Source organism: Myotis yumanensis, unplaced genomic scaffold (genome assembly GCF_028538775.1).
Source record: "Myotis yumanensis isolate MYYU_CA2020_CCGP unplaced genomic scaffold, mMyoYum1.0.hap1 SCAF_2, whole genome shotgun sequence".
In the NCBI taxonomy this organism is placed as follows: Eukaryota; Metazoa; Chordata; class Mammalia; order Chiroptera; family Vespertilionidae; genus Myotis; species Myotis yumanensis.
Window position 1 is genome coordinate 15182395 of NW_027223753.1, and position 144179 is coordinate 15326573.

The 144179-nt window shown below is 44.2% G+C and overlaps 2 protein-coding genes and 1 non-coding gene across 9 annotated transcripts in view; all 3 read left to right on the top strand.

Moving 5' to 3' along the window:
• SRRM1 (serine and arginine repetitive matrix 1) overlaps positions 1-12837 on the top strand; it is a 34633-nt gene extending 21796 nt beyond the window's left edge. For 6 of the 7 annotated variants that reach the window (XM_070404371.1, XM_070404372.1, XM_070404373.1 and 3 more), the window contains 6 exons: positions 348-389; positions 4498-4608; positions 6669-7133; positions 7904-8099; positions 11210-11410; positions 11779-12837. In XM_070404371.1, coding sequence (XP_070260472.1) covers positions 348-389; positions 4498-4608; positions 6669-7133; positions 7904-8099; positions 11210-11410; positions 11779-11883 — 1120 coding nt within the window. In that variant the 3' untranslated portion in view covers positions 11884-12837. The remainder of the gene's footprint in view (positions 1-347; positions 390-4497; positions 4609-6668; positions 7134-7903; positions 8100-11209; positions 11411-11778) is intronic. The other variant, XM_070404374.1, reaches the window with a different exon arrangement.
• Positions 12838-57549: 44712 nt separating this feature from the next.
• LOC139004565 (U6 spliceosomal RNA) lies at positions 57550-57653 on the top strand. Its single transcript, XR_011470439.1, has one exon. It is a non-coding gene; the product is annotated as a U6 spliceosomal RNA (small nuclear RNA).
• A 4167-nt stretch (positions 57654-61820) lies between these two features.
• Positions 61821-116610, top strand: CLIC4 (chloride intracellular channel 4). Its single transcript, XM_070404378.1, has 6 exons — positions 61821-62044; positions 88862-88971; positions 94979-95104; positions 103336-103442; positions 112686-112867; positions 114044-116610. The coding sequence occupies exons 1-6, from the start codon at positions 61973-61975 to the stop codon at positions 114206-114208; spliced, it is 762 nt and encodes a 253-aa protein (XP_070260479.1). The 5' UTR covers positions 61821-61972; the 3' UTR covers positions 114209-116610.
• The last annotated feature ends 27569 nt before the right edge of the window (positions 116611-144179 follow it).

Here is a 144179-nt window from a genome sequence, read left to right on the forward strand (position 1 = left end):
TCAATAGCTTCATTGCTGTGTTCTGTAGTGATGAAACTTCATAAATTAAGGGATGGGCTATGGGCTTATTTTAGAATTTGGCTAACTCCATTTCCAGGACAGAAGGAAATGGTCACATTTTGTTGGGTAGGGGGTTGCATTGTTTGGTGATTATTAGCTATTTAACGAGAACTTTGTAAGGTTTATACCACCATGTGATACGTGTGCATGACAAAAAGAATACCAGTTAAATGATAGCATTGAGTCCTTTTGAAAAAATATATCTCCATTAGTGATACTTAATGCCATTGAAGTGAATAATTTGGTGAATGGAATTCTTGACATTTGTTTTTCTCCACTGCTCTCAGGATGCAGATGGGAAAGCGATGGCAATCGCCAATGACTAAAAGGTTGGTTAGACACTACTTTGTAACTTAGGATTACATGTCAAAGTTTTAGTGACTTAATTTACTGTTTAGGTAACCTTATTCCATTCCTAGGTACACAATGTATGGCTGTGGAAAAGGTCCTCAGTTTTAGTTTTTAATTATATTCTTCACACATCAATATAAGATAGAATTGTATATATTGTTCATTTTAGAGAGTTATTTGAACTTATATTTTTGTGCAGTTAAAGTATTGGTAGTAATAGCACCTCAGATTTAGTGGGGAAGGACTTGATGGTGACATTAGGGAAGGCAAGAAAAACTATGGAGAGGCTTCAAAAAGTAAAAGAGGAATGCAAGGTTTTGGCCTTTGCTCAGTGCTTCCTATGGTAGGAAGGTAGGTTTGCATATTTTCATTGACCCTTTTTGATTATCAGTGTCTGGGTGACCATGAAACCTAACATTTTAAAGTCAAATCATACCTAGAAATCTTTAATGTAGGCCTATCTCATGCTGAAATAAACAGGCCCGGAAGTAGTAAAGTGAGTTTTTAGAGTTACAAAGTAACAAAGCTAGGTCTTACCTGTGCCATTGACATAGCCCTAGACTATATCTTCACTGGTCTTCTGTTTGCGGAGGTTTAGCTGCCACTTAATTTCTAAGTATTTGTTCTTCCTAAAACTCTCATTGTCTTACTTTGGCTCAGTTTTTTGAAGCTATGTTCTTTTAGGTAGTCTCATTAATAAAAGGGTTTTCTTGGAAAGGTTCTTTAGAACCAGTCAGCAATGTTTGTAGTGGAGCCTAAGCAGTATATTTGTGCCATGAGAGTAACTATTACTTCTCAATTAAAAAATGAAAACCTAAAACAAGATCACTTTAGATCAGTGATTCTCAACCTGTGGGTCGCGACCCCTTTCAGGGGTCGCCTAAGACCATCCTGCATATCAGATACTTACATTATGATTCATAACAGTAGCAACATTACAGTTATGAAGTAGCAACGAAAATAATTTTATGGTTGCGTCACAACATGAGGAACTGTATTTAATGGGCCAGAAGGTTGAGAACCACTGCCTTAGATGCTAAGGCAGCCGTGGGCAAACTACGGCCCGCGGGCCACATCCGGCCCGTTTGAAATGAATAAAACTAAAAAAAAAAAAGACCGTACCCTTTTATGTAATGATGTTTACTTTGAATTTATGTTAGTTCACACAAACACTCCATCCATGCTTTTGTTCCGGCCCTCCGGTCCAGTTTAAGAACCCATTGTGGCCCTCGAGTCCAAAAGTTTGCCCACCCCTGTGCTAAGGTATTCTGTACCCAGCTGTAATTAACCATGGCTTCTTTACTCATCAACTTGATAGATTTGTATACTTTACAAAATCAGTTTAGTGGTAAGATTTCTCCCACTCCCCAAATTATGGAACTGTTTTCTTTACTGGAAAAGAGATTTCTCATTACAGTGAAATCAACGCTAATGTTTATCACCCTACACCAGGATGTTTTTGTTTTGTGTATCCACATTTTAAAAGGTACTGCCCTAGCTGGTTTGGCTCAGTGGATAGAGTGTCGGCCTGCAGACTGAAGAATCCCGGGTTCAATTCCCGTCATGGGCACGTGCCCGGGTTGCGGGCTCGATCCCCAGTAGGGATTGTGCAGGAGGCAGCCGATCCATGATTCTCTCTCATCATTGATGTTTCTATCTCTCTCTCCCTCTCCTTTCCTCTCAGAAATCAATAAAATATATATATAAAAATAAAAGGTACTAAATTATACTAGTAGCCTCAAGTTTAGTGATGTTAGAAATTGCAGTCAGGTGTCTGGGATTTAGAGATGTAGAAATAATTAATTGGAATCATGCTTCAATATTTATAGTGTTTTAAGAGGGGAAACACAGTCTGGTTTCATTTATATATATATGAAGTTTAAACAAAAAACAGTAACATTTTTCATGCTCTTAAACACTCATCTTTGGGGATCGAATACTCCTTTAAATTAAAGGATACGGTATATTGATCATACTAACTGTAGTTGTCACATCTATAACTTTTTACCTCCCATCACCAATGTGCCTAGTGAAATGAGATTGTTCTGAAGACATCACTGCAGAGATAGCAAGTTGGCCCCTTGTTAGGAGACTTGTCTATTCCTAAATGCTTGAGAGGCTAAGGGCTACACATCAAATTGAAACTTACTGAAAACTGGTTCTCACACAGTTTTTAGGAGGGAAACTTTCTATTCAATTTCTACACACATTTGAAGGCTTCGTTTGACATTAGTGTTCAGGGTAACTAGAAAATGCTTAGCTTTTTTTCTTTTAATCCCTGAAATGTGTGCCTTATCAGATCAGTTAAAAAAAACTAGAGCTTTCGGGTCATAGAATCATGTGGTATCAAGATTCCAGTTATAAGTGATTATCAGATTTTTCTGGCAGTTCCTTAGGTTATGCTACTTTGGTTATGGTTTTATTTATTCTCTTTTCAGTTATTTTCTCACATAGAAACACAGGAAACCAGGTGAAGGTCATTATTGAAAGGGACCTTTAGTTATTTCATTTTACAAATGAAACTAAGGCGCAGAATAAATATCTCATAGATAGATTCATCTGAGTTCAATTTTAATGAGACTCTTTGTTTAATGTTTTGCAAACAAATTGGGAGAATTTTTAAAAGAGAAGCTACATAATCAGTAAATAGCCTCTTATGCTATTAGGCCTATTGATAACATATTGGAAGTTCTGGTTTAAGTCATCTCACCCTCAAAGTTTGTGAATATAAACCTCTGCTTTTCTTCTTTTTAAGTCAAAAACCCATTTGAAATCTTCATTACCTGTTGATGAAACAGTACTGTAGTCATCCTGTTTCTCTTGGTCCCATAATTCTGATTAACCCTGCTGATAAGTGGCTTCCCCTTTAAAACTGTCCCTTTTTTTGTAATTAATAGTTCAACGCCTACATTTCACTCATCTAAAGCTTATCTGTCTTGATATCTTTGCCTCTTGTAGCATTTATTTTAAATCTATTCAAAGTGAAGTTTTAGTCCACACAAGGCATAAACAAATACAAATTTTAATTTAATAATTTCAGGATTTTCTCTGGTAACAGAACTCTTCTTAATTTTAAAGGGAACCAAGACCAATAAACTTTGGAAAATATTTCCAGATTCATAGGAAATAAGAGGAGCATGGCCTCGAGCTCCTCAGACCTCAAGGACAGCACCAATACTGTTCTGGACAAGAAATTAATTATATTGTTTGGCTACTTGTAATTACAAATTTACCCAAAAGGTGGCACACTGGTTTAGTGTATATTTTAATATATCTTTAGGAAGATGGCTATGAATTGATATAATCTGTACATTTCAGATGTGCTTTTATGTTGGTTAAGTGTATTGTTAAGCTCAGCATTGGGTTTATATGATCCTTATCTGTATTTTAACCAAATCAATCCCAGTGGTAGTTTTAGTGCTCAGACAACTTTTATCCTTTGCCTTTGGGGATAGTGTTTTCAGTTAACAGTATGCAACTCTCGAGCAGTGTACATTTTAAAACTCAAGAATTTGGAGCTATGACACCCAGATTTTAGGCCTTAAGCCACTGATAAGTGTTAAATTCAAAATATCTGTTTTGAACATTAATTTTTTCTAGGCTTCAGTGCAGTTGTTTCTAGTAAGGTATTGGAAAATCACCTTGAGAGTCTTTTCAAAATACACTGGCTAGACCACAGCCCAGACCTGATGAATGCAAAGCTCAGATAAGTTTCCCAGGTGATTCTGGTGTGTGCCAATTACAAAACAATTCTCTTAAGGCTCTGCTTCCAAACTTTTTTCCCTTCATCACGTTAAGAATATTTTATATCATGACCCAGACTACATATTTATATACTGAAACAAATTTTTCATAAAAAATATTTATCCTTACTGCAAGCAACATTCTGATTTTCTATTCTTTAAAAATGGTGGTTCATAACCCCAGGGTCTTGACTAATAGTCTTGAACTGTAATTTGAAAACTGCTCTGAGGGATAGAGTAACAGTTGCTGCACTTTGGGTTAATAATGATTGAAATGGTGTCATCTAGATAACTTAATTATAAATGCTACTAACTGAGAATCAACTATAATTCTTTGGTGCAGCGGTCGACGCAGGAGAAGTCCCTCCCCACCGCCCACCAGAAGGCGACGTTCTCCCTCTCCTGCTCCACCTCCTCGACGGCGTAGGTCTCCCACACCGCCACCAAGACGAAGGTATTTTATCGGAATGTTTGTTGGAGTTCATTAGAGCAACTTTGTTTGCTTATTTATCTATATAGTTATTAAGATCATTAAATACCTTTGTTGACAGTATTACACCTGTCCCCCAATCTCCCCCTTTTTATCCTCTTCCACCCAGCCCCCGCCCTACCCAGGCCTTCACCACATTACTGTGTGTCCATCTTTGATGAATTCTTTTTTTTCTTTATTGATTAAGGCATTACATATGTGACCTTATCCCCCTATTGCCCCCACCTCCCCGCTCATGCCCTCACCCCCTAGTGTCTGTGTCCATTGGTTATACTAACATGCATGCATACAAGTCCTTTGGTTGATCTCCCCCCGCCACCCTTGATGAATCTTAATTAGAGCACGTTTGAGCCTTTATGATTGAAATAGCTTAGAGTGATATTGCTCAGCCATTCAGAAAACACATATATGATTCCATTTATATGAAAAATTCAGAACACAAATCTATAGATACAAAGTGGATTTAGTGGTGTCTAGGTGGGAATGGGGAGTGATAATAGTTATACAACTACAAATATACTAAAAACCATTGAAATGTACACTTTATACTCTTAAAAAATGTTTTTTTAAGATATATTTTTAGACAGGAAGGGAGAGAGGGATAGAAACATCAGTGATGAGAATCATTGATTGCCTGCCTCCTGCACACCCCCTACTGGGGACCAAGTACACAACCCAGGCATCTACCCTTGACTGGAATCAAACCTGGGACCTTTGATTTTAGAGAGCAAGGGAAAGGAAGAGAGAGAAGCATCAGATTAGAGAGATTCATTGATCAGCTCCCTCTTGCACACCCCCTACTGGGGATTGAGTCCGAACCCTGGGAATGTGCCCTGACCAGGAATTGAACCTTGACCTTTTGGTTCATAGGTCAACGCTCAACCACTGAGCCACAAGGGGTGGGCAAAATATACACTTTAAATAGCTCGCTTTTATGGTATCTGAGTCACATATCGATACAGAGAAATCAATTTAAAGGTAGGAACACTATTTAATGTGGGGCAAAAGTAGGTTTACAGTTGTTTGTATGGAAAATAATACAAAATTCTGGTTATTGTAGTACTTTATGATAAACAGGAATTTTATTGTGATGTTTTTACTTAAATAAAGATAAAGGTATAGCATTTAGAAAATACTCCCTTTGCCTGGTGCTAGTACAATACACGCAAGTACCTCATTTTATTGCACTTTGCAAATATTGCATTTTCATCAACACAGCCAAGATCTACCACCAACAAAAAAAATGGCTCAGATGATGGGTGAGCATTTTTTAGCAATAAAATATTTTTTTTTTTTTAAATATATTTTATTGAATTTTTACAGAGAGGAAGGGAGAGAGATAGAGAGTTAGAAACATCGATGAGAGAGAAACATCAATCAACTGCCTCCTGCACATCTCCCACTGGGGATGTGCCGGCAACCCGGGTACATGCCCTTGACCGGAATCGAACCTGGGACCCTTGAGTCCGCAGGCCGACGCTCTATCCACTGAGCCAAACCGGTTTCGGCGCAATAAAATATTTTTAAATAACTGTATATACACTGTTTTTTAAAGAAATGTGCTATTGTACACTTAATAGATTACAGTATGGTATAAGCATAACTTATATGCACTGGGAAACCAATAAATTTATTTTACTTGATTTATTTTTTTTTAATATATTTTATTGATTTTTTTACAGAGAGGAAGGGAGAGGGATAGAGAGTTAGAAACATCGATGAGAGAGAAACATCGATCAGTTGCCTCCTGCACACCCCCCACTGGGGATATGCCCACAACCAAGGCACATGCCCTTGACCGGAATCGAACCTGGGACCCTTCAGTCCGCAGGCCGACGCTCTATCCACTGAGCCAAACCAGTGAGGGCTTACATGATTTATTGCAATATTTGCTGTATTGCAATGATAGGAAACAGAATCCGAAGTATCTGAGATGTGCCTATATTGCCATGATTACTGGTTAGTTTTCTTTGTATACTATTTCTTGTTGGACCTTCCAGCTTAATGATGTATTTTTCCTATAGGACTCCTTCTCCTCCCCCTCGTCGGCGCTCACCTTCCCCAAGAAGATACTCTCCTCCAATACAGAGGAGATATTCTCCTTCCCCACCTCCAAAGAGAAGAACGGCTTCTCCCCCACCCCCTCCTAAACGAAGGGCATCACCATCTCCACCACCAAAGCGTCGTGTCTCCCATTCTCCACCTCCCAAACAAAGAAGCTCCCCAGCCAACAAGAGACGTTCACCTTCATTGTCATCAAAGCATAGGAAAGGGTCTTCCCCAGGCCGATCTACGCGGGAGGTCCGGTCACCACAACCAAACAAACGGCATTCGCCCTCGCCACGGCCTCGAGCTCCTCAGCCCTCCTCAAGTCCTCCACCCGTTCGAAGAGGAGCCTCATCATCACCCCAAAGAAGGCAATCCCCATCTCCAAGTACTAGGCCCATTAGGAGAGTCTCCAGGACGCCAGAACCCAAAAAGACAAAAAAGTAAAGATATATTATGCTCTTTGATTAGGAACATTAACTTGCATAGCTCTCTTTATGTTGAAATGCTCCTCTCCTCACCCCCCTTTACTATGAAATTACAGAAAGAATAAGCTGTGAATACAAACTTATAAAGCAAATTCTGATTACTATTCAGAGAACCTTTTCTGTTTTCAGAATTGTTCCTAATGGCATAAACTAAATGCCATAGGTTTCTTTCTGGTTCTAAACTCTTAAGTGATGAATAGAATATTTCATTTTTGGTGTTTTTTTTAAAAAATATATATTTTTATTGATTTCAGAGAAGAAAGGAGAGGGAGAAAGAGATAGAAACATCAGTGATGAGAGAGAATCATTGATCGGCTGCCTCCTGCACGCTCCCTACTGGGGATTGAGCCTGCAGCCTGGGCATGTGCCCTTGACTGGAATCAAACCCGGGACTCTTCAGTCCACAGGCCGACACTCTAGTCACTGAGCCAAACTGGCTAGGGCTAGAATATTCCTTGCATGTCTATGTAAGACTGATAAAAGTTAAAAGCAGTATTAAGTAAAATACTAGGAATTGGCATTGCTCATTTCATACAGAAAGAATCACTAACAGAATGGAAAGAGGATTGTGAGGCTTGAACTATTTAATACTAGGAGACTTAGATGATATAATTTTGAGTTAAATTTTGTGACCTAGTTCTATAATGGTAGTTGGTTATTTTCTTTTAGGAAAGATCTCTGTTCTTGGATAATAAATGTTTTGTTTTGTTTTTCCCTTTGTCTAGAGCTGCCTCACCAAGCCCTCAATCTGTAAGAAGAGTCTCATCCTCCCGATCTGTCTCAGGATCTCCTGAGCCAGCAGCTAAAAAACCCCCAGCACCTCCATCTCCTGTCCAGTCTCAGTCACCCTCTACCAACTGGTCACCAGCAGTACCGGTCAAAAAGGCTAAAAGCCCAACACCAAGCCCATCACCGGCGAGGGTATGTGTCTGGTCTGTTTTGGACATCTTTTATAATTGTACTAGAGGCCCAATGCACAAAATTCGTGCAAGGGTAGGCCTTCCTTCCCCCAGCTGCCGGCACCCGGCCCTGCTCCCCACCCTGCTCCCCACCCGCACCCTGGCCTGGCGCTGCCTGCGTCTGTCACCACCCCCCTCCTCCTTCCCCCCTACCCCCCCCCCCCCCCCCCCCCCCCAGTTGATTGCCCCTTCGGCCGGTGACCTGGGCCTCCCTCTGTGGGGTGATCCTGGGGCAATGGCGGGGCCCCCTGACCAATCGCATCACACCTGCCTTGGCTGGCCTGGCGCCAGTGCATGTCATAGCGTGGTCATCCGGACAGTTGATCTGCTGTTCGGTCGGTTTGCATATTACGCTTTTTTATTATACATGTGGTCACTTGGAAGCAGAGAACATTTTTTGTCTTTTGTAGCTCAGAGGAGCATTATTTTCTGTGGTTCAGATAGACTTCAAGGAGGTACAAGTTAAGTGTTGTTGATTGCATCAGCAATCCATTAAAGTACTCTAGCAACCCACTAATTTGTGATATATCTAACACTGTTAAACTCCAGAGTCTTGGTGGTTGAGATAGGACTCTTTAGAAAATCTAGAAAAACAGAAAGAAAAAATTGCCCATGGTTCTATTATCTAGGTCAGTGATGGCGAACCTTTTGAGCTTGGCGTGTCAGCATTTTGAAAAACCCTAACTTAACTCTGGTGCCGTGTCACATATAGAAATTTTTTGATATTTGCAACCGTAGTAAAACAAAGACTTAATATTTTTGATATTTATTTTATATATTTAAATGCCTTTTAACAAAGAAAAATCAACCAAAAAAATGAGTTTGCGTGTCACCTCTGACACACGTGTCATAGGTTCGCCATCACTGATCTAGGTGAAAAACACTTTAGTATTTTTACTGTTTTCTCTAGAGTTTGATACATTTGGGGGATGCCTAATTAAGATCATGCAAATCAATGCAATTTTTTATTTTAGATTGTGTCTATATAAATATGATATTTTTATAAAGGAAAAATGTATATCACAAAGAAGAAACTAGACTGCTGGCAGTGGGTTATGTGTTAGGGCAGTGGTCGGCAAACTCATTAGTCAACAGAGCCAAATGTCAACAGTACAACGATTGAAATTTCTTTTGAGAGCCAAATTTTTTAAACTTAAACTATATAGGTAGGTACATTGTTATTAACTTAATTAGGGTATTCCTAAGGCTTAGGAGCCACACTCCAGGGGCCAAAGAGCCGCATGTGGCTCGCGAGCCGCAGTTTGCTGACCACAGTGTTGGGGAAATGATGAGTGATTTGAGTTTTTCTTCATTGCACTTTAATGCTTTTATTTTTTCAACAGGGGAAATACAGTTGACTCTTGAACTGCACAGGTCCACTTATAAGTGTATTTTTTTTCCTCAATAAATACACGATTGACCATCCATATCCCCCTAGTTTCCCATCAATGAATTCAATTAACTGTGGATCAAAAACAGTATTTTCGATCCACAGTTGGAAGGCTGACTGTAAGCATTGTTTTTTGCCACTTTATCTAAGGGATTTGGTAATCCGTGAATTTTGGTATCCTCGGGGTTCTGGAACCAATCCCTCACGGGCACTGAGACATGGCTATAATTAAATTTAGGGGGAGTAAAATATTATTTGTATATTTTTTTAAGTCCTCAAGGTTATGTTTATTGATTATTTTGAGAGAGAAAGAGAGTAATCAATATGTGAGAGACATCAATCTGTTGCCTCCTGTACATGCCCCAACCGGGGATTGAACCCAAAACCTTTTGGTGTCCAGGATGATGCTCCAACCGAGCCATCTGGCCAGCATTATTTGTGGATTTTTTACTTCGAGAGGGGTTGGTATCCTTTATCCCTGCATTTTTCAAGAATCAACTGTACATTGTTTCTATAAAAAAAGAAACGTTGAAACCTGTGAAATACTCGATGGGATGAAAAGTACTTTATTGCTTTATCTAGTCCAGCGGTTCTCAACCTGTGGGTCGCGACCATCGGAAAACACATATAGCATATCAGATATTTACATTATGATTTATAACAGTAGCAAAATTACAGTTATGAAGTAGCAACGAAAATAATTTTATGGTTGGGGTCACCACAACATGAGGAACTGTATTAAAGGGTCGCAGCATTAGGAAGGTTGAGAACCACTGATCTAGTCTTTGGCAAGCTACGTAAGGATAGCATTCTTTCCCTAGCTGGTTTGGCTCAGTGGATAGAGCGTCAGCCTATGGACTGAAGGGTCCCAGGTTCAGTTCTGGTCAAGGGCATATGCCCGGGTTGTGGGCTTGATCCTCAGGAAGGGGGTATGCAGGAAGCAGCCCATCAATGATTCTCTTTAATTACTGATGTTTCTAGCTCTCCCTCTCACTTCCTCTCTGAAATCAATTTAAAAAAAAAAAATTTTTTTTTAAGGGCTTACCCTCAAGCACAACTAGGAGCCTTTGGAGCCCAGAAGCTGATCCAAAAGGGTTCATTTTAAAAGTCGAGCAGATTTGTTTGAAGGCAGATAGTTAACAGGTAGCTGAACCAGAATTCAGCTCAGGCCTGTCTGAGTTCTGAGACTTTTCTTTCTATTGGACATGCCGCTTTTCCTTACATCTGGAGGTTGACCCTGACTCACAGCTAGCTTGTGGTCGGGAAACCTGGTTTAATGTGAAGTTAGTTGGGTAAAATTGTAAAAAAAAAAAAAAGTTTCCCGTCACAGTTCATTCTAGCTCTTAAAATCTGTGTAAAATATCTTTGAAGCCTTGAGACTGGTCCATTTAGTTATTTCCTTGGGAAAATAAAAGGTTGACTTGGTCCTGGCCAGTGTTTCTCAGTGGTTAGGGTGTTGGCCTGCACACCAAAGGCTCATAGGTTCGATTCCCAGTCAGGGGCATGGACCTGTGTTGCAGGTGCGGAAGGCAACAGATGATATGTCTCTCTCACATCGATGTTTCTCTCCCTCCCTCCCTTCCTCTCTCTCTGAAAAGCAATGGGGGGGGGGGGGCGGGGGGGTTTGAATTGGACAGAATTTTAATGATTAATTTATTACTGTTATTTTTCTGGATTTCTAGAATTCAGACCAAGAAGGGGGTGGAAAGAAAAAGAAGAAAAAGAAGGACAAGAAACACAAAAAGGATAAGAAGCACAAGAAACACAAAAAACACAAGAAAGAAAAGGCTATGGCTGCAGCTGCTGGAACCCCTGCAGCCATTGCTGCTCCCACCACCACATCAGCACAGGAAGAACCGGAGGCAGAGCCAGAGCCCAGGAAGGTATTAGAATCGTTGTCCCGCGGTTTATACAAGTGGCTAAATTTTCTTCTTCTTTTTTTAATAATTGGCTAGTTAGTTGTTAACTCTCTTGCTCTTTTTCGCAATGACCTACCAAGAACAGGAATTTGCCAAGATTAAGGATAACAATATGAATAGCTGCCATATAACTTAATGTATATTTTAAAAATAACTTCTCGATATAATTAATATACTACATAATTTGCCCTTTTAAAGTATATGGTTTGATAGGTTTAGTATATTTATAGAATTGTGCAGCTATCATCACAGTGTGATTTTGTTCTGTACTTAGTATCTCCTAGCAGTGTCTCAAGACTTAAGGATAAGAGCTTTCGGTGTGTTTTTTTTAGGAGACTGAAAGTGAAGCTGAAGATAACCTTGACGACTTAGAAAAGCACCTGCGGGAAAAGGCCCTGCGATCGATGAGGAAGGCTCAAGTGTCCCCACAGTCTTAGGTGGAAATGTTTGTTATGATGTAAATTTTATTTGGTTTGTACTCAATTCAATTTCAAAAAATGCTAAAATGTGTTTGAGCTTTAGACTATAACATTTGTTGTAATAATTGCTAGGTTGAAGTTCACCATGTAAAAAAGGGCATGGATTTACATTGCAAAAGGTGTCCACAGTGTATTAGTGACATTCTTTTATTGACAGCTGACATAAATTCATTTAGAGTGAAATATTTTAAGCCAAAAAAAGAAAAAGTTCCCTTTTTAAAAAAGGGGCTTTAAATATTGTTGGCATTTTTATGGTTTCTTTAAATGCCCCTGGCTATTCCCAGAGGTTTTCTTTCTTTTTTTTTTTTCTTTACATTTTCTCATTTGAGTCTTAGCACCCATTTAAGTTATGATGCTTCCAACCTTGTATGGTTTGCAGTTGCCCAGAAATAAGACCACTGTTGAACTACTACAAAAGTACAAATGAACGTTTTAATGCCACCATCTTTCCTGTTGCCTGTGGAGTCTCTGCTGAAATGAATCAGGATCAAGCTCTAGGATGAGACAGAAAATGAAAGCATGCTGTTTGCCAGGACGCTGTGGGTTAATACTGATGTGTAACAAGTTGATTTGGAACACTGGAATTTCATTCTATTCTGTTGTGTTTTTTTGTTAAGGCAGTTAACTAGTCCCAGGAAGGATCCTTCAGTTACGTCAATTTTGTTTTTTGAAATGTCGTGGCTCCATTCATAATTTTGTCTTATTCTTCCAATTGGTATATACAACTTCAGAACTCTTGTATTTGAAAGGCTGGAAGGGCCCAGACTTTGAAATAGTGTCTTGTTTTCACTGTTTTGTTTTGGTTTTTTTTTTTGTTTTTTGTTTTTTTCGTTGTTGGTTTTTTTTTTTTTTTTAACTAAAGCTATATAAAGCTTGTGGATTAAACAGAATAAATTTCTAAATTTAAAAATGTTGGCCACTTACTTTTACTTACTCATCTCAATACTGCAAGAAACCTACCTTAGAAATCTTATAGTGCCTGCATTTTACCCCTTGGCACTTTGAGCAGAGTGGGGTTAGGGTAAAGGAAAGTAAAAGGTGGTGAAGTTGTTGTACCATCTTTATTTTAATAATTAATGTGATAAGTGCTATGAAGGGAAAGTGGTTGGAGCATATATAATGGGCAGGGCAAGTCGACCAGACATGAGCAAGTAGTATCTGTATAGGCCAGTGATGGCGAACCTATGACACGCGTGTCAGAGGTGACACACAAACTCATTTTTTTGGTTGATTTTTCTTTGTTAAATGGCATTTAAATATATAAAATAAATATCAAAAATATAAGTCTTTGTTTTACTATGGTTGCAAATATCAAAAAATTTCTATATGTGACGCGGCACCAGAGTTAAGTTAGGGTTTTACAAAATGCTGACACACTGAGCTCAAAAGGTTCGCCATCACTGGTGTAGGCTGACACAGAAGGAACCTAGTACCTTCCAGCAAGTGAATAAAGGCTAATGGTGACTGGGAGGAGGGGAGTGTTGAATGCTTTGCCTACTAACAATCAAGTCATTTTTGCATTTAAGATTTAGCAGAGCAAAATAATTTGAGGAAACTTGGAATTGACAACATTATATAAGGTAAAACAGCAACATTCATATGAAAGAAGTAAAGGCGTTTTGGGCACCATGACACATGGGCAGTTCATTTTATCCTAATTTCTGGCAGTTGAAACAAAGGAGAAAGTGCCTACATGTCTTAATTTCAGGGAAACTTAGGAGAGTTTTTTTACCTAAAAGACATGGACAGAAAATGGGCTGTTTTATAGGTTGGATTTTAGAGTGATTTATAACAAAACAAAAGCTTAAGATGCTTCTGCAGGGGCTGAACTAAGGTGGTCTAGAGTGACTGCTTTGGCAGAATCTTCATCTCCACTCCTCAATCTGCTCAGACCGTGCCTGCTGCCTTGCTCCTCCTTTAATCCATGAAGACTGATTACTCTTTCAGGGCCTTTGTTTCTATGGTTCCCTCATCCTAAAAGGCACCACCTGCCAATCTCCTGTCTTGTTTTCCTGTCTTTCCTTAAACAGGCTTCCTTAACTCCTTTATTTCATGTATAGCAATTACTATTATTACCTGAAATATATTTTTGGTTCCTAGGAACTTGCTTTTGTTTTTGACTGTGTCCCCAGCACCTGGGACATAGAAGTACAAATACTTGATGAATGGGTGAAAAAATGTTTAATCATTACCACTGTTTGCCAGTGCCAACAGGATTTGAGGTAAAGAAAATGAAAAGATGTGATGATTGCCTCCCTCAGAGTCGGGTAGGACAGGATTTTTACCATAGTTTTCTATGTGTAAGCGTGGTCAAGTTACTTGACCCCTAACGCAGCGGTCGCCAACCTTTCGGACCTCACAGACCCCAGTTGGCGACCGATGTAAAGTGCTGCCATTTCCTCTGTGGGAGTAATGGTGGGACCTACCCCAGAGTTTTTGTGTGTTAGTTAAAACATACAAAGCAATGATAGCACAAAGAGAGGTTCCTTTGTTAGCTAACATGACAGGTATTCATTCTGGTAATGCAAATTTTAGTTTAGATATCAAGCATTTTAATCGATCATAACCCTATTTGATGCAGTTTTCTCCTTTTTTAAAATATATAACATCACCATAAAGCTCACTGTTTTACAGTGTGCAACTCAGTGGTATTGAGTACATTTGCAATATGCAACCATCATTACTATTCCAGTGTTCAAGGATAATTTGTTCAAGGTTAAGCCATGGTGCTACATTTTTTTTTTTGTAAGAACATTTATTGGGTAAATTACAGAGGTAGAAAAAGTAATTCCTGGAAGAAATGGGTTTAGGAAATGAATTACGGAGGTAAAGGAAGGGGGCCCTTGGAGCTTGGGAGTGAGGAAGCTAATGGTAACGAGCCTGAGGGGTGGGGGAAGGGAAAGGGAAAGGAACTGTATGCTCTCCATTCTAAGGGTTTTAAGGGCAGAGAGTTTAGGGGAGGTCCCCAGGACAGATCTTAATAGAATATTCAGTAGCTTTCCAGGTGTGGCCATTCAGGGCCGGAGTCTCCGCTGATAAATTAGCCGGCACCCTGGTAGGGAGTCATTATTCAATGCAGCTGGTCCTGATGTCAGCCTTGGCTGGTTTTATTGCTTATCTGGGCCTGGAGTTGAAACACAACTTGAGGCATAGATGTTATCTCTAGGGAAGAAAGGTCAGGGGGTCCAAACCTCATGACCAACGATATGCTAGGGGAGGAAAAGTCACCTTGGGGTGAGGTCCCACCCTACAATTGGTTGTCCATTGCTATGCATCTGGGGCTTGCCACCCTGATGACCTATACCTGGCCCATCGTCCCTTGCTATGCTCATGTGTGTCTACCTGCATTTATTTTTAATGCTGAATAATACTCATTTGTATAGACATCCACATTCTGTTCATTCATCAGTTGGACATTTGGGCAGCTTGCACTTTCCGGCTATTATGAATAAAACAGCTGTGAACATTTACATCCAAGTTTGTGTGGACATGTTTTCATATATATATATGTCTACATATATATATACATACACACACATACCTAGGAATGGAATTGCTGGGTTATCCAGTAACTCTTATTTTATTTTTAAATATATTTTTATTCATTTCAGAGAGGAAGAGAGAGAGAGAAACATCAATGATGAAAGAGAATCATTGATCAGCTGCCTCCTGCATGCCCCAAACTGGCGATCAAGCCCACAACCCAGGCATATCCCCTGACTGGGAATCGAACCATGACCTCCTACTTTATAGGTTGATGCTCAACCACTGAGCCATGCTGTCCGGCACTCTTAACTTTTTAGAAAAACTGTTGGACTATTTTCCATGTAACAGCTGTACCACCTTACATTCCCACCAGCAGTGTATGAGAGTTCCAATTTCTCCACATCCTTACCTACACTTGTCACTTTGATTATAACCATCCTAGTGGGTGTGCCATAGTATCTCATTGTGGTTTGGTTTGCATTTCCCTGATGGCTAATAATGTCGAGGACCCCTTCATGTGCTGACAGACCACAATGCCATTTTAAGCTGATTTGTATCTCCATGAGAATATTTCTGAAATTGTGGTTGTAGGTTTTGTTTGTTTGGGTTTTTTGTTTTGTTTTTGGTTGTAGGTTTTGGATCCAGGGCGTTCAGAGTCTGTAGAGTAGAGCTGATCATGCCTTTGTCAAGTCTCTCATAGTTTTGGAGGTTGGGGCTGGGGAACAGTGGCCAAACAAAAATTTGTTCCTAGTCTATAAAGAAGATGTGGAGACTTGGGGAGACTGTCACTTTTTATTTAAAATATATTTTTATTCGGAAGAAATGCTAAAGGGACTAGTGTAAAAAGAAATAAAAAGGGAAGCAGGAACACAGGCACAAAAAATAAAAATGGCTACAAACAAGTACCTATCAATAATAACTTTAAACAGACTAAATGCTCTAATCTAAAGACATCAAGTGGCTGAATGGATAAAAAAAACATGAATCATATATAGTATACTAGTGGCCCGGTGCACAAAAATTTGTGCAGTGGGGGGAGTGTCCCTCAGCCCAGCCTGCACCCTCTCCAATCTGGGACCGCTGGAAGGATGTCCTACTGCCGGTTTACAGGAATCGAGCCTAAACTGGCAATCGGACATCCCTCTCACAATCTGGGACTGCTGGCTCCTAACCACTCACCTGCCTGATTGCCCCTAACCACTCTGCCTGCCAGCCTGCTTGCCCCTAACTTTCCCCCGCCGCCAGCCTACTCGCCCCCAATGCCCCCCGCCAGCCTGATCACCCCCAACTGCCCCCTGTACCAGTGTGCTCACCCCAACTACCCCCCCCGCCGGCCTGCTCGCCACTAACTGCCCCCTCCCCCCCTGCTGGCCTGCTTGCCCCTTACTGCCCCCTGCTGGCCTGCTCACTCCAAATGGCTCCATTTTCTATTCCATTTGTGTCCTTTCAACCCCTAGGTTAATGTCATGTCCTTAATATGTGGTTATGAGATGTCTCTGTGACTGAGCTGGGAAACCTTTCACGTTTCTCTTTCCTTTCATCTCAGGATAACAGATCTGCGGTTTGTGTGGGACCAGAGGCCCTGGGAATACAATGCTGAGCCCTCTGAACTCATTTTATTCTTTATTGTATTATTTGATTCCTGGGGCTGAATTAAACATGAAAACAAGAAAATATACCCTTAGATATAGAATCTGAGTCATTACCCGGAGATTTCTGCAAGAGTTGACACTGAGGCATGAGACACGTGTTTATTGGTCAGTTTCCTCAACTTTGGAACGAAGGTTGATCCTGCCCCTCGGATCCTTTGGAGGTTGGATATGATGCATCCAGAGGGATTAACTGGCAGCTCGGAGAGTAAGATCAGAAGTCAACAGACACTTGTTTCCTTTACCCAGACAGAGTTAGAAAAACACAACTCCTTTTATCATAACAGCAGCCAGGGCCATGCCTGTGGGAGGAGGAGCAGGGAACCAGGGCTTCCCCCTTGCTCCTTCCCTGCACTGGTCCAGCTGCTATCGCTGTGGTGGAACTGCTCAACTCAGGCTCTGGCCCCGCCCATGTCACAGGGAGGAGCATGCGCAGTTTCTTGCAGACAGAAGCAGCTGTGGAGTAGGGAGGTGGTGGTTATTCCCCTGAGCAGGCGTTGAAGTCTCCATTCCGGAGCCTGCGAGTCCAAGTCCTGGGAGGCTGCGCAGTGGAGGCGCCACATTCCTTTCAGTAGAAACTGAATATTGATAGGAACCTGTGGGCTGAGGGGAAGGACCAGGAGGTCTCCCTTGCGCCCATTCGCCAATTCCCACTTTGCTGATCACGCCTCCTGAGCCCCAAGCCGCCCGGGCCGCACACGGGGCTGGGCTGCCGCTATCGCCATCGCCCTGAGCCCCAAGCCGCCCGGGCCGCACAGGGGGGCCTGGATGGTGGCTCCTGCTGCCCCGCCCTGCCTACAGTATGCAAATTAGCCGCCATCGTTGTTGGTGGTTAATTTGCATATCACTGATTAGCCCATGGGAGGCGTAGCGAAGGTATGGTCAATTACCATGTTTGTCTATTAGATAGGATGCTGTCTACAAGAGACCTACCTCAGAACAAGGGACTCGCAGACTGAAAGTGAAGGGATGGAAAAATATCTTTCAGGCAAATGGAAATGAAAAAGGGTTGGGGTAGCAATACTTATAGCTGACAAAATAGACCTCAAAGAAGGCCATAACAAGAGATAAAATATATTTTATTTACTTTTAATATTTTTATTGATTTCTGAGAGGGAGAAACATCAATGATAAGAAAGAATTATTGATTGGCTGCCTCCTGCACACCCCCTTACTGGGGATCAAGCTCTCAACCCCAGCATGTGCCCTTGACTGGAATCGAATCTGGGACCCTTCAGTCTGCAGGTTGATGTTCTATCCACTGAGCCAAACCAGCTGGAGTGAGACTGTAACTTAAGGTAACAGATGCAGGTCTAGTTATTGTCTCTCAGCCGGTGTGGCTCAGTGGTTGAGCATCGACCCATGAACCAGGAGATTGCTGGTTCCATTCCCCATCAGGGTACATGCCCTGGTTGCTGGCTTGATCCGCAGGAGATGTGCAGGAGGTAGCCTTTTGATGTTTCTCATTGATGTTTCTGTCTCTCTATCCCTCTCCCTTCCTCTCTGAAATCAATAATAATATATTTTAAACATTTTTTAAAATGTTTTCTATAACTAGGAAATTTGGAAGGTAAATGACCCCATGCCAACATTAAAACACAGCTACAGGTCTCCCTTATTTGCCTCTGCAGATAAAATGGTATTAATGGTACCCACCCCATAGGGTTTGGGGGAAGATTAAATGAGATGATGTTGGGTCACAACCTTTTGGGGCGCTTCCCAGGTCTTACCTGAAGTCGGCCCCACGTGCAGAGGGCAGGGAGTCACTGAAGAAAAAGACAGGCCACTCCAGATTGTTAGGTGGCACTCCAGATTGTTAAGTACCGGAACTTAGGAGGCTTATTTTGCGCAGCCTGGAGACAGTTTTCTGCACATGCCTGCCAATATCTTAAAAGTTTTATATAGAGGACTTATCTGGGTTCAGTCATGTACCCAGGGGGCCTTAACTGGAGTCAGGCATGTACCCTTGGAGATAGTATCAACACATTTCCACCTCCTTGGAGCAGGGAAGGCGAGTGGAGCACAGGGGAGGAGGGGTGGGGAGCCTGAGTCCAGCTCAAAGGTCAAAGCAGTGTCACGACTTCTTGACCTTCCCTAACAGATGAACAAAACGCAGTCCCTACCCCAGTCAAGCTCCTGGCATATGGCAGGCAAGGGGGATGGGAGCAGAGGAGCAATCAGGTAGTGGTGGAACCATCTAGTTGGGGACATAAGGTAGAGGAGGCGGGCACTGTAACAATGGACAAGAACCATCTTCTGCAGATAGCGTCTTAGCCACAGGCATTCTGTGAGACTGGGCCAGTGACTGCACCTGCCTCGGCCTCCGTTGGGCATGGATTCAATAAGGTAATGCACGTAGAGGGCTCGGCTCGTGCCTGGCATAGCATGAGGGCTCCATCAGTGCGAGTTACACCTATGTTTCATCAGCTCTTGGATGCTGGCAATTGGAGGATGCACTGCCATCTATTAAACAACGCATTCTGTTCATTTTAAAGACACATTGTGATTTCAGAGAGGTTAAAATATGGGAAAAGTCTTACATTGTTTTATAATGTGTATGTGTTACATCATATATAGTGGTATTATCCACAGGAGGGTCTGGAACATTGAAGAACCAGCCCTGACCCAGCCCAGTGACACTCTGATCTGTCAATTTTTCCATCTATCTCTCTGCTGCTTAGCTTCATTTGTGTGTCTCTCTCTCTGGTTTCAGCACTATTCTCACAGGCTTCCTCTAGGTGGCGCCCCGGTCCTGGGTGCCTGCAGCGGGAGCTGACGCCCTAGAAGTCAATCCTACTTCTTAGAGTCCCCACTTTTCTTCCTCTTTTGCCTCCATCCCTGTTTTTTGTTTTTTTGTGGTTTTTAAAAAAATATGTTTTCATTGCACTAGCCAGTTTGGCTCAGTGGATAGAGTGTCAACCTGTAGACTGAAGAGTCCTGGGTTCAATTTTGGTCAAGGGCACATGCCCAGGTTGTGGGCTCGATCCCCAGTGGGGGTGTGTGCAGGAGGCAGCCAGTCAGTGGTTCTGTCTCATCATTGATGTTTCTGTCTCTCCCTTCCTCTCTGAAATCAATAAAAATACATTTACACACACACACACACACACACACACACACACATTAGGGGCCCAGTGCACGAATTTGTGCACCTTGAAAGAAACTGTGGGCCACGAGGCTGCAGTGAACACAGGGGCAGGTCTCCGCCCATTCTCCATGCCCCCACCTGGCCCTTCCGCTGCGGCCCCCTAGTCCCTTGTCTGCCAGCAGCCCCACTCCTGCCACCACCACTCCCATGTGCAGACGGCGCTGGCCCCACTGATAGTGTGGAGTGATTGGGGTTGAGTGGTGGCTGCTGCCCTGATCACCCCTCAGGAGCAGGGGGAGGTGGTGAAGCCCAGAGAGGTGATCAGGTCCGGCAGCTGCCACTTGTACCTGCTGACGGCGCCGAGTGATTGGGACTGGCACTGGGCACCGGCAGCGGGTGTGAGCGCCAGGCGGGACCGCAGTGTGCAGGAGCAAAGAATTTTCAGTAACCACCAGAGGCTTGCCCCGATGGCAGGACTAGTGCCCTGCCTTGGTCTGGCACCCCCACTCACCTGCTCCACCATCCCACTGCGGCCGATGCCCGCCATGTTCTGTGTTTGCCCCCTGGTGACTGGTTGTTTGGTTGTTCAGTTGTTCCGCTGTTCAGTCTATTAGCATATTAGGGTTTTATATATATAGATATTTTATTGATTTTAGAGAGAGGAAGGGAGAAGGATAGAGATATAGAAACATCAATGTGAGAGAGAAACATTGATTGGCTGCCTCCTGCACGACCTACTGGGGATAGAACCTGTAACCCAGGCATGTACCCTGACCCAGAATCAAACTGTGACCTCCTGGTTCTTCATGGGATGATGCTCAAACTGAGTCACACCTGCTAGGCTATCTTTGAACTTTTAGATACAGGAGTTAGGTCATTCCCTTTATTGCTTATGCCAGTCTGAGCTGGGTTTTCTGATCCATGCATACCAAAGAGCCCAGTGCCTCATGGGAAGCACTTTCATCTTCCTCGTCTCCTCCAGGCCTGCTTTGTCTGACCATGCCCCCCTTAAGTGCACTGGGGAGAGCTGGGCTCAGGCTCTGGGAGAGGAAGGACAGGCCCTTCACAGCCTGGTCCTTTATCCATCTACGTCACGGTTCCAGGATCGCTGGGGAAGGTCGCTGTGGGAAAGTCACACTGTTCTGTTGACTCATGACCCATCATACTCATCTTTCCACCGGCTGCTCCTGCCCAGACATGCCTTTTCCATCCTTCACTTGCCCTTAAACATGGACAATTCCAGGTCATTCTGGGTCAGCCCCCTCTCGGTGGAAGGGGACAAAAGAATCACATGGCCCAAGTGGGAAGAGTTCTGTCTAGGTCAGCCTCCACCCTGCCTAGCTGTGTGACCTTGAGCAAGTCCCTGCTCCTCTCTGGGCCTCAGTGTCCTCCCTTATGAAACTAGAGGGCTGGACTACAAGTCTGAGGAAGCGTTAGGATTTTCCTTAGTTAATTTTTGTCCAGAGAGACGTGACATTTAAGGAGCCTCACTTCAGACAATCCGAGTCTTGTGCGGCCATTCATACCTTGGCAGCGATACAGCCATACACTGCCTGCCCTTTGCCATCTGCCATCTCATGTGATCCTCCCAGCAGCCAATGAGGAGACGGGACAAGGCAGAGCTGCAGCCTGACATGGTCTCACTGTGATAAGACAGGCGCTGTTGTCACTGAGGTCTTCTGCTCACTGTGTGAGTGTTTTACGCGTGGTCACCTGGGTTCATTCTCACGTCACCCCTGATGGTGGGACTATTGTCACTCCCTTGGCTAGATAAGGAAACTGAAACCCGAGGGGTAGAGTACCCAGTCCAAAGAAAGTGCAGCAACGGTGAGCTGTGGAGCGGGGACTCAACCCCAGCTTGCCTGTCTCCAAGCCCGTCTGTTTCCCATCACACACACCCCCTGGTATTCACAGAAGCACACAGCTGGGAAAGGGGAGGGCGAAGCTACGAGGCTGAGAGACCTGGGTTCGTGAACAAACTGAAAACTTCCATGGCCGAGGCCAATCACCCATCTCTCTGAGCCTCGGTCCCCTTACCCACAATACAGGGATAACGATTCTCACCCGAATTGTGAGGATTGGGAAACACGTTAGTGAGGGCATGTACGAGAGCATCGCTTATGCACTGTAAAGGGTTGTCAATGTAAGAAATTGTTTTTCTTAATCCTCGCACAGGAACTGGAGCAGGAAGTGGGCAGGCTGACCAGGGTGGGCCAAGTGTCCCCAAGTGGCTGTTTCCACCCTTGGAAAGGAGGGGAAAGGTCAGAAGGAAAGGACACAGCTCTGGGTCCTTATCTAGAAGCATTCCTTCGACTCCAAGGCCCTTCTGGACTGTCACCACTGAGTTCCAAGCATTCCAGAGGGCTCAGTGAGGAGGAAATCTGTCATCACCTGACCCAGCATCAGGCAGAGAGGTCAGGATGGGTTAGCTGTCTCCCCTCTCAGCCTCTGTCCTTGCCCTGCCCTGGTCTCCTTGGCCAGGACCCAGCCCAAGGCCCAGCCCCCATCGCCGGGCCTACCAAGTGGACCGCCAGCTGCCAGCCGTGAAGACCAGCCAGCCAACCCTGCTGAGGGGCAGCTTTGGAGGGTGACTAGAATATGAAATTGAAGCCACCCAGCTCTGGTTCGTTTTTGCTTTTTTTAAAATATGTTTTATTGATTTTTTTTACAGAGAGGAAGGGAGAGGGATAGAGAGTTAGAAACATCGATGAGAGAGAAACATCGATCAGCTGCCTCCTGCACACTCCCTACTGGGGATGTGCCCACAACCAAGGTACATGCCCTTGACGGGAATAGAACCTGGGACCCTTCAGTCCGCAGGCCAACGCTCTATCCGCTGAGCCAAACCGGTTAGGGCTCTAGTTCCAGTTTAGTCCCTTCCCTTCTCTGGGTCTCAGTGTCTCCACTGTAAAATAAGGAACATTATGCCCGGCCGGCATGGCTCAATGGTTGAGCATCGACCTACAAACCAGGAGCTCATGGTTCGATTTCTGGTCAGGGCATATGCCCAGGTTGTGGGCTCCATCCCCAGTGTGGGGTGTGCAGGAGGCAGCCAGTCAATGATTCCCTCTCACCATTGATGTTCCTAACTCTCTCTTCCTCTCCCTTCCTTTCTGAAATCAATAAAAATATATTTAAAATATAATAATAAAATAAAATAAGGAACATTAGCTGGAGGGAACCGGTGCACTGCTTCCGGCTTGTCCTGGGTTTAAACAAGAACCAGGGAGCAGCATCCCCTACACATGCGCCCTCTTGGTTGGTAGTCACCGTATTCCAGCGCTGGGATCTCACACTCATGCCATCTTTAAAATGTGGTGTCTCTGATTCTTCCTCAAGTCTAGGTCTCTCTTGCTCCCAATTAGACCGAGAGCTCCTCGAGGACAAGAGGCAGGGGCCTGCCTACGTCAGTGCTCCCTCAGAGCCTCGTCCATGGAAGATGCAGCACCGAGGACCTCCGGCCGGTTACTGATTGAGCTGCTGGGCCATCCTGGAGGCCCTCCATGAACGCCCACTGGACCCCGGCACCTGAGGGAAGAGCTCTGGCCACACAGAAAGGAAACCCCGCCTCTGGCCTGGCTCCCTCTGCTCTGGAGTCTGCGTGACATTAGGCCAAGCCTTTCTCTGTCTCAGGAGCATCTGTGGTTTCTCGGCATGTGCTCAGAGGGGCCGAGCGGGCAGTGGCTGCTCCTCTGGTGGGAGAGGCCAAGGGCAGGACCAGCTCTCCACAGCCCAGAGCGGCTCCATACTTCACGCTTAACTTCGACACCTTGGGCTCTCACAGGACATTTATTTTTTTAATCTTTATTGTTGAAAGCACTACATGGGTCCTCCTTCCCCCCCCATTAACCTCTTCCAGCCCGTTCTCGTGGCCACGTCCCGCCCCCACATGACATTTTTGTTTCATTTTGATTTTACAGTTTTACTGAGGGGAAACTGATATGCAATGAGCTGACATATTTAAAGTGTAGAATTTGATAAGTTTTTAAAATATATTTTATTGATTTTTTTTTTACGGAGAGGAAGGGAAAGGGATAGAAAGTTAAACATCAATGAGAGAGAAACATCGATCAGCCGCCTCCTGCACACCCCCCACTGGGGATGTGCCGGCAACCAAGGCACATGCCCTTGACTGGAATCGAACCTGGGACCCTTGAGTCCATAGGCCGATGCTCTATCCACTGAGCCAAACCGGTCAGGGCAGAATTTGATAAGTTTTGATATATATATACACACTCACGAAACCATCAACACAAGATCGTGAGCATGTCTGCGACCCCGAAAGCTTCCTCGTTCCCCTTTTGCTGCGTCCACTACCCGGGAACCGCTGAGCGGCTTGCTCTTGTACGTGTTTGCGTTTCCTAGGCTTCCACGTGAAGGGACTCACACAGAATGTACTCTTGTCTTGTCTGGCTTCTTTCAATCGGAATCATTACTTTGATATTCACCTGTGTTGGCACTTATATCAGTGGTTCATTCCTTTGATTTGATTTTTTGCTAACCCACACCTGAGGATATCTTTCCATTGATTTTTAGAGAGAGAGGAAAGGAGGGGGAAAGACAGAGAGAGAGAGAAACATCGACGTGAGAAAGACACCTCGATTGGTTGCCTTCTGCACAACACAGCCAGGGCCGGAGATCGAGCCTGCCACCAACTTACGTGCCCTTGACCAGAATCAAACCCAGGACCCTTCAGTCCGTGGGCCCATGCTCTAGTCACTGAGCCAAACCGGCTCGGGCAGTTCATTCCTTTTTAACGCTGAGTGGTAGTAATATCCCCATTGTCCATTGGTCTGTTGACGGGCGGGCGTTAGGTTGTTCCCAGGTGTCAGCTAATAGGAATGAAGCTGCTGCGAATTTTCCTTCGCACAAGATTTTATCTGAAGAAGTTGCAGTAAAAACAAACACACACCTGGACAAGATGATCCCTGAAGTCACAGGTGTGACTGGGAAGAACTGGGAAGCTGGGGAGTCGAGGACAAAGGGAACTGCCAGTTGGAGCCGACTGGTGCCAAGCACCTGACTGCATCCGCTCCTTTCATCACAGCATGTCCACGAGGCAGGTGCCATTGTTCCTCCCAGTTCACAGACCAGCAGCTGAGACACTGAGACACTGAGACGACGGCGAGGCTGTCTGATGACACTCATCCAGGCCATGGCCGCGCGGTGACTCAGACCCAGGTCTGGCCGCCTCTGAGTCCAGGCTCGCAGCCACCACACGCCTGTAAAGAGAGCCAGCTCTGGTTCCTCCGCTTCCTTTGACTCACCGTGTGGTTGGGGTTGATACTTGCACTGCCTCTCATCATGCGGGGCCCACCGGGAGGCGTGGTGGGACGCTTGGCCAAAGCAGAAAGCGAGTCAGCCACGTTACCGAGGGCAGCAGGTCCCAGCAGGGCAGAGAAAGACAAGAGGGAGCCCCTCGTTGTGTGGAATTTTCCCACATGTTCTCTCCTGAAATGTTCACGGTTACTGTGAGGTGGGAATTATCGTGTCCATCTTACAGATGAGAAAAAAGAGGCTCAGGAGAGTCTATCAGGATTCGGTCAGCTTCAAGGAACAGAAAGCCAACCCAAAGTGGCTGAAACGATAAAGACATTTATCTGACAAAAAAAACCCAAGTTCTAGATTTGGCAAATTCCAGTTTCTTTATTTTTTGAAAAAATATATTTGTATTGATTTCCGAGAGGAAGGGAGAGGGAGAGAGAGAGAGAAACATCAATGATGAGAGAAAAATCATTGATCGGATGCCTTCTGCACACTCCACACTGGGGATTGAGCCCACAACCTGGGCATGTGCCCTAACTGGGGATTGAACCGTGACCTCCTGGTTCATAGGTCTACGCTCAACCACTGAGCCACGCCAGCCGGGCAACTTCCAGTTTCTTAGTCCAGGGACTCCACAGGCTTCAGGGACCCATGCTGTTTTTCTCTTTGGGGGCTCCCTTCTTCGTGGCTTGGTCCATCTCTTCCTCACAGTCCTCAAATGGCTGCAACAGTTTCAGGGGTCAGCAATGGCACCCAGAGGCAAGCAGGGTGTTCTTCCCTTCCTTGTCACCCCTTTGAAGAAGGAGGAGACCCTCCCAGTAGCTCCCACCAGGCTTCCCCTCACTTATCATTGGCCAGGATTGCCCAACCCGCTCACTGGGTAAGGGAGTGAGACCCCACGTGGCCCAGACCCACCCGGAACCAATCCCTGGGGCCGGGCTCTCCTGCAGGCCCGGATGCTGAGAGGAGGGTACACAGCATTGGGGTGCATCGGGGTTTTGCTCCTGAGGCAGAAGGGGTCTGCCTCAGAGAAGAGACTTGCTCGGGGCCATGCAGCTTGTCAGAGGTGGAGCTGAGCCCTGAAACAGGCAGAGGGGTTGTGCCTTGCCTGTTAACCTTCTGTCTTTCCTTTTCTCATTCCACAGAGGAGCGAACTGAGGCTCTTACTGTAAAACCCAGGCCAGTCCTTTGCCCCATTAGGAGCCTGTGTAACAAAAGAATGCTCTCTGTGCCTGCCATGTATGGTCCCAACACCTGTGGGGTAAGGTGCTGTTATCATCCCCATTCTACAGAGAAAAACACAAAGGCACAGAGAGAATAAGAAGTTTGTCAATACAACAATGAGGTACCACCTCACACCTGTCAGAATGGCTATCATCAATTAATCAACAAACAAAGGAACCCTCATGCAGTGCTGGTGGGAATGCGGACTGGTGCAGCCACTGTGGAAGACAGTATGGAGTTCCCTCAAAAAGTTAAAAATGGAACTCCCATTTGACCCAGTGATCCCACTTCTAGGACTATATCCCAAGAAACCAGAAACACCAATCAGGAAGGATATATGCACCCCTATGTTCATAGCAGCACAATTTACCATAGCTAAGATTTGGAAGTGCCCATCAGCAGATGAGTGGATTAGAAAAACTGTGGTATGTTTATCTACACAATGGAATACTACACTGCTATAAAAAAGAAGGAACTTTTACCATTTACAACAGCATGGATGGAACTGGAGAGCATTATGCTAAGCGAAATAAGCCAGTCGGAGAAAGATAAACATCACATGATCTCACTCATATGTGGGATATGATGATCAACATAAACTGATGAACAAAAATAGATCCAGAGACAAATGGCGGGGTGGCGGGGGGGGGGGGGGGGGTTAGAGAGCAACCAAAGGACTTGTATGCATGCATATTAGCATAACCCATGGACACAGACACTGGGGCGGTAGGGGCTTGCCCAGGGTGGGAATGGCTGGGAGAGAGGGGGTCAATCGGGGAAAAGGAGACATAAAACTTTAGACAATAAATAATAAAATAAAATAAATTTTTAAAAGTAGTTTGTCTGAAGTCATGCAGCCAGAAAGTGGTGGCTGGTGTTTGAACCTGACAGTTACTCCTGGATTCTATCACATCAAAAGGTCAAGGGTGGTCGGTGGGGCAGCCCCCAGACCAAACAGGGATTGCTGAGCTGTAGCGGGTGAAGACCGGCTGCTTGGGAAGCCCAGGGGCTGGGAATGGGGCTGGGGCCAGGCCAGCTGGCAGGCACAGCCGCGCCTGCAACACGAGTCCAGGAGCCATCAGCACCCACTCTCCTCCCCTCTCGGGTTCCAGGTCTCCTGCCCAGCCTCCCTGCAGCCTGAAGTGCAGCCTCAGGCTTTATGGGCAGGAAGCACTCACAGGACAGTTCAATGGACACAGACGCTTACAGCCCAGAGGAACTTCAAGGAGTTTTGGTTCAGGCCCCCATTTTCCAGATAGGAAAATAGAGGCCAACCTCTTACAAAGGGTTTGGTTTGATTTGGTTTTGTCTGTGTTATTTGCTGACTCCTCCCCTGTTGCCTAGAACACACAGTAGGCATTCGGTAAACATCTGAAGGATGGATGACTGACTCATTGACCGAAAGCTGCTTTCCCGAGGCACTTAGCTTTGCAACAGAAAGCCGGGCTTCAAAACAGAGCCGAGGCCTCTCCAACCCCTCAGGTCCCAGGTGGAAGATCCGGGTCCCCGCAAAGTGGCTTGTCCACAGTCGAGGAGGTATGCTCACAATCCACGCAGGCTCTCACACGCACGACCTTTAATACATTTCCCCAGCACCCAGACACACAAGCACACCCACGCCTCACTGTAGCTATGAGGACAGAACCCACTCAGCTCGCTTAGAAATTAATGTGTGTGTGGGTTTGGGGGAGGGGGGGACCACTGCCCACCACCCAGGACTGTGAGGGCAGACCCTGAGAAAGGGGGTGCGGTGGCTTCTCTAAGAGGCACGTGCAGGGTGGGGGAGGTAACGCCTCCCAGTGCAGTCCACCGGCCTAATCCCTTCGCAGCCCCCATCTGCCCAGACAAGAGGCCTTGACTATCTCCCGGGACGGAGCTCTTACTACCCACACAGCACAGCATCACCCATTGTCCCCGATGACTCATTCTTGGTTGCGGACTGAAGTCATCCCTTCTTTGGAACGAGCCATTACTCATTTGCTCGTGTTGGTGGCTGCCGCATTTACGCAAGTTTAAGTCAAGAGAACCCAACTGTGCCCTCATTCTGTGGGTTGGGCTGCTAGGAACAATGTTACACCTTGTAAATCCAAACGCCATAGAAGAGAGGATCTGATTGGTTCGCCCACTTGCCAACTTGTGAAGGCTTGCCCCTGTTGGCCAGAGCGGTCACACCAGCCCCTCCTCCCAGCCCCCTATTGGTTGCCAGCCGGCCTATAGAATGGCTGCCTGAGGGCGGGCCCGCCCGCCCATCCCTGGTTAGTGAGAGTTGAGGTCATGTTTAGCTTTGGTTTTTGCAAACATCTTCTCTGCTTCTCTTGCTTTTCCTCTGGGCCTGGGCCAGTTCCCTGTGCTCCTGCCCCCGCCCCAATTCTTTGTTCATTGTTTGCAGAGGCTTATTCTTCTCTTTCCTGGCGTTTCCCCACCTTTTTCCTGCCGGTTGCACATTTTGGACACAGCTCTGCTCATTTCAAACATGACCACGTACATTGCTTTGGGCAAGCCTCTTCCTCTCTTCGTGCCTCAGTTTCCCCATGTGCATAGGGGGCTACTCCTCACAGGGCTGTTGAGAGGAAGAGAAGAGTCCACGTATGTACAAGTTCCTGCCACAGAGCTGAACACTGAGCAAACTCAGTGTCTGTCCTTGCTTTTGGCGTCAGCCCTTACCTGTAGCTGACGGAAGACCTGGAGACAGAGCTGCACTAGGCGAGAGGAAGGGCCAGACTGCAAGCCTGGCTGGACATCTAGCCTGTGTGACCGGGGACAAGTCCTTGTCCCTGTCCCTCCCTGGGATCAGTCTCCCCAGCTGTCAAGTGAGAATTGGACCAGAGGAGCATTTCCCAAACTGCACACCAAGGGAAAACAGCACAACATAAAAAAAAAATAAGTAAATAAAAAAGGATTGAAAATTTGGCCAAACATGTTAGGAAAAGCCACTCAGAAAATTAAAGACTCAGAGGCTGTGCGGTCCAATTATGGTAGCCACTGGCCACATGTGATAATTAAAATTAATTTAGAATCAGTTAAAATTTAAAATTCGGTCTCACCAGCGGCATTTCAGGTGCTGGATAGGCACTCGGGCTAGTGATGCCACACAGCACCGAAGGGACGAGAGCACCCCGGATGGCAGGAGGTGCTGGCCGTGCTGCCGTCAGCGGACGCGTGTGTCACCCGAATCCAGACTCTCCACACATCTGACCGCACTGTCTCCACGGGACATATTCGACCGAAGCAAGAAACTACCCTGCTTCCAGGCAGGCGGTCTGGACGACGCGAAGCGAGAGGCTCTCTCAGGGCCCTTCCAACTCCAAGAGCCGAGAAGGGGAACATTCTGGCCACCGATTCCTCTTCGGGGAAGGAACCTCCTGTGCGCAGCAGTTCTCTTTGCAAAAAGACATTGGAATTGTGGGAAGAGAGCCCTCAAAGCAGCTGGGAGGCCCTGGGAAGGAGAGGAGGTGGAGGACTTAGTTGTTGAGGGTAATAAAGGAAGTGGAATTGGAACGGGAGAGGAGAGTGGGTTGAAGGCGGAAGTGGTTCTGGCAATCTGTCGGGACAATGGAGCGGAGGCAGGAGGGAGCCCAGAAGCCAGGATGGCTGAAGAACTCAAGGAGAAGGAGAAGGAGAAGGAGAAGGAGAAGGAGAAGGAGAAGGAGAAGGAGAAGGAGAAGGAGAAGGAGAAGGGGAAGAAAAATATATGTATATATATATATATATATATATATATATATATATATATGTTTCAGAGAGCAAGGGAGAGGGAGAGAGAGAGAAACATCAATGATGAGAGCGAATCATTGATCGGCTGCCTCCTGCACGTCCCCTGCTGGGGATCAAGCTGGCAACCCAGGCATGTGCCCCTGACCGCAATCAAACTAGGGACCCTTTAGTCCGCAGGAGGACACTCTATCCACTGAGCCAAACCAGCGAGGACTAAGGACTCTTGAGAGCAGAGGTCTGATGCTCAGTTGGAAGTCATACAGTGCAACTCCTCTCACCCAGCACCCATGAGTCAGTACAAGTCTATCACGTTTTGACACATAACCTTGGGGAAAACCCAGAAAATGAGGCTATGCTCCACCTTTGGGCGGCCAGTGGAGTGGAAAGTACCTCCAAGAAAGCTGAGAGCTGAAGGAGATCAAGCATTTGGCAGGAGTGGGTTCTATGGAAAAAAGAATAGAAGTTGACGAGGAGAAATGGAGTCCCCGAGAGATTAGGAGGTGTGATGGTTCTAAAACATGGTCCCCAAATGCGTTGACACTCGTCCCATTGAAATGTGAGGCTTTGCAAGCCCGCCCCTTGAACATGGGTTCTGTGGCTGCTGAGCAATAGAATACGGTAGAAGTGACCCAAATCTTAAGAGACTGGTAGGTTTCGCTTCCTATTTCTCGGGACACTTATTCTTGGAAACCAGCTGCTATGCTGTGTCTAAGGCACATTAAGAGGCCAAGTGTAGGGGTTCCCAGCTGACATCCCCATTGACAACCCGTGTCAACTGCCAGACGTGTGAATGAGAAGCCTCTAGACCAGTCCAGCTCCACTTGCCGTGACTGCAGCCACACAGAAACCCCGAGAGAGAATGCCCTGCTTGAACCCAGTGACCCTACAGGACTGTGAGAAATAATAATCAAATGGTCTTGTTTTAAGCTTTGGCTGGTTAATGTACACCAATAGTTTAATAAGTGAAAGAGGAAGTAAGCCACAAATCCCAGCACAGTGAGATGGGGTAGGAAAGCCAATGTTACATGAAATCTGAAAGCATATGTGGGGGGCGGCCTTTGGCAGGACAGCAGGGGCGACTTTTGGATAAACTTGGCATAAGATCGTGTTTCTGCCGGGACCTCGAGGTGCTAACCCAGATGCTGTCTAGGTGAGAGAGAGAAAGGTGTCAACCATGACTGGGAAGCTTCTATCTTGGGCAACCGTCCTCAGTGACAGCAGGAGCTGGGATTGGGAGGAGAGGAAGAGGAGGAACAGGTTTGTAGGGAGAAGATGAGACCAGCTTTGGAAACAGCGACGTTTACAAAGAGAAATTCTTGCTGGAAGTTTCCATTTTTGCTTCCAAAACAAAGATGTGAGAAGCCTGAATCCTAAACCTCTTTTTATAAATACCCGCATTCATTCTTTCACTCATGTAAGTCAGCCATTCAGGCAGGTATAGTCATGCTTAAGAGCACATGCCTTGGTCTGGGTTCAAAGCCCAGCTCTATCTCTGAATAGCTGTATGGCCTCAGGCAGGAGACTCGATCTCTCTGTGCCTCAGTTTCCTTATCTTTAGATGGGGAAGAAAATAACAGTACCTGCTGTTGCAAAGGTCAAAGAGCACACGCATAGAAAACTCTTAGAACAGTGCTTGAAACATAAGTAGATATTACAGTGAGCCAGCAATACTCAACAACCAATTTCTGAGTACGTACTATGTGCTGGGCACCGTGCTGCACTGAAGATACAGCCATACAAGATAGACACAGGCCTCACCGCCCTGTGAAGCTTACATTCTGGTCCTTCCTTAGCACCTGAGTGTTGTAAATGTTTCCCTTCACGTCCCGCGTGGTTCAGGGTTCAGGATCTGGAAGAGGAGCCACACACAAATGAAAGAGAAAAGACAAGAGATAATTTGGGAATATTGGGGGGCCAGGCGGGTAACTCCAACTCAAGAGGAAGGACTTCCACGGTGCTCAGGCCGCATCAACCATTTTATAGTCAGAGGTAAACAGGGTAGTGGTTACCATAGTTACACTGTTCTTGTGAGTTTCACTTGTTTTGACCATAGTTACACTTCCTGCACTTCCCTCATCCCACTAGCTTCCCAGGTAAGATCTAGGGAGTGTTATAAGGTCAAGCCTAATCATGCTAAGAGGACTGTGCCCTCTAAGCTGGGACTTGTTTGTGACTTTGCCAACAGGTCAGTCCCAGGCTTAACCCTATATCGGCTCCCCACACCTGAGCCCTATGTTTCTTTGGTTTTCGTTCAGACATATTGTCCATTTGATCCTCAAAAGGGCCCCATGGGGTTGGCACAACAGTGACCTTACCCCCAGTTGGCAGAGGTGGAAACGGAGGCCCAGAGAGAACCACTGATGTCTTCTTTGCACAGTGCCTTAGTCTGTCACAAATCTCTGTGTCCCTTCAACAAAAGCACTAGGACACGTGTGACCCACTCTCCTGTTGGCTAGCTGTGCTTCCTCTGCCTGCAACCCCGATAGCAAATGAAATGGCAAAGGTGATCAACCGCTTGCCGCTGAGCACTCCCGAGACAGTGTTGGGTGCGCGGGAGGCGTGAGGTCAGGGCTCTGTGTACGTGCTGCCCCTCTCGCTCCCTGGTCTCCTAGGTAAAGTGAGCACGCATCTACCTGTGACCAGTAAAGCCCCACCCAGTCTCATCTTCATGGATGCCTGAAATTCCACCATTTGGAATTCATTCTTTCAGGTTGAGCAGTTGCTCTAGAAACTTCCTTTTCATCTCTAGAATGCCTCTGGGATGGATTACTAGCATATTAAGAGGATAAGACCTGACCTCCAAGATGATCACCTTTCTTCTGTAGATAAAGAAAATGGTCTGGCCCTAACCGGTTAGGCTCAGTGGATAGAGCGTCAGCCTGCGGACTCAAGGGTCCCAGGTTCAATTCCGGTCAAGGGCATGTACCTGGGTTGCGGGCACGTCCCCAGTAGGGAGTGTGCAGGAGGCAGCTGATCGATGTTTCTCTCTCATCGATGTTTCTAACTCTCTAAACCTCTACTTCTCCCTTCCTCTCTGTAAAAAATCAATAAAATATATTTTAAAAAAAAGAAAAAGAAAAGAAAATGGTCCGGAGGAAAAATGACTTGCCCAAGGACATGTAACCAGTGGTGGGCAAAGCCAGGACAAGCAGCGGGCCCTGTTCACACGGCTTCCCGCCCTGGATCGCAGGGACAGAGACACGCGATGCTCCCATGTGTCTTGTGCTACTTTGCAGCCTGCAAAGGGCTTCCCCACCAGAGCGCCTTGTTCCAGGTCATTCCTCCAAGCAGGCGGGCCTCCTCCCTGATACGGGCATGGTTGCTTTGGGCGGCTTCAACATTCCTTCTGCTGATAGCAGAGCCAGCTTGATTCTTCCTTATAAATAGCCTGAAGGTACTGCTCACTGGTCTGCCCTTGGATCCCTGGAGTGGCCCTGGTTTCTGGACTTTCCAAGGCCTAGGTTAGCTTCTCCCTTGTATTTTTTTTTTGTTAATCCTCAACTGAGGATATTTTTCCATTAATTTTTAGAGAGAGTGGACGGGAGAGGGAAACACACACAGAGAGAAACATCAATGTGAGAAGAGGCACATGCACTGCTTGCCTCCTGCACACACACTGACCAGGGCCAGGGGTCAAGCCTGTAGCCTCGGTACGAGCCCTTGACCGGAATTGAACCGGGGACCCTTCAGTCCAAGGGCTGACGCGCTATCCACTGAGCCCTCCTTCCATGCCCCAGAGCCTTCCAACACAGTCCTTTTTTGTTGTTTAACTTGCTTTCTGTTGCTTGCTTATAAGACAGACCCACTTTACAGATGAGGAGGACAAGGTACGCAGAGGAAATGTAAATAATAAGAGGGAGACCCAGGGCTGCAACCCAGTCCGCCTCCCTGCCCAGGCTCTGGCCTCACACCACGCGGCTGACTCTGAGCAGCTGGGTCCTGAGGGGAGGAATGTAGGTGAGCAGGTCTGACCATGGAGGTCAGAGCCGTTCAGTGAGTGGTGTTGGAGCCAGGCAGCAGACCTGACTTTAAATCCCAGGTTTAGCCCGGCCTGTGTGGCTCAGTGGTGGAGTGGTGACCTATGAACCAGGAGGTCACGGTTTGATTCCTTGTCTGGGCACATGCCGGGGTGGTGGACTTAATCCCCAGTGTGGGGCATGCAGGAGGCAGCCAATCAATGATTCTCTCTTATCATTGGTATTTCTATCTCTCTCCCTCTCCCTTCCTCTCTGAAATCAATCTATACTAATAAAAGGGTAATATGCTAATTAGACCAGGAGACCTTCTGGACGTCCTTCCGGACAAAGCCATGGTGGCGGGGCCGAGACAGTTAGGGGCGATCAGGCCAGGAGGGGAGGGCAGTTGGGGGTGATTAGGCTGGCGGGGGGTGGGGAGGACAGTTGGGGGCAAGTAGGCTGGCAGTGGGGGGCAGTTGGGGGCGATCAGGCCAGCAGGGGGGTAGCAGTTGGGGGCAAGCAGGCTGGCAAGGGGAGGTAGTTGGGGGTGAGAAGGCCAGCAGGCAGAATGGTTAGGGGCGATCAAGCAGGCAGGCAGGTGAGCGGTTAGAAGCCAGTGGTCCCGGATTGTGAGAGGGATGTCCGACTGTGGGTTTAGGCCCAATTCCACAGGGATCGGGCCTAAAAGGCAGTCGGACATCGCCCGAGGGGCCCCAGATTGGAGAGGGTGCAGGCTGGGCTGAGGGACACCGCTCCCCCCCCACCCCCCGCATGAATTTTGTGCACCGGGCCACTAGTAAAAATATAAAAGAAAAATATAAAAAGAAAAAAAATCCAATATCTGCCCCTTACTAGTTATGGGCCTTGGACAAGTCATCTCACCTTCTTGGAGCTTAGCTTTCATGAGCTGTAACATCAAGAGAATGGGGCCTTGGTATGGACACAGATGTGCAGGAACACATCTAGCAAGTAGAGCACCTTCTTTGCCTGGGTTCTCTTACTCTGTGAACAAGCCAGACAACTGTACACAGCAGCTGTACAGATGGATGATACCGGCCTTACGTGGTTACACGAGATAACGTATGTAACGTTGTTGGCACCATGCCCAGCGCTCAGCAAGTGCTTAAAAAATAGTAGCCAAGTGGTGACACCATCACCACAGGCTCAGTCAGGTCTCTTCAGTCTATGGTGAAATGGCAGATCCTAAGCTCCTCCCTTTTTCACCACTCGCCCCCAAACCTGGATGGCCTCAGTGCCCTGCCTTTCCCCCCAGGGCCCTGCAGGTCTGGCCGGGCTGCCGAGGAACGGCTTCTGGCCTTGTCCAGCATGCCACAGCTGTCAGTTTGGCGAAGGCTCAGCTATGCCAGGGCAAGACTTTCCTGCTCCACAGTTCCAAAGGGTCTAGTGGCCAGCCCTGCCTTCCAGCCTCCTCCCTCAGACCTGAGGCAGATGGGAATCAGAATGCAGCCTATCCCCGGGGCCCAGCTACTGCAGGCCCAGAGCCCCACATAGCAGCCCCAGCCCCCCAGGCCTCCTCCCTCCTCTGGGCAGGCCCAAGCAGCCAGAGACAGGAATGGCTGGGCCCTCTGAGCCACGTGGGCCAGCCCAGAGCCTGCCAGCTCGGGCTGGTCTCACAATGGCTCCTTTCACCAGGGACAGGAGCTGGCCCATCTGGAGCCCGCAGGGTGATGTCCCAGGCCCCGGGGACAAGGAGTGGGAAGTTAGAAACTCAGGAAGAGGTTGCTAAGACTGGGAGAGTCAGAAGTGCTCAGCAATCAACCCCCGCCACATACACACACACTCCACCCATACCGTCTCATGTCAAGGTGACTACTGCACAACAGGGAGATCAGATTCCCTGGGCCCCCAGGGCTGGAGGGGGTGGTGGGGAGTAAGTGTGGAAGCAGATGGAGGGAAAGGGTTAGTCATGGGGTTCTGGGAGGAAGGGAGCCTGGGCCCTCAGCCCACACTCTTGCTGGCATTTGCAGGCCCATTGCAAGAGGGTGACGTGCTCTGGGTCCTTGAAACAGCCCTTGCAGTTAACAGTTGGGGCATCCCAGCCAGGCCTCTTCTGCATCTCCCCCTGCTCTCCATGCCTTCTGCCCCAGGCCTCCAGGATCTCTTAAAGCAGTGGTTCTCAACCTTCCTAATGCCGCGACCCTTTAATACAGTTCCTCATGTTGTGGTGACCCCCAATTTCATTGTTACAAATTGAACATAATTAAAGCATAGTGATTAATCACAAAAACAATATGTAATTATATATGTGTTTTCCAACGGTCTTAGACAACCCCTGTGAAAGGGTTGTTCGACCCCTAAAGGGGTCGCGACCCACAGGTTGAGAACCGCTGTCTTAAAGGGACTTGCATATTCCTACAAGAATCTCTGCCCCCATCAGCTCCCCCTTCTCTACTCCCAAAGCCCCAATCTAATCTAAGCTGCTCAGTCCCTGAGTTAAAGTCCTCACAGCCTTCCCACTGTCCAAGGACCATGACCTCAAGGTGCAGACGGTCATTTCTGCCCACTCTGCAACCATTCCTTTTCCTCCTTTTCTCTAAATCCCTTTGCTCCTGGAGGCCACCCTCCTTCCACTCTGTCCATGTGGTTTGGGTGACGCTTATGCCTAGAGATCGACATGTGACCAAAATCTGTCCAATCAGAGAATTCCACCCCAGGCATACTAGTCAGGAGACCCAAACCAGTCGAGGGAATTCAGTTCCAGAACTTGTGTTTAGTAAACGTTTGGAGAAATGCGTCTTTCCTTTCCCTGGCCTTGGAATTGGGAGGGCATCAGCCTGGAGCTGCCTCCACTTGGAAAGGGTCTGTTCCGGGGTGAGGCCGGCACGGGGAGAAGCAGAGAGATGGGAGACCGACTGGCACCGCTGAGCCCCTAGATCCAGCTCTACCTGAAGCAGATAGCTGCATTTTTCAGTTTTTTAGGTCAATAGACTTCCCGCCCATTTAAGCCTCTTGGGATTGTGTCTTTTGTCTCTTGCAACCCAAGAGTTCTGACCAATGCAGAGGCCCCGCTACCCTGGCCTCGAACCCCCCTCTGCAGCCCTTTCTGCCTTGCCCTGGACACATGGAACTGCCATTCCCCCAAACACCCCATATGCCTGCGCCTCTTGCTGGGCTCCCTGCCGGGGAGGCACTCAGGTTTTCCCTTTTGCACTTGCTCGACACTTGAAGATTCTGTTCGAATGCGTTCCTCCATGAGCCTCCCCCAGCTCCTCCCAGGGAGAATTTGCTCTTTGCTCCTGTCCACTCTTGAACCATTATCTGACTAGATCAGAGGGACCTGTTTATACATCTGTCTCCTCCACTAGATTATGAGCTTCTTGAGGGCAAAAACTGTGATTTCTTTTCTCAGTGCCCAGTACCTGGCCCGGCACATAGGGAGTGCTCAGGAAATGCTTGTGGAAAGATCTGGATTGCCATCAGCTGGGCAGGCCCTGGCCTGGGGCTCGGGCTCTGGCACGACCACGAGGCAGCTCTGTGGCCCATGCCCACCTCTGGGCAAGTGCTGTTTGTCTGTCTCCCTTCAACCTGAAAACCCTGCTCATCCATGAAGGAGCTCAATACCTCTGGTGTGTGATGAGAGGGCTGCTTTGGAGCCAGACACACTTGCATTCAAGTCCTTGAGCTCTTCCATGTGGCGCTTGTGTGATTTGGGCCAACTCACAGAGCTTCTTCGAGCTTCGGTTTCCTGAAAATGGCAAACACGTAGTGCCCGCTATGTGCGGGGCATTGTTCTAAGCTCTTGCCATGTCCTAGCACCTCTAATTCTTTTGCCTGCCCTCTGAGGTGTGGTACTATTATTATCCTGACTAGAAGCCCAGCGCGAAATCACTCGGCCCCGCCCACCCGCCGTTTGGTCGTTAAGGCATTAGGGCCGCTTGCTTTTTATAATGTAGGTTCTAGGGATGCAAAAAACGGAAGCCCAGGGAGGTTAGTGTTGCTTGGACACCACGACTAGCAAGTAGCAGAGCTGGAGGTGGAACTCAGGCAGGCTGGCTCCGGACTCAGTGCTCTTTTTTTTTTTTTTTTTTTTAAATATATTTTATTGATTTTTTACAGAGAGGAAGGGAGAGGGATAGAGAGTTAGAAACATCGATGAGAGAGACATCGATCAGCTGCCTCCTGCACATCTCCCACCAGGAATGTGCCCGCAACCAAGGTACGTGCCCTTGACCGGAATCGAACCTGGGACCCTTCAGTCCGCAGGCCGACGCTCTATCCACTGAGCCAAACCGGTTTCGGCCGGACTCAGTGCTCTTAATACTCTACTGTCCAGGGCAAAATGAGGACAACACTAGGCCCTTCATGAGGTTGCTGTGCAGCGCAACCTTCCCCTAGGTGTGTGGCCTGAGCCCAGGGGAGTCCAGTCTTCCCAGAGAAGCCTGGAGCTGGGGGTCCGGCGGAGGGAGTGGGCTGTGGCTGCTCCAGGACAGTGTCCACTTGGCTTGGGCTGCACGCAGGGCTCTCTGCTTGGCAGAAGGACTCTGCTCATAATGCCCATTTGTCCAGATGTGGGCCAACAGCTTTGCATTCTCCACACGCACTCCCCCGGGCCCAGAGGGATGGAGGGGGAGGACCCAGACTCCAGCCAGGCCAGGGAAAGCTGCTGGGAATGAAGAGGTCTGGGGTGGCCTAGTTTCTAGAAACCCCAGCTCTGCCACCGCCTAGCTGTGAGAACTTGGGCCAATCACCATCTCCTCCGGCACCTTAGTTCCTTCATCTGTGAAACGGAGACAGAAAGGGTACCCACCTTCTCTGGGGGTGTGGGGGTGAAAGAAGAGCATGCATTTTGCAGTATGAATTGTGGGTACTCAATAGAGGACAGTTCATTGGGGTTCAGCCCCAGCTCTACCATTTCCTAGCCATGTGCGAACTTGAGCAAGTTACTTAATCTCTCTGCGCTCAGCTCCTCACTTGTAAACTGGGGACAATGACAAAACAGTACGTGTCTGGCACATTAAAAGCGCTCCGTAAGTGTCAGCGCTTGTTGTTATGATTCTCCAGCTATAAAACCATGGGCGGGCAGGGTCTGGGGAAAGGACGGCAGGCACCGCATCCAGCCACGAAGGGGGCAAGAAGAAGCCCTGAAGCAGCCCAAGAAGCAGGCCAAGGAGATGGACGGGGTTGATAAGGCGCTGAAGCAGAATTAGTAAGAGGAGCAGAAGAAACTTGAGGCGCTGAAAGCGAAGGCCGAGGGGAAGGGCCTCCTGGCCGCAGGCGGAATGAAGAAATCTGGCAAGCCCGGCCGGCATGGCTCAGTGGTTGAGTGTCAACCTATGAGCCAGGAGGTCGGGGTTCGATTCCGGTCAAGGGCACATGCCTGGGTTGTGGGCTCGATCCCTCCTCGTAGGGGGTGTGCAGGAGGCAGTCGATCAATGATTCCCTCTCATCCTTGATGTTTCTATCTCTCTCCCCCTCTCCCTTCCTCTCTGAAATCAATAAAATAAAATAAAATTTAAAAAGAAAGAAGAAAAAGAAATCAGGCAAAAAGTGAGTTGTTCTTTGTGCCCGGGGCCATGGTGACCCTTCATTCCATTCCTGTTTTAACATCTGGACTCCCTGTCATAACATCTCTCGCCACCTACAGCTGAAATGGAGTGCTGTCTTGGAGCCTGCTGTACATTTAAGAATATACTTTTGTAAAATAATAATCATGCATTGGCTCATCTCTCCAGTTCTCATTCTGCCATTTCAACCTTAACTGTGTGGTCAGAGTAAACCCAGAATCCTATCGCAGTGTGTTCTTCAGTCTTTGTTCTACCTGATATTCTGTACCACCTGGAGTTAAACCAACTCATTTGGGGAAAAAAGACAGTGGGCAGCAAGCTGCCCCTCCCCAGGCCTCCGTTTCCCCATTCGTTTAGTGAAGCTTAGACTTGTAGGTGCCATTTGCTCACAGATTCTGGGGCTCCCCCCCCCCCCCCCCCCCCCCCCGATGACTGAGTCCCTCTAGGGATAGGCCAGGTGCCCTTTCTCCCAGGGCAGCTCCTGGCTCCTTCTTGCTCTTGCTCAGGGCTCTGTCTCCAGGACCTGACCTACGGCGGTTTCCTCACCTTGTTTTTCATGAAACAAACACCGACTTAGAGCCCTTCCTGTGCCAGGCCCTCTTCTGAGTGCTTTACGCGTATACAGGTATTTACTCCTTGTAATCTTGGGGGAGGGACTCTTACTACCCTAAAAAAATTTTTTTTTACAGATGAGGCAGTTGAGGCAAACAGTGAACATCATGGGTCCAGGGATTCAAACCCAGGCCCCCCAGGCCCAGGGACAATCCTCTGACTTTCTCTGCCCCCGCCCCTCTGTCAGGAGTTGGGGCGCACCGTGGACCCACCCATCCCCTGGCACCCATTACTCATCTCCTGGGATGGGGATTCTCCCTTCCTTGGGGAGAGGGGCGGGGGCGGCTGTGGGATGCAGGGGACTGAGTAATGGCCCAGCCTCTGAGGGGCAGCCTGCCAGCACTTGCCACTCACTCTGCCAAGTCCACGAAGCGGCCTGGGCAGCTCACAACCTGTCGCTCTCCCGGAGCCCAAGGAGAGAACAGCAAAGGCCCAGAGGCCCGCTTCAGAGCTGACTCATGGAGGGGTGCGGCGAGCCTGGAGTGTGTTCATTTCATCTCTCCTTCTCGGGATATTCGCTGGAATAAGGCTGGAGCCCCGCTCCAGGGGCCTGAATCCACCCAACCCAGAGCCTTAAATGCTCAGACTCCGGGGGAAGGGAAGCCTGTTAGATGAACGCCTGGCCACAGAATCCCTTTAGGAGGAGGAGGAGGAGGGTCTTTGCCTGGATAACTATGTTGGTCGTGGCCCTGGGTGCGAAGGGCAGGCCCGCCCCCTGGCCACAGCCTGGAGAGCCGGAGGGCTGGGGAAGGCCTCGGGGAGCCCTGAGACCTGGAAGCAGGTGGAGGGAGTGAGAGTAGAGAAACCGAGCCTGAAGAAAGAGCAACCTAAGGTCCACACGTTCCTGGGGTGGAAATGTTGGCTGGACTTTTAAGAACCAGGATATTTAATACTCAAATTTCAGCTGTTTAGTGCGGGCTCCCTCCACGGTCACCACCAGCTTTCTGCCACACCCCCCTGCGGCCATGAAATATTTGAAAATAGAAAGGATGGGGCGGAGTCTCAGCAGTGGGGGGGGGGGGCAGTGGGGACAGCACTCTTTGGAACTGGATTATTGGGTTTGACAAACTTACTACGTGGGTAACCTTAGGTCCCTTGGAGACTCTCTGAGCCTTGGTTTCATCTGTGAAATGGGAATACTAGTGTAAAGACTAATTCTGTCCAGCACCTACAAATCCTTCTTACGAATTACCCTATTGTATTACTTACTACGACCCTGTGATGTAGGTGCTATTTTCAGATGAGGAAACTGAAGCAGAACAGCTGGCTAAGTTTACACAACAAGGAGCAGAGCTGTGAGAACCCAGGCGGTCTCACTCCCGAAAATCTGCTACTAACTATGCCGTAGATCACATGTACCTATTAAGGTAGTTGTGTTGAAGTACGGTAGCAATCATCTCAGGTAGAAACTATAGTTTAACTCTAACCCTGCTGTTTGGCTTCTGTACTTATTTGCTTTGTTTAACAATAGAAAAGTTATTTTGATTTTCTGAATTATATAAATCATCCCATTCGCTTAAATACCCTATTGATGGTAATGTGAATATCCTAAGGGTTGTGGTCATACTGGTCTTAGAAAGCACATTTTCCTTTACCTGGGAAGGACAGCACAGTTATCCCAAGGTCAGAGGGCTCCAGTTAACGTGTCCCTGTTGACTCAGTGTTCCCAAAAACTGTAATTTAGAGAACATGCTTAAAGTCTGACCAGGTTCCTCATTCCAGACCCGAGGGCTCTAGATAATGTGTTTCTGTCAATTCAGTGACCCCGAGACCCCAAACTATAATTAACATGCTGCTTCTGCTTCTGTAAACTGCTTTTTTTGCAAACCAGGTTTCTCATTCCAAACCTTGAGATGTAATCAATACCTTTGTGATTTTTTGCCTATATCACCCTGGAGCTGCAACCATCTTGTTACTATGAGATTTGGGGAATGGCCCCCTCATAGTCCCGAATTGCAATAAATGTGACTCTTTGTTTTTTATTTATTTATTTATTTATTTATTTTTATTTTTTTATTTTATTTTTATTTTTATTTTTATTTTTTTATTTTTATTTTATTTTTATTTTATTTTATTTTATTTTATTTTTCGCTATAAATGTGACTCTTTAATTCGACTTCTTGAGGCGTCCTTCTGTGATTCGCGGGGTACATTACAACAGTGTTAAATGCATGTATGCACGTAAAGCTCTCAGAACAGTGCATGGCACATAGTAGGTGCTCAATAAATTGAATGCACGCCCTTATGCTTTGATCAGTGAAGATGTGAACACCCAACTCGAATGGCTTACACATTAAGGGAAGTTGTCATTTCACCACCCAGAAGTCCCAGGGCTTTCCCGGCCTCGGGATCAATGGGTTCAGTGATTCGGTGATGGCATAAGGGCCCAGGTACTTTCTGGCTCCTGCTCTGCACCTTGGCTGCGGTCCCAGGGTAGCTATTCTCTTGGTGGCAAGACAGCGTCCGGGCCCACCTGGAGTGTCAGGCATCTCTCCTCTTCCCCAGCCAGAGAAAGAGGCGGCGCCCCAGCCGGACAGTTAAGGCCTCCCCTTCAGCCTGGTGGGGCGAGGCATGAGGCACTGTGGATGCAACTTTAGAGAACCAGTGATCCTTGCCAGCTGGAGGGCCTGCGGGGGCCCAGGGTTACACAAATAGCTGCAGCACAGTGTGCTCATCTCGCGTCCGGCGGTGCCGGATCCAGAGGAGGAAGAGGTTTGTTTGGACTGAGGGTGGAGGCGTGTTTGTGGGAGGATCCCGGGCGGCTTGGCCTCTGAATCCTGAAATATGAGCAAGGTTTCCTCAGCCGGGAAAACTTGGAAAGAGGATCAGCGAAGACCTGTGGGCTGCTGGGAAGCTGGGCTGGTGGGCAGGGGAGAGGGGTGGGCGGGGGAGGGTGGAGACAAGGCCCTCAGAATTCCATCCTCCCCACCTGGCCCTCGGGCTGGGAGGACTAGAATAATAGCACTAACCATGCTGAGCGATTACTGTGGGCATGGTCTCAAGGGCTTTTCATCCTCAAGACAGCTCGATGGGGAAGCGTTCCTCCCCATTTTACAGAGAGAAAGTGAGGTGCGGAGAGATTAAGTCGTCTGCCTGAAGTCACCGCCTGGCAAGGGCAGAGCTGGGCGGTGAATCCAGGGAGTCTGACCCCGATGCCAGTGCTTTGCACATGCCCTGAACCTCCTGGCCAAGCCCCGTCCCGGCAGGGAGAGGGCGGCGGGGGTGGGGGGAGAGACCCACACCCCGCAGGCGGTGGCCGCAGCAGGGGACCCGCAGGCCTGCACCTGGCAGACAAAGGCGGGAAGCCAGGGCTTTTGTCTGAGGGCCAGGCCGGGGACTCCCTCCTGGAGCCGGAGAGACAGGGAGGAGGTGGGGGAACGGCTGTGTAAAGGGGCTCTTGAGCCAGGAGGTCTTTCTTCATAGGACTTGACTTCTTCGAGTCTCATTTTTCTCGTTCGAAATAATAATAATTCTCATTATTTCAAATGTCATTAGGACGGGGCAGCTGGAAGACAGTGAAGAACGCAAAGCTGTTTTTCCCAGGCCTCTCAAGGTTACCGGTTTTTCTTCCTAAAGCAGAACCACAGGTTGAAAACGGTAACGGTGATTGCCTTTGCAAGGCAGCATAGCTTTGTTCTGTTTTCCTACTTTTTGCGCCCCCCCCCACCCCAGTATTCTCTATAATAAACATATTTTAATGGGTCCCCACCACCACCACCACAAAGAAGAACATTAAAGTTCATTCATTTTTAAAAAAATATATTTTTATTGATTTCAGAGAGGAAGGGAGAGGGAGAGAGAGATAGAAACATCAATGATGATTGGCTGCCTCCTGCACACCCCCAACTGGGGACCGAGCCCACAACCCAGGCACGTGCCCCTGACCAGAATCGAACCTGGGACCCTTCAGTCTGCAGTCCGACGCTCTATGCACCAAGCCAAACCAGCTAGGCCTAAAGTTCATTCTTAAAATCCCCCCATGGGCTATAGCTACATAGACCTAGACCGATGCATATATGCATCGGATGTCTTTGGAAGGCAACCCAGGAAAATTGGTCAAGGCCTTGCAGGGGGGAAATGAGAGATTGGGGAGGTGGGAGGGTGCCTTTGTGCTGCAGGCTCCAGGGCACTGCTTGAACTTTCATTTATTTACCTGACCTTATGCTTGCATAACCTCTGAAAAAAGGGTTTTATATTTTTTCTGTCTTTTTTGTGTGTGTTTTTTTTAAGTCAAGAGGAACAACCAGACCCAAGCCCCATATCCTCCTGGGTCCCATCTCTGGGCTCCCCTCTCCCATTCTTTGTTCTGGCTCTTTAAGAGACACCCCTTTTGGAGAGATCCTGGGTCCGACTGGAAGGCTGACTTCCGGGGGTGGGGGGCAGAATCTCCCAGAACTGGGTGCCTGGCAACTGAGGGAGCAGAACTGCAAAGATGCCCCTCCGCCTGCCCCACTTTGCACGCCCTCCCCCAAAGCATTTGCATCAATAAGGTTTCTTCCCCCAGGGGCCAGGCGGCTGCTCTTCACTGGCTCCCAGGCACCTCTGCACCGAGGGGAGAGGCCACATTTCTCAGGGTGATACAGGCCCTCCCTGACCTGCCCCACTGGACCTGGACCCTTAGGAGCTTCTTTTTTCTTTTCTTTTTCTTTTTTTAAATATATGTGTATATGTTTATTGATTTCAGAGAAGAAGGGAATGGGAGAGAGAAACATCAATGAAGAGAGAGAATCATTGATTAGCTGCCTACTGGGGATCGAGCCCGAAACCTGGGCATGTGCCCTTGACCGGAATTGAACCCGGGACCCCTCAGTCTGCAGACCAACGCTCTGTCCACTGAGCCAAACCAGCCAGAGCCCTTAAGAGCTTCTTGAAGACTGTGGCTGGATCATGTCATCCTGGTGTTCACTCAGGATCTGGTACTTTTTTTTTTTTCCAGTAAATTTTATTTATTTATTATTATTATGGGTTGTATTTTTGTTGTTGTTAATCCTCACCCAAGGATATTTTTCCATTGATTTTTTTTTTTTAAGAGCTTGAGAGTGGAAAAGAGAGGGAAAGATAGAGAGAAACATTGATGCGAGAGAAACACATCGATTGGTTGCCTCCTGCACATGCCCAGACCACAGCCTGGGCCTGGGAGGAGCCTGCATCCAAGGTATGTGACCTTAACCAGAATCAAACTCAGGACCCTTTGGTCCACAGGCCGATGCTCTATCCACTGAGCCAAACCGGCTAGGGCAGGGTCTGGTAGATTTTTAAAAAATATATATTTTTATTGATTTCAGAGAGGAAGGGAGAGGGAGAGAGAGATAGACACATCAATGATGAGAGACAATCACTGATCGGCTGCCTCCTGCACACCCCCTACTGGAGATCGAGCCCACAACCCAGGCATGGGCCCTGACCAGGAATTGAACCAGCGACCTCTTGGTTCCTAGGTCGATGCTCAACGGCTGAGCCACCCCGGCTGGGCAGGGTCTGGTACATATTAAAAGTTTCTAAAAAAAATTATTATTAAATAAGTGAAATAATCCATTCAAAGCAACAAACGTTTTTTGAGCATTTGCAAACCATGTGAAGTATATCTAACACTCCACTCTGTGCTTTCAAGGCCCACGGCAATTATGTGGACCCTCTAACCCAGTGGCCCAGAAATCAGGATTTTAAAAAGATTCCCAGGTGATTCTAATGTGCAGCCAAGGTTGAGAACCACTGCTCTAACCAGTTCTCAAGCTTCGTTATATTGCTTCTTAAACTGGAGGTTTTTCGTGGCCAGCCAGCTCACTCTGTGAGGGCAGGGTCTGTGGTTAATAATAATCGTAACAATGGACATTTATGCGGTATTCGGCGGGGGCCAGCTCTTTACATGAAGAATTCCGTTCAGTAGTTTCAAGGAGCCTATGAGGTAGGGTGTTGTCCCCACTTTCCGGAGGAGGAAACTGAGGCTTGTGGGGGGGGAGGGGGAGGAGGCTTGCTGCAGGTGAGGTGAGCAGCGAGTCACTCGCTGGCCAGGCCTGACCCAGGTGGTCTAAACTCCAGGCTGGGTCCTTAACTGCACACATCGCCTCTTCAGAAAAGACACTTATACAACCCACTGAGCAGGGAGCACTTGACAAGTGTCTTCTGACCGCCCCTGACAAGCAGGAAGCAGAAAAGGTGGTTCCCGGGCCACTGATTCCTCCCTCCACTCAAGACAATGGGGGGTGCGGTGCCGGCCCAGTCCGTGCAGGGGCATAACGGGCGCGTTCCTCCCACTTCCCCTCAGTGGGTCCCCAGGCTCGGAACCCCTTGCCTTTTCACTTCGGAAAGCCCAGTGGTGAGCTGGAAGGTTCCACCCTGACTGCCAGACTCGGCGGCCCCCCGGATGATGATTTAAGAGGGCGGGAGTGTCTTCCTGGCTGTTAGCAAAAGGGAGCCCAACCAACCCACAGAAAAGTCCTTTAAAGAGAAACGTGCTGTGGCCGGTTTGGCCCAGTGGATGGAGCGTCGGCTTGCGGACTGGGAGGTCCCGGGTTCGATTTCAGTCAAGGGCGTGTGCCTTGGTTGCGAGCGCATCCCCAGTAGGGAGTGTGCAGGAGGCAGCTGATGGATGTTTCTGGCTCTCTGTCCCTCTCCCTTCCTCTCTGTGGAAAATCAATAAAATATAATTTAAAAAAAAAAAGAGAGAGAGAGAAGTGTGGATCTGCTACCACCCTCACTCAAAGGTGTGTGTGTGTGTGGGGGGGAATTCCCGGGATCCAGCTTCGCCTCCTCTGGACCCTGTGATGTTTATTTTCATTAAAACTAATTCCAAACTAACAGAGAAGGTGCAAGAATAATACAAGAGCTTTTAAACACCCTTTACCTAGATTCACAATTTTTTGCATTTTGCCATGTTTATTTTCTGTCTCTCTCATCTAGATAGATATTATCTAGGTTTAGAGATGATAGATAGATAGATAGATAGATAGATAGATAGGGGTACACATGTAATTATGGGATAAATGTTATTGTTTTTTAATTATTTGAGAGTAGATTACACACATCACACTCCCTTTAACCCCAACACTTCAGTATGTATTTCCAAAGAACACTGTCCTCTTACATAACCACACCGTACAGCTAAGAAGTTCAGGACGTTTAACCTTGGTGTAATTCTTTCATCTATTCTCCATAGTCCCATTCTGTCAATCGCCCCGGAAATGTTTTGTCTTGTTTTGAATATATTTTTATTGATTTTAGGGAGGAAGGGGGAAGGAGAGAGAGATAGAAACATCAATGATGAGAGCGAATCATGGATTGGCTGCCTCCTGCATACCCCCCACTGGAGATTGAGCCTGCAACCCAGGCATGGGCCCTGACCAGGAATCACACCATGCCCTCCTGGTTCATAGGTCGACGCTCAACCACTGAGCAACACAGGCCGGGCCCAGTAAGGTTTTATAGAATTCTGCTCCCTCCAGTCCAAGATCCAGTCCAAGAGTGTGCACTACGTTTATTTATTTATTTATTTAATTTTTTTGTTTCTTTTTTTTTTTTTATATCTTGAGCGTGTACTACATTTAGTTGTCATGTGTTATTTTTTATGTTTTTGTCGTTGTCACGTCTTTTCATTTTCCTCTGATCTGGAACAGCAGCCTGCCTTTCTTTGCCTTTCATGACACTGACATTTTGAAGAATACAGACCAGTTATTATACAGAGTGTTGCTCAGTGAGGGTGTGTCTGATGTCTCCTCATGATTAGATCCAGGGTATGTCTTCCCCGCTGGAATATTACAAACCTGATATTGTGTGCTTCTCTGGGGACACTCCCAGATGCCCCTGGCGTCTGTGTGCCTGGAGGAGGTGCTCTTCATTTTGATCACCTTGGTTAAGAGGGGGTCTGGTCCCCCCCCCCACCGTATGAGTTACAGTTTTCCCCCTTGCAAGTAATAAGTGATCTGCGGGGACACTGTAAGGTCATGTAAATATCCTGTTCCTGCTGATTCTTGTGGTGTTTATTTCTGATGGGCAGGAAGAGGTGCCCAGCCCCCTTCCAGCTTCTTTGTCCTGGTCATCCAGCTCCTCCCTCCCCCGCCACCCCTCCCCCCACTCGTGGGGCTGGGATGAGGCCACTTTTCTCATACTGTATCAGCATTAGGTGGGGCTTGGACGTACTCACCCACCTTGGGAGCCCTGTGGGGTGACTCTAGGGTGGATCCTGCAGCTGGAGGGGCTGGGAGGGTTCAGGGGAAGGACTGAGTCCTTCCAGAGCCTCACCTGAAGATGAGGAGGCACACCAGACAGGGGGGGTGGGGGGGTCAGGGGGGATGGGGGGAGTTAGACTGAACCCTCGGGACCCTGCCCGCATCTGTAATCAGCTCAGGCAGGCTGTTCTTCTGTCTGTCAGGGACTGTCCCTGTGTGTACAGTGTCCTGGTCCAAATAGGACATTTCAATAGGAAGCATATCTCTGGGTGAGGAGATCAGCAACTCTTTTATATGAAAAACAAACAAACAAGCGAAGCCTCCAAGTATCACCAAACCACCACCAAGTGAGGGAGGCAGACGGCCAGGGCGTGGGCTGCAGCTGGGAAAACATCGGCCTGTTGGTTTTCCCCTCCCCCTGCTTTCGGGTCTCTGGCTGCTGAGATGGCACAGCTCAGAGCTGGGGGACGCGTTCTTCTGAAGCATGAAGGACGCTGCTCAGCTTTGAAAGAATACAGTCGCCTGCTTGAATTTCAAATAGTTTAACCAGGCCCCAAAGTACCAAGTAAGTGAACTGAATGCCCAAGGATGAAGAAGGAATGTCCGCATTCAAATCAGACTTTGTGGCCGGAGAGGAGCATGTCCGAGCCCCTCCTAATGGTCAGACGCTAGTTGATTTTTGCTCTGATGTTGCAGGGAAGCAGCTGGGAAGTGGACTACCACCCCAGGGTTCCCCTGGGGCAACAGCTGGCTGTCCCTGCGCCTTTGGGCAGCAGAAAATGGGCACCTCATCTGAGTCAAGGCCCCCAGCTCTGGTGAGGACTCTCTGTGATGAAAGCTATTTCTCTATGTTGAAGGTCAGTCATATCCATAGTCTTAGGTTAAGGGGCAAAGGGCAGAGCAGGTACCTGGGGGGAGACTGTTGAAGGCAGGGCACTGCCCACAGTGTGGCTATAGGTGATGGGAGGGGGCAGGACAGTGTAGTAAACTGCACCATCTGGAGTCAGAATAGACTTGGGTTAAAATCCCAGCTCTGCTGCTTACATAATGTTAGGGTCGCTGAAGGAGGAACACACGAGGCCAAAAGGGGTAAAGAATGATGAATTTACTAGAGGCCCAGTGCACAAAATTCGTGTACGGATAGGGTCCCTCGGCCTGGCCGGCGATCAGGGCTGATCAGGTTCCCCGCCTCCCCACTTCCCACCTCCCAGCCTCCTCCTTCCCTCACTCCCTCAGTGCCCCGCCACCACTGGTCGCCCGCCATGTTCCGCGCCACCCCCTGGTGGTCAGCGCATGTCATAGCGAGTGATCGAACTCCTGGTCTCCTGGTCGAACTCCCGAGGGGACACTTTGCATAGTAGCCTTTTATATATATATATTAGATCATCTGGAAAACCAGATGGGCTCAGCCCCAGAAGAGTGCCAGCACCCAGGGATTTTAAAGGACTCTAGGCGGGCTTTTTTGGGAGGAGGAGAATTCTCTGGGCGGGTTTTGAAGGGAAAGATAATGGTCTTAGCAAGTGGAATGTGGTTTTAGCAAGTGAAATGTGGTCTAAGCAAAAGGGAATGTCGGTTGTGAGGTGGTCGAAAGGTCAGTTCCCAGGGGAGGGGATATTGATTCAATTATCTGATCAGACCTAACACCAGCTATTTGATTGGGACATGTGATTTAATCTCTCTAAGCCTCAGTTTTCTCCTCTGCAAAATGCGAAGCAATACTACTACTCAACTTAGGTTGTACATATTAAATGAAGTTGTATAGACGATGTACATATTAGGTGTTCCTTCAACACACCTCTAATAATAGTGTAAGCTCTAGTCATAATAATAATAGTACTGCCGCTGGTGGTGGAGGTCATTGTTATTTCTGAGCCTCCAGGCTGCTGCATTAGGTTTGGCTAGGAAGTTGGAGCTGGGGTGGAGGTGGGAGTGGGGATGTGGGCCAAGCAGGCAGAGAGTGGCACTGCACGAGGCCACCCAGACACAGTGCCATCATCCTGATTGCTGACTCCACCAGTTCCTACCTCATTAGCAGCTCCATGCTCAGCAACCTGCCTCACCATTTTTGACGACTGTGTATTATTTCATTACGTAGATGAGCTGTGTTTTATTTCAGCAAACATCATTTTTAACAGAATATTTCAATGATTGGATGGATTATTTTTCCAGGAAAGCAAAGTGGTGCATCAGAATCAGAACAGGCTTTGAAGATATCTTCAATCATTTAGTCAACATTTTTTTGAACATCCACTCTGTGCCAGGCCCTGTGCTCAGTGCCGGTCATACGAAGGTCAAGATGGACATGGATCTGCCCTCACAATGCTTATGATTAGAGGGGAGACAGGCCTATAACTGGACCTGAGTTTAAACTCCGGGCTGTGTGGCTGTGTGGCTGTGTGGTCTTAAACAAGCCACACGTCTTCCCTGAGCTATAGTTTCCTCACATATGGGATCACTATGTAGAGTTATAAGCATTAGTTCTCTCTTCTAAGATTAGCACGTTTAAAGAGATATATTTTTTATTCTTTTGCCTTTATGGGTATCCTCCTAAATGTCATCTTTTTCTTTTGGGTTATTTATAATCATAGGACAATTTCTGCTCTCCAGCTAAAGAAGTTTTTATTTTCTTTCTTCTTTTTTTTAGTTTATTTTTTAAAATATATTTTTATTGCCCTGACCGGTTTGGTTCAGTGGATGGAGCGTCGGCCTGCGGACTGAAGGGTCCCAGGTTCGATTCCGGTCAAGGGCATGTACCTTGGTTGCGGGCACATCCCCAGTAGGGGGTGTGCAGGAGGCAGCTGATCGATGTTTCCCTCTCATTGATGTTTCTAACTCTCTATCCCTCTCCCTTTCTCTCTGTAAAAAAATCAATAAAAAATATTTTTTAAAAAAATACATTTTTTTTTATTGATTTCAGATAGGAAGGGAGAGAGAGAGAGAGAAACATCAGTGCTGAGAGAGAATCATTGATCGGCTGCCTCCTGCACACACCATACTGGGGATCAAGCCTGCAACCCGGGCATGTGCCCTTATCCGTAATCAAACCCAGGACCATTCAGTCCACAGGCTGACGCTCTATCCACTGAACCAAACCGGCAAGGGCTCTTTTCTTTCTTTTTTTTAAAAAAAAATTTATTGATTGGTTGTTGTTGTTTTTTTTTTGGGGGGGGGGGTTAGGGGAGAGAGAGAGGGAGAGAGAGAGATCAATTGACTGTTCCACTTACACTTTCTTGGTTGATTCTGGGATGTGCCCTAATGGGGGACCGACCCTGAAATCTTGGGACGATGCTCTAACCAGCTGAGCGACCCAGCCAGGGCTCAAGACATTTTTCTAAACCCTCTGCTACTCTCTAGTGCTCACCAGGCAGAGGGAAGGGCAAGAGGCACTGAGCTGGCAGCAGGATGTCTCAGCAAACAGCTCACCAACCTCTGGCCTTTGCTTTCTCTTCACTTTTCTCCAACACACGGAGGAAACCCCTGCCTCAGTGCTTCTGCACTTGCTGTTCTCTCTGCCTAGAGCGCTATTTCCCGAGATAGCATCTTCACGGTCCGGTGGTCAGGCCTTTACTCAAATGTCATCTTCCCAGAGACTGTTCCTCCTCTCTGCGCCCGCCCCCCATCCCTTTACTATGCTTCATTCTTCTTCGTAGCTTTCACTACCTTCTGACATAGGCAAGTGCGGCTGGCTATTGGCTTGTCGTCTGACTTCTCAAATAGATGCATTCTTTGTGAACGTCAAGATGCAGCCCGTCCCGGGTCTGGAACAGTGCCTGGCACATAGTAGATCCTCAGTAAAAATTGGCGGCATGGGTGAATAAAGAGATCAAATGAGCCTGCTCACGATACAGTGTTTGCTAGTGTCTGGAAAAAAGTAAAAAGCGGTTCAAATGGAAGGGAGAATACTAATAAGTGGAAACTTAACACAGTACCTTATCCGGGTAGGAGGCCATTGAAGATCTTGGCTGGGTGTGTGAGAGTGGGATTGGGATGGGGGAGGAAGTATTTCCTCTCTGCCAAGCTGCAGCAAGAGGCTAACGGCCTCCACAGGGATCCGATCCAATGAAGGCCCTGGCTCCAAGTCAACACGGTGCCCTTCCTGACTGCCGCAGCTTCCAATGACAAAACCTGTAACTTTCCCAAGACGAGACCGTCTCCAGGCGAGCAGGGCAGAAAGGGGCTGAGGGTAGAGTTTCTGCTCCCAGGGGAACAGATCTGCATTGCACCCAAATTATTGTTTAATAGTGTGTGTGTGTGTGTGTGTGTGTGTGTGAGAGAGAGAGAGAGAGAGAACCAGTCACAGAGTCTGGCCACCATCCCCAAGACCAAGACCAGTCCTCTTGGGGAGCAGCTGGATGCAGTGGAAAGGAGTGAGAGGAAAAGCAAGGAGACATGGGTTCCTTTGCTCCCACCCAACCATGGAACCAGGCGGGAAGCCGAGATGGCACGGAGGATGAGCCCTGCCCAGGTCACATAGCTCCCTGGCCAAACTGGCCAGGGCTGGGCACACTTCTTTTTTCCTTCCTTCAATCTGTTTTATGTTTGTTTGTTTAAAATTGTGTTATTGATTTTTTTATTTTTCAATTTTGCATTGTATTTTATTTATTTATTTAATCCTCACCCAAAGATATTTTTCCATTGATTTTTAGAGAGAGTGGGAGGAAGAGGAAGAGACAGAGAGAAACATCAATGTGAGAGAGACACCTTGATTGGCTGCCTCCTGCACACACCCCAACCAGGGCCAGGGAACCTGCAACCAAGGTACGTGCTCTTGACCAGAATCTAACCTGGGACCCTTCAGTCCACAGGATGATGCTCTATCCGAACCAAACTGGGTAGGGCAATGTTGTATTAAATTTATTAATTATTTTTTAAATTTAATTTATTTGAGTACACTGGTTAAAACTATAAATTTTAGGAGTACAACTTTATAATACAACTAGAGGCCTGGTGCACGAATTCTACCTGGCCAGAGATTGAGGCCTATCGGGGTGGGACCCCGGGAGTTGGCCGGCTGGTCCCCCAATCGGGGCCTATCCAGGGGGCCGGCCGGCAGGGGCTGTGGAGGCTGGCCGGCGGGGCAGGGGCAGGGGAGATCACAGGAGGTTGGCTGTGGGAGTGCACTGACCACCACGGGGCAGCTCCTGTGTTGAGTGTCTGCCCCGTGGTAGTCAGTGTGCATCATAGCGACTGGTCAACCGGTCATTCCAGTCATTCTGGTCATTTGGTCATAATGGTTGCTTAGGCTTTTATATATATAGATATCCATATACTACATTGTATTCTCATCACTCAGAGTCTAGTGTCCTTCCATCACCTTGTATTTGAACTCTTTATCATCTTCATCCTTTCCCCACCCACTATTCCCTCTGGTAACCACCATTTTGTTGTCTGTATCTATGAGTTTGTTTGCTTTTTTGTTTGTTGATTTGTTGCTTTTTGTTTTATATCCCAGTACCTGGGGGGTGGGGGGGTGTTTCCCTCAGCCCAGCCTGCACCCTCTCCAATCAGGGACCCCTCGGGGGATGTCCGACTGCCAGTTTAGGCCCAATCCCACAGAGATCGGGCATCCCTCTCACCATCAAGGACTGCTGGCTCCCAAATAATCGCCTGCCTGCCTGCCTGCCTGCCTGATCACCCCTAACCATTCCCCTGCCAGCCTGATTGACGCCTAACTGCTCCCTTGCCAGTCCAATCGCTCCCAACTGCCCTCCCCTGCCAGCCTGGTTGCCCCCAACTGCCCTCCCGTGCTGGCCATCTTGTGTCCACATGGGGGTGGCCATCTTTGACCATGGCCATCTGTGTGAAAGAGTGACAGTCAATTTGCATATTACCTCTTTATTATATAGGATGAGTGAAATCTTGTGGTTCTTGTCCTTTTCTGTCTGACTTAGTTCTTAAGATCCATCCATGTCTTGCAAATGGCAAGATTTCATCTTTTTTTTATGGTTGAGTAGTAGTATTCCATTGTATATTTATGTACCACATCTTCTTTATCCAATCATCCATTGAAGGCCACTCTGGTTGTTTCCATGTCTTGGCCACTATGAATAATGTTGCAATGAACATAGGAGTGCATATGTCTTTACAAATAAGTGCTTTCAAATTTTCTGGTAGATACCCAGAAGAGGGATTGCTGGATCATATGGTAGTTCTATTCTTAAAACATTTTGAGAAACCTCCATTCTGTTTTCTATAGTGGCTGCACCAATTTACATTTCTGCCACCAACGTATGAGAGTTCCCTTCTCTTCACATCCTCTCCAATACTTGTTATTTCTGGTCTTATTGATAATAGCCATTCTAATGAGGTGATATCTCATTGTGGTTTTGATTTGCATTTCCCTTATAGTTAGTGAAGCTGAGCATCTTTTCATGTATCTGTTGGCCATCTGTATGTTTTCCTTAAAAAGTGGCTATTCAGGTCCTCTGTCCATTTTTTTAATTGGATTGTTTACTTTTTTGTTGTTGAGATGTATAACTTCTTTATCTATTTTCGATATTAGCCCCTTATTGGGGGTATCTTTTGTAAATATATTATTCCATTTAGTTGGTTGCCTTTTTATTTTGTTGAGGGTTGTTTTGTTTGTTTGTTTCTTTGTTTTGTTGCATAGAAGCTTTTTAGTTTGATGTAGTCCCATTCATTTATTTTTGTTTTTACTTCACTTGCCTTGATCAAAACATTTTCAAAGTCTTTTTGTGAATATATATACAGAAGCAGGTGACTTTTTCAATGCCTACACTGTGTCAAAAACTTTATGTATTATCTTTCTTTTTTAAAAAAAATACATTTTTATTGATTTTAGAGAAGAAGGGAGAGGGAGAGAGAGAATCATTGATTGGCTGCCTCTTGCACGTCCCATACTGGGGATCGAGCCTGCTACCCAGGCATGTGCCCTGACCGGCAATCGAACGGAGAGCTCCAGCTTCAAAGGTGGATGCTCAACCGCTGAGCCACGCTGGCCAGGCCATATTATCTTTCTTAACACTCAAAAGAACTCTCTGAGGCAGTGTTAGGAGCAGGTGGCTGGCAGGGCACGGGCAACAGGGACAAAGAGATTTGGGTTTAATTATTGGCTCTGCTGCTTATCAGCTGTGTGACCCTAGGGCCTAGGCCAGTGGTCGGCAAACTGTGGCTCTTTGGCCCGTTGAGTGTGGCTCTTCCACAAAATACCGACTTCTGCACATGGGCCACGAAGTTTCAATCGCATTGTACGTGTGCACCTGTACGTGATATTTTGTGGAAGAGCCACACTCAAGGGGCTAAAGAGCCGCATGTGGCTCGCGAGCCGCAGTTTGCCGACCACTGGCCTAGGCAAACTGCTGAACTTCTCTGAGCCTCGGTTTTCTCCACTGTATCCTTGTTACAAATGGTACTTGGATGGTCCTCCTCTCAGTGAAGGTCCATCTACTGGGGCTTGTGGCCATGAAGAACAACTCAGTCCTGGAACTCTGTTCCAAGAGCCTGGAAAAGCTGCACTGATTGTCTCCAGCTCCTGTGTTTGTTGGGTGACTTTGCTTCCTCCAGGGCAGGGGTGGGGAACATCCGGCCTGCGGGCCATATAAGGCCTTGAAATCATCTGGTCTGGTCCTGCCAAGGCATGAGGGGTGAGTTAATTAAATGTTTGGCCAAATATAGCAGGCTAACTTTCAAGCTGAAAATTTTGTATGGCCCGCGAATGATGCTATAAATATTCAAATAGCCCTTGGCAGAAAACAGGTTCCCCAGCCCTGCTCTAGGGGCTCCTGGATCTACAAAGAGGCAGGAAAGGTTGGTGCTTCTGTGGACACAGCATTCAGGTTAGACTTTGGCCAAAACTATGAGTAAGTCACAATTAGCAAGGTTTTACAGGACCTAATACACATCATGGGGACATAGTTGAATCTTCCATAGCTGGGTTCACCGACATCGCCAACGATGAACAGAGCACCTGCTATAAGCGCAGTGAGAGGAAAAAACAATAGAAAGTTTGGAAAGTGGGAGATTAAAAGGCAACGTTTGAAATTTTAAAAATTTGTTCTTTCACTCTGATTATTATTATCTTATTATGTCACAGGCACTGATTTAGGCATAGGAGAATGTAAATAATAACTAGTGTTGAGCCCTAACCGGTTTGGCTCAGTGGATAGAGCATCAGCCTGTGGACTCAAGGGTCCCAGGTTCAATTCCGGTCAAGGGCATGTACCTTGGTTGCGGACACATCCCCAGTGGGGAGTGTGCAGGAGGCAGCTGATCCATGTTTCTCTCTCATTGATGTTTCTAACTCTCTATCCCTCTCCCTTCCTCTCTGTAAAAAATCATTAAAATATATTAAAAAAAATAACTAGTGTTGATTGAACACTTAGCACATGCCAGGCAGTGTACAAAGTGCTTTACATTTATTAACCTGCTTAATCTCCATAGCAATCCAATGAGGTACCTATTGTAATTACCACCATTTTACTTTTATTTATTAAACATTTTTTTATTTTATTTTATTGATTTTTTACAGAGAGGAAGGGAGAGAGATAGAGAGTTAGAAACATCGATCAGCTGCCTCCTGCACATCTCCCACTGGGGATGTGCCCACAACCCAGGTATATGCCTCTGGCCGGAATCGAACCTGGGACCTTTCAGTCCACAAGCCGATGCTCTATCCACTGAGCCAAACCGGTTTCGGCTAAACATTTTTTTAAAAAATTGATTTCAGAGAGGAAGGGAGAGGGAACCAAACTGTGACCCTTCTGGTTCAGAGATCGACCCTCAAGCACTACGCCATACCGGCCAGGCTAATTACCATCACTTTATATGAGGAAACTGAATCTAGAGAAGGTAACTTGCTCAAAATCACACAGCTGGGAAGTTAAATATTTTGCTCAAGTAAAGGTGGATATAACAAGGTTCCTTGCACTCTGAGAATGTCACAGCATACCAAGGAAGAAGACATGGATAAGAATAGTAATAACAGTGCTTGTTTTGGCAGCACATATACTAAAATTGGAATGGTAGAGAGATTAGCATGGCCCCTGTGCAAGGATGACACGCAAATTCATGAAGTGTTCCATACTTAAAACAAAAGAATAGTAATAATAGCTAACATTTATTAAATGCATTACATGGATTATCTCTTTTAGTCCTTATAGCAACTTTAGGAGTCAGGTTCTGTTATATTCTATTGCAGTGATGAGGAAACTTGCTTGAGTTAGGAATTCAAACTGCCCAACTGGGATTCAAAATCAGGCAGATTGCCCTGGCCAGTGTGGCTCAGTTGGTTGAGCGTCTTCCCATGCACTGAGAGGTCACTGGTTATATTCTAGTCAGGGCACATGCCCAGGTTGCGGACTCAATCCCCAGTAGGGGGCCTGTGGGAGGCAGCCAAATCATGTTTCTCTCTCATCAATGTTTCCCTCTCTCTCAAATCAATAAAAACGTGCTTTTAAAAAACAGGCAGATTGCCAGGGAAGCCCGCATTGGCAACTGCAGCACCACCCTGACTGCTGTGATGGGTGATCTCACCAAGGAGCCTGGGAGATCATCACCACCTCAGGGCTCTGTGGAGGACAATGCCACTGGCTTCCTCCCAGCCAAGATCCAAGTTCAGTCAAAGGGGCCTAAAAATCCGTAGTCTGCTCAGTCTTCCAGGTCATCACCACAGCGAACATTCTCTGATTCAAACTGAATTTGATAAACCCCCAGACACACCTCTGATAGATAGAGTTCAGACCAAAGCATTGGCAGAAAGAAGCTCCTTGGAGCAGGCGGGCATGAGTTGGGCCTGGAAGGACGGGTAGAAGACTACCTTTTCCCACACCCCCTTAATATATAGTGCAGTGAAGAGACGCGAGTTTGAATCTCAGCTCCACCATCTTCCCAGCTGAATAACTTGTACTTATCTTTTCTGACCCTCAATTTCCTTAATTGTTAAATGGGCACAGTGAAAACCACTGAAACACCCTGAGGAATAAATGTGATCGGATATAAAAGCACCCAGCTAGGTGTCTGGCAGGCAGCATGGGAGCTCAGGGGTGGAGACTGTGGACAATTGGATATAATAGCTACAGCTAGTCCCTACCGAGCACTTACACCATTCCAAGCACTTAACATAAATTTACTTATCAAGGATCCTACGAAATAGGTATATTTTTAGACCCATTTTACAGAGGAGAAACTGAAGCACAGAGAGGTTAAAAAGTTATCTGAGCTGGCAAATGACAGAGGCAGGATCGGAACCCAGGCAGTCTGACCCCAGGGTCCGCCATACATAGTACTTGACGCTACTGCCTTAATTGGGGAAAGTGGGTGAGACGGTCAGCCAGCCGCACCACAGACTCAGGAGTGGGAGGAGGGGAGTGTGTCACCAGGAGAAGCTTCCGGGAGGCTCCATGAAGGTGGCATTTGAGCCAAGACCCGAAGGAGGCAAGGGAGTGGGAATTGAAGGAATTCTGGGGAAAGAATGTTTTGTGGAGGGAGAAGAGCCAGTGCATAGGCCCTGAGGTGAGGGCGTGTTCGACATGTTCAGGAAATAGCAAGGAGGCTACCTGACTCGGGTGGAGAGAAAGGGGAGAGTAATAAGAGATAAGGTCAGAAGGGCGGGTGAGGAGGGAGGAGAGCACATCTTTTTTTTTTTTTTTTTTTTTTTTTTTTTTAAATATATTTTTATTGATTTTTTACAGAGAGAAAGGGAGAGAGATAGAGAGTCAGAAACATCGATGAGAGAGAAACATCGACCAGCTGCCTCCTGCACACCTCCCACTGGGGATGTGCCTGCAACCAAGGTACATGCCCTTGACCGGAATCGAACCTGGGACCTTTCAGTCCGCAGGCCGACGCTCTATCCACTGAGCCAAACCGGTCTTGGCGGAGAGCACATCTTTACCCGTCTTCCAGATTAGTGTGTGTGCTGTAAAAACCATGAGTATAGAATGCAAAATATGCAAGCTTCTCAAAGTTCAAAGGTGAGGCTTGAAGGCCGTGTGCTTATGGACCCGCCCCTGCATAAACATTCTCTTCCTCTGTCAACCTCCCCAGACCAGCTCTGACCATCCTCGTGACTGAGCCACACAGGGGTGGAAATTGGGAAAAGTTGGTGTGAATGACAGTGACCAGGTTTTAAGCAGAGCCTCTGGGTCTGAGCCTGGGAGATCATCACCACCTCAGGGCTCTGTGGAGGACAATGCCACTGGCTTCCTCCCAGCCAAGATCCAAGTTCAGTCAAAGGGGCCTAAAAATCCGTAGTCTGCTCAGTCTTCCAGGTCATCACCACAGCGAACATTCTCTGATTCAAACTGAATTTGATAAACCCTCAGACACACCTCCTTAACCAGCCTTGAAACAGTCCCTTTCTCGGGGCCAGGGTGGGCCTTCTTTGAGATTCCATTTGATCTTGTAGATGTAGATCTTGGATCTGCTTTGCCCTGGTTCACCATCTGGGTTCCTTTTCTGGCAGAGGAGGGGGAGGCTGGAAGGGACCTTTGGTATAGCTCGTGATTCCGTGCAAAACCAGCGCTGGGCTCAGTTCAGAGTCCAGCCAGGCGCTCGGTTTGTTTTTGGCTCATGAACCCGTTTAGGGGGCAGCCTTCGGTGTTTCTTTCTTTTCAACAGTCAAGCTGGTCATAGAGGGAGTTGAATATGATGCCATGCCGGCCTGCAGGGGTGAACAGTGGCCACAGAAAGCCCAATGCAGTGACAATAGCCATCACTGACTGAACAGGACACCAGGACCAGTAGTTGTCCTTGCCTTAGAGGTAAGGAAATCGAGGCTAGGGGTTTAGACACTTTGAAGTTTCAGGATAGTGGGACTCTAGAGCATGTGCCCCTAACCTCTGGAGTCCACTGTCTCTTTATCAGAGTCCCTACAAGAATATGTGAGCAACTTGCTTTGGTCTGGGAGAGGAAGAAGCTGCAGGTTTCGCTGTATTTTTAGGCATACATTTAATTTGATCGAAAATTAAATCACCTGTGAAACTTACTGCGGTGCACTACGGATGTGGAGACACATCTATGTGTGGCCTTTCCAGGACTCATCATTCAACCTAACCAGGGAATTAGGGAGGAGTAGCTGTGAGTCAAACATCACAGAAAGGCAGAAGAGGGAGCAAGTTAACTGTTTCCAGAGGGGGTGACGTTTGTCCAGGTGTTCAACAGCAGCAAGCTGGACCGGGTAAAACTGGGAGGCTGGCTTAAAGTATCACAGCCCTGTCCTCAGTGCAGTATTTCTGGTTTGAGGATCCCTACATTAAAAATTGTCCTGGTACTTGTTAAAATGTGAATTTCTCCTTTCTCTGGAGGAGAATCAGAGTTGGATAATGCAGGTCTGGGAGCAGCGCCCAGGTGGAGCTGATGCACACTCAAGTTTGCCAGGTGCATGGGGACGGGAGTGGGGGTGGGGGTGGGGGGCAGAAATCCTCTAGGCAGGAGGAACAGCACGGACATGGTTTGGGAGTCCTTCGTGGCCTGCAGACACTGGGGTTGTAGTTCAAGACTAAGTTCTGCGAGGAGAGGAATCCTGTCCCTACTGTTCATCACCGGGGGCCTGGAACACAGTAGGGCCTCCTAAATATTTGCGATGTATTCACCTGGCAAACTTGAGTGTTCATTAGATTCACCTGGGTGCTAGGCTGGCTCCCAAAATGGAAGTGACAAGAGAGTCAAAGGGAAAAACAGAGACGTCAGAGAAGGGGGAAAAAAAGTGTTTCTAAGGGGACGAAAACTTTCAAAAAGTTGTCCTGGAAAAGGCAGCTCCATCTAACAGAGGGAGCTGGGGAAGTGCCGCTTCGGGGAAGGGCAATGAATCCTGTGCTGCAGCTTGGGAGCTGGCAGGAAGCGTCTTCTCGCCTCCCAGGCGGACAGGAGGCATGAGGTCACCTGGCGCTCCGCCAGCAGCAGCTGCCTGGCCGCGCCCGCGCTGCGGCGGGAGGCGGTGTCAGGCTCAGGCCCCAGCCCGGGGGCGGGTGGTGGGGGTGGGGGGGTGGGGCGGGGCGGGTGGTTCGGAGACCCGCTTACAGCCTCCGCCTAGGCCACGCCCCCGAGCCTGGGCCACGCCCCCTTCCGTCCTCCCCCACCGAGGCCACGCCCCGGGGCCTGGCAGTCCCATTTCCTCCAGCGAGTTCCGAGACGCCGGCCTGGGCCCGCTCCCAGCGAGGCCCCGCCCCCGCAGGCCCCGCCCCGCAGGCCCCGCCCCCGGCCCCGCCCCGCGGCTAGAAGCCGCTCGGGCAGCGGCCGCCGCGGAGTCGCGCGCGAGGCGTCGGGTGGTGCTGAGCAGCCGAAGCGGAGGCGAGCGCTACGCCCGGACCGTCCAGGAAGGCGCCGCGCGGCGGGAGCCCACACCGAGCATCCCCGGAGCAGAGGCAGCCGCCGCTACCGTTGTCCGCGCAGTCTCGTCGAGCCGGCCATGGCGTTGTCGATGCCGCTGAACGGGCTGAAGGAGGAGGACAAAGAGCCCATCATTGAGCTCTTCGTCAAGGTGAGCGCTGGCCCGCCGTCCGCCCCGCAGAGTCCCCAGCGCCCTCGGGGCTGCGGGGGGCGGGGTCCCTGGGCTGCGTCTTTAGCCCCCGCACCCCGAGGCGCTCCCCGTGGCGCCCGGCACCCGGCCGGGGCTGAGGGGCAGCGCTGCTCGCGCCCCCGCCCATTGTGTCGGGCTCACCCGCGCCTTCCCGCCGCCGAGGTGGGTCCCGGGAGCCAGAGTGGGACCGGGACCCCCGAAAACTAGCACCCGGGGCCGGTCGTCGCCGCCTCGCGAGGCCGTGGTCCCGCGTCCGGGTGGGACAGCCGCTCGCCCTCGGGCCCCAGAGGCCCCGGGGCCAGGGCGGGGTGCGTCCCGTCACCGACCCCGTCTCGCGCGGGGCCTCGACCCCCGCTCCCCCGGGCAGAAGCCTCGAGCCGGTGGTGAGAGGAGCTGAACTTCTTGGGCGCTTTCGGAAAGAACAGTTTCCTCCCCGCTGGTGTAAAACTAACTTTAATTTTCTATGCAATCCTATTTTTTTTTTTTTATAAAAAGAGCAGGCATTCCTGGCTTCCGGAGAAGCCCGAGATTCCCAACGTGGGTTTTCCTGCTTTAGGTATTTTACCACCATCTGGTTTTCTGGTTTCTCGGGCGCGGAATGTCTCGTATGATGCAACGCTTTGGCTGCTCCCCCGGTGTTGCTGCCTCCGGGAAAGAGTGTGTGTGCTCTTTTGTTTTGAAAGAAAAACTGAGGAGGGAAAGAATTCACCACTTGCTTGGGCTTTACAGGGTTGATTTTCCCCTCCGGTCTCTCTGATGGTTATGTCCTGGAATTACCTTATTTGCTTACCAATACTATCCCTGTCCCTTTCTTTGTTTTCTTTGATATTTTTCATTTGAGCAAAGGAGAGGGTAGAAGTTAGAAACATCTGGATCCAGCTGCCTTCCTCAAAACTTCTTTAGGCCGGTGCAGGAGGCAGCTGATCCATGATACTCTCTCATCACTGATGTTTCTCTCTCTCAAATCAATAAAAATATATTTAAAGAAAGAAACTTCTTTAAAATCCTCTAGATTCTTGTAGTCACTTTCTTCAGCAGACTCATTCAAAGCTGGGCTCTGAAGGAGAGTTAACAGAAATGCAGAACGATTTTTTTCCTGAGTTTTTATTTTAACGAAGGGAAGACGTGGGAAGGGTGTGTTCGAGGCATGGAGAGAGAGAACTGATCTGCAAGCGATCGGAACAGTGTCTGTTTTAGGATTGTGTTTAGGTTACCAGTTGTAGAAAGATTTTGGTCTAGGGAACTGAAACAGGAGATAGGTATAGAAACCCCAGAATATCGTAAAAGTCTCAGTTACTCTGGGTGGCAGATAGAGTATTCAGAGGGGCAGAGAGTGTAGGAAGGAAGCTGAAATAAGAGAAAGAGTGGAAGGCAGCATTGAGAAGGGGCGCCGGGGTCAGAGATTAGTGTTAAAATTGTTTACTGAGCTAGGAATAGGAAGGAATTTCCATAAGCTCAAAAACAGTATATCTACTAAAATATCTAAAAAAAGTTATCCTTAATGGTGAAACCTTAGAAGTAGCATTAAATTTAGAATCTGATAAGGATACTATCAGTAATGGTTTCTTTTCAGTATTGTACTGGAGGTCCTAGTCAATACCATAAGACAAGAAAAATGAGGTGTATGAGTTAGAGAGGAAGAGAGCAATGCTTAATGCCCTGCTTACTATTAATGTAACCGTTAAATTAGAAGGAGAGGCCCGGCTGGTGTGGCTCAGTGGTTGAGTCTTGACTTATGAACCAGTAGGTCACAGTTAGATTCCTGGTCAGGGCATATGCCGGGATTTCGGGCTTGATCCCCAGTAGGGGTCGTGCAGGAGGCAGCTGGTCAGTGATTCTCATCATTGATGTTTCTATTTCTCTCTCCCTCTTCCTCTCTGAAATCAATAAAAATATATTTTTTAAACAAAGGAGAGGAACATGACTTCCCAAATTTGAGTCATTTGCATACTTCTTCCCAGCTTTCCGTATTTGTGTTAGATCAGTATTATGATATTATTGTTTACTAAATACAATTCACTTTTAAAAAAATCCTCACCTGAGGATATGGCTTTTGATTTTAGAGAGAGGAAGGTGGGGGAGAGAGAAACATGGGTGGGAGAGAGAACCATCCATTGGTTGCCTTCTACAGGTGCCCTGATTGGGGATCAAACCCTCAACCTAGGTATGTGCTCTGACCAAGAATCCAACCTGCAACTTTTGGTGTACAGGATGACACTCTAACCAACTGAGCCACTTGGCCAGGGCTCTACAACTCACTTTTTAAAAAACAGCTTATCCTTAAGTAATAATTCCTGTGAAACGATGGGTTAGGTGTGATGATTGTATTATAAAGATAGAAAAGTTTGTGAGCCAGCTAAAAGCATCCTGTTTATCATTAGTTGTAAGCCTTTCTCACTGGCCTTAGTGGCAGAGAATCAGGGTTCAAGTCACATTCCTTTCGTTAATCTTCACCCAAGGATATTTTTCCACTGATTTTTAGGGAGAGTGGAAGAGACAGGGAAAGACAGAGGGATATATCGGTGTGAGAGAAACACATCGGTTGGTTGCCTCTGAACGGCCAGGGCCGGAGGAGATTGCAAGCAAGTTACATGCCCTTGACCGGGATCGAACCTGGGACTCTTTGGTCCTCAGGCCAACGCTTTATCCACTGAGCCAAACCCTCGAGGGCTCAAGTCACATTTCTTTACTCACTGACTTGGTTACTCTGGGCAAGTTGTTTGCCCTCTCAGAGACTTATTTTCGTTTCTGAAGTAAGAGGCGACATGTTTTCTGTTGCCCGGTGATTCAATATAGGCAAAACTTTGTACTAATGTAAACCAGGATTGTTGTTTCAAAGGAGAGAAAAGGTAAGGGGGCAGATAAATTGTGGTAAAGAGTATTTTTCATTTCTTCTCAAAACCTATGTGCGGAAAATGCAAATGGGGGAAAATACCTTTGTAAATATAGTTATTTTGAAAGCAGTGAGGGGGCAGAGGCCATGGTTGTCCAAAGTGGTATTTTAAACCGTATTAATTATTCTGCCAAAAGGTTTCTGTAGCAGAAAACTGTTATCTAGCCCTAGCCGGTTTGGGTCAGAGGATAGAGTGTCGGCCTGCCGACTAAAGGGTCCAGGGTTCAATCCCGGTCAAGGGCACGTAACTTGGTTGCAGCCTCCATCCCCAGTGAGGGGCATGCAGGAGGCAGCCAGTCAATGATTCTCTCATCGTTGATATTTCTCTCTCTCCCTCTTCCTTCTTCTCTGAAATCAATATGAAAAATAAATAAAAAGAAAAAAACTATTATCTAAACTTAAAGCCCAAGTGAAAAGCGTTGAGCCTACCTAAATTTAGATAACTTTAAATTTAAGAGAAATAGGCTAGGATCTTCCCAACTAGTGTGACTGCATTTCGCTTCCTGGGGAATAGCGTTTTTGGAATCATTTACCCCTGAGCCCAGTGACTCGCCATCCCCTGTGTAACAGCAGTTGTCTATTTTTGTGTGTTTACCTCAACACTGATAGGACCGGATCCTTCCCAGGAGTAAAGAGCTTACAGAGGCAGTCCTCCTCAACAGTGAGGATGCCCACTTCCACCACGTGTAGGTGTATATATTTTGATAAGGCCAGCCCCAGTTGGGATCCACCAACCAAGAGGGTGAAGTTCAACTCTTTAGCAAGGTCTTATCTGACTGCTATCTGGGTTTCTAATCCAATTTGTTGGCTTATTGTGTGTTTCAAGACATGTTGCTTAAGCCTTTCTGTGCCTCATCTGCACAGTTGAGTTATTAATAGACTAAACTCTTGGGATTAAATTAGTGAATATATATGGCATAGAACAGCGACTGGTACACTGTAAGCAAGCAAATGCTAATTGTGTGTTATTTTGAACCCGGTACCCTTCAGTCCGCGGTCTGATGCTCTGTCCACTGAGCCAAACTGGCTAGGGCTTGTGTGTCATTTTGTATGTACATATTTAGTTACAGATCCTCCTATTAGATAGTAAGGAATTGGGGTGGTGGTTAAAAACAAAGAAAGAAATCTTGTGCAGAGTGGCTTAACACATAAGAATAGCTGTTTCTTTGAGATATCTGGCAGGGTTTCTAATGTGCTTGGACCCTGGGGCAAGACTGCTTGGCTTGGATCTGGCTTCCAGGAGTGTCAGGCAAATTTTACACGTACTCAGTACCTTATTTTCCTGATCTCTCATATCAGGATATAATAATGACAATTTTATAAGGTTCCTGAAGGGATTAACTGGTAATCTGTTATTTTTTTTCCTGTTAATCCTCACCCGAGGACATTTTTCTATTGATTTTTAGAGAGACTGGAAGGGACGGGGAGAGACAGAGAGAAACATAGATGTGAGAGAGAGACACATAGATTGGTTGCCTCCCGCACACGCCCCGACCTGGGCCAGGGGTCAAGCCTGCAACCAAGATACGTGCTCTTGACCGGTAATGGAATTCGTGACCCTTCAGTCCCAAGGTCAACGCTCTAACCACTGAAATAACTGGCCAGGGCAGACAGTATATTATTCTTAAATGTGGCCTTCACCTGGCCGGGTTGCTCAGTTGGTTGAGCCTCATCCCATACACCAAAAAGGTTTTGGGTTAAATTCCAGGTCAGGGCACATACCTAGGTTGCAGGTTTGATCAGGTTGGGGTGCTATGGGAGGCAACCAATTGATGTTTCCTTCTTTCTCTCTCTCTCTCTCTCTCTCTGAAAAAAAAATATCTTCAGGTGAGGATTACAAAATAATGTGGGCTTCATTACTGTAATAGGATTCAGGGATTCTGTAAATCCTTGAAATTACATAGAAGATTCTCTGAATTTTTTTCCCCACTGCAGATTCCTAACCTAAGGATTAAGAACCATTTTTCTAAAAAAAGTACATGGTGGTATTCTGATTGTCAAGCGTAATTCATATAAGTAAGGTATAGAAGGGTTTGGGCTAGATGATCACTAAAGTCACTTCCATCTGATTATCTGTGACTTTTACTGGCATGAGCTAAGTGCCTAATACTGCGTTAAGTACTGTGGCAGTTATAAAAGCTATTAAATATTTCCTATCTTTAGGTATAGACATTTTATTGGAAAGAAAACAATACAAGATGGTTTGGAGTCAAGTATGGTTCACATTAAGTTGGGCTAGGTCACAGTGGTCGGCAACCTCATTAGTCAACAGAGCCAAATATCAACAGCACAATGACTGAAATTTCTTTTGAGAGCCAAATTTTTTAAACTGAAACTATATAGGTAGGTACATTGTTATTAACTTAATTAGGGTACTCCTAAGACTTAGGAAGAGCCACACTCAAGGGGCCAAAGAGCCCCATGTGGCTCTCGAGCCGCAGTTTGCCGACCACGGGGCTAGGAGATGGTTCAGAAAGATGAAAGTAAGTTGAACTTGCTCCTGAAAAAGTGGGTGACGTAGGTGGATTGGGAATAGCCAAGAATAGCAATGTCAGTTATGACATCATTTGTAAACTCCTTATACAGGAAACAATGAATAGACTGAAACTTGAAAGAAGAAGGAACTAGGAATAAAATTAAGTCCATAGTGCCAGGGAGACAAATTATTTAAAAGTTGAGTATGAGACTTTTAAAACCTAACTTAGATTTTTGCTAATACATTTTGCTAGCCTCGTTTATTCTCCCAACTCTTTTCTGTTCAACAACTATATATTCAACAACTTCCCAGTGGATTTGGGAAGGTATGAATGGATCAGACAGATGGGCAAACTCTTAGCTGTTTTGCCAGTATAAAGTGGGGGTTCTCTGTTTTGTTTCAAGAGCAGGCTTCAAACCTTTTTAAAAAGCATGGACAAATGAAATAAATTTTCTACAGGAAATGATGCTGAGAACTTTGTTCTAGTAATTGAACAAAAACTAACTCAGCATCCATAGAGTGCTACCTTGGATGTAAATTGATTTATCGTTCATTTGAGGGTTTCAGAAGGGACAATTCAGGAGATAAAAATGAATGTAAAAAAGTGAAGTGTTCCTGCTAAGTTTTGTCTAAGATGTTACTGACGATCTAACAATGCTACTCTTAATAAAGGTGATAATTCTGGTTAAATGTAAAAAATTTGAGAGAAAGGGACCCAAAATGGAAAAGAAACAGGAGACTTCTGAGCCAAGGGGACTGAACACAGGAAAAACCTAACACAATATGAATAACATTAGAAAAGAGGCGATGCGGAGGGCCTGGCTGTCACTGAAAGCCACATGTGGTTTGGAGGGATGCTTGCAGAGTTGCTTGGAAGCAAGTTAAAGGATGATGAGCAAGACTTTCCCCCTTCCTGTTTCATTAGAGCTGTGGAGGCTCACTGGTGTCTCCTAATAGGGAATCGGTGAGTCCATAAAAGGGAAATGTGTTAGGCAGGATGGCAAGTGTGATTAAGACAGGAATTAAGATTTCGATCAAGTAAGGGAGTAAGTTGGGATGGGTGTGCCTGTTTTAGAGGCTGTTGTAGAGAGTGGAAAGGGAGTTTCTGGAGGAAAATGACATTTAGGCCATGATTACAAATCATCCAACTATGACTTAACAGAAGTCTAAATTTAATTTAGGGCATTGGTTTGTGCATTCTCTTGGAACCTTTATTTTTTATTTAAAAAATATGTTTTTATTGATTTGAGAGAGAGAGAGAGATAGAATGAAACATCAATCAGCTGTCTTGAGCCCACAACCTGGGCATGTGCCCTGACCGGGAATTGAACCGGCCACCTTTTGGTGGGACGATGCTCAACCAACTGAGCCACACTGGCCAGGGCTCTCTTGGAACTTTTAATCCTGTTGTTCTTTTTTTGAGACTTGGCTTTTTTCCCTCAGTGCTCAGTACCAAGTATTGGTACAAAGGATATCCATTTGCCTTATATGGTTTGTTACTTTCCTTTATTTAAAATATAAAGCCAGGAGACTATATTAGTCTAAATATATGAAAATAACAACTTAGTGTAGATAAATAAGTCTATATCTGATAGTTATGCCAAAGATGGACTAAGGATCTTAAATTTTAATGGTAATGTTTTGAAGAAGTAACGATATTAGAAGCAAGGCCATGTTCATCAAACATATATTTTGTCTCAATAGATTCCCCCCCTTTTTTTATAATAAATTTATTACTTCTAACTTTACATGTGAAATAATTCCTTTTCATGAAAAAGATTTAGCTTTCACTATAATAGAATTGTAAAAATGTCAGTTATCTGTAATAACCTACGTATTGAAATTTACCACCATCTAGCATAGCTATTTATTGGATGTGTGAGAGAAGAAAAAAAGAATCTGAGCAAACATTGGAGAATACAATATCAAACAATTCATTGAAAGCAGAGGTAATTAACTTATAAAACTATGTGAGTTCTGTGCATGTTTTCCTTCTTTAACTACTTTATTTTGTACATGGAGACCAGATGGTAGATTACCAGGGTGAAAGTTCATTAAAAACTAAAGACCGCCAAATCAGTCTGTGTTACTTGGGAAAGTGGAAGGGTGGTAGCTGTGAGACCAGACTATATAGACTAATCGAGAGAAAAAGAAGGTGGTGCCCTGGCTGGTGTGGCTCAGTTGTTTGGAGCATCATCCCGTGCACCAGAAGATCTCAGCTTGATTCCCGGTAGGGCACATGACGAGGTTGTGGATTTGATCCCCTCCCATCCACATATCTCTCTCATGTCAATGTTTCTCTCCCTCAAATAAAAAAAAAAAGAAGCTTGCTATTTAAATGAAAATTTGGCTTTGAACATATATATATCCAAAACTAAATTGAAAAATTGTTAGCCTTGGAGGGGTGCTCAGTTGGTTCAAGTATTGTCCTGATATGCCAAGGTTGCAGGTTCGATCCCCTTTGCTCCCCCAATCAGGGCACATGCAAGAATTAACCAATGAATGCATAAATAAGTGGAATAACAAAATTGATGTTCCTTTCCCTCCCTCCCTCCCTGAAATCAATAAATTTAAAAAATAATTAAAAAAATTTCAAACAGCCCTAGCTGGTTTGGCTCAGTGGATAGAGCGTTGGCCTGTGGACTGAAGGGTCCCAGGTTTGATTCTGGTGAAGGGCACATGCCCTTGTTGCGGGCTCGATCCCCAGTGGGGGGCGTGCGGAAGGCACCGATCAGTGATTCTCTTCATTGATGTTTCTATCTTTCTCTTCCTCTCCCTTCCTCTCTGAAATCAATAAAAATATATTTAAAAAATTTCAGACATAAACTTGAAGACTGTGAAGTTTTATATTATTTGATGTTCTAGGTCACAGCATATTTTAGTTAACACAGGAATCTAAAATCTCGGTTTAAAAATTAGGGGTTGTTGATTCTTCATTAAATCATGTAGAAATTGTTGTTTATCCTCAATAACAGCCTTCATTTACATTTTATAATTGTCAGGAGGAGTCTTAATTACAAATATACTTAAAAAAAATGGCTTAGCATAAGTGGTAGCTAACCTAAGTCTGTCTTAGCTTAAATATTGGCCCTAAATTTGAAAAACAATTTCGTTTCCTTTTGCTTCCTAGTATATTCATTTGCATGTATTATGCTCTTTTAAAAATGTTTTTTTTCCAATTAAAAAAGTTACATGTTCACTGTAGACAGCTTAGGAAACACAGAAAAGCACAAATATAATAAAAATCACTTAAAACCTTCCTTCTAGAAGTGGCTGCTGTTACCATTTTGTTATATATCCTTGTCTTCTTTATAAACTTGCATGAATTATTATTTTTTAAATATTTTTATTGATTTCAGACAGGAAGGTAGAGGGAGAGAGATAGAAACATCAATGATGAGAGAGAATCATTGATTGGCTGCCTCCTACATGCCCCACACTGGGGATTGAACCCGCCACCCAGGCATGTGCCCTGATCAGGAATCGAACTGTGACCCCCCGGTTCACTGAGCCATGCCGACTGGGCCCTGTTTAATCTTTGCTGGAAGAAAGCAAGCTTTTATGTTGTGAAATCTGCCAACATGTAGAATTGTTCATATTATAGATATTTATTAAATGGTTTGAAGGTATGCCCTTCTTTTGTGCTCTCTAGGAGAAAGCTCTTCTGAATATACAAATTATTTTTTAGTATTAATTGTCCCCTTTAATAGCTATGTAGTAGGTAAGAGATGACCATTTTATAGTTGGTGTATATAAGATACAACCTTGCCTGGGAACAGTTGATTACAGTATAGGGATCATAATAGAAACAAACATTTAATACTTTCTGCGCACTGAGTGCTGGGAAGAGAAAGGAACAAGAACAGGTCCCTTGTCTTCAAGAAGCTCACAATAGCCTAATGAGTAGCCAGAAAGTAAGTAAATGAGCCATCATGTATGATGGCTTTTTTCCTATATGATACAGTGACTTCATCTCATGTGCTTTTTAAAATCCAGTTGAATTAAGTCCATAAGAAATTATTTATGTGGCAACCTAAATAAGATAATTGACTTAGAAATGAGCGAAATGTTTACATTGTATGCTAGCAGATGGAGGGTAGTTTGTATTACCGAATCTATAAGTATGCTGTATTATCAGCTGTTTAAAGAAACTTTCAAGGCCCTGGTCAGGTAGCTCAGTTGGTTAGAGCATCATCCAAGGTTGCAGGTTCACTCTCCGGTCAGGGTACATATAAGAAGTAACTAATGAATGCATACATAAGTGGAATAACAAATGTTTCTCTCTCTCTCTCTTCCTCCCCCTTCCTCCCTCCTTTCCTCCTCTCTCAAATCAATACATATATTTTAAAAAAGAGTTAGGATGGCTCTGCACCATCTTTATAAAAACCTTTATTTTTTCCCGCAATAATTATGTCATAGTCTGTAATTTTAATAAAATTTTAATTTATTAAAAATAAGATGGATACTTCTTGTCTCAAATCTTTTTTTTTTTTTTTTAATATATTTTATTGATTTTTTACAGAGAGGAAGGGAGAGAGATAGAGAGCTAGAAACATCGATGAGAGAGAAACATCTATCAGCTGCCTCCTGCACATCTCCCACTGGGGATGTGCCTGCAACCCAGGTACATGCCCTTGACCGGAATCGAACCTGGGACCTTTCAGTCCGCAAGCCTACGCTCTATCCACTGAGCCAAACCGGTCTCAGCTTGTCTCAAATCTTAAATGGATCCTGCTTTCTCTAATTCTTTATTGAATTAGATACAAACTCCTTTATCAGGCATTTAGAGTCTTTCAGATTATGATCCCAAATTATGTTTCCAGGTTTGTCCCCCCCCACTGCAGCTACAAATTTACTTCATGCCCTGTATTTCTCTGCCTTCATGGAAGATTGTTGCTGGTGTTTCCGTTATTTGAAATGTTTTTGGCTTCTTCAACCTTTCCCCCCACCTCCAATTTCTGCTTGCTAGAATAATATTTGTACTTCTTTCATGCAGTCATTTAACCAATATTGAGGCATTGTTCTAGTGGCTTGGATATATCAATGAACATTATGGTGTTCTTACTGAATTATGGGAGATAAACAATAAATGTATATCTACTAATGATAAGTGCTCTGAAGAAAAATGAAGCAGGATAAGGAGTATAGAGAATGATAGGGGGTGCTGTTTTCTGTTTGACGACATTCTGGTAGCCTTATAGGGAACAGCACATAGGAAGGTAAGGACAGAAGCAAGGAGACTAATTAGGAGGCTATTTATTTTTTATTTTTATTTTTTAATATATCTTATTGATTTTTTACAGAGGAAAGGAGAGAGACAGAGAGTTAGAAACATCAATGAGAGAGAAACATGGATCAGCTGCCTCCTGCACACCCCCTACTGGGGACGTGCCCACAACCAAGGTACATGCCCTTGACTGGAATCGAACCTGGGACCCTTCAGTCCGCAGGCCGACGCTCTATCCACTGAGCCAAACCGGTTAGGGCAGGAGGCTATTTATTAATTCATGCATGAGATGATGGTGGCTTGGACTAAGGTGAAAAGTAGTCTGATTCTGGATGTATTTATAAGATGGAGATATATTTATTTTGATGGATTGAATGTGGAATGTGAGAGAAAGGAGTCAAAAGTGATTCTGAGATTTTTTTGTTCTGAACAACGAGAATAATGGAATTGCCATTAACTGAGATGGGAAGATCGGGAAGAACTAGTTCTAATGGGGGGAGATCAGAAGTTTAGTTTTTGACATGTTAAATTTGAATGTGTTAAGAACGCATGAAACTATCTTTTTCTTGGGGTTGCACTACTGTCCAGTGAGCATGTGGTGAAGCCAGTACTACTAACGCCTAAGTAACACACTCCTATCAACTAGAGCTCTGCTTTACCTTGGTGCAAATTTTTTGCGGGGACAGGGGGAAGAAAAAAGAGCTCCCGGAACCTGTTTAGTAAGAGAGGCTTATGTTAAAGAAATACATAAAGACAGTATATAATTACATTAAGGGCAAGAACAAGGCATCTTGAGAAAGAATGAGAGGAATCTCAATCTAGATGGAAGCTCCGTGGGGACTTCTGAGAAATTACATGTACGACGAGTAGTATTATAGAAAAATGAGGGGTAGAGCATTCCAGGCTGGAGGAATTGGCATATATAAAGCTGGAATAAATTCAACAAATTGAGAGTGCGCTTGGAATAGAGAACAAAAGTGAGGTGTAGAGTGAGTAAATAGATGGGTTGCATCATGGAGGTCCTTGTATGTCATGTGAATTTTATCCTTAGTATAAAGAACATTTCTCAACAAGGTTTAGGGAAGGGAGTGTCATGGTTTGATTTGCATTTTAAGATTAGTCTGACCACTCTGGAAAATGAATTAAAGAGAGGCAAGAATAGAAACATTGAAAACTAATTGAAGGCCATTGCAATCAAGAAAGACAATGGTGGCTTGGATTAGGGTGATGATGGAGAGAAGAGAATGGATTTGAGATAAATTTTGAAGGAGGGGTCACTAGGAATATATTGAAGGAGTTGTTTGAGAGAGAGAAGTGTGAGAAATGACTTAGGTTTCTAATTAGAATCACTGGTTGATGAAGATGCTTTTTATTAATATGGAGGGGAGGATAGAATTTTCAGTTTTTGACTTGAGTTTGACATGACCGAGATGTCAGGTGATGTCTACTAGAAAGTTGGATATACAGATCTCATGCACAAAAAGAAATTTGGGACTTGAAATATAGTATTTAAAGTGTGGATGAGTGAAGAGTAGGGAGAAGGCCCAGGACCAAATTCTGAGGGACTTTCAATACTTAGGGGTTGGGTAATGGAGAAGCTGACCAAGGAGAACAAGGGGGAATTGCAATAGAGCAGTAATGAATGGGAAGATGAAAACTTGTAAGAGTGAAGTGCCATTCACTCTTATCAGAGGGTTTTACGAAGGAAGGAGTGACCAGTTGTGTCAAGAAAGATGAGCATCTATTTGATTTATCAGCCTGGAAGCATTGGTAACCTTACTAGTAATAGCTTTGGAGTGGTGTGGGCAAAGCCATAGTAGAGTGTGTGGAAGTAAGAGCAGAGTCACTGTGCAAAACCAACTCTAACAGGAAACTTGGCTAATTAGAAGAGACAGGTTGGTAGCTGGAAGGGGATACCTGTCAAGGGAAGGCATTTTTTTTTTTTTTTTAAAGTATGAGCCATAAGAACTATAATTTTGGAAGAAACACTATACACCATCATGTTAGAAAGGAAAATATTTTCCACGAGTCGTAATTCACTGACTGGAAGATCTGGTTTATGTATGTATATTTAGAATTGAAGCTTATTCCCACTGACTTATATTTTTGTTGCATTTCCCAAATGCAGAAGATAGAAGAAATATATAGAAGAGTATTTCATAGTTAATTAAAATAACATAAACATTTATGGAGTGCTTGCTATGTACCAGGCACTGTGTTAAGTGCGTTACTTGTATTAACTCATTTGATTGTTCTTTAATAACAATCAAATTGCACAGAGCTGGTTCCAGAGGAGGCTGGTGGGAAAAGAAGAAACAAAACATTTGGGGAAAAGCAAATGCTCATTAAATTCATAGAAATATTCATACAAGAAGCCAGAGAAATAGGCTGAGAGTATAATGCAAGTCATTGGGTTCAGTTCATATTTGCTGTTTTGATTTAGTGCCTCAAAACGACTCTTATTTTAGATTGAAATGAACATAATTACTTTTTTTCCCCTTGCAAAAAAGATCAAATGAAGAATCCACAACTATGATCTGGCTCTAGGTATGTCGACTGCCGCTAGGATGAAGAGCTGCAGTCTTTGTCCTGAAGACTCAGCAGGGACCCCAATGCTACATTATGGGGTTGCTTTGGTATTGCTTGTAAAAAGGTTCAAAAGTCACACCCAGGGAATGGTTGTTGACTTGAAATATCATTTGTGTTCCCCATGAAAGGCACTAAGTGGTCTATTTCAGAGTTGACGATGGTTAGAATTAATATTCAAGTAGGCAATTGAGTTGTGATTTGGAAGAGTGGATATTAGTGTCATGTCATAGTGTAGTGGTGAAGAACATGGTTTCTGGAGCCATGTACAGTGTTTCAGTCCTGGTTCTACCTTTCCCTAGCTGCTTTCGTGTCTCCACTGGGGTAATAGTAGCTACATGAGAAAAGTTCTTAGCATTTGACACATAGCGAGCATTGCCTTATTATTCTTCCATGGGCCTTTGGAATGCTGAGTTAAGATTGTATTGGCCCATCTTACTTTATATATTCAGTATATGTGGTTCCAATCTCCATGATGTTACTAAGAGAAGCATCTGCCAGGCTGTCCCTACAAATAGGTGGGGTTTCCATTTTTTATCAGAAGAGCAGGTTTAGTGCAAAAAATTGCCAAGATTAGACTTGAATTTATCCCTGAATTAATGTTAGTGAACCATGATCCAGCCGTCATGTACTAGGTAACTAAAGGATAGTTAGATTGGACTCTGCCATCTTAGACTATCTGCCTCAGCAACTCTTTGGACTTGTAGCTAAAGCTGAGAGTTCATTTCAGTAGGAATGTTTGCCTTGTCTCTTTTCTTTTCAACTCCTCCCCCCAACCCCACCATCCCCTGACTTTTTGTGAGAGCACAAAAGAAGTGAAGAATAATCTATGGCATATAGATAGGATCTAGTGGTCTTGCAGAAGTTATTTTGAATTATGGATTTTGGCATATATATTTCAGTTATTTTCCTGGGCTACTACATTTTACTCTTTTTTTTTGAAAACATTTTTGTTGATTTCAGAGAGGAAGAGAGAGAAAGAGAGAGAGAGAGAGAGAGAGAGAGAGAGAGAGAGAGAGAGAAACATCAATGATGTCATAGAATCATTGATTAGCTGCCTCCTGCATGCCCCCCCACTGGGGATCGAGCCCATAACCCAGGCATGTGCTTTTTTTTTCTCTTCAGGCATGTGCTGTTGACTGGAATCGAACCTGGGCCCTTCTGTCTGCAGGCTGATGCTCTATCCACTGAGCCAAACCAGCTAGGGCTCTTTTTAAATATATTTTTGTTGATTTTAAAGAGGAAGGGAGAGGGAGATAGAAACATCAATGATGAGGGAGAATCATTGATCAGCTGCCTCCTGCACACTCCCTACTGGGGATCGAGCCCATAACCCGGGCATGTGCCCTTGACTGGAATCGAACTTGGGACCCTTCAGGCTGATGCTCTATCCACTGACCCAAACTGTCTAGGACCATAATGTAACTTTAAAAGCCTTCATTTTATAATAATGTTATAAGCTTTTTGAAAGTACTTAATTTATTCCTACATAAGATAGAGCACACTGATACATAAAAATGAACAGTAGGTTTTTTGCTTTTCTGTTAAAGTTAGAATAATAATCATAAGATAATAGATAGCAGTAAGTGCACATTATGGTCCAGAAACCAAAACATATGTGCCAAGCCCTTTACATATGTTAGCCAATTTCATCCTCATATAAACTCTGAAATAGGTGCTATCGGTACTACATTGAAGCTTGGAGAGGTCCTTGCTTGTGTGTGGTCGTGGGGCTAGTAAGTAGCAGTATTGGAATTCGCACCAAGGTCTTTGTGACTTGGAGCCTAACTCTTAACCACTAAGAGTTGTCGTCTTATCTTGTTTATATTCTTTTTCTCTATTGAAAGTTGAATGTTACCTACCAGAGTTACTCTTTGCTCTTTTCAGTCATCCTGCAAAATAAATAAATCAGATTGTTTAAGGATATTTCTAAAACATGCTAACAACCAATGAGTCGTGATGGTTCTTTAAATGAGTTTGGTTGCTTTCAGTTTTTGGTCACATTGGAAAGGAAACTGTAAAATTTCCATTACCTCACCTCTGTGCATTTTTGGGCTTGGTTAATTAGTATTTTATAAAGTCTTTAAAAGGGTTATTTATAAACTTGTTAAGGAACTTGACTTGACCATCACTTACTTGATTTTAGAATTTTTTTCCAATTTAGAAGTGTCAAAGCAGTCCAAGTTAAAAAAAAAATACTAAGTTGTTAATTGTGTGTGTGTGTGTGTGTATGTGTGTGTGTGTGTGTGTGTGTGTGTGTGTTTAACCTCTCCCTTCAGAGGAGCCTACACTACTAATCTTTGCATTGTTGATAGAAAAAAAAGCAAGGAAGTTTCTTTTTGTGGAGAGAGGAAATGGCTGTTAGTTCGGGACTTTATCCATATTAGGTATAAACTAAATATAGACGTGTAATCCAGGAGTGAAGTCACATCTATGAAGTTTCTTAAGCAGAGCTAATGAGATCAGCCAGTGCTTTGGGATCTGGGTGTTTTTTGTTGTTGTTGTTTCTTCTTTTTTATTTAACTTTTGGCTCACTTAAACAGTTACCAAACTGTTTAGCCCTGTGGTCTGCCTCCCATTGTCCCTCAAAAAACCCAAATCCTTTATTTACAAGGGATCTTTCTGTAAAACAAACACAAGTAAAAAAAGAAAACCACTTGCTTGTTTATTTCTCTTTTTGAAGCAGATTGTTGATGTTTCTTTAGGTTTTTTTTTTTGACCTATGGTTATTTTCGAATCACCAGTTCTTTTCTTTTAGTTATTTTTACTCCTAAGTCTTTTTCACATATATTTTTGCTGTGAGGCTAGACTCTTGTTGTCGAGTGTAAGAAACATGTTTTACTTAGTGTTTTCTTGGTTTATTAGTTTTAAGTCAGATCTCAGTGTGTTCAAGTGGTAATAGGATTCTTCTGCTTGATTGGTTATAGATACTGTAGAACAGAGTGAAGGAATCAGTCTCCTATTTATGGCCAAAACTCATGTTGTTCTCAAATAAGGACTTTTAAAAGCATTGCGAAACAATGCGAAAACATTGTTAAAATAACTGTTTTCAGCTTTTGTGCTCCTTCTCAGAGAGAGCCCTTTGCAAGCGTGCCAAAAACATTCAGGCACTTAGAAGCGAGCTATGCTTCTGAGGAGAATGAGAAACTTTTATGACATTTTACTAGAAATATTTTGGAACATAATTAAAAAGTTGCCCTCCTAAGTTGAGTTCAAATATCTTCAAAACCCTTCCTTGACCCTCAGTAGAGCTAATCCTGCCTACTACCTGTCTGGAGCACTTTGTACATTTGCATGTTCTGCCACTCCTCTAAATTTTTCATCATCTGTGTTCCAGGCTAGAATGTGAATTCTAGGAAATCAGGGATCAGGGACTATTTTCTTTATCTTTTATATCTCCCACCTAACATACATCCTGTTATATAGGAAATAACTCATTAATTCAATAAGTATCTCTTAGTGTTTGTTTTTGGGCAAATTGATATGCATAGTCTGTGGATAGAAGCATGTAGAGAGAGTATTGTCTGTTTCTGGTGTTGTCTTATACCAGAGGTAAAAATAATATTCCGTTGTTGAACTTAAGACATATAATATGCTTACTAGACTGATAGCCATGGATCTAACGTAATAGATTGGCTTAGAGGTCTAGAATCTCCAAATTGCATAATGGAAGAGGAGGTTCGAGTTGTTGTCACCTGTAAAGTGGGCGTGTGTCTTAGGAGTGATGTTCAGTCTAATCCAGATTTCTTTATGTACTAAAGTAGGTGTTTAGGCTCAGACAGAAAGTTGAGATTTCAGAGTCACATCCAGATAATTAAATTCTCATAATTAGCAGCAGTTTATTAGACAACAAATATAAATGGAGCCAATAAAAATTCTCAGTGACAATGAGAGCAGTTTGCCAGAAAAATGAGAACTATTTCAAGAATAACTTTTTTTTAGTAGAAAATACAGTTTCCACATGAACAACCTGAAAGGTAAAGGGAAGGTTTTGTTTGTTGTGTCTAAAGTAAAACAGATACAGAACTATTCTCAGTTAGAATTTGCTTTTATCATATTTAAGGCATCTGTGCATTGAAATGGTAAGCAAAAATTTTAATAATAAGCAAGGTATCTAGTACTATTCAGATATTTTAAATTTATTTTAGGCCAGCTAAAAAGAGAGACAAGAATTCTGAATGTTAACTTTTCATAGTTTCAATGTATTGCTGAGTATATAATTTAAAAAAACAAACTTTGTAATATATATATATATATATATATATATTTTAATATATATATTTTATTGATTTTTTACAGAGAGGAAGGGAGAGGGATAGAGAGTTAGAAACATCGATGAGAGGGAAACATCGATCCGCTGCCTCCTGCACACCCCCCACTGGGGATGTGCCCGCAACCCAGGTACATGCCCTTGACAGGATTCGAACCCGGGACCCTTGAGTCCGCAGGCCGACGCTCTATCCGTTGAGCCAAACCGGTTAGGGCTGTAATATATTTTAATGAGAATTTTAAACACGGATAATTCAAAATAAAATACCAGCAAAAGATTCATATTTATTGAGTGTTAATATTTTATATTAAAACATTCTGTAGCATTTTCATGACTGCAGTTTTTCATTGTTCATTGTTATCATTATTAATCCACTGTTTGTAGTCATTTAGAGGTCCAAAATTTAGCAAACAGTACTGTGATGTGTACCTTTATAGCCAGTATTTTTGTACATAATAATATGATGCAATTCTGTTTTTATTTTTTTTTTTAATTTTTATTTTTTTAATATATTTTTTATTGATTTCTTACAGAGAGGAAGGGAGAGGGATAGAGAGTCAGAAACATCGATGAGAGAGAAACATCGATCAGCTGCCTCCTGCACACTTCCTACTGGGGATGTGCCCGCAACCATGGTACATGCCCTTGGCCGGAATCGAACCTGGGACCCTTGAGTCCGCAGGCCGAGGCTCCATCCACTGAGCCAAACCGCCAAACCGTCCAGGGCTGAATTCTTTGTTTTGTTAATGAAATGAAAGGAGGGTCCAGGGAGGAGAGGAGAGAGAGACATCTGTGTGAGAGAGACACACCGACTGGTTGCCTCCTGCGTGTGCCCCCACTGGGGGCGGGAGCAAACCCCTCAACTCAGGTGCATGCCCCTGACTGGGATTCGAACCCATGACCCTTGGGTGTGTGGAACGACTCTAACCATTGCACATACTGTCCAGGGCTATCCTCTGAATTCTTTGTTTTCTTTTATTTATTTATTTATTTTTATTAAGTTATTACGTATGTGTCCTTATCCCCATGTTACCCCCTATCCCTCCCACTCATGCCCTCACCCCCCTGTTGTCTGTGTCCATTGGTTAGGCCTATATGCTTGCATATAAGTCCTTTGGTTGCTCTCTCCCCTTTGCCCCCACCCTCCCCTACCTTCCTCTGAGGTTTGACTGATCGATGCTTCTCTGTCTCTGGATCTGTTTTTGTTCCTCAGTTTATGTTGTTCATTATATTCCACAAATGAGTGAGATCATGTGGTATTTATCTTTCTCTGACCGGCTTATTTCACTTAGCATAATACTCTCCAGTTTATTTTCTTTTATTTACCAAAAGTGTAATCTCTCTTTTTTTTTTTTTTTTTTTAAAATATATTTTATTGATTTTTTACAGAGAGGAAGGGAGAGAGATAGAGAGTTAGAAACATCGATGAGAGAGAAACATCGATCAGCTGCCTCTTGCACATCCCCCACTGGGGATGTGCCCGCAACCCAGGTACATGCCCTTGACCGGAATCGAACCCGGGACCTTTCAGTCCGCAGGCCGACGCTCTATCCACTGAGCCAAACCGGTTTCGGCAAAAGTGTAATCTCTTAAAAACAAACAACTTTCTGGAGAATTTAGATTTTTTTTTTTTACAAAAGGACAAATTGGATTTTTTACTCTACTGCTGAATTCTTTGTGGAATTTCTAGGTCTGGGAACTTGCTTATAAAGAGAAATAGTCCTTACCCATTAAAGTTAGGTAGCAGCCATAGCACAGGTCTGGGAAGAGTGTTTTTGAACACTTAATTGTTTTCTTTTACTCCCAGGACTCTTTCTGGGACTAGTTTGTACTACTGCATGTGTATTTTTAAACTGCTCTTAGGGAAAGTGGGCTGCTGGATTCTGACTTAAGTAAGAATTTTACCCACCCACAATGTATGTGGCTTCTGCTGATAAACAAGGGAAGACTGGCAGTGAATTTATCTTTGGTTAGAAGATGTTTAAAGAATAAGGCTTTGAGTGAAAAAAACTGAGGTAAAAATTTTTTTGTATGTGACCAAAGTGAGAATAAGTAATTTTAAAGGGCACATGTTTATTTTTAATAGTAGAATCATGCCTTAATATAATGAACACATTGGTTTTCTACATTCCTGAAATTAACTCTTTTAAATGCCAAGCATTTACATTCTACTGAGTTTTATCTGAAATTGTCTTGATTTGACTTGATTTTCAGCTAAACTCAAACTTGGGGTTTTGGGACTCCCTCTCTTTGCCTCTCTTTTCTATGGTGTTCTACCTTTTCCAGTGCTGATGGTGGCTCTTCACTCTGTCCTTTGTTCTTCAAGCCAACAACATTGTGAATTTTCCATTGGAGTCTTAGCTGCCCTGCATGGCACAAGGTTAAAAGAAAAAAATTGGGGCAACTTGTCTACTCTATTTCCCTTTTTCCAAGTGTCCCCACCCACATCTGCCTGCTTTTTGTTCATTCTCCAGTGCTGTCAAGTGGGCTATTTTTGTCTGGAAGCTGTCACTGCTCTGGGGCAGAGGGTTGATCCTATGGGACCTACTTAGTCATATTCGAAGCCTGAAATTGTTTTTTTTTAAAAATTGATTTTCAGAGAGAAGGGAGAGGGGGAGAGATAGAAACATCAATGATGAGAGAGGAACCATTGATCAGCTGCCTCCTGCACACCCCAAACTGGGGATTGAACCCACAACCCGGGCATGTGCCCTCAACCAGAATCAAACCCGGGACTCTTCAGTCTGCAGGCTGATGCTCTATCCACTGAGCCAAACCGGCCAGGGCTGAAATTGATTTTTTAAAATTAACTTTATAATTTTAGAATAGTTTTATATTTATAGAAAAATTTCAAAAATAGCACAGAGTTCTCAAATTGATTTTAAAAGAAAATGTTTCTAAAACATTGTTTCCGTGACTTCTTAAAATGCTGAATTTAACTGCCAGTTAATGTCAGCATTCTGAATACTAATTCAGTCCGGCAGCAGTGGCCTCGGGAACTCGTGGCCTGGGTAAGACTACTTTTGCCTTTCTGCTAAAGTGGCCTCCGTTGTTATGCTTTTTGAATCTAGACCTCCTTTGTGTGAGTTCATGGGTGCGTGTATGTTTATATGTGTTTTCTATTTTTTCCTTTGCCAACTTAGTTCTATTGATGCAGCCCATTTCCTTTCATTTTCTATTGTAATCTGTTGTGGTTGGCTAAGCCAGATAAGCAAACTTGTTAAAATTTGTTTGAAATAAGAATAAATAATTTCTGAGAGCTTGAATGTTGAGTTGGTGGGTCAGGTACATGACCATTGGTTTTTCAGAGGTTTTTTCCTCTGTTTAATATGATAGCCACCAGCCATATGTGGCTATTGAGAGCTTGAAATGTGTCTAGTTTGAATTGAAGTGTACTATAAGTCTAAAATATACACCAGATTTCAAATATTTACTACAAGAAAAGAATGTAATGACATTTTTTGTTGATTACATGTTGAAATGATATTTTAGATAATATAAAATAAAATATTATTTAAATTAATTTTGCCTGTTTCTTTTTATTTTAAAAAAAATAGAGCCACTAGAGTCTTTTTCGCTCCTCCTGTTTTAGGCTTTTGAGGAGTGAAGGTAAACTTCTCAGAACTTGTTTTCATTATGGTTCTGTTGTGCTTAGATGGAAAGTCTGGTCATTGTATATCTGACACTTTGTTTTAATAAAGTATTCCTGCTGAAACATTTCAGATTTTTAAAAAATATATATTTTACTGATTTTTTACAGAGAAGAAGGGAGAGGGATAGAGAGTTAGAAACATCGATGAGAGATATCAATCAGCTGCCTCCTGCACGCCCCCTACTGGGGATGTGCCCCCAACCAAGGTACATGCCCTTGACCGGAATCAAACCTAGGACCCTTCAGTCCGCAGGCTGACGCTCTATCCACTGAGCCAAACGGGTCAGAGCTCAGATTTGATTTTAATACAGATAGAGCCGTTGTTTTCATTTTCAGCATACGCTTCAGATATGTAGCAGGCAAAAGTACTCAGTAGGATCTTTTTTAACTCATTGTTAGTTCAGTTAGTGGTTTTTGACTATTTTGCATTCAGCATTTTTTAAAGCAATATGAAGGAAAAAGCAGGTCTGTATTTAAGCAGTTGACTATTTTGGCAGTGATTAGGGACAAGAAGATTATCGTGTGTAAACATTTGGAATATTTTCTTTACATTTTTTTCTTAAAGAAGATAAAACAGTGCAGAGGTGTATAAAGTTAACATCCCTTCCTCTCCCCAAATGTGTCCTGAGATATAGACAGTGTTAATTTTGGATTATAGCCTTTCACACCTAAAAATATTTCCAAGCCAAGGCTAGTACCGCTCCATGGTTGTTACCTCCTGACGGGATTTTCTTTTTAACTTGCAACAAAGTGTAGACACATTCATCCCTGTCTTGAGGCTTTCCTCTACCGAGTTGTTCAAACCAGAAACCTAAGAGTTATTTGATTTCTTTCTTACCCTCACTTCCCACATCCAAACCATCCACAAGACTTTAGGGTTGTACCTTCTGAATTCAGTTTAATCTCTGCATTTTTTTTCACCTCCATTGCCTCTACCTAATCCAGGCCACATTTTGCTGGGACTACTGCAGTAAGTCTCCCAGCTTCCATTCTTCATCAGCTCCATGCCCCCAACCTGTTTTCCATATGGTAGCAAGTGTTATTTATTGTCTGAAAATGGAAATTGGATTTTATGCTCACGTCCCCACCCACCAAAACCCATCAGTGGTACCCCATTACCCCATTCTGTAGTACCCCTGTCCCCCAAGCTCCATGAAGTCAGGAATATGTTTTTCACTTGGCATATACTTTGTTACTGAGCACTTAACCACATGCTGGGCTATATTTTTAAGAGATTTTCATATATTAACTCATTTAGGCTAATAATAACTCTATGGCCCTAACCGGTTTTGCTCAGTGGATAGAGCCTCCTCCTGCAGACTGAAGGGTCCCAGGTTCGATTTCAGTCAAGGGCATGTACCTGGGTTGCGGGCACATCCCCGGTAGGAGGTGTGCAAGAGGCAGCTGATCAATGTTTCTCTCTCATCGATGTTTCTAACTTTCTATCCCTCTCCCTTCCTCTCTGTAAAAAATCAATAAAATATATTTTTAAAAAAATAACTCTATGATGTAGATATTATTCCCCATTTTACATGTAAGGAAACTGAGTACATGCCCAACATCACACAAGTGGTTAAGTAGAAGAACCCCTGTATTAAACCAGGGACTCTGCTTCCAGAGTCCTTGCTGTTAATCATTGTGTCCAGTGATTTCTTTCTATACAGTAGATACCTGGTAAACGTTTGTTCAGTGAATGAATAAATTGTTCCCCCAGGAAGCATCAAAGGTTATTTCACATAGGTAAGGGCTTCAACTGAAGAACAGGTTGTTAGGCTGAGTTCTGTGCAAGAAGTATCTTTAAAGTTAGGTAACCTTTACCAAACTCTTATCATGTGCCAGGAACTGTGTGTGTACCCTAACTAATTGGATCCCCATAAGAAGAGGTGTATGAAGTCGAGTTTCACAGATGTTAAGTAATGTTAAAATGAAGATTACATAGCTAATAAGTAGTGAAATCAGGTTCAACTCCAGGTTTGTCTGATTCTAAACCTTGTTATTTCCCACATACTCTGCAGACCCTGTAGAAGGATAACAGCTTATTAAACAGACCTTTAGACTCTAGACCTTGGTTTCAGCATGTGTGTAGCAAAAACCAAAGAAATAGATAATAGAAGCCAGGTGACTACCCATTTATCATGTTATTTTGTGACTTTTAAGTTAATCTAAATCAAAGCAAGCCCTTTTGTGTATTTAGATAGCTAATTTAGATAGAATCTGCACTAAAAGTTAAATGAGGCCTTTAAATTTTGAGTGCATTTTTTTTGGCAACACGTTTTATACATTTCCTAGAAAATGTGTCAAAGGAAATGATTTAATGGTCAGGAGCCCATTCTTACCTTCAGAGGCAGCCTCTCTTCCCTACTCATCCTCACCCCTCACCCCAGTCCCATAAGCACAAGGAAATAGCGAAGAATGAAGTTGAAGATCTTTGGTGTTTTAAGGTCTGACTTTCTATAAACTGCTTACGCTGGGTTTTCTAAGTGAGCAGTTCCTTAACTTTGAATTAGTAAAACATTAAAATATTTATGGCATCTACCACTGACCCCTTTTCTGCAATGTGGGAGTTAATCCAGCAGTTTCTGATTAAATAGTGGTATTAGGCAACTCAAGAATTACAACAGAGGTCCTGATGGAGGAGGGTGAGGACGAGTTGAGTGTGTGAGAGGAACCCCAGACAGCAAGTTAGTCAAAACGACCCCCTTTATAAGAACAAAACCCAAATGAATGCTAATTCATCTTTTATCTGGAAATTGGTGATTATTTCTGGGCCAGTGGGATTATTCAAGTTTTTGCTTTGATTATTTGGGTTTTCTGATTTTTAAGAAAAATTATAGACATTAATTTTTTATAAGATGAAATTATAATTTTAAAACTATATATTCTAAATTAAACTCTTCTCCAGTATATGTATATTTATACTTATAATTTGTCTCTATATATTTTGGAATCAGCTTTGTTGAGGTGTAATTCATAGACCATACAATGAACCCATTTAAAGTATACAGTTCAGTTGTTTTTAGTCTATTCAGAGTTGTTCAACCATCACCAGTCTAATTTTAGAACATTTTTATCATTCCAGAAAGAAACTTTGTACCTGTTAGCAGTTACACCCTAACTCTCCCCCTCCCCCTCCCATAAGCCCTAGGCAACCACTAATTTACTTTCTGTCTCTATGGATTTGCCTGTTTTGGACATTTCCTATAAATGGAATTAGGTAGCCCTGGCTGGGTGGCTCAGTTGATTGGAGGGTTGCCTGATACAACAAAAGGTTGTGGGTTTGATCCTGCAACCAAGGTACGTGCCCTTGATTGGAATCGAACCTGGGACCCTTAAGTCCATGGGCCGACGCTCTGTCCACTGAGCCAAACCGGCTAGGACTCAGTGAGTATTTTGAGTGAATAATAGGACTTACGTTACTACACCTTTCCATGCACGGATGAAGCTCAACCAACTGAGCCACACCCGCCAGGGCCCAATTTAATTATTTTAACACCGCTGTGGTAGGTAGTTTGGGAAGTTGTAGTTAATTTTACAGATTAAGTAAATGGAAAAGGATGAAGACCTTAGTCAGACTTATACTTTGTTTACTAAACTTTTCTGCTTTTTCAGTACGTCTCAAATTTGGTATCCTTTTTTTGTATTTATGCTTCTGCTGCTAACCGTGTTAAAACTTGGAGAAAAACAAAAGCAAAGCAATGATAAAAGTTGGTTATCAAAAGATACAAGCTTGTGTGAAAATATTAATCACCAAGCTATTTAGAAAGGTAGTGTTAACTTTTTCTGATCTGTAATAAACTCATTTGTATGCTGTCAGTGCTCCATATGTGTTTGGATGGTGAGCACCTTCCAAAAAGCAACTTTGAGTATCAGTTTGTTATATAATAGGACTTAGTCCTAAAAAACTGACTTGTGCTCTAAAAAACTCAGTCCTAAAAAACTGACTTAGTCCTAAAAAACCGGCATGCCTCTGTGGTTGAGCGTCGACCTATGAACCAAGAGGTCATGGTTCGATTCCCGGTCTGGACACAGGCCCGGGTTGCGGGCTCGAATCCCAGTGCGGGGCATGCGGGAGGCAGCCGATCGATGATTCTCTCTCATCATTAATGTTTCTATCTCTCTCTCCCTTCCTCTCTGAAATCAAAAGAATAGTAAATATATAAAAAAAAATAAAGGAATACTGTCCTAACCTTTTCACACCAGTGTTCCTCATTGTGTCCAGCAGTTGCCTCACTTTGATCTCCTTGGGTGTGCTGGGCCTCGCCCTGGGAATTCTTCTGCAGCAGAGTCTCTGGATGTAAGGCACAGAAATCTTCATCTTAAATGCTTTCTCTAGGTTATTCTTAATCACTCTAAAGTTTAAGGACTAGAACTTCTTTAGGAAGTAAATTTTGTATAAGTTGCAGTATTAGAAATTAATAAGATTTATTCTGGCTACAATTCTGTGTATGTTTTGTTTCTGATAAAGAATGATAAATTTTTTCCCTCCAAGCTCAGTTGTAACTATCCCATACTGTCTGGTTAGGGTAGGGTTTTGGGGTCCTTATATGCCCGTGTGTTTTGCTGGTTATATTATGTGTAATCAGCTAACTGCTTTTATCTTTTTACACCCTCCTGTCGCTCCCCTTCCCCCCATTTCACCATTAGCTAGGAATTAATGACTTAACTGGATATAGCATTTTACTGAAATGGCTTCTGAGTTTGTTTGAGAGTTACTTCAGGATAATAAACAGTACTTTTACCAGCGTCTTTGAATGACTTGTTGAAAGTTATTTCTGGCTTTCTCCCTAGACCTCTTGGTGAAGAGAGCTGTGTTGGGCCCTAGCAAGTGTCAGAATGTTCTCTTCCAGCAGCTGACTCTCTCCAACCCCCATTTCCCATTCCCCCTCCTTCCTTCTTTTTAAACTTGGGGACCACGTGATGGAATTAAAGATTTGTTCCACTCTGATTTTTAGGAAAATTCTACTTCATTGTTGAAGTCAACTGCCGCATTCATTAATTGGATTACAAATGGCTTATTATAAAGCTATGTTTGTTCTTTCTTTCCCTGAAGGAATGTGTAAAACAGGATATGTAATTTTAATAATGAATATTTTTTAGAATGGGGGGAGGCTGGCAGTTAATTTAACTCTTTGGACACACCTACAAGTTTCCCTTTATATGTTGCCCTATAAAGAATATTATCTTATAGAACAAAACATGATTTGCATTTTATAAAACCCATGATAGACTTTGTCTTTGCCCTGGTGCAAGGATATATGTATCCCCTAGGCCCTAGGGGCTAATTAGACCTATGCTGTCCTATTACGCACATGTGACCTGACCATTTAAATTGATTAAAAGTAAATAAAAATTTAAAAATTTAGGTCAATTGAACTAGCCACATTTCAAGTACTCATGAAGCCACATGTCACAAATGATTACCATATTGGACAGTGGTAGTAGAGATAATTCCTATCGTTGCTGAAAGTTCTTTTGGACAGTCTATACTAGACTGGCCATTTTTAAAAAGAGAAAGAGGCAAATGAAAGAGCAAAATAATAAAGACCCGAATTTCTACCCTTCTTTCCATAGTGCAACATTTCCTGTCTCCTTCTACTCTTGATTAAAGTTCAGAAAAAGGTCTATTTTGAGTGCCATCACTTTGACCTTGTTTTTTCATGTTTCTGTTTCCTAGGCTGGCAGTGATGGTGAAAGCATAGGAAACTGCCCCTTTTCCCAGAGGCTCTTCATGATTCTTTGGCTCAAAGGAGTTGTATTTAGTGTCACAACTGTTGACCTGAAAAGGTAAGACGTGTTTGCGGTTATCTGAGTGTATGTAGATCACTTTCAGTTTGATCCTCTCCCCGTCCCTCACTTTGTTCGCCATATCTTCTCTAAAGAAAGTATATTGTATTAAAGTTCAGCTGATGTGTGGACAAATTGAACTTGTATTAAGTATTATGGTAATTCACAATATCAGTAAATTGCATGTCACCACTCAGTCTTTTTAGGAACTCGTTGTATGTTTACCTTACATTTCAAGAGCAGCACCAGGAGCGAAGTTTTGGTGTGGATCAGTGAAATCTTTGCCATTTCTGTGTAAACATGGGTCTATGAAGAACTTTCTAAGCTGACAGCTTCTTGAGCTCAAGTTTGCTGATAAACACGTGGCCTATATCATCTAGATCCTTAAAGGCAAGAATGGGATTTTAGGAGGATAAATACAGCTAGGTCTATTTTATTTAACCTCCTTTCTAGGAATTAAAATAGGATTTTTTAATAATACAATTTCCACCATATTTGGTTAATTATTATTGTAAAACTAGAGGCCCAGTGCACGAAATTTGTACACGGGTAGGGTCCCGAGGCCTGGCTGGTGATCTGGGCCGATCAGGTTCCCTGCCTCCTCCTTCCCTCCTCCCTCAGCGCCCTGCCGCTGGTCGCCTGCCATGTTCCATGCTGCTCCCTGGTGGTCAGCGCATGTCATAGCAAGTGAGCGAACTCCAGGTCTCCCGGTCGAACTCCTGAGGGGACACTTTGCTTATTAGCCTTTTATATAGATAGATAAGAGCACTTATCCGTGGCTGTGATTATTCTTGCTAGTTGAAGAGTTGTTTCTAACTTTTGCCATGGAGCACAGTGGAGAGGGAGAAGGCTGAGAAGAGCCCTGATAGGTAGTAAGGTCTTTTCACTCAGGAAATCCTGTTCCTCCTGAGCTGAAGAACATTCATACTTAAAAGAAAAGAAAAAAGATTTAAATCAAGGGTTAAGAACAGTTGTACCAATAGACAGTCTAGGACTCAGCAATGGAAATGTGTTCCTCTTGACACAACATGGTTTGCTGCTTATTTTTAAGCATATCAGTCATGAACAGTGTTCAAGAAAAAAACATGGATATTTTTTTCTATCACTTAATGGATGGCAGAATTTCTCTATGTTATCCCTCCGGGCATCACAGAGTGAGAGTTTCGTGAGAGCTGTGAACTTACTCCCCGTTCTAGGTTAGCATTCCCTGGGACACCTGTCAGTTCCTTACAGTTTATTCCTTACTTACTGCTAGTGCACTTATTTGAAAATATGCAGACTTAGAATTTACATATTGAAAATAAGCCTGAAATCTTCCAGGAACCCCATTAGTTATGTATATGAATGTAGAGAAGGCCTTTGGGGATAGTAAGAGTTAAAACTACAGGTTCTTTGGAAGACCTAGCTCATATCGGACAGAGCTATTGTAAGAATGAAATAATTCATGGAGTTATCCTTTGATTACTGTTTTTTTTCCTACATGCATTCGCAAAGAAGTTTCCCAATATAACTTCTAAAAATAAACCATGCTGCCAGGCACACACCCTGACTGTGTCCTAAAATACATGTATTTCTGCTATTCCATTTTTGGGTTGGAGCAAGTGAGTTGACTGCCGTGCTTCCAAAAATCCTTTCAACAGCTCAATACAGTGCTCGATTGGGGTACATACCAGTAATGGTATCATAAACGAAGACTGACTGGTTCAGGAAAGGAAGTAACACATAATGGCTATTTCAAAGTCATTGGTTTCACTTTTCATTTACAAACTTTACAAACTTCTTAAAAGGCATTATTCCTGTAAGTTGGTTGATATTTGAGCATATGTTTAAGTGTAATGTGTACCCAACATGTCAAAAGTGACACATGGGCCCCCAGTGTGGCTCACTTGTTGGGAGCATCGTCCTATACGTTAGGGCACATATCCAGTTTGTGGGTTCAATCCCCATCTGGGCTTGTATGGGAAGGCAACTGATTGATGTTTCTCACATAGATCTCTCTCTCTCTCTCTCTCTCTCGCTCTCGCTCTCGCTCTCTCGATCTCTCTCCTTCCTCCCTCTCCCCTCACCCTCTAAAATAAATTTAAAAATTTGTTTAGAAGTGACACACAGGGAGTACAATGAAAAATTCAGGGCCTCCTATTAGAAAATACTACCACTCAAAAAAAAGTATTTTATTTCCTAGGGCTTTTTGTAAAATCAACAGAGTACACTAACATGGGAGCCTATATTTTTTAGTTTTCTTTAGAAATCTTAGATCTATAGTATATATATATTTTAAAATGGTTCTTAAGGGCAATTTAAAAAATATACAAAAGCAGTACATGATAATGTGTCCCTCCACCCCTAGTCATCAACTTCTCTTCACAGATATCATTGCATTTAGAGTTGGTCTTGCCCTAGCCCGTTTGGCTCAGTGGATAGAGCATCGACCTGGACTGAAGGGTCCCACGTTAGATTCCAGCCAAGTGTACATGCCTTGGTTGCTGGCTCCATCCCCAGTGGTGGGGAGTGCAGGAGGCAGCCGATCAATGATTCTCATCATTGATGTTTCTATCTGGCTATCCCCTTTCCCTTCCTCTGTGAAATAAAAAAAAGAAGAAAAAAATATATTTAGAGTTGGTCTTTATCTTTCCAGTCCTTTTCTATGAGTTTATTCACTTATAGTCTTTAGTTAGATTTCAAAGAGAAAGTGAACATTGGCTCAAAAAAAAAACCCTGTAAAATCAAATTGTCACAGAGGAATACAGCATCCTGTAGTGAAAAGTACCTTTCATGATATAGTCTTAACTATGACTGATGATAGGAAGCTGTGTGGGAGAAAATGCCCGTAGTGCTTACTTTCCTGCTTTTTTCTGATGAATTGCCTAATTCCTCAGTGGGAAGTACTGATCCCAGAAGAAACGTGGTGAGCAATAGAACTTTCCGGAGAGCTATTTAAAAACCCACTCTACGCTGTGAAAAAATTACTGTTACATGACATTCCATCCATTACAATCAAGCCAGTTCTGGCACAGTGTGACGCGTTCTCTTTGAATCTCAATCGGTGTTAATGACTGTGCGGGTGGCGTTCATGTGCCCGGTGAAACTTGGAACAATCCCCCACCGCTTGCCTGCCAGTGCTGCCTTCATGCTTCAGTGTGGGAGTCCGTTTTAGACCTAATTTCCTGCTCAGGCTACAATCGCATTACAGAACTTTTGGATTCGAACAGTGCCCAAGCTTTAGGAGAAATTGAGGTTTTACATCAACCACCATTTGAACAAAAAGTTCAGATAAATAAGTGGAAATATTAAAATTTGGGGCGAATGTTTAAAGATGTTATCACGTGTCGTCAAAGGGGAACAACCGTGCATAGTAGCAAGTATCAGGGGTAGAGACCTGGTTCTGTTTGGAGAGAGCCCTGGGATCTTGGGCAAGTGTCGCATCTGAGAGGTCAGTTGTCTCATTTTTAAATTCAGGAAAAAGGAAGGGAACTAACATTTCTTCAGTTTATTATGTGCTAACCATTGTTCAGGGTACTTCTTACTACTCTTACTAAACCATTTTCAGACCTGCTACTGAGTGTAATTCATTTTTTTAAATAACACGGCTACTATAGGGTCTTCCTGGCTGACAGGTTCCTGGCAGCAACCAAGATCTTTATTTGAAGACTTACACTATCTTGTTCATTATGCCCAGCAGTTCCTAAATCAGAGGTTAGCATCTTTAGAGCCCAGATAAACCTGAGATGTAGGCAAGGAAGAGAAAAGAAGAAAGTATGAGAACGGAGAGGGAGAGAAAGAGAGAAAAAGAAAGAGAAAGAAATTGAGACACTGATTTGGCAATAGCTGGGTGTGGCCATATTTTGTCACATACTCACTGGGGGAAACTCTGGTTTTGAGAAATGAGAGTAGAAATGATAACTTTTAAGGAATTAACTTTATTGTAAAAGCAGTGATATCTGCTATATTACTAGTGAGTAAAATCCTCCTCCATGGTATTCTCTGAGAAGAGAAAGTAAATTGGAGACCACTTTTTTAAAAGTCTGAGAAATACATGTTTCCATTTCCTCATCCCCACCTTTAAACACTGAAACTATTTCCTCTGCAGTGTCATTACTGATTCTCTTGTTTCAAATGTCAACATACCAAATGGTAACATATTATGTGAGCCAGACTCACATGTAAGTTGCCATAATAATGGCATAATGGTTTAGAAGATTATGGTAGTTTAACCTTTCACAATTTAGTAATAGTTTAAGATGTTACAATGAAATGATAAAACTAATAGTTCTGCAAATCTTAACGGCCGTTATAAACTTAGAACAACATCTGATTTCAAAATAGATCCTTACATAGCTTGCTTTCATTATCATGTCTCTGTGGCTCTAACTTTCTGGAACAGCTTTCAGCAAGTTGAGAGGCCAGTTTGATTTCCAGGTCGTTCCTCAGAAACAGCCGTGTGACTGACACACAGACTGAGTGGATGGAACAGGCCAGCCTTTTAGAGAGATCGCCCACTTCCTACCGCTGGCCCGTCAGGAAAGTACAAACTCCACTCTTCCCCTTTGTGCATTTGGTTTGAGTTACAGGAAGCCCTGTTAATCCTAACAATTCAAGATACGTGTCTCACCAATGCATCCTGAATCATGTATATTCCGTGTGCACATGTGTGTGTTTGTGTGCGAGAGACAGAGAGATAGTCAGACAGGGAGAACTTGGCTCCCATGTGGCTTTATGCTGTTTTTTAAGATAATTTCAAAGATGATAAACCCTGTTGAGGCCACTAAGAGCTGAATTAGAAATATGTTAGTGGATATTTTTCTATTGGAAAGTAGCAAAGCTAGTGAAGAATAATTCATAGGAGTACATTGAAATAAATACAGGATTTGTGATGTTAACTTGTGTTTGCCTGTTTGCTTTGTAGTGTCCAGTATTCTCTTAATTTGTGTGAATTAATATTATGCCTTGAACTCAGAGCCTTCAAAAGGAAAGGGGAAGTTCTACATACTTAGTATTTTTTCTCCGTTTAGTGAGTCACCTAATTACAGACAGGTCATCTTAAGAATCAGCTTCAGTGTCCTGTGGCGATGCTGCACTCCTCTGAAACGAGGCAGCTGGAACTGAGCCACCAGCCCCACGTCCTCCAGTTGTTGCAAGTGTACCCAATTAAATTTTAATTGACATTAAGCCACTTAAGTTGCTTAAAGTATTAGCTCCGGTAAGGTTCCTCCTTTGAATTTCTTTCTTTCCCTCTCTGTTTATTGTTTGTCTGTTTCTCTTTATTTTATTTTCTTCACCTGGGAACAAAATGGGAGAGAACAGAATATACTTTTTTTTTTATCTAAAATATTCCTACTATGAAAAAAAAAAGGTCTACTTTGATAAGTAACATTAAAAGTAAAAAAAAAATCCAGCCCTGGCTGGTGTGGCTCAGTTGTTTGAGTATCGTCCAGTGTACCAAAAGGTTGCTGGTTGATTCCCGGTCAGGGCACATACCCAGGTTGTGGGTTCGATCCCCAGTCGGGGTGTGTGCGTGAGGCAACCAATAGATGTTTCTCTCTCACATCTGTGTTTCTCTTTCTTTCTTCCCCACTCTCCTTTCCTCTCTAAAATCAATAAAAACAACAGAAGAATGAAAAAAGTCCCCCAAACGTGAAGTATATTTTTTGCTCTTATCTCAAGGCATGAATTCTGTGTACTTTGCTTTTTCTGGATATGTCACACAAGGTAAACATTTGAATGAGTTTGACTGAATTGTTGAATATTTATTGAAGGTCTTTCATGATATAAACCAAATATTTATACATTTTTAGCCATTTCCTATCAGTTCAGTTTCATTGATCTCACACTGCAGTTCTTGAAATGTTAAGTGTTTGTAAAGCATCTGTAAAATGAGCCTTTGTGGGTCAAACAAAACACCCGAGGCCTCAGAGTGCCAGGTGAGAACTAGAAGTTGAATCTTAGATTCTCTTTGCTTGATGACTTGATACACCTTCTGTCCAATTTGACCACTGTTTTTGTTTAACAGGAAGCCTGTAGACCTGCAGAACTTGGCGCCTGGGACCCATCCACCATTTATAACTTTCAACAATGAAGTCAAAACAGATGTAAATAAAATTGAAGAATTTCTTGAAGAAGTCTTATGCCCTCCCAAGTGAGTATCAAAGAAAAATGCATGGAAATTCTTCCATCTCTTTAAAGCTTTGTCTTGACTGGTACTTGAGTTAAATTCTCACAGTGTTACGTTGGAATAACTAGGACTTCCCTTCATTTATTATAATAATTAATTCCACACAGATGTCAGAATTGGCTTCTGGCGAGGCCAGTAGCTACATTAAGAAAGGTAGGAATCTAATTAGGTAGGAAGCTGTAGAGGACATGGTGTAAGATAGGCCAGGAAAGACTGGTTATTAGAGGGACATTGGTTCTAAGTTTAAAGAGAAGTTTAGGGAGTAGAAAAGATGGGGAAAGACAAATTTAAACTGAACCCAGCCAGGATGTATAAGCAGGTGTGTGGTGCAGGTTGCTGGGGGATTTCTTACCAGGTCATTTCAAAGGTAACGTTCTGAAGCTACCACCCAAGGGAATTGACTCTTTAGACTGTGTCCCTGGGATTAATTTTCTATTTATGTATTTCTTTGAGGTGTTCTAGATCCCCAGGCCCTACATGGTTAACAGTTTTTTAGTTCTATTTCCTATAATGTAAAGTACAGTTGTAGACTAGATGAACTCTCGTGACAGTTACCTAAGATGCAGATAGGCAGTTTTGCATCATACTGTAATCTTGGCATAGGTTTAAAGCATTACTGAATTCTTTTAGGCTTTTCCAATTTCATTATCTTCAAAACTGGGAAAAAAAAAAAAATCCCCGCCCCCCCCCCCCATGCCTTTTTTTTTTTTTTTTTTAAATATATTTTATTGATTTTTTACAGAGGGGAAGGGAGAGAGATAGATAGTCAGAAACATCGATGCGAGAGAAACATCGACCAGCTGCCTCCTGCACATCCCCCACGGGGGATGTGCCCGCAACCCAGGCACATGCCCCTGACCAGAATCAAACCCGGGACCCTTCAGTCCGCAGGCCGACGCTCCATCCACTGAGCCAAACCGGTCCTGGCATCCCCATGCCTTTCTTGCTAGTTACCATCATTTATCTTCTATATCCAGATAAATTTCCCAGGAATGGTATTATTGAGTCAGGTTTCCAAAATAACTAATGACTCAATATTCATTCATTCACTCACTGTGCAAACAGTTATTGGGCAACAGAGCCTTGTGGACACAATAGTGAATATGCCATAGTTCCTGCAGCACAAATATGGATGGTGGTGGTGGTGGTGGTGGTGGTTTGGGAAAGTGAGTTGATCAACTGTAACTGAAAAATAAATGATTAAATGGCAAAAAAGAAAGAGAGAGAATCGGGAAAGGCTTTATAGATGATACTTGAATTAAACTTTAATTTTTAAAAAGTGGCATTCACCAGGTGAGGGAAGGAGTGGCAATCATTCTAGGCAGAAGAATAATTTTGTATCAGTAGTGGGTTTTTTTGGAGACCTGGAGGTATCTAACCCATCTTCCATTATGAACAGAATTGGCCTCTGTTTAGCAATCTTGTACTAAGCTTAAAATTTCATTTTCTTAATCCTGTATTATAAAAGCTTATCCTCTGCCTTCCTTCCTGTTTTTTCAAGAGCTTCAAACTTCTTTTACCTCTACTTATCAGGAGTCCAAACCTTCCTTCCATCCCAGTAAAGTTTCGTCAGACCAACTCTAATAAAACTGTGTCTTGCCTTTTCTTCCAGACCTTGTATATAAGCAGAATACCAATAAGTCAAAACTGGGATCTTTGTATTTGCAAAATGTAAATTGTAGGTTTATACATACCAGTAAGGAGCTGTTACAACCATATATTCAACTTAGTAGAAATAACTTATGAAAGAATGTTGCATCATAGAACCTACTAGATCCCTTTTTATTTTTAAAAGTCTGTCAGCCCCAAGGGAAGTTCCACATTTGTCTGCTTGTCCTCAGACAGTAATGAAAGCGATCCTCCTCTCCTGTAACTGTAGATCATTGTATCAACATTACATTATAAACAGAGGAACAGTCTGAATGACTTGCCATCCTGTGAAGAAAACTGTGTTTTGTCTGAAGTGTTTAATGTGTAAATTCTCCCAAGATAGTTGTTTTTAAAATCAGTGTGCTGATACCTTTATATACCATTTCAGTCAGATGGACATTTTCTTGTATTTTCATATAGTCTTCATCAACAGCAACAACAAAAATAAATTTTTTTTTAAAGGGGAGAATGATGGTTTTGATTTTTATTTTAATATGTTTTATTGTTTTTTTACGGAGAGTAAGGGAGAGGGATAGAGAGTTAGAAACATCGATGAGAGAGACACATCGATCAGCTGCCTCCTGCACACCCCCTACTGGGGATGTGCCCACAACCAAGGTACATGCCCTTGACTGGAATTAAACCTGGGACCCTTGAGTCCGCAGGCTGACACTCTATCCACTGAGCCAAACCAGTTAGGGCCAAAAATAATTTTTTATTAGACCTTCTTGTTATTTTTCTCAGAGGAAATGGACATTAAGATAATAGATCTAATATCAGCATATTCTGGTTTCTTCACCTCCAGTCCTCTGTAAGACATCAGTTTTTGAATCGGACCATGGAAATAAACATTTTCACTTTGCTTTTTTTTTTTTTTTTTTTTTTTGCCGCTGCCTCCCCCAGCCCTTCACTTTGCTTTTTATACATAGAAATTTCAGCCTCATTTTGTTTGGATGTATTCATACAGATACTTTAACCAGAGATGGTCTTTCCTTTCAGTTTAAATAATTTAATTTAAAACTTAGAGATCTTTCTGTTATAAAGGGTTCACAGTGTGCTAAATTCTCTTTAAGGGTAATTTCTTTGCTTTTATGTTGTAGGTTATAATCTAAAGAGAGTTCCTAAATAGTTTTATAATTCACTTAATTTAGAAAGGAGTGTTTTTGATGTTGCTAATAACTCTGCTGTTATTAACTAACATTCAAGTACCATTATGTGCCTTGTGTACAGTGCATTAATGGATTATTTTGTGGATTATCTCAGTCCTCAAAGACTTCATGAAGAACCCGAAGATGAGTAATCCAAACAATTTGTCCAAGGTTAATGGTGGCAGAGCTGACCTACTTATTCCAAAGCCAGGTCTATGTAACTTCAAAAACCTATGTTTCTCCTGTTGTCTTCTTTCTGATTCTCATTTCGTTGAGTTTGACTTTTATAAAAGAGGTGAAATGTGTCTTTAAGTGGGATTGTGCATTAAAGAGTACCAAATTGAAGGCTAGCTCACGCTTAAAGGAAGGGTCGAGAAATCCTAGAAAATTTACTTTACTCTGATGAGCAGCTGGATTGAAGGTGGTTGTCAAACTGAATTTAATGAGTCCTTTTTAAAAAGTAGGCGAGGGTTAACTTCCGTCGAGCTTTTGTTTATATGCATTGCAGCAGCATGTTTGGATTGGGAATTCCTTCCCTTCCGTGGGCGCTGCAGCCCATGATGTGAACTGCTCAGCGGGCAGCATAGTCGTCTCTGTCACGCAGAATTGTATGGAGCGGAGGACTAGGAGGAGACGGGTTTCTGGGACTGTGACATGCATTCCTCTCCCTTTCCTTTGTTGTTCTGTGGCATTCAGGGACCATCCTGCTCACTGTCATTTCTCTAGAACAGGTAGACCTTCAGGTCCTTAACTCTGGCTGATCTCCTCACAAAATTGTAAGCCTTCTTGTTTCCAAATAGGATGAGGCGAAAGGCAGAATTGTTGTACAAGCTGGTAGACTAAAATCCAGCATTTCTAATAAATGTTTTTGGCATTTGATGATAATGAGAACAGAGTGTTTTTATGTGAGCACTTCTGATTTAGCCATGACAAATATAAATACAGGCAACTGTCTATTCTAGAGTTGTTTTGCATTTACAGACTAACTGAAAGCTTAAATCAAGCAGCTTTTGCTGGTCAGTGTAACTATAGGTTTTAAGAAGAAACTTTCTCTTTTTTCTTCGATGGGGAAAGTGTTTATGGTTTTGTTTTTAGTTCCCCTTGCTTGAATGAAGGAACTACTTTGCCTCCTCCATCCCACCCCCCGCCCAAAAAAAGCTTTCAAAAAGCTTTGAAACTTGGAATTTTAACTGAAGCAGGACTGTACACTTGGCTAACTTACTGATAAAAGGATAGAAGGATAGAGAAAGCTAGATAATTTTGGAGAAGAGCTCGCAAAGGTATTATGAAGCCTTTTAAAAAAATGAGAAATACAGGCAATGAAAATTGAATGTATTCACCTGGAAAGCTGATGAATATCCTTTTGGGATCCTCCCCTGCAACTTCCAGATAAATACCCTCAAGGCTGAGGACCCAGCCCGACTGGTATGTCTCAGTGGTTGAGCGTTGACCTATGAACCAGGAGGTCAGGGTCTGATTCCCAGTCAGAGTACAAGCCCAGGTTGTGGGCTTGGTCTCCAGTACGGGGCATGCAGGAGGCAACCGACAAATGATTCTCTCTCATCATTGATGACTCCATCTCTCTCTCCCTCTCCCTTCCTCTCTGAAATCAATTAAAAAAAAAAAAAAAAAAGACTGAGGACCCAGTGCTGCTGTCTGTTGAGTTTACCCCTACCTTTCCCCTCCCTCTTCCCCTAGGGGCATCTTCCTTGTCTCTTTTAAAAATATATATATTTTATTGATATTTTTACAGAGAGGAAGGGAGAAGGAGAGGGATAGAGAGTTAGAAACATCGATGAGAGAGAAACATCAATTCAGCTGCTTCCTGCACACTCCCCACTGGGGATGCCCCCGCAACCAAGGCACATGCCCTTGACCGGAATCGAACCTGGGACCCTCCAGTCCGCAGGCCGACGCTCCATCCACTGAGCCAAACCAGTCAGGGCTTCCTTGTCGCTTAAGTTCCAGGGGATTTTTTTTTTGGGCCTCTGTAGCTTGTTTCCTGAGCTGATTTCTTCTACCTCTGTGATTTTCTAAATAAACTTTCTCAGACAAAAAAACAAAGTTAAATATATAAGGATAATTTAATAAGCTGTATAACCAGACTTTATTCTTACATTAGTACGAGAAAGGAGAAAATATATGAAACCTTTCCTAAAATGATGGAAATATTATTAGCTAGTCTACCATTCATACAGAGTAAAGAACTAATCTAAAAGTCTAAATACCCTGGATGCTCATGTCCATTCTATGATTGACACATAGCCTTTTATTAACTAGTTGCCTTCCTTTCGTTAAATGTTAAAATGAATGTTCACAATAATTGAAAATTATTGTTTTATCAAGCTGTTAAAACTAATGATAGATGACTTATTAAAATCCAGTGTTATGTTTTATTTTTTAATAATTTTTTAAAGTATATATTTTTATTGATTTCAGAGAGGAAGGGAGAGAGATATAGAAATATCAGTGATGAGAGAGAATCATTGAGCCGGAAATCTGGGCGTGTGCCCTTATAGGAATTAAACCATGACCTCCTGGTTCATAGGTCAACACTCAACCACTGAGCCACACTAGCTGGGCTGATTTATGTTTTAACAACACTGCACGTGAGGACTGGAAATACGTGTGCTTTAGTTTGGGGAAACTTTTAATTAATCCAGTGACTGAGGCTGAAAAATAATTCCTTTTAGGCCAAATGAAACATTGAGAAGGTCTCTTGTAGCTATAGTATTGTATGCATTAAGTTAAGAACACACACTTAGTGGTTTGTCTTGGAAGGGAAAAACAGGGCATGTTTAACCTGCTTTAGAGACAGTGCTTTAAAAAGATTTTAATAGCGTCTATTTCCATATGAATAAGGATATGCTGATTGATAGTCCTTCACTGTTACCTGTTCATCAAAATAGATCTCTACCAAGTGTGCTCATATAGAAATGCTCATCATTACATCCCCAACACTTAGTACAATGCCTGACACATAATAGATAATAATTAGAATTATTATTATGTATGAATAGTGAATATATACATGATCTGTAGAAATATCATGTATGAAGAGTGAATATATACATGATCTGTAATGTAAGCCTGCCTTCCTGTAAGTTATTTTGGAAATTATGAAGTTTACTTCAGTAGAAAAAGTTGGTACAGCTAAATATTGGTTGGGGAAAAGAAGACTAATTTTGGAAACTTGGCTAGAGAAAGACATAAATGTATTTGGATAGGCATTTATGTTCCTTGCACTATTTTTTTTTTTTTGTTGGAATGAGTCAATGAAGGTACTGTATTACCAGTGGTGAAAGCATTTAAGTTGGAAGTTGGTTGTTTTTGTAGTCAAGGGGAACCCAGGGATGTTGAAGAAGGGATTAACTGTTACAGCTCAGGTAGCGAAACAAAAAAAAGTGTGTGGGGATAAGGTTTTCTATAGATGGGAAGAAAAAACATACATACGTAATATATATATGTATATATAAAAGCTCAGGAGAAATTAACTTACTATAATTTTTCACTAAAAATAGTTATTTAAATACTTTTGTTTATAAGAGAAATCTTTAAGCTTAAAAATTGAGAGATATTAAAAAAAGAAAGATAGCTTGAACATATAAATGTTCCATAAATATTTTATATTCTTCTTACCCATATAGTATACTGTGTCCTATTTATTTATTATTTTAAAAATTGATTTCAGAGAGGAAGGGAGAGGGAGAAAGAGATGGAACATCAATGATGAGAGAGAATCATTGATTGGCTGCCTCCTGCACACCCCCTACTGGGGACTGAGCCCGCAACCCAGGCATGTGCCCTTGACCAGAATTGAGCCCGGGACCCTTCAGTCCGCAGGCGGACACTCTATCCACTAAGCCAAACCGGCTAGGGCTACTGTGTCCAATTTTTAGAAAATATATTATTTCTTGAATTCAAAATAGTCAAGTGTAAAAAATGACTATAAGAACTAACCTGAAACCACACCTCGCAATTGAACTAAATTTCTATCTAAAAATACCTCATCTTCATCTTTAATTTAAAGTTGGTAAAACAGTACCTTAAAATATATAAATAAATCTAAATTATAGTTCAATATAAGATATTTTTCTAAAGTCTTACTGCCCCAAAAGCCCATTTTCCGGTGAAGTTTTGGAGGGCCTTTTAGCAGATAAACTTTTCCTAAAGTGGTTCTTTGAGTCCGAATTCCTTTAGCCCTGAGTCCCTGGAGCTGATGGCAGAGGCAAGAGCCAAGTGTTAACCTTTTTTACATGTACTTTCCAATTTGAGGAAAAAACATGTGGGCGTGTGTGTTTGAAATTGAAATACGTAAGATACACATTTGTGTCATTTTTTTTGAAGCTGTTGTGTCACTAATAACTTCTCCAAATAGGAAAACTTTGTAACAACACAACTGAGCACTTGCTAGCAAAATTCCCGCCATCTTATTTTTCTGTTGCCCAGTGCCCCTTACAAAATTTAATATAGAAGAGGTTTTGGAAAGTCCTGAGTGTAGGGTCATCTGAAGTGAGTGATCTGCCTTTCGCTGCTTTTGCCCCTAACCCTCTGGATGAACAAGATGCTGACCAGCCTAGACTTTGCTGCTGTCAGGGTTCTCTGGCGCTGCCCAGGGCTGGTTCAGGGCACCACACACCAAGCATCGGGCTAGCATTCCTACTTAAGAAAGCTCTGCGGCTGGAAGAATGTGAATTCTTAACTTGATTTAATTGCTGTGACTCTAAATTCATGTTCAAATAGCCACATATCACTAATGGGATACCGATTGGACAGTTCAGATACAGAATATTTCCATCGTCACAGAAAGTTTCCTTAGCGCCGCTCGAGGGATCTCTTTGTAAAGTGCCCACTGGCTTGGCACAAGTCTCTGAACAAGTAGACAGTCTCCTCAGCATTTTAGTTTGTAAAACGTAGGTGGAGTGCGGATCCCTTTTGATTGCCAAGAATATTAATGTGTGAACAAAAACACTGTGCACAGCTTTGTTTCCTAAGGAAAAAAAAAAATCTTAAAAATATCCTAGAAAACAGCCCGACTGGCATGGCTCAGTGGTTGTGTCGACGTATGAATCAGGAGGTCAGGGTTTGGTTCCCGCTTGGGGCACATGCCCAGGGTGTGGACTCGATCCCCACTGTGGGGCTTGCAAGAGGCAGCCAGTTGGTGATTCTCTCTCATCGTTGATGTTTCTCTCTCTCTCTCCCTCTCCCTTCCTCTCTGAAGTCAGTAAAAATATATTTTTAAAAAATATCCTAGAAAACAGATGATGGTATTTCTTAGAGTAATAATAACTATTAAAAGATGTCTAGTAACTGCTAGCACAATGGTTTGTTGATTGAGGGGATTTATGCTAACGTATCTTTGGGGGAGCTGTAATACATTATCACTTTTCCATTTAGGTACTTAAAGCTTTCGCCAAAGCACCCAGAATCAAATACTGCTGGAATGGACATCTTTGCCAAGTTCTCTGCATATATTAAGAATTCAAGGCCAGAGGCTAATGAAGGTAAAAAAGAATGCTTGGATTATCACTGCAAAAAAAAACCAACCACCACCCCTATAATGAGAGTGATTATAAATGAATACTTTGGAGTCCAGACATTCCCATATGTGTTAAAAACTGGCTTTCACAGTTGATCAGAGATTTGAGAAAAACCAGGTTAAGTCCTTAGCTCATGGGACAGTACCTAGCAATATAGTAGGTGTGTGATAAAATGTTTATTGAGAGAATTTGTTCTCATATTGTGTGAAGGGAGCTATGCAAAGAACTAATGGCGCATCAAAAACAATGGATTGAGCCCTAACTGGTTTGGCTCAGTGGATAGAGCGTCAGCCTGTGGACTGAAGGGTCCCAGGTTCGATTCCGGTCAAGGGCATGTACCTTGGTTGCGGGCACATCCCCAGTGGGGGTGTGCAGGAGGCAGCTGATCGATGTTTCTCTCTCATCAATGTTTCAAACTCTCTATCCCTCTCCCTTCCTCTCTGTAAAAAAATCAATAAAATATATTTAAAAAACATAAACAAACAAACAAAAAACAATGGACCGATGGCGCTTAATTTAAACCATTACTAAATCTTGTTTATTGTTAGGTGCCAGCATTCTAAAATCAGCCTCAGTGGGTTTTTGTGCTAATTATCCTTACAGAGCAATTTTTGGATTTGCTCTAAGAGAGCCTTTAGACTCACCAGCCTTCCAAATTTCTCTGCATCCTAAACGTAGGATTTTAATTTCAAGTCACATTTTCATGGTGAGAATGGTTTAGGTAATAGGGATGAGATTTTCTTTTATTTATTAAAGGACACACTCTCTCATTAGTTCATTCACCAAACATACCTGCAACTCAGGCATGTGTCCTGATCAGAATCAAATCGTTAACCCTTCAGAGCACGGCAGGATGCCCAAGCAACTGAGCCACATCGGCTGGGCTGAAAGAGTTCCCATTTAATGAACCTGTTTAACCACACCGTCCACTAATTTCCCTTTTTCTTTCCTTTGGGATGTTAAGAAACTGTATAGGGAGAGCATTAGTATTTAATTAAGACTAACAACAATAACCAAAAAGCTAGCTCCTAAAGGTTTTAATCATCATTTTTATTTTTGTTTTTATTTATTGATTTGATTTTGTTCCACTTATTTATGCATTCATTGATTGATTCTTGTGCCCTGGCTGTGGATGGAACCAGCAACCTTGGGGTATCAGGATGACGCCTTAACCAACTGAGCTACCTGGTCAGGGACTCCACCATTGTTTTACAGGGGTGGGGAACGTCCTGTCTGTGGGCAAAGGCCCGTGAAATCATTTGGTCTGGCTCTGCCAAGGCATTAGGGGTGAGTTAATTAAATGTTTGACCAAATATAACAGGCTAATTTTTTAAGCTGATAATTTTGTATGGCCCTCGGATAATCTTATAAATATCCAAGTGGCCCTTGGCAGAATAAAGGTTCCCCACCCCTATAGACTGTTGAATTTTTTTTTCATATATATTTTCCTATTTAAAGAAGAAATATATGAATATGTGATATTTAAATATATAAAATATACATTTGTGTGCTTTTTGAATACAAAGCTGTTGTGTTACTAATGACTTCTCAAAGTAGGAAAACTTTGTAACAACACAACAGAGCACTTGTTACCACATTCCTGACATCTTATTTCTCTGTTGCTCAGTGCCACCCTTACAAAATGTAATATGTGGGAGAAACTTCTGAGTGTAGGGTGATCTGAAGTGAGTGATTTGCCTCTTGCTGTTTTTTTGTCCCTAACCATGTGGATGACCCTAGACGGGTTCTTTTGGGTCGGAGTTTATGGCAGCAAATGGCCAAGAGTATGAAAGCGGGGTCGGGTGGGGTGGGGAGTCAGAGCTGTTTAAGCAAGAATAACATTTTTAAAAAAATTGAAACAGTTGCTGATTTCCTTATCATCAGGCTTTTAAAAAATTATTACTGCATTTTATAAATTAGTATTGAATTTCAATGGTTCCTGGAATAATTAATATTCACTGCATGAAATGTTTTTCTACAGTGAAGGGAGAAAAGGGAGAAGGTTAGTGCTCAGGCCTGGCTTACAGCTATTAAATATGTTCGAGAGGCTGTCTTGTTTGGAGCAGCTCTCCTTCGTAATTGATTTTTTTTCTAAGCCTTTTACACACTAAGTAAACAGTTACACTGGAGCACGCTCTGTCCACAGTTTCTATACTCTTCTACCTTTCCTTTTCATAAAACTGTCTTTTATACCCAGATGCTCTTGCTGCATAGTTCTTTGAATGCTCTTAGTTAAACCATGATGTTTTCATTTCTCTTTGTGGCTTTTGGAAGCTGGAGAGTGGTTGAATTTCTTTTGACACTTGGTGGGGAGGAGAGGAAAAGTGTTCGCTTAAAAAAATTGCTTTGGTGGACAGGTTTGGGGGCAGAGAATGAGTCATTTAAGTATAGCTTTGTATTCTATTTTTTCCTATCAATTTGTTACTGTCTTAAGTAGCCACCTATGCTTACTGTCCTGAGAATTCTGTAACCAATAAGAACAAACAGCAGTGGATTACACAGTGCATACCTTAGAAGGCCTTATATTAAATTACCTGTTGGTAAATAAGAAATCCAGTTGCTAAGCAACTTCTCCCCACAGGGGCCTGTCACTGCCATGAGACTTTAGAAAACAATGTTCCAAATAATTTTGTACCTTAATGGGTCTCCCTTATGTATATTTGTTGCAAGTCTCTTACCTGTCTCATACAATTAAATGCCTTAAATAAGCACAGTAAATGAATGATCCACCTCCTTATTTCTCCAAATAATGAACAACTTACATAGAGATGGATTTGTTGTTTTATATGGTAAGTCATTATAGGCAGGTCTTTGATTAGTTTTACCAGCCTGTGAAATATTTTATAAACTCTAATATTTTACAAAGCTTTGGGCAGTTTTAAGACCTCATTCTAAGTAAGGGATTAAATGCCTAGATGCTACAGTATTTTAGGTTGGGGTCCAAAGTAAACATAAGATTTAAAGAATAAAATAAACACTGATGATAGATAGATTGAGAGATAGAGAGATTGATAGGTAAAATATATAATTCTTTTGGTAACATGTCCAAGTTGGTTGGGAGTAAGAGTTTGTGAAATCTTTTGAAGCATTAAAGGAGATTAATGAGTAATTCCTTTTACGGGGATGGGTTAGGTACGACCTGTCCCAAATCTGTTTATCTCCCCAGTTAATTTATATAACTTATTAAGCCCCCAAATGTAACTAATAGATAATTTATTAGTCTGTTTGGTATTTATAATATTCTTCATTTCCCTGAATTTACTAGTGATGAAAACCTGCCATTATATGCTCTGAAGCATATTCCTTAATGTCCAAATTCCTATTTTTAAATGGAGGAATTGAATCTTTGTGTTCTAATGAGTTCCTATTCATTCAAGATTCATTCTCCTTCCCTTTCTCTCTTTCTGGAAAAGTGGAATCAGAGGATGATTGTTAATCATTGTAGCTATGAAACTGCATTATATATTTAACCATCTTTAAATACGCACTACTTCTCGTGTTTTCCTCTAATGTGTTACCTAGCCTTTAAACATTGTTTATGTCAGATTATCCTTTATTAAAACTAGCAGGAGATTTAAAATATAGTTTTATCCATGTAAGTGTTCCTAATTTTTGTTTTCTTCTTTGTGAATTGTATTGTTTTCTACAACAATTAGGGACTTGTTACATTTAATGGTTTCTGCCTTATGTTTACTCATTTGAATTATGCAGGTACTAGAGTTATGCCTGCTTATTTAAAAAGTTCAAGTAGTATAAATATAAATTTAATAAAATTTCAGTGCTCCTTAATCACATGTAATCTCTTCCCCAACAGTACACATCCTTTTTTCTATGTAATTTTGCAGTGTACATAAATGTGTATTTATATATTTACATTATGCACTTGTCTTTTTCACATATTATGTGGTGGAAATTCTTTAGAATATCGAACCTTACTTCATTGTCTAAGAAATGCTGCTCAATATTTCATAACGTGGGTTTTTAACCATATCCCTGTTGATAGTCATTGAGATTGTCTCCGGTTTTTTTCATTATGACAAACAATACTGCTTTGTTCTAGATTCCAAATAGGTTAAAACATTTTATTCTCCAAAAGTGTATACCAGTTAATATTTCTACTAACGTGAAATTTCGTATTCATTTCCCCATACTTCTGACCCTGGTGTGTGCATGTGTGCTAATCTTAAATTTTGCTGTGTTCTCTTAGGCAAAAAAGGGTGTTGTGATTTCCATAATTTAAAACTGGCTGTATGGCTTCTATTATACTTACTCATTTTTTTGAGAGCCTTTGAAAGACCTTTTTAGAGATGCGAGTGTTACTACAGCAGGGGTATTGGAGAACAATAGTGCTACTTACTAATTACAAGACAAGGAGCTACTTTCTGGTGGCCAGCTGCTGCCTCCTAGTGGTTAATCTTTACATTTTCTTATTCTCAACCAACTTCAGATTCCTTTGTGATGGTTTCAAAACTTGTTTATTAAATGATGCTCTTTAGTGCCTTTCGATACTTCTGTTTTTCTTTATTTTGTTGGCCATCCCTTATATTGACACATAAAAATTGTAGCAAACTAATTCAGCATTCTTTTTTTTTTTTTTTTATAATATATTTTTATTGATTTTTTACAGAGAGGAAGGGAGAGAGATAGAGAGTTAGAAACATCGATCAGCTGCCTCCTGCACATCTCCCACTGGGGATGTGCCCGCAACCCAGGTACGTGCCCTTGACCGGAATCGAACCTGGGACCTTTCAGTCCGCAGGCCGACGCTCTATCCACTGAGCCAAACCGGTTTCGGCAAATTCAGCATTCTTTGTGTTCACTAATATACCTTTTATTCTGACATTTCTAACTTTGAAAAATTACCCAAGATTCTAGTCAGGTACAACAATTCAACTTGATTGCAGGTGCTGTGCTAAGCCCAAAATTATAGAAAGAACAATAATTGTAATGTTTTGTTATCTTAATTTTAGTTCGTGCCTTACATCTGGGATCCTAAGCATCATATGATATAAACCTTGTAAATTTAAGATACTTTATTTTCTATTGGATACATTTGAAAATTAATTCATAAAAAGGATTTATTTAGAATAGGTTGAAGATTACTAGCTTGCTCACTTGCCATACCACTCGAATCCATTTCAGACATCATTTCCGTGTTTAAATTTAGGCAATGTTATCTTCCTTACTGGCCATGTTTCTGTTCATTGTAATCATACAAGGAAGAAGTTCATGATTTAGTAGACTGTTAGTTTAATGTAAACCAGCCCTGAGTTGAAAAATATAAAGGTTTTAAAATGTAATAGTAATAGAAAGTACCTGTATCAAGGACTGAACATAACTAATAAATTTTTCTTTCTTTCTATTGAATTGATTGGGGTGACACTGGTTAACAAAATTATATAGGTTTTGGTGCACACATCCGCACAACACATCATCTGTACGCTGTATTGTGTTCACTACCCCAAGTCAGGTCTCCTTCCATCACCATATGTGCCCCCTATACCCCCCACCTCCCTTCTGCCCCCTCCGCTTGGCAATTACCACACTAACACATTTTTAAAAAGCGTATTAAAAACTACAAGATACTCAGTGATGCTGCTTTTTTTGCATTTAAAAATTTTTTTGTGCAGTCTTCTATTTTTAGCTCTCATGGAAATTTAGACAGTTATAATCATTATCCCATTGTTTCTGTGGTGAACTTGGTCTGTAACATTACATTTGTTTCCAGGTGTACAACATAACAATGTGACCTTTGTATATGCTATAATCACCACCATAATTCTAGTTTCCCCCTTCACCAATTTTGCCCATTCCCCAACCTCCTTTCCCTCTAATAACCATCCATCTATTCTGTTTCTATGAGTTTTGTTTGTTCATTTGTTTTGCTCTTTAGATTCTACATATGAGTTAAACAATATGGTCCAGGCGTACCTCAGAGATACTGTGGGTTCTGTTCCAGATCACTGCAATAAAGCGATATCTCAGTAAACGAGTCACATGAATTTTTGGCTTCCTAGTACATATAAAAGTTATGTTCCTACTATAATCTAGTGAGTGCACAAGTCTTTTATGAATCATAATCTTTTTGCGGTGCAGGGTCTTGACTCCATGTTGGCAGCTGACTGATCAAGGTGGTGGTGGTTGCAGGTTGGGGTGGCTATGGCATTTTCTTAAAATAAGAACAATGAAGTTTGCCTCCTTGGCTGATTCTTCCTTTCCTGGACGGTTTCTCTGTAGTATGTGATGCTGTTCGATAGCATATTACCCACAACAGAACTTCTTTCAGAATTAGTCAGTGCTCTCAAACCCTGCTGCTGCTGTTTGAACTGAGTTCATGCAGTATTCTAATCCTTTGTTGTCACCTCAGCAATCTTGACAGCATCTTCACCAGTAGATTTCATCTCAGCAAACCGCTTCTTCTGCTCATGCATTCGAAGCAACCCCTCATCCGTTCTATCATGAGATTGCAGTGATTCAGTTACATCTTCAGGCTTTACTTCTGACTCTAGTTCTCTTGCTGCTTCCTCCACATCTGCAGCCACTTCCTCCACTGAATCTTAAACCCCTCAGTGTCATGCATGAGGGCTGGAATCCACCTCCTCCCACTGTTAATGTTGGTATTTTTTACTTCTTCCCATGACTCATGAATGTTCTTAATGGCATCCGGAATGGTGACTCCTTTCCAGAGGTTTTCAATGTACTTTGCCCAGATCCATCAAACGGAGCATGATTTATGGCAGCGATAGCTTTACAAAATGTATTTCTTAAATAAGACTTGACAGTCAAAATTACTCCTTGATCCATGGGCTGCAGAACTTCAAGAACTTTCCTTTGCATGAATTCACAGCGTGGCTAATTGTTTGGCGCAAGAGGCCTAGCTTTTGGCCTACCTTGGCTTTTAACATGCCTTCCTCACTGAGCTTAATCATTTGTAGCTTTTGATTTAAAGTGAGAAATAATGTGATTCTTCCTTTCACTAAATACTTAGAGGCCATGTAGGGTTTTTAATTGGCCTATTTTAATATTGTTGTGTCTCAGGGAATAGGGAGGCCTGAGGAGGAGAGAGATGGGGGAATGGCCGGTCAGTGGAGCCGTCGGAACACACACAACGTTGATTGATTAAGTTCCGTTTGATATGGGTGTGGTTTGTGGTGCCCCTAAATACTTACAATATTAACATCAAAGATCACGAGTCAGGTATCACCATAACGAATATAATAATAATGAGGAAGTTTGAAATACCGCAAGAATTACCAAAAATGTGACAGAGAGACATGAAGTGAACAAACACTGTTGAAAATGGCACTGAGCCCTGCCAGTGTGGCTCAGTGGTTGAGCATTGACCTATTAACCAGGTCACAGTTCGATTCGTGGTCAGGGCACATGCTGGGGTTTCGGGCTCGATCCCCAGGAGGGGTCATGCAGGAAACAGCCAATCAGTGATTCTCTCTCATTATTGATGTTTTTCTCTCTCTTCCTCTCCCTTCCTCTCTTTGAAATAAATAAAAAATATTTTTTAAGAAAAGAAAAATGGCACTGATAAACTTTGCTCAACACAAGGGGCCACAAGCCTTCAATTTGTGAAGAACACAATATCTGTGAAGCACAGTAAAGCAGACTCAGTCAGATGAGGTATCTCTGTATTTGTCTTTGTCCGACTTATTTCAGTATAAAATCCTTCATTCCTTTTTATCTAGTTAAGGCCACTGTCTATTGTCTGAACTACTTGAAGGGACCAAGGGATGAGTAGGTGGGAGCATTTTGGAAGAAGTGTTGGGGTAGGATATATTTATGTTGCTGGTGAAATATCTAATGGGCAGCATGTGGAACTTGCCTTTTCCCATAATAGATCCAACTTTATTCAAATTTATAGCTAAAAAGGTTGTCAACTCATAATATTTAACTTTCTTTTACAACCAAGTACTGTAATCATTTGTGTAAATTTATATATTCTTGGAGTGGGGGGTGAAGGTGGATTGGGAAGGTTAAGGTTAAGAAAGGATGAGAGAAGATCTGTCTATATTTATTCCATATTCCTTTCTAATGGTGTCCCCACCTCCTCTCTACGAAGGTCACTAACTTGACTTTCCAGATACACAAGGGTTGGCTCTGTCCCACTTCTCTCTAAATCATGACAATTATAGCACCTTAATCTATTTGTCTAGAGCAGCTGTGGGCAAACTACGGCCCACGGGCCGGATCCTGCCCGTTTGAAATGAATAAAACTAAAAAAAAAAAAAAAAAAAAAGACCGTACCCTTTTATGTAATGATGTTTACTTTGAATTTATATTAGTTCACACAAACACTCCATCCATGCTTTTGTTCCGGCCCTCCGGTCCAGTTTAAGAACCCATTGTGGCCCTCGAGTCAAAAAGTTTGCCCACCCATGGTCTAGAGACACCCTCAATTCAGCTCTAATCTGACTTCTGTTTTTCATGTTAGTATGCAATACGCTATTCTTGGCTTTCTGTGTAATATTAGTGCAAAAACTCCAGGGTTTTTGCTCAGATTGTTTGCATTGGGGTTTAACAACACATTTTGTGGTGAAAAATCCAAATATTCTTAGGGGAGTAGGATTTAAAATTGAAAGTAAAAAATCTGTTTCAGCAGGATTTTCTTCCCTAGAATTGAACTAGAAGGTTTGCTCTTTCTCACCAATCTTTCCAGTTTATTATTTTTATTATCTTTTATTGATTTTAGAGGGGGAGGCGGGGGGGAGAGTGAGAGAGAGAGAAAGAGAGAGAGAAACATCAATGATGAGAATCATTGATGGGCTGCCTCCTGCAAACCCCGTACTGGGGAATGAGCCTGCAACCCAGGCATGTGCCCTTGGCTGGAATCGAACCCAGGACCCTTCAGTCCACAGGCCGACGCTCTATCCACCGAGCCAAACCAGCTATGGCTAATCTTTCCAGTTTAAACATCATCTATGCTATGTATTCATATGTGGGCTGTTGAGCTATTAACAAGATTTTACAGACACCACTGTCTGAAACTGTCATGCTTGTTTTGATATTTATCTGAACAAATCTGTCTCACGCCCCTGCCCCATGTAAGTAAGCCCAGGAGGGCAGGCACCTTGTCTGTTTTGTCTTTGTGCTTAGTGTCAGAGCGAGCATTTGACAAACAGTTACTGACTGAAAGTGATGCTTCTACTTTGGGCTTGGGTGGGCCCCCTTCTCATCGTATTCCCATCTTTCTTTCAGCATTGGAGAGGGGTCTCTTGAAGACACTGCAGAAACTGGACGAATATCTGAATTCTCCCCTCCCTGATGAAATTGATGAGAATAGCATGGAGGACATTAAGTGTTCCACACGTAAATTTCTGGATGGCAATGAAATGACATTGGCTGATTGCAACCTGCTGCCCAAACTGCACATTGTGAAGGTAGGCCCGTAGGATGTGGTGTCTCATTGCCACTAGACCTAGTCAACTATGTACTAAGACAGCGCTTCTTCGTGCGTAAACTTTTCTGATCTTCTGACATGACTAGTTCTCCCTGCCCCCTCCGCCTCCCACCCCCCAAATAGTGTACTTTAACGCTGCTTAGGCCTTACACATCATAGAGTTAATGAAATGGAAATTATGTCTGAAAATTGAGGTGTGTGAGAAAGAGGGATATTACATTTTTCTCTGACTGCATAAAAATTCAGAGATGTAACAGGTAACTTTGGATTGGAGTTTGCTAACTGACATGTAATCAGATTCTGCTCTGTGATCACCTGGCTTTTTCTATCCAAGGAAAACATGCTTATTGAGCATGCATTGTATGAGACACTGCTAAATAGAATAGTAATAAACACTAGTTGTGCAGTAAAGGTAGAGACAGAGGAAAACAGATCTAAAATAGTGTGTGTGTGTTTTAAGTCTCTGCCCAGGGATTTCCCAGGGCTGTCTCTCTGGATGGCCAGAGCAGGTGTTTGCAGTCAGTGTCACATTTCTCAATCTCTGGTGTGGTTTGCAGTCCTCGTCATTATTTAAAACTAGAGCCCTGGTGCACGAAATTCATGCACTAGAAGGGGGGGCTTCCCTCATCCCGGCCTGCGCCCTCTTGCAGTCTGGGACCCCTCAGGGGATGTCTGCCTGCTGGCTTAGGCCCACTCCAGTCAGACATCCCTCTCGCAGTCTGGGACCCCTCGCTCCTTACCATCTGCTTACTTGCTCCTTACCACTTGGCTCGCTGCTCCTTAGCGCTGCCACCAAGGCAGGAGAGGCTCCCGCCACCGCCACCACACTCGCCAGCCCTGAGCTCGGCTTCTGGCTAAGTGTCTGCATTGAGCGTCTGCCCCCTGGTGGTCAGTGCATGTCATAGTGACTTGTTCCACCGTTCGGTCGATTTGCATATTGGCCTTTTATTATATAGGATTCTAGTTAGATTGAAGGTGACTTCTAACTTCATTCTCCCCCTCTCTGATGAAATTGATAGAATGGTATAGAGGACATTAAGCTTTCTTTCAAAAAGGAGTTCTCAGAGTTTCACAAAATCAGTTTTCCTTAAAATCTAGAGATGTTTCTGGTTAACATGGAAAATAAATGTTAACTTTTGATCTCTTTGTCTTTCAGGTGGTGGCCAAAAAATATCGCAACTTTGATATTCCAAAAAGAATGACTGGCATCTGGAGATACTTAACTAATGCCTATAGTAGGGACGAGTTCACCAATACCTGCCCCAGTGATAAGGAGGTTGAAATAGCATATAATGATGTAGCCAAAAGACTGACCAAGTAAAACAGCACTTCTGAGCGAGGTCTTCACATCACTTCCTGATTAAGAATATGCTTTTTCTAACAGACTGCTCCTCTTCCTATAAAATAGAAATTTTATTTTGCATGAACATGGCAGTTATTCAAGATTAGGATAAAGGATAGATAAGGTATAGTAGCTATCTTTAAACATACACTCCTAAGCAGTATTATTTTAAAATTATTTTACCCTGCCTACCTCCCCTAACCCATATCCTCCTCTCTTCTAATTTGGAGACAGTTCATCACAAACTTTTTTACTTTAGAGGTAGTTTCCTATCTCTAGAGCCCTCCCCATTTTGTCCTTTCACTGTGTATAGATGGCAGGACTTCCGAGGTGCAATGTTTAACTGTTAAAACTGGTAAGCATGACCTCATCAGTCAGCCCCAAACTGGTGCATAATGCATGGTACAAGGGATATTTATGTATTTTTGGAATTTTATATTTAGTAAGAGTATATGAAAGGATTGCTACTGTATCAAAACCCTCTGTTTCAGTTTAGTCTATCCTGGAGAAGTGCTGAAGGTTTCACCACCAGAGGAGAGAGCCTTCCACAGGAAGTCACTACAGATTTTGCTATTCTGTTTTGTACATGGATTTTCACGTTTCCTAAAAGCATTTATTCTTTTACACCAATGATAACATCTGACACTATGTAGAAGCTAAAAGTTCAGAGGGAGGGATAATATTCTCAACCTTTTTTTGAGCATCTTATCCATATAAACTAAACCAACGGGCACCTTGTACCTGTCTCAGTGTGGTGTTTGCTAACGTACTTTGCCCAGTGCCATTCATTTGGAACGTTACTGCTTTCTTTATTTTAAAACGCTCCTTTTTAGGTCAGCATAGATCTTGCTGTTTGTAGATCTTTTGAGCAACACTACATAAACTACTATTTAGTTGACTTAGCTATAGCAGTACAATGAATAGGAAGGTAAAAATTAACACAGAAATTAAGGTTTGTCAAAATATCAAATAGAATTTTGTTTCTAAAGCTTATGTGGGAAACCAAAAAACCCATTCTCCATTCTATATTGAAAATAAGACAAAACACACAGATTAGCAGCTGTTCCATCCACCCCCATTTACCGTTAGACTTTGGGCTTACGCCTTTTGGACTAAATTACAGTTGTTACGGTGAGTCACATTTACAGCAGTTTTGCCTAATGTCAGCCATTGCGTCTCCTTCCATTACATTTTTCTGCAGCCACGTTGAGGAATAGCATTCTGCATGTTTGTTTTTTAAATTGAAGTTCTAAAGCAGGAGTTATTTGTGCTCTAACAAGGGAGGATGAGCTTAGTGGAAACAGAACGAGTTTACTGTTTATTTACTCATTTTTTTTCAATTGGACTTTCTGGATGGGATTGTTACTACAGAACGTTCAGTAATTTTTTTTATCTAACTTGTTTAAGAAGCCTATTTCTCATAGGCTGTTTTTGGAAATTTTAAGTATATTGCTTTAAAATGGGCAATGATTTCCTCCCTTTGATATGCTAACATTTAGTAAGCACTGGCTGTATGGAAGCAACCTGATTCTTATAAGCATACTGCATTTTTTTTTAATGTACCAGTAATTAGTACAAAAAGATAAGTAAAGCTCCATATTGTATCTATTTGGCTCAGGGAGATTTTTTTTTTTTTTGCTTTGTTTTTCTTAAAATTCTCTATTGCTGATCAAAAGTTTGAGCACCCACCTTTTGTGTAATTAATATTGGATGTTGATTTATCTGGTTCCAGGAAGAACTACTACAGGTTATCTATTGAGAAATTCTATAGCATTAGCTTCATTGGGTAGAAATGTTACATCTGCCACCACTACACAGACAGCCATCATCACTTTCCCTATTTTTAAATAATGGTAACTTGGCATCCGAGTAATATTGAACCTTGCTCCAGAGCTTAGAGGTGAAAAAGAGTCAAAAGAAGGGGTGTTGTTCTCTCCAGTGAATGGTGGACTAAGTGGTGTGGAATAGAGAGCTAATGAGGAAAGAGCATCATTCCTTAGAATAAATAGAATGATGAAAAATACAGTCTAAAACTCAATTGTGAAGTATTTTTACCTTGAATACTTATTCTCTATCTTTGAAAAATTTATCCGATGATTGTTCTCTATCTTTAAAAAATGTATCCCATGATGCATCCCTCTCCATGTCCAAGGAACAGGTAGGACTGTTATAACATTGATGAAGGCAGAATGATTTTTTTCTCTGTAGAAAGACCTCATTGCTTTTATCAGGGAAATTAGTTAATGAAATTGAGATTGGCAAATGGACAAAAGGCGGTAAATAGGGTGATCCCAGCAAATGCTCTTTTACCCCATCTTATATTTGTACAAAGATTATAGCTTAAATCTTAGAAGATTTGGGAATAAAAGTTTACATGACAATTCATGTGGTGTATGGGTTATATAATGGAAATCATCTGTTATTATTTCGGCAACTACTGAATCATTTCCCCCTTCACTTAAACCAACAAGGAGATTAGAGTCTGAGTGGAAGCTCTGTTTCCCAAGGGATTCTGTGAAGTTTTCGTGTTCAACAGTTGGAAGTTCTCCATTTCAGTTGATGACTTCCTTTAAAAAGAGTAAATGCAGTTTTTCTGTACAGCTCTGTTACCTTTTACTAGGATTGTTGACTTGTGATGAAATTAATATAAGACTTTTTTCTTGGTAACTTTGGTTTAGACAACTTACCTTTAAGCCCCTGAGCAATCTGTATACAATTAAGACATTTCTGACACATACTCTTACCCTAAATTGATCAACTCTAGAATTTAGGCAGTTTTACTTCTGTTGAGTTTTGAGTCTCTCCAGAGTTGCATGTAAATAGCTTTTATTTCTGTGCATTTAAAATATCCATTTAGAAAATATCTACAAGGTAAACATGATAAATACATATTTTTTTCATGAACATTTTGATACACATTTCATCAAGTTGATTGATCAAACAATTTCTTATACTGGCTGTAATAGTATTTGATTCAGAAAGAGGGAAGCATTCATTATCTATATACTATGTGGGCTTTTTTATTCCATTCTTGAAAAAGTATCAAATGTTGGGGCTGTCAAATTTATATTTTTATTATGGAAAAATGTTTCAACTCCCCAGGTCATAATGTTGAATAGAATTGGAGTATTTCCTTAAAAATTACTTGAAAAGGCAAATGAAAGCCTATTGAAGAATGCTTGTATTTTTCTTTTGTCTCTGGACCCAGTATATTGCTGGCAGCTATTGTATTAAAATAAAGTATATTTTCACTATCATTAAAGGTTCTTTTTTCTCCCCCCTCATGAAAATAAATGATAATTTGGGGTAAAAGTGTTTTATTTGAGACTTCTTCCCCCCACGAGTGGGTGATTCAGCACAATTAATACATTAAAGAGGAAAACCCATATGACCTCAATTGGTGCATAAACAATTTCATAAGAACTGTAATGGTACTCATTCTTAGCAAAATAGAACAGAAGTAAAATTTTAACAAATCTGATAAAGACATCTGCCAAGAACTTCCAACAAATTTCATATATAAAATGAAACAGAAGCCCTTTCATTAAAGTCAGGAATAAGACAGGATTGCCCTCTATCACAGCTATTTCCAGCTACTTTATTAGAGCAGCATCCTGGCCAGTGCATTAAAATCACTGAGAAGAATTGACCAAATGATTGTTCTTTGCAGGTGAATGCCATTATACATAAAAGAAATCCAAGACCAACGTACTATTAGAAATAAGAAAATTCAGCCAGATTACTTAGATACAAGAATGAGGAACAAAAAAATCAATATAACTATATATATAAAAGCCTAAATGACCAACCGATCAGAATGACTGGAACAACAGGTTGCTATGATGCTCAATGCAGGAGCTGCCCCCTGGTGGTCAGTGTGCTTCCAACAATGGCAACTCCACTCAGCTAACCAACCTGTCCCAGTGGCCCACCAGGCCAGCGGCAGCCACTCACTCCCTCAGTAGTCCTACAGGTCCAATCTCCAGAGAACAGACCAGGCACTGACAGACCAGTGCTGCCGGCATGATCCTGATAGCGCTGCCAGCCTCCTGGAAGTCAGCGTTGGGCACCATGGCTGCTTCCCTTTTCTAAATGCTCCGCAAGGAAGAAACAATATAAAAGCCACCAGGTGGCTCCCAACAACCAGCATGAATGTCAGCGGGACCGATCCGGATCCCAGGTTGGCAAGGGCGTCCCACCGCCTGCCCAGAGAGCCGACCGTGTGCCGCCGCCCCCCACCCCCCTGGACCCCACCCATGCATGAATTCATGCACCAGGCCTCTAGTATACTAATATTTACCACATTAAAATTAATAGATAATCTAGTAACATTGGTTTCTTCTGGAGGAAAACTGGGTGACTCAGGAAAATGGGTGGGAAAGTGTCATTCCATTTTGCACTTTTAGGATTTGTAACGAACATCACCCTAAAAAAATAAAAAAGGGCTTTAAAGGATAAAGTAAGATATTTAGGATTAAATCTAATAAAGAACGTACAATTCCTTTATGAAGGAAAGCACAAAATATTAGCGGACCTAATAGAAATCTGTTCAATGGATAGGTGTACCATGTTCATGGATGGACAACTTGAAAGCATAAGAATTTTAATTCTGTCTCAAGTAATTGAAAAATTCAATATATTGTCCAACAGAATCTCAAGTTGTTTTTTGCGGGGGGGGGGGTGGGGAGACTAAATAAATGGATTTTTAAAATTCATATGGGAGAATTTATGTCTCCGAATAGCTAATGTTTCTGGAAGGGGGAGGGAAGGGAAACTTGCCTGAAGATACAAAGATTTGGAAGCTTACAGTAATGATTGCGTAGGATATAGTAGGTCACAGCAACACAACACTCCTGCTGCAACGACCAGAAAGAAAAAAAAAAAAAGATTTAAAACACCAAAATAAAAAATTTAAAACACCAGAAAACTGGAAGCAATAAAGACTAACTGAATTAGGATTTCAGAGGAGGAAGTCTTTCTGAGGTGAGCTGATAGTCTGGCCATTTTCTTCTCTGGGGGCTTTAGCTGGAACTGAGCTTTGGATTTGGGCCATGCAGAGGGACTCTACTGGAGAAAAAACCACAAGGTTCTTGGTCATAGGGCACACTGGAAACCAGAGACACCCCAAATACATGGCTGGTTTTCTCAGAAGACATTTGCTGAACTCCAGAGGTGGACATGACATTTTAGAAGCTAAGCCAAGGGCTTCCAAAAGGCAGAGTGAAATCTCAATTGCACAACATTTAGGAGACAAAATTTCACAAGGGAGGGGCTTTCCCAAAACACAGAAAGCCTTGTGGTTGCCTGGCACTGAGGATGAGAGTGGGAATTGACCTCCAACAGGCACAAGCGGTCTTTTGGGGAGGTAATGGAACTATTCTAAATACGGATTGTAGAAAACAGTTTAGTATCCCGTTATACAAAGAATTCCTACAACTCAATAATAAAGACATCCTACTTTAAAAATTAGCAAGGATTTGAACAGATGTTTCTCCAAGGAAGATATACAAATGACTATTAAACACATAAAGGACACTTAACATTACTTAATCAGGGAAATGAAGATCAGAAGCACACACAAAGAGATACCCTCTAGAATGGCTACAGTCAAGAAGACAGGTAATTATAAATTGTCAATGATGTGGAGAAATTAAAACTCATTGCTGATGGCAATGTAGAATGGTGCAGTTGATTTGTAAAACACTTGGGCAGTTCCTCAAAGACTTAAACAGCCCTCAGTTCCTCTCCTAGGTTTATAACCAGGAGAATTTAAAACTTACATCCATATGTCTTGTACATGGATGCTCATGACATCATCATTCATAATAGCCATAACAACCCAAATAGTCATTAACTCATGAATGGATAAAATGATATGCTCCAAAATGATATACTATTGAACCATTAAGAAATTGATACAAGCTGCAACGTGAAGACCCTGAGAGCATAATGCTCAGTGAAAGACGCCAGATACCAAAGGCCACATACTGTATGATTCCATTTATGTGAAATGTCCAGAAGAATCAAGTGTATAGAGATAGATAGTAAACTGGTGTTTGCCAGGAACCGGGGGAGGAAAGAATGAGGAGTGACTGCTGGTGAGTATGGGGTTTGTTTTTGGAGTGCTGAATATGTTCTGGAATTAAATAATGGTGGTGATTGCAGAACTTTGTGAATACACTAAAAACTACTGACTTGTATAGGTTGGAAGGGTAAACTCACGGTGTATAAATTATATCTTAAAAAAATTGAAGGGGGCAATTCTGCCTTGCTAAAGTTTTTGATAATCAGTGTATTGAGAGGTTGATTGGCAAAATTAGTGATGTGTCTGAGTTAAAGTTCAAACTAAATGTCATTCAAAATATATTCTTAAAAGGAAAAAAGCAAAGAAAGAATTATGCTAAAGGTTGTTCCACTATAAATTTATTAAAAATCGCCCTAACTGGTTTAGCTCAGTGGATAGAGCATTGGCCTGCGGACTCAAGGGTCCCAGGTTCGATTCCGGTCAAAGGCATGTACCTTGGTTGCCAGCACATCCCCAGTAGGAGGTGTGCAGAAGGCAGCTGATTGATGTTTCTCTCATTGATGTTTCTAGCTCTCTATCCCTCTCCCTTCCTCTCTGTAAAAAAATCAATAAAATACATTTTTTAAAAAAATCATGTAGTTTTCTTCACCTAAAATGGGTGAATTCTCTACAGATTATAAATTACTAGAGGCCTGGTGCACAAAATTCGTGCACTGGGGGGGGGGGGTGTCCCTCAGCCCAGCCTGCACCCTCTCCAATCTGGGACCCCTCGGGGGATGTCCAACTGCTGTGGGATTGGGCCTAAACTGACTCTTGGACATCCCTCTCACAATCCGGGACTGCTGGCTCCCAACTGCTCACCTGCCTGCCTGCCTGATCACCCTCTAACCACTCCCCTGCCAGCCTGATCGCCCCCAACTGCTCTCCCCTGCCGGCCTGGTCCCTCCCCTGCTGGCCTGGTCACCCCCAACTTCCCTCTCCTGCAGGCCTGGTCACCCCTAACTGCCCTCCCCTGCTGGCCTGATCGCCACAACTGCCCTCCCCTGCCAGCCATCTTATGACCACATGGGGGCGGCCATCTTATATGAGTAACGGTCAATTTGCATATTACCTCTATTATATAGGATACCTCAATAAAGCTTTCTTTTTAGAAAAATGTTAAAAGCACAAATCTGAAATTAAGAGTTCACTGTATAGGTTTAAAAGGATGGACACAGCAGAAGACAGGATTGGTGCTTGAAGACAGGTCAATTGAAAAAATCCAAACTGAAGCAAAGATAGAAAAAGATTGCAGAAAAGAAAACAACAACAAATACTACAAGAAAAGAGCATAAGAGACTTGTGGAACTCAATCTTAAGATATGCAATTGGAGTCCTAGGCAGAAAGTAATGGGGCAGAATTGATATTTGATGAAATAATAGCTGAGAATTTTCCAGAACTGTTGATAGATATCAACCCACAAATTCATAAAATTCAGCAAACTCCATATGGAACAGTGCTGGGGTCCAACCCTAGCAGGTCCAGGGGTCCCCAAAGGTGTGGACGGAGTCAGCGATGAAGGAATTACACGGAGACTGGTTTCAGTTCATCAGCATAGCGAGGTTCTCCCTCCAGGATCTCCAGCGAAGGATCTCCAGCCAAAGTTCTGGTTGGAGTTCTGGTTAGGAACTGATGAGGAGCTGATGAGGAGCTGATGTGGATCTGATGAGGAGCTGATCTCCAGCGAAGTTCTGGCTAGGATCTCCAGCGAAGTTCTGGTCAGGATCTCCAACCAAGTTCTGGTGCCATGTTCTCCAGCTAGGTTCTCCAGGTTCTCCAGCCAGGTTCAGTCACCAGGTTCTTTAGCAAGGTTCTATCCAGGTTCTTTTGCCATGTTCTGTCTAGGTTCTCCAGTGAAGTTCTGTAGCCAGGTTCTGTCCAGGATCTTTTGCCATGTTCTCTGGCTAGGTTCTGGTTAGGAACTGATGAGGTTCTGATGATTATTGTCTTGTTACATCCGTATTTATACCAGCCGATTTTAATCCTGTCAATTTCTATTACAAAGGTTAGGGCGTTTCTTATCTCCATTCCAGGGAGTAAAGATTATGTAGCTTAACTACCCGCCTGGCACTTAATTAAGAGGTTGTATCCCCTCCCTAACCTCAGGGAAAGATCCCCACCTGGGGAAACAACCTTTCTCAGAGAGGTGACCTTGGTTAAAACACATGGCGCTAAAGGGAGCAAACATATTAAGAACAGTATGCTATATATGCCAGGTCCATTGAAACATATGCTGTGCAGATGTTTCTTTCCTGCAGCGACTGTGTCAAGCAGCAAGGATGGACCGGCTTCTGGCAGAACAGACACATAACTTCTTTAAAATTTTAATTTTTTTATTTCAGAGAGAGGAAGGGAGAGATAGAAACATCAATGAGGAGAGAGAATTATTGATGGGCTGCCTCCTGCACTTCCCTTACTGGGGATCGAACCTGCATTCAGGGCATGTGCCCTGATGGAAATCGAACTGCAATTTACTGGTTCATGGGTTGATGCTCAACCACTGACCCATCCTGGCTGGGCATGGGTACATAACTTATGAAGGAGAAATAATAAAACTTATGTCTGGATTTTCAGCAAAAACTTTGAAAGCCAGAGAACAGGGGTATTTCCAAAGTGCTAAAAAAAAAAAAATCTGCCAACCTAGGATTCCATACTTAAATGAAAACATTTTCAAAAGTGAAGGCAACATAAAGGGATTAGGATATTGACTATTTAAACAACAACAATGATGTCTTGAGGACATACACTGTTACAGAATATATAATGAGGAATTTATAACAGTGGTAGGAGGATGGGAGGAAGGTAAGTGGAGTTAAGTACTTGCGTGATCCTTACATTATTTAGCAAGTAAAAGTACCAATTTAAGAAAACTATAATAAATCACAAATATTGTAATTCTAGAAAAATGAAGATCATTACAAGAATAAATAACTTTAAAAATCTAATATAAAAATAATAAATCTAATATTCAAGGGGAAATGGTGTTTAAAAAAAATATCTAATGACTCCAAAAGAAAGCAGGGCAAGAGGACTAGATGAACAAAGGGTAAGACAAATTGGAAAAGTAGCAAAAGGTTCGCTATAAACCCTACACCGTTAGTAATTATATAAATGTAAGTGGACTAAACAACTTGGTGACAAGTCAGAGAGTGTCAAACTGGATTTAAAAAAAAGCTAAACCCAACATATGACATTCACAAGACAGAAACTTTGTAAGGACACAGAAAGGTTGAAATTAAAGGATGACAGAGTCTATCCATTGACAGTAAACAAAAGAAAGCAGATTTATCACACAAAGCAGGCATTGAGGCAAAAAGTACTACCAGAGATGAAGGACAGATAGGACATTTATAATGTCCTTTTGTAATGACGAAAGTTTTATTCACTAGGAAGACAGCCCTAAAACGATATGAATCTAGTAACACAGCCTTGAATACAGACAGCAAAAGTTAAGCTAAAAGGAGAATTAGACGGATACGTCATCAAACTGGAGACCACAGCTCTCAGTAACGGACCCACCCAGCAGGGGGCGCCCCCCGGCACACACACGCCCAGCGAGGAAGAGCAGATTCAGTCACACAGTTAAACTCCGACTTGACATTGGAACAGTATATCCGACTATGTCCAACGACTGCAGAACACACAAACTTTTCAAGTGCACATGGACGTTTTAGTAAGCAGGCCATATGCTGGCTCACAAAGCAAGCATCCACACATGTCCAAGGAATGAAATCATATGAAGTGTGTTCTCTGATCACAGGGGAATTAAACTAGAAATATATGATTGAAAGCGAGAAAATCCCCGGAATAAGGAATCAGTTATAGCAAATGCAACAAGCCCGCCACCTAAACTGAAATTTAAAACATTTAATAAACGTGCAAAAGCCAGAAACTATTCTAAACACTTTACATATAACTCAGCCTCTAGCAATCCTGGTAGAGACTATGATTCCCATTTTATGGGTCAGGAAACTGAGGCCTGGGAGGATAAGAAACTTGCTCAAGGCCACACAGCGAGCGACAGAGGAGAAACTAGAGCCCCGTAGCAAGATGCAGATCGCGACGTGCAAACTTGAGAAGTGCTTCTGCTTTTCTCGTTAGCGGGGACTCTCTCTGACCCCTGACAGCGAAGGCAACTGGGTTGCCAGGTAAGCAGAGCTCCAGCTGGGGCAAAGACATCCTCGTGTTTGTCCTCCGGGGCAGGTTACCTTGCGAGGAGCAGAAGGCGAGGGCCCGGGCCCCCTCCAGACCCCGCGTGTCCCAGGCCGGCCTACCACCCTCTGCAGGAGGCACCAGCCGCCGGGTCCCCACGGCCCGCGCTGCCTGCGCTTCCCCAGCGGGTGCGGCTCCGCCATGACCAGCAGGGGGCAGGCGCCCCTCCTCTCGCCGAGCGGCTGCAAACTTCTCCGGTGACAGCTGCAGGCCGCGCGTCGGTTTGGGGAGCTGTCAGCTCGGTTCCGTGGCATCGCGGGCTTCCTTCCTCTTTATCAGATCGGCCGGGGCCGCCGCGCGTTGTGAAGGCACCTCCGGCCTCCTTCCCTCCTTCCTGTGTCGAACGGACGCTCTCGGGGCGCAGCGCTCAGCGACACCTTCGCTCCTGCACCCGCGGCGGGCCAGGGGCAGGGGCAGGGGCAGGGGCAGGACCTCCCCTCCCTGCTCCCCGTCTCTCCCCCCCCCCCCACACACACAACGCGCTCGCACCCCTTTATTTTGGAGGGGGAGCGGGACTTTGCTTTGAGGTCAGCACGCCCGTGGGCTCTGGCTTCCACGCCGGGCGCGCCTGGGTCGTGCAGACCTGAGCACTTCACACCCCCGGTTCTCGCCGCCAACCAGGCAGCTGGGGCAGCACAACAGGCCTGGGTGGCAGTTGGGTGAGGAGAGCGAGGGGTTGCGCTGCGGCTAGTCCCAGGGCTCCTCCCGCCCCCCTCTCCTCCCCCCTCCCTCCCCCCACCGGGCGATCGCAGAGGCCCCTAATCGCCCTGCGACTGAGGCCGTGCGCCCAGGTGCGGGGCCGCAAAGCCCCTCGGATAGACCACCAGACGCAGAGCCGGATCAAGATCCACCAGGAAGCCCTAGCCGGTGTGGTGCAGTGGGTAGAGCGCCGGCCTGCGGACTGAAGGGTCCCGGGTTCGAGTCCAGTCAAGGGCACATGCCCTGGCTGGCAGCCCATCAACGATTCTCTTATTACTGATGTTTCTATCTCTCCCCCTCTCTCTTCCTCTCTGAAATCAATATATACATAGTCCACCAGGAACTCAGGAGCCAGGGCCTCTGCTGAGAGGGGAAGGTGACACTGTGTCTGGGAGAAAGGTCCCTCTGCAGACCTCCCTGGAGGGAGGAGTGGCAGCAAGTGAGCGGCGCTGGCCTGGGGGGTCCTTTGGTGAAAACCAGGAAAGCCGGTGACGCAGTTCTGATGCCATTGCATAGAAATGGGTGAACTTCCATGTCTTCAAATGGTCCCTCTTCCTCTGACCTTCTCAGTCAAATAAGAATAAATAATTTTCTTTAAAATTTTTTAATTCTTTTTTATTGATTTCAGAGAGGAAGGGAGAAGGAGAGAGAGACAGAAACATCAATGATGAGAGGGAATCATTGATCAGCTGCCTCCTGCACGCCCACCGCTGGGGGTGGAGCCGACAACCCGGGCATGTGCCCTTGACTGGAATGGAATCCGGGACCCTTCAGTCCGCAGGCTGATGTTCGATTTACTGAGCCAAACCGGCCAGGGAAATAATAAATAATTTTCATTTAACACTATATGTCAGTTAATGTACTAAGGTTATATACAAATATAGCTTCCCTCCCCACGACCTCTCTCTCTCTCTCTCTCTCTCTCTCTCAGATAGAGAGGTTCAATAATTGGCCCAACGAACTGGGAGGCCACCTGGCTGCCCAGCTTACCAGGATGACACTGGGCTCGATGCGGCCACCTCCCCCGTGCTGGGAGGGGCTCACTGGGCATCTGGAAGGCTGCTCTCCTGGTCCAGAGCGGAGCTGCAGGGAGCTTCCCGGGAAGACTTGTCTGTCTAGACCAGTGGTTTTCAACCTTCTGGCCCTTTAAATACAGTTCCTCATGTTGTGACCCAACCATAAAATTATTTTCGTTGCTACTTCATAACTGTAATGTTGCTACTGTTATGAATCGTAATGTAAATATCTGATATGCAGGATGGTCTTAGGCGACCCCTGTGAAAGGGTCGTTCGACCGCCAAAGGGGTCTCGACCCACAGGTTGAGAACCGCCGGTAGTGGGAAGCTCAGGAGCCTCACGCTGCGCGGTGCCCAGCTCCAGTCTCCGAGGCACACAGTCGAGTGGGGGCGATGCCAGTAGGGCTATTCTGTGTAATAGGGGGTCCTGTTTGGTGAGGGGGTTCTGGGGGACCAGGGAGAGCAGAAAGGGCTTCTCCACCACCCAGAGACCACGTGCAACTCCGGGCTGTCTGCAGAGGTCACTGTAAGCCAGCAAAACCATGGAGCTGTGGGCAACCGGGAGGTTTCCAGTTCCAGGAAGGGCAGGAGGCCGAAGCCCAGGGCCCTCTCCATTCCCTGTCTCCACTGGAAACGGTTATTTCAACGATGTCGCCTCATTCTCCTAAACAGTTTACTGCAGAGGAATTGTCCCTAGTTTCTCCTGATGCTCCAAGAATTCCATGGCGCTTGCCAGAATCGAAGGCTGCCGGTTTTAATTATTTCTAAAACTGGGGAGAAAGACAAAAGTGTAAATAAAGTCAAGTGAAGCCCAATCAGCATTGCCGTGATTGTTGGTAGAGTTGGGTGTTTTTTTTTTTTTAAAGAAAAGTTCTGTGCCGAAACCGGTTTGGCTCAGTGGATAGAGCGTCGGCCTGCGGACTGAAAGGTCCCAGGTTCGATTCCGGTCAAGGGCATGTACCTGGGTTGCGGGCACTTCCCCAGTAGGAGATGTGCAGGAGGCAGCTGATCGATGTTTCTCTCTCATCGATGTTTCTAACTCTCTATCTCTCTCCCTTCCTCTCTGTAAAAAAATCAATAAAATATATTTAAAAAAAAAAAAAAAGAAAAGTTCTGTAATGTTCTTTTAAAAAAATATATGTTTTTGTTGATTTCAGAGAGAGGAAGGGAGAGGGAGAGAGAGAGAAACATCAATGATGAGAGTGAATCATTGATCAGCTGCTCCCTGTACCCCTCACACTGGGGATCGAGCCTGCAACTCGAGCATGTGCCCTGACCGGGAATCAAACCCTGACTTCCTGGTTCATGGGCTGAAGCTCAACCACTGACACCAGCTGGGCAAGTTCTGCAGTGTTCAAAAAATACCTTTCAACTTGATATTCTAAACCAGTGGTCGGCAACCTGCGGCTCTCGAGCCACATGCGGCTCTTTGGCCCCTTGAGTGTGGCTCTTCCACAAAATACCACGTGCGGGCGTGCATGTACAGTGCGATTGAAACTTTGTGGCCCATGAGGAGAAGTCGGTATTTTGTGGAAGAGCCACACTTAAGGGACCAAAGAGCCGCGTGTGGCTCGCGAGCTGCAGTCTGCCGACCACTGTTCTAAACCAACTTTCCTTATAGGATGCTTTTGAGAAATCCTGGTGGCAGCACTTTTGCTCATCAATGAAGGAACTTGCCCAAGGCCCCGTAGGTAGGTAGTTTCAGAATGGGGGCAGCTAGGACAGTGGTCTCAGGATTACGTAGCAGATTTGGCATAAACCTGTGATGACCAGCAGAGAGGGGCTGAGGGGCCACTGGGACCGCATTTTGATTCCCTCTGCTTGGCTTTCAGGGAGTTTTCTGGCCTCGTAAGAAATGGATTTAACAGGCCTTGGCATCCAGAATCTTTATCTCATGCTAAAACACCCTTAACCAAACGAAATGCCTAATTCATTGAAAAATAACACTGCGGATTCACCTCCTGGGTGCCAGGCACTGGCTGGGTGTGAAGAAATGGAGAGGAGTGAATTCTGCCTTCTAGGAGCTTCCAGGGTCACAAGGGAGAGAAAACATAAACGCTAATAACAGGCATAAAAGCAGGTTAGAAGCAATTCATGAAAGACAGAAAAGCACCGTTCAGTCATTCACGCAAGGATGTGCCGGTCTGTGCCGAGTCAGCGCAGCCAAGGGTTCGGTGAGCCTGACGGGGGGCTTTGAAGGATGAAGAAATGACAAAGAGGATTAGCTGGGTCGCCATGGTCGGCAAACTGCGGCTCAAGAGCCACATGCGGCTCTTTGGCCCCTATGAGTGTGGCTCTTCCACAAAATACCACGTGAGGGTGCGCATGTACAGTGCGGATTGAAACTTCGTGGCCCATGCGCAGAAGTTGGTTTTCGGCCTGGGCGAGTCTGTTTTGAAGCAGTATTGTTGATATTCGGCTCTGTTGACTAATGAGTTTGACGACCACTGGTCTGGCTGAGGCCACAGAGAGACATCCAGAGGCAAGCTGAGCCTTTATTTTATAGCCAGAGGTAAACAAGGTAGTGGTCACCATAGTTACAATGTTCTTGTGAGTTTCACTTGTTTTGGCAGCACTTGCTGCACCTCCCTCAGCCCATTAGCTACCCAGGAAGGATCTAGGGAGCGTCATAAGGTCAAGCCTAATTATGCTAAGAGGACTGTGCCCTCTAGGCTGGGACTTGTTTGTGGCTTTGCCAACAGGTCAGTCCGAGGCTTAACCCTACAGCCGCGCCCTACACCAGTCCGTAAAGGGGACAGTGTACCAAGGAGGAGGATTTTCTACAGTTTTAAAAAACTGTTTACCAGAGTCCATCTGCTCATTGTAGACACTGCGGAAAGTACAGAAAAGGGTAAAAGATGCACACGTACACATTCCCCCCCAAATTCACCACCAGAGGCAAACGATGTATGTTTTTCAGCCCATTGGCTAGGATTTTTCCTTTAAGAATCGGAGCTTACTTTCCGTTACAAACCTGTTATATCGTAAGCCTTCCCCTCCTCCTCCGGAAGGCTTGGGTCTCATAGGCTGTCTACCCAGCGCTGTCAGTCACACGGACACGTCATGGTTGACTCACCCCTTCCCCCGATGACGGAACGTTTAGGTTATTTCCAGCGTTTCATTATTACTCACTTGCATTGCAGTGGGCACCTCTGTCCAGACATCCTCGGCCCTACTTCAGCTTCGAGGTCTCAGAGGAATAATCAGCAATGTGAGCTGAAAGTATGGACATCCGGAGAAGATTGATAAATATCACCAAATTATTTGCCAGAAAGTTTATATATATATGTGTGTGTGTGTGTATATATATGTATATATAGATATATGTGTGTGTGTGTATATATATGTATATATAGATATATGTGTGTGTGTGTGTGTGTATATATATATATGTATATATAGATATATGTGTGTGTATGTGTGTGTGTGTGTGTATATATATATGTATATATAGATATATGTGTGTGTGTGTGTGTGTGTAATTGATTTCAGAGAGGAAGGGAGAGGGAGAGAGAGAACTATCCATGATGAGAGAGAATCATGGATTGGCTGCCTCCTGGATCGAGCCCGCAGCCCAGGCATGTGCCCTGACTAGGAATCAATCCGTGACCTCCTGGTTCATAGGTTGAACACTCAACCACTGGGCAACACCGGCTGGGCTATCTTTGCTTTCATTTTAAAAAAAATATATTTTATTGATTTTTTACAGAGAGGAAGGGAGAGAGATAGTTAGAAACATCGATGAGAGAGAAACATCGATTCAGCTGCCTCCTGCACACCCCCTACTGGGGATGTGCCCGCAACCAAGGTACATGCCCTTGGCCGGAATCGAACCTGGGACCCTTTAGTCTGCAGGCCGATGATGCTCTATCCACTGAGCCAAACCAGTTAGGGCTATCTTTGCTTTTAATTATGCCTTTTGCCCTTTTATCCACCGGCATCTTTGTGGGGTTTTTCTTGATTTATGTGGGTTCTTTATAAATTAAGGGTTCTAACCATCTATCTGTGGTATGAGCTGCAAAGGTTTTCCCCCCAGCTGTTTGTCTTTTAATTTTGCTTGTATTTTTTAATCGCACCCCGATTTTTTGTTTTCCTGCAGCACAGATCTGTCAGACATTTCCTCTGTGGTTTCTTCCGCAGCGCTGAGGCTTAGAAAGCCCTTCGCAGTGTGAAGATCAGCCAGTGAGGGGAGTTCCCAGGTGAGGGACACACTGGGCCTGTGGCCTGGAGGCCAGAGGTGGCCCAGTCTCAGGTGCATGGATTGGACTTGTAGCTTGGGGCCAGATCAATGACACCTTTTAAGGCTGTGCTGTGGGGTGCCAGTTGGGAGCCACTGACAGAATTTAAAAAATATATATTTTTATTGATTTCAGAGAGGAAGGGAGAGGGAGAGAGAAAAACATCAATGAAAAGAGAGAATCTTTGATTGGCTGCCTCCTGCACGCCCTCTACTGGGGATCGAGCCTGAAACCCAGGCATGTGCTCTTGACTAGAATCGAACCCAGGACCCTTCAGTCCGCAGGCCGACGCTCTATCCACTGAGCCGAACCAGCCAGGGCGCCACTGACAGACTTTGAGCTGAGCGATGGCCTACGGGAGGGGCTGCAAATAGATTCTGTGTCTTCGGAACAATTTCTGATACTGGGATGTTCACGTTCTCCCCAGAACGATGAATCTGTTCTGGTGGGATATTATGGGAATCCAGCGTTCAGAGCTCGGGAAACTCACAGATTCTCTCCACGTCCTTCTGCGCCTGCAGCCGTTTTGGGGTCTGAGGGTGATGCTTCTGCTCCGACTCTGTTACTCTCTGTCACTCCGGGCCCTGCACCTCCTTCTCCCGTCACAGCAAGTGGCCGTTTGCCCACCGTGCCGCCCACGCCTCTCTCCCTGCTCCGCTCGGCTCCCGGTGGGGCCTGGCACCTTGGCAGTGGGCCTCCACGCTCTGCTTCGGCAAAGCGGTGGCAGCTTCAGTAACCTCTTCCACGTGAGGAGCAGCGCTGCACAATTTGTAAGATCTCCGGGAAGGAGTTATTCTGGCGGCCAAAGTTTCGGTGAATAAAAGGCTTACTCCTTAGAGCAGTGGTCGGCAAACCGCGGCTCTCGAGCCACATGCAGCTCTTTGGCCCTGTCAGTGTGGCTCTTCCACAAAATACCGACTTCTGCGCATGGGCCATGAAGTTTAGATCGCACTGTACGCGCGCCCGCACGTGGTGTTTTGTGGAAGAGCCACACTGAAGGGGCCACAGAGCTGCATGTGGCTCGCGAGCCGCGGTTTGCCGACCACGGCCTTAGAGGCCTGTATTTTTGTTTCTGGTTAGACACCTTGTAGAAACATATAATACCTCTCAGCCTTTTTTTTTTTTTTTTTAAAGTTCTTATTTATTTTTAGAGAGAGAGGAAGGGAGAGAGAGAGAGAGAGACATCAATGTGAGAGGAACATCATCCATCAGCTGCCTCCTGCTCGGCCCCTACTGGGGATTGAACCCGCAACCCAGGCATGTGCCCTGACTGGGAATCGAACTGGCGATCCCTTGGTTTCTGGGTCAACACTCAGTCCTTGGGCCACACCAGCCGGGCATCACCTTTTTAAAATTCTCCTTGACAGGCCAGTCTAATAAATTCTTTAAAAAAAAATTCTTTATTGTTGAAAGTTTTACATATTTCCCCTTTCTAATACATTCCTAAATGAAATACTTAAAGATTTTTAAATGACCTGGAATCCCTGTTCCCTAGTATGAACATTTCCGGTTTTTCCATCCTGCCTTCCTGAGCGTGTGCATTTTATTTTATTATTTAAAACATGCTCTTATTGGTCTGAGAGAGGGAGAGGAAGGGATGAAGAGAGAAACATGGATCGGCTGCTCCTGCACGCCCCCTAGGGGACCCGGCCCACAGCCCGGGCACGTGCCCTGTGGCGTGAGGATGTCTGTTCCCAAGATGGTTCACTCTGGGGGGGCTTCAGGGGGTCCCCACGTGGGCCTCTCCGGAGTGTGGCCTGAGTTTTTTCATGAGGAGGTGGCTGCCTCCCCCCAGAATGAGAGATGAGGAGACCACGGTGGAAGCCACGAAAGCTTTCATGACCCTCCTTGGAGGTCACACACGTCGCTTTGACAATGTCCCGCTGCTCCCCAAGTCAGCCCCACGCACTGCTGAGAGGGAAGGTCCCAGGGCGTGGCTGTCAGGGGGCCAAGATCACGGGGCGTCTTGGCGGCTGGCTACCCCTGTGGACACACTATCTACTGTCCAAGAGCACATGGAATAGCACCTCCCCGCACATGGATGCAGTACAAGTTATTTGCTTTTGTAGTTAATACTGACAGGAACATCTTTAGGGGGCTCTCTCGCTCCCCCCCCTTCCTCTCCCTCTCCCTCTCCCTCTCCCTCCCCCTCTCCCTCTCTCCCTCTCCCTCTCCCTCTCTCTCTCCCTCTCCCTTCCTCTTTAGCTTTCTGCTTCTGCTGAAGTAGTTTTTAGAAATATATCCCTGGGAATGGAATTCCTGAGTCGAAAGATCTCAACCTGTTTGTTGCTTCTAAAGGATTGTGCCCATTTTCAGTGTTACTGGCAACCAAATGGTAGACCGAGTCCACTTCACCTTTATCTACATTAGCCATTAATGCCACCAGATAAAATAATCCTCTGTCATAAAAAAAAAAAAAGTCAAACCATAGTCCTTAGCCACCGTTCTGGGCTACAACACGGTGATGACCGGAGGGGCCACTGTTCCGCAAAGAGCCATTTGCTCTTCTTCTTCTTCTTCTTTTTTTTTAAAAATATATTTTATTGATTTTTTACAGAGAGGAAGGGAGAGAGATAGAGAGTTAGAAACATCGATGGGAGAGAAACATCGACCAGCCGCCTCCTGCACATCTCCCCACTGGGGACGTGCCCGCAACCCAGGCACATGCCCTTGACCGGAATCGAACCTGGGACCCTTCAGTCCGCAGGCCGACGCTCTATCCACTGAGCCAAACCGGTTTCGGCACCATTTGCTCTTCTTTAAGAGGCCCTGGATAATAGGTCCTGTGGACGTTTTTAAAGCAAACTTGTCTTTGACGTTGCATTTGCGCCTCCTTATGGAAAGTTCGCATGGTGAGTGGAAAAAGCAAGTCACTTTCCTTCTACGCGCCTCAGCATCCCCGCCTGTGAAATGGGTATTGCAGCACCAAACTGCCAGGGTAGCTGTCAGGATTAAAGAGATCACAGAGGTAGCATTGCTAACACCACGCTCACCACAGAAGTAGGTACCCAACAAATGCTGGTTTCCTTCTGTCTCCTTCTTCCATTTCCTCTTCTTGGTTTAATGAGGGTCACACATCTTACACTCTCCGACTGAAATACTTTGTGATATGTCCTTGAGAAAAAACTACATTATTTTTTTTCTACTTATAACAGTGATGCATGTTCACTGAATAAAAATTTGGAAACTGTGGGAAAGTACAAAGAAGGAAATAAAAATTACCCTCAATTTCACGCCCCAGATCTGCCACTGCTAACATTTGGGTGTGTCTCTTCAGGGTGATGGGCCACTTCTAATTCTCAGAATTCTAAGGTGTGGCTCTGGGGCAGTGTGACACCTCTGTCCAGGCCCTATGATGCTGGGGATGGGGTGAGCCCTGGAGCCCTTGAGTCCCCGCTGTGACTGGGGGGTCTCGGGGTCAGACCCACCTTTCACTGCACTTGTGAAGCAGATCGGATTTCAACACTCAGTCCTCAGCACCTGCAAACAGCAGGCCCAGGAACCCCGCAGATGACAGGACTGGCCTTTCTTCTCCCCCTCCCCCCAGCGAGTCCCTGGTCAAACTCATCCAGGCTTTGCTCTGGGCCTCGGTGGTGTAATAGCGCTGTGAGGGCACGGCTGGCAGAGAGGGAGCCAGGGTCCAACCCCAGCTCCGCCACTCACCGGCCCTGTGCCCCTGGGCAGGTCACTCAACGGTTCTGGGCCTCACTCATCTCTAAACCGAGCTCCAGGGCTTGTGCCTGATAATAATAATGTGAATCACATTGTGTCCATCACATGAGTCCATATGCACGAAGCCTTTAGGATGGTTCTTGGCATAGTAGGTGCTGTGTGAGTATTAGGAAGTACCGTTATACTGTCTGAATTGTAGGAAGTGCTGGCAGGTAGGTGCCGCTTAGCATTGTAAACAGATTCCAGAAATGCAGACGTGTTGGGCACGAAAAGTGAAAGTTTCTTCTCTGCCTCCTCTCACTCTCCAGAAGCAAGCGCTGGGAACAGGGTGGTGGGCCACCTTCCAGACCCTTCTCTAGAAATGCACAATGACCTTAAATAGCTAGTGTTTTCTTGTAAAGGCATCGTGTTATGCATATTATCTGCAGCATCCTCGCTCCCTCAGAATAGCACGGACATGGAGATGTCAGGACATGCAGAGAGAGAGCTGTGAAATGCCCGGCCCAGTCCCTCCCGATGGACAGGGAGGCTAGTTCCGTTTTTTTCTTATGAAAATGCAGCAAGGAGCATCTTTCTCTTGTTTCTCACTCTAAAGGAGCCACCTAAGCGTGAGCTGCGTTGTCACTGCTCTGGGGGTGATGGGCCACCCTTCCAGGGACACTGGCTTCTGAGTGGCTCTGGCGTGTCACCCCGGGAGGACCCCCGCCCCCCCCCCCCCCCGCCCCGAGGCAGGGGTCTGCCCAGGAGGGTGCCTCCTGGCGGCACAGGCAGCAGTGCAGGTTGGGAGAGGACAGAGAGAACTCACATGACTGGAGCCCCCTGTTCACCATTTAACATTATTATTTAAACGTTTTTCTCATGAAAAACTTCAAGCACACAGAAAAGACGCAAGAACAGTCCAACGTATCCCTACACGCTGGCCATCTCAATGTAATCGTTGTTGACACTTGGCTGTATTTGTTTTACTTTTCTATGTTAGATCTCTATCTCTTCCTCTCTATTTTGGCTGCAACATTTCGAAGTAAGTTGTAAACATCATGATTAACAGTCATTTCCTAATGATCATCTAATAAGAAATTGTTTTTCAAATTTCCCAAGTTGTCCTCCAAATACATACATATATACTAGTGTATATACATATATACACATACATGTACATACATATGTATATGTGTAGTTTTACTAACCTGGTGGATCACCATTCTCTTCTCTTCCTACCTGAGCCTGCCCCTGCAGCCCCCATCCCCACAGTGGCCATGTCGGGGAGACCCCAGTTTCCACAGCGCAGCCCGCAGGCCCTGTGGAGGTGGGGGTGGGGTGAGGACAGCATTTCCCTGTTAGGGAGGGACTGGGAGCCAGACATCGGCCACCTCCTGCCTGGGGTGGCTGCGTGGGGCTGGAGGGCAGAACTGGGTGAGCATGGGGCCAGGCCCCTTGACTGGCAGTGGCTGGGCAGCTCGGCCAGGGCTCCCGAACCCCAGTCATTCCCTGTCGGGTGCTTTTGGGCAGATGAGAAAACATGCTCCTGTGGGCACAGCTCCCAGGCCAGCACCCGCCTGGCTTCGCAGGGGCATCAGGCTGGTGTCAGCCCAATCCCGGCGACAGCCCTTCGTGCAGGGCGGCCACGAGCGCCCCCGGCTGGGAGGGGCAGTGTGGCCAGGAAGGCAGCGCAGCAGTGATGGCTCTGGCCGACTGGGCGTTCACTGTGAGCCTGGCTTGCGCTGAGAGCTGTGCCCAGTTCTCTCAGATTCTCCTCATGCCACCTGCGGGGCTGGTGCCAGCGTTATCCTCACTTTAGGGACAGGAGCAGAGACTCAGGGAGGGTCAATGATCTGTTCAAGGCTGCACCGCTCCTAGGGGCTGACTGAGGGCTGCATCCTGGGATTCTGGCTCCGAGGACTGTGCCGGAAGAGCTGGCCCCACGTGACAACTGTCCGGCCCAGGAGCCCAGGTCAGGGCCGGGCACTGGGGCTCCGGTGAGCAGGTCCTGGGTGGAGCTGAACTTGATTTCAAACACGCATGGGAATCCAGGGCCCTGCCCGCTCTCGGCCCTTCGGGTCCCCAAGCAGAAGTCGTGTCACCGGGAGGGGAGGGGGCCAGGAAGGTATTGGGGGTTCTGTGACTGGGGCCCCTCCCTGCAGCCTCTGATGAAGGGCAGCCTGGCAGGAAGGAAGCGAGGTTGGGTGTGGCCCACGAGGGACCCAGCCGCCTGGCTACCCTGGCCAGGGGAGCAGTCCCGACCGGCTGGGGACGAGGACTTGCCCTGGGCTCCCCCAGAGGACGGTTGATGTCGCTGGCTCCCCCACCTTGGCCAGGACTGTCAGCTTGGGCCCCTGGGCCGGTGGGGGCTGGTGGATGACCTCACAGAGGGTTCCCTAAAGGAGCAGGGGGTGTGGACTAGGGGCAGATCCAGAGGCCGCTGGCCCTGCTGTCACCCACGGCCTGGCCGACCTTCAGACAATAGACCGCCGGCCCGGATGCTGGCTCTGACCGCACTCCCGCTGGGGGACCCGGTTGTTCACGGTGACAGGTCCCCTGTGGAGGCCCGCAGTGTGCACAGGGCTGGGTGTGCCCTGAATACCTCCCATCTGCCCTCGCCGGCCTGGGATCAGCCCGAGCACCTGTCTGGAGGGGCTGAGGCCGCACAGAACCGGGCGGGCGGGCGCTGTCCTCGCTCAGCGGGCAGCGTGGCTGTTTGTGTGACTGGGCCTGAAAGAGACCAGGGGGGCTGAAAGGAGATCAGGCAGCGGACCCCAAAGACACTTAGACTGTGGCTCCGCTTGTTTGTGTTGGAAGGGAAGGCAGTTAGTGGGCATTGTTGGCTGCTGCCCCAACTATGGAGGCTCCGAGGTGAGGAGGGGCGGCCCTGGGGGAAGGTAGTACAGTGGGTGGCGTCAGATGAGCCATTGCTCTGCGGGGAGATGGGATCCTCACTCCCAGAGAGGAAACCGCGCTCAGAGGGGTCAGCGGCGAGCCCGGAGTCACACAGTTCGAGGCAAAGCTTCCATGTACGACTCAGTGGACACCGGGCCTTCCCAGGCCACTCCTGCGGTCCTTCAGGGACAGCCCTGCGCGCTCCTCTCCCTCGCAGTCCCTGCTCTCATCCGCATCCGCTTCCCTTTCTGACTGCAGGGCTGGGGGCCCTGGGACTTCAGGCCCCACAACTGCTCCCTCAGTGGCCTGGGGCCTGACCTGCGGCAGCCCCTCCCTCCCAGCCCCTCGGACCCTGCCCCAGCCTGTGCAGGACCTGCTCGCTCTCCCTCCCTGCGGCTCCTGCTCCAGCTCCCTCCCACCCCCTGGGCACAGGCCTCCCAAGGTCCCTGCTGATGGTAACAACGTGACAGGAAAGATAAGCTCATGGCCCATCGACCAAGACTCTGTAGCAGGCACAGGGCTCAGTGCTTACGGTGTCATCAGGCCTCCTCCCAGCCCAGGTGTGGGGAACAGGGTCTCCTCCTGCTGCCCAGGAGGGAGCTGGCAATTCTGGAAAATGAGGAGGACCTTTTGATTTTAAAAAAATATATTTTTATTGATTTCAGAGAGGAAGGGAGAGGGAGAGAGAGATAGAAACATCAATGATGAGAGAGAATCATTGATCGGCTGCCTCCTGCACGCCCCACACTGGGGATTGAGCCTGCAACCCGGGGATGTGCCCTTGACTGGGAATCAAACCGAGCCTGGACCTCCTGGTTCATAGGTGGATGCTCAACCACTGAGCCACACTGGCTGGCCCTTTTGATGGTTTAGATAGTTGGTCAAGATGCTAGTGGTGTGTGTATATGTTTGTGTGAGTGTGTGTATGTGAATGCAAGTGTGTATGTGTGTGTTGAGTGTATGTGTGAGTGTGTTTAAGTGTGAGTATGTAAGTGTATGTGTTGAGTGTGTGAGAGTGTGTTGTGTGTTGAGTGAGCGAGAGTGTGTTGTGTGTTGAGTGAGCATGGTTTGAGTGTGCTGAGTGTGCGTGTGCAAGTGTGAGTGTGTTTAAGTATGAGTGTGTAAGTGTGATTGTAAGTTTAAGTATGAGTGTATAAGTGTGAATGTGTGGTAAGTGTGTTTAAGTATGAGTGTGTAAGTGTGAATGTGTGGTGAGTGTGAGTGTGTTTGAGTATGAGCGTGTAGCTGTGAATGTGTGGTGAGTGTGAGTGTGTTTGAGTATGAGCGTGTAGCTGTGAATGTGTGGTGAGTGTGAGTGTGTTTGAGTGTGTAAATGTGAGTGTGTGTGACTGTGTGTGTTGAGTGTAGGTGTGTGTGTTTGTGTGTGTCAGGCACACATGCATTTTTATGCACCTTTATCCGATTTCCTGCAGCTCCCCTGACTCCGTTCCCTAGACTTTCCGGAGTCTTCCTGGTTAGCGGCATGTGATTCATTGTGTGAGGGGATTTAGTGCCGCTCATAAAACACCACTTCACGTTGTTTTCTTTTTCCCTTTCTCTCTCAGCCCCTGCGCTCCGTAGCCGGGGTTTCTCCCCTCCGTTTGGCCAGATATAAAAATAAATACATCCACTGTGCAGGAGGAAATGACCTCGGGGTTTCGGGGGCCTTTTTAATGGGGCCTGAGCTGCTGACAGTTCCACGCTTCCCCTTTTACCATTTCACGACCTGAGACTTTCTTTGCCTGGGAGTCGGCGTCTTAGATCCCAGAGAGTCGGGGGGCCGCCTGGCAAAGCCCTCGGTCCCCAGTTTCTCATTTGGATTCTGCTGGCTTTGTGTTGCGATTTCTTTTTAGTAACAAAAGCAATGGATGTTTGTCTCTAAAACTGTAAACAGTACAGACACGAAGGTCCCCTCGTCATGTTCGAATCTCTCCCGGGAGGAAGGACGTGGCTTGCACTGTCTGGGAGCAGCGAGAGCTCTCAACCCCCTTCTGGGATGTGTGTTGCTTCAGGCCCCTGTTTTGAACCCTACCCGCAGGAGGCCCTACCTGCGGCAGGCCCTTGGCAGAGGTTGAATGAATGAATGAATGAATGAATGAATAATGAAGCTGTGCCCAGCAATCTGTCTGGAGTGGGCAGTTCATCCCAGAAGGCACATCTGCAGCCAATACCAGGGTCTGTTTGGGGGTGTGGGCTCCCCCCTTTCCTCCTGTGTGATCGTGGGCTTTTTTTTTTTTTTTTTTATTTATTTTTTTTTATTTTCCTCTTAAAGTATTACAAAGGGTATTACATAAGTATCCTTTCCCCCCCCCCCCCCCCCGCCCTTGACAAACCACTACCCTCCCTTACCCCCCAGTGTCTTATGTCCATTAGTTATGCTTATATGCATGCATACAAGTCCTTCGGTTGATCTCTTACTCCCCTCCCTCCTGCCCCCCAACTCTCTCTGGCCTTCCCACTGCAGTTTGACAATCAGTTTGAGGCAGCTCTGCCTCTGTATCTATTATTGTTCAAAAGTTTGTAATGGTCTTTATTATCCATGAATGAGTGAGATCATGTGGTATTTTTCCTTCATTGACTGGCTTGTTTCACTTAGCATAATGCTCTCCAGTTCCATCCATGATGTTGCAAATGGTAGGAGTTCCTTCTTTTTAACAGCAGCATAGTATTCCATCGTGTAGATGTACCACAGTTTTCTAATCCATTCATCTACTGATGGGCACTTAGGCTGTTTCCAGATCTTAGCTATGGTGAATTGTGCTGCTATGAACATCTGGGTGCATATATCCTTTCTGATAGGTGTTTCTGGTTTCTTGGGATATATTCCTAGTAGTGGGATCACAGGGTCAAATGGGAGTTCCATTTCCAATTTTTTGAGGAACCTCCATACTGCCTTCCATAGTGGCTGCACCAGTCTGCATTCCCACCAGCAGTGCACAAGTGTTCCTTTTTCTCCACATCCTCTCCAGCACTTGTCGTTTGTTGATTTGTTGATGATGGCCATTCTGACAGGTGTGAGATGGTACCTCATTGTTGTTTTGATTTGCATCTCTCGGATGATTAGTGACTTTGAGCATGTTTTCATATGTCTCTTGGCTTTCTGAATGTCCTCTTTTGAAAGGTGTCTATTTAGATCCTTTGCCCATTTTTTGATTGGATTGTTTATCTTCTTTTTGTTAAGTTGTATGAGTTCCCTATAAATTTTGGAGATTAAGCCCTTATCCGATATGACGTTGGCAAATATGTTTTCCCACGAGGTGGGTTTTCTTGTTGTTTTGTTGATGGTTTCTTTTGCTGTGCAGAAGCTTTTTATTTTGATGTAGTCCCATTTGTTCAGTTTCTCTTTAGTTTCAACTGCCCTAGGAGCTGTATCAGTGAAGAAATTGTTTTGGCATATGTCTGAGATTTTGTTGCCTTTGTATTCTTCTAGAATTTTTATGGTTTCCTGTCGTACATTTAAGTCCTTTATCCATTTTGAGTTTATTCTTGTGTATGGTGTAAGTTGGTGGTCTAGTTTCATTTTCTTGCATATGTCTGTCCAATTTTCCCAACACCATTTATTGAAGAGACTATCTTGGCTCCATTGTATGTTCATGCCTCCTTTGTCAAAAATTAATTGAGCATATTGGTTCGGGCTAATTTCTGGACTCTCTATTCTATTCCACTGATCTATATGTCTGTTCTTGTGCCAGTACCAGGCAGTTTTGAGAACAGTGGCTTTGTAATACAGCTTGATATCTGGCATTGAGATCCCACCTACTTTGTTCTTTCTCAGGATCGTTGCAGCTATTCGGGGTCTTTTTTTATTCCAGATGAATTTTTGGAGAGTTCGTTCTAGATCTTTGAAGAAGGCCATTGGTATTTTAATGGGAAGTGCGTTGAATGTATAGATTGCTTTGGGTAGTATGGACATTTTAATGATGTTGATTCTACCAATCCAAGAACATGGTATGTTCTTCCATCTGTTTATGTCTTCCTCTATCTCTTTTTTCAACGTCCTGTAGTTTTCTGAGTAGAGGTCTTTAACCTCTTTAGTTAAGTTTATTCCTAGGTATCTTAATTTTTTTGGTGCGATGGTAAATGGGATTGTTTTTCTGATCTCCCTTTCTGAAAGTTCACTGTTGGTGTATAGAAATGCCTCAGATTTCTTGGGGTTAATTTTGTATCCTGCTACATTGCCAAATTCATGTATTAAGTCTAGTAGCTTTTTGATGGAGTCTCTAGGGTTTTGTATGTATAATATCATGTCATCTGCAAATAAGGACAGTTTTACTTCCTCTTTTCCAATTTGGATGCCTTTTATTCCTTCTTCTTGCCTAATTGCAATGGCTAATACTTCCAGTACTATGTTGAACAGGAGTGGTGAGAGTGGGCATCCCTGTCTTGTTCCTGTTCTTAGGGGAAATGGTGTTAGTTTTTGTCCATTGAGTATGATGTTGGCTGTGGGCCTGTCATATATGGCTTTTATTATGTTGAGGTATGATCCTTCTATTCCCACCTTTCTGAGAGTTTTTATCAAAAATGGGTGTTGGATTTTGTCGAATGCTTTTTCTGCATCAATTGATATGACCATGTGGTTTTTTTCTTTCAATTTGTTTATGTGATGTATCACATTTATTGATTTACGGATGTTGTACCATCCTTGCATCTCTGGGATGAATCCTACTTGGTCATGGTGTATGATCCTTCTGATGTACTGCTGGATCCGATTTGCTAAGATTTTGTTGAGGATTTTGGCATCTATGTTCATGAGGGATATTGGCCTGTAATTCTCTTTCATTGTGATGTCTTTACCTGGTTTTGGTATTAGGGTGATGCTGGCTTCATAGAATGAGCTTGGAAGCGTTCCTTCCTCTTGAATTTTTTGTAGTAGTCTGAGGAGGGTAGGTTTTAGTTCTTCCTTGAATGTTTGGTAGAACTCCCCTGTGAAGCCGTCTGGCCCTGGGCTTTTGTTTGCTGGAAGCTTTCTGATGACTGCTTCAATTTCTTCCATAGTTATTGGCCTATTGAGGTTTTTAGATTCTTCCTGATTGAGTTTTGGAATGTTGTATTTTTCTAGGAATTTGTCCATTTCCTCCAGGTTGTCCAGTTTGTTGGAGTAGAGTTGCTCGTAGTATTGTTTAACAATCATTTGTATTTCTGTGGGGTCTGTTGTTATTTCGCCTCTATCATTTCTGATTTGGTTTATTTGGGACCTCTCTCTTTGCTTCTTGGTGAGCCTGGCTAGGGGTTTGTCAATCTTGTTTATCCTTTCAAAGAACCAGCTCTTGGTTTCATTGATTTTCTGTATTGTTTTTTTGGTCTCTATTTCATTGATTTCTGCTCTAATCTTTATTATCTCCTTCCTTCTGCTCACTCTGGGGTTTTCTTGTTGCTCTCTTTCTAATTCTTTGAGTTGTAGAGTTAGATGATTGACTACCATTTTTTCTTGTTTTTTGAGATAGGCCTGTAGAGCTATAAACTTCCCTCTCAGGACTGCTTTCATTGTGTCCCAGAGGTTTTGGATTGTTGTGTTTTCATTGTCATTAGTGTCCAGGATGTTTTTAATTTCTTCTTTGATGTCATCGGTAACCCAATCAATATTTAATAACATGCTATTCAGCTTCCAAGTGTTTGAGTATTTTGGGTTGTTTTTATTGTAGTTTATTTCTAACATTATGCCATCGTGGTCTGTGAAGAAGCTTTTTATGATTTCAATCTTCTTGAATTTGTGGAGACTTTGCTTGTGACCCAATATGTGGTCTATTTTTGAATATGTCCCATGAGCACCTGAGAGGAATGTATATTCCGCAGCTGTGGGGTGAAGTGTTCTGAAGATGTCAATTAAGTCCATCTGATCTAGTGAGTCATTTAGGATTGCTGTTTCTTTGCTGAGTTTTTGTCTAGCGGATTTATCCAGTGATGTCAGTGGTGTATTAAAGTCCCCTACTATGATTGTATTGTTGTCGATCTCTCCCCTGATATCTTCCAGAAGTTTTCTTATGTATGTGGGTGCTCCTGCATTGGGTGCATATATGTTTACCAGGGTTATATCTTCTTGTTGTATTGATCCCTTTAGTATTATGAAGTGGCCTTCCTTATCTCTGGTTATGGCCTTCACTTTGAGATGTACTTTGTCAGATATAAGTATTGCTACCCCAGCTTTCTTTTCCTTTCCATTTGCGTGAAAGATATTTTTCCATCCCTTCACTTTCAGTCTGTGTGAGTCCCTTCTAATGAGGTGGGTCTCTTGTAGACAGCAGATGTATGGGTCATGTTTTTTTATCCATTCAGCCACTCGATGTCTTTTGGTTGGAGCATTTAGTCCATTTACATTTAAAGTTATTATTGAAAGGTATTTGTTTGTAGCCATTTCTTTTTGTGTGTGTGTGTGTGGCTGTTTTCTTTCTGAGCTTGATATTTCTTCTTTTTACACCAGTCCCTTTAGCATTTCTTGCATGGCTGGCTTGGTGGTGATAAACTCCCTTAGCCCTTTTTTGTCTGTGAAGCTTCTTATTTCCCCTTCAATTTTGAATGATAGCCTTGCTGGATAGAGTATTCTTGGATTCAGTCCTTTGCTTTGCATCACTTTGTAGATTTCCGTCCATTCTTTTCTGGCCTGATGTGTTTCTGTTGAGAAATCATTTGATAATCTAATGGGAGATCCCTTGTATGTTACTTTCCGTCTCTCTCTTGCAGCCTGTAAGATTCTCTCTTTATCCTGAACATTTGCCATGGTAATTATGATGTGTCTTGGTGTGGGTCTTTTCGGGTTCACCTTGTTTGGGACTCTCTGGGCTTGTGTGACTTTTTTCTTCCCCACCTCAGGGAAGTTTTCTGATATTATTTCTTCGAATAGGTTTTCTAATCCATGTTCATCTTTCTGTTGTTCTGGCACCCCTATTATTCGTATGTTGTTTCGTTTCATGTTGTCCCAAAGCTCCCTTAGGCTCTCCTCCTGTCTTTTAATTTTTTTCTCCATTTGCCGTACAGTTTGAGTGTGTTTTGCTTCCTTGTCTTCTAATTCACTAATTCGGTCCTCCGCTTCTCCCAGTCTACTGTTGATACTTTCAATGGAGTTTTTTATTGAAGCTATGTCACTCTTCATTTCTTCTTGAGACTTACTTAAGTTGTTGATTTTTTCATCTGTTTCTTCTAGCTTCTTGCATAAGTAGTTGAGTTTTTCATCTGTTTC

What these genes read in the sequence shown, in the direction of transcription:
- CLIC4 (XM_070404378.1), top strand. Translation starts at nt 61,973, where the DNA reads ATGGCGTTGTCGATGCCGCTGAACGGGCTGAAGGAGGAGGACAAAGAG. An exon ending in TCATTGAGCTCTTCGTCAAG is followed by an intron (nt 62,045 to 88,861) that starts GTGAGCGCTGGC and finishes TCTGTTTCCTAG; the next exon opens with GCTGGCAGTGATGGTGAAAG. An exon ending in CCAAACTGCACATTGTGAAG is followed by an intron (nt 112,868 to 114,043) that starts GTAGGCCCGTAG and finishes TTTGTCTTTCAG; the next exon opens with GTGGTGGCCAAAAAATATCG.